Genomic DNA, 140,557 nt, shown 5'->3' on the forward strand with positions numbered 1-140,557 from the left:
AAACCTACTAGCTCTTAAAAACAGTTCGACCCTGTATATTAAAGCAAGGTGGGAGAGAGAGGGCAACTTAACAATAACTGAGGAAGAATGGACATTAATATGGAAATATCAGTGGGCATATAATAAATCCCTACAATGGCAAGAATTTGGGTGGAAAAACCTCATAAGATTCTTTATTACACCCGTACAGAAATGCCATTATGATAGAAACCCTCCTACGTGTTGGAGGAAATGTGGAAACCGAAACGCTAATCACTATCATATTTTTTGGAATTGTCCAATGACTACTGGAAAGAAATAAACAATGCCCTACAGGATATTTTCAGACAGCACATTCCTTTAGAGAGCAAGCTCATGTATTTTTGCAACATACCTCAAGAAGTCTCAAAAAGGGAAAAATATCTAATGACCATCTTATTAACAGCAAGTAAAAAGAGCATCACAAGAAAGTGGTTATCACAGGATAAGCCAACGCTAGATGACTGGATGGATATAACATTTAACATATATAAAATGGAAAAAATAACAGCTTCTCTCAACCATAAGACCGAGCAATTCAATTTCAGTTGGCAAAGCTGGGTAGACTACGCAAAATCTAGAAGACCCGATTTCATTTTTAGAAATCAAGCTTGACACGGCCTCCTGACAATCTACTCTCCGACAATAAATAAACTCAAATAGTATTAAATAAGTTTGCTTCTTAATTGTGTATTTCACTTATTTACATACTTTTAAAAATTTATTTAGGTATTTTTTATTTTTTATTATTTTTATTTATTTATTTATTTTTTTTTTTCTTTCTTTCATAAATTATTTTCTCTTTCTTTCCTCATTCCATTAACATTGGGCTTCTTCCCCGGGAAATAGAGTTATAACAATTCTATGTTAATATGTTGCACAGAAATTTCTATGTTACTTTTTTAAGTACTGAACGTAACACTTTGACACTGTGAATATATGCTCTGTAAAACCTTTTTCCCAGAAAACTAATAAAAAGTATAATTACAAAAAAAGAAACCACCCCAGGTGACAGCTTGCCAAAACTAGGTTCAATCATAGATTGCTTGAGACAAGCTCAACTGGGAACAGTAAAGCTAAATGAACAAAATTGGGGGGGCAGCCACAGATTTGATCACAGGTTCAGTGATGTGGAGGTTTTTTTTTTTCCATTTTCATTAGTTGCCCTCAAAGATTAATGGGGTGGAATTAGATATTTCTTCAATGTATGTGGCAACCAGCAGGGGTCCTCATAGGTACATGTGTAAGAGCAGAGTGTCAGAGGCTGATTGTCCCAACTAACTAATGGTAAGGGATCATATTACTGTTTTTACAGATCACTGCTCATTTACTAGAAATCACACATCAGTAGAGGGCAGACAAATTATTTGCAGCAATGTTTTGATCCTTTTCAGGTTTGTCATGAGACTGAAAGTCAGTCACTGCACTTCTCCCTCAAACATTTTTGCCAAATCCATGATCCATTGCTCAGGAAAAATGTCTTTTCCAGCATGATTGTTACTTTTGCCTTATGGCATGATTCTCAAAGTGACTTGGGAGAACAAAACATTGAAAATTTGGGTCCGTGGCTAGAAAACTCCCCAGACCTCAATCCCATCAAGAACTTGGGGTCAATCCTCAAGAGGCAGATTGACAAAATCCCACAAATATTGACAAACTCCAAGCACTGGTTATGCAAGAATGGGTTGCTATCAGTCAGGATTTGGCCCATAAATTGATTGAGAGCATGTGAGGACAAATTGTAGAGGTGTTGAAAAGGAAGGGCCAACACTGCAAATATTGATTCTTTGCATAAACCTAATGTAATTGTCAATAAAAGCCTTTGAAACTTATGAAATGCTTGTCATTATACTTCAGTAGACCATAGAGACAATTGACAAAAAGATCTGAAAACACTGAAGAAGAATACTGGTGGCATTCTCCAAACTATTGACTCAAAACTTTGCACTCTTAGTAGCAGCCTGGTGCTGTTACTGTACTCAAATGCACTTTTGATTAACTGATCATCATCAAGTGTGAGTACCTCTATAACAGAGGTTTTGGCAGGTTGCTGGTCTGCAGCATACAAGCATGCAAATGTGTGTTATTGCATGTATTATGTACTCTAAACCCAGACATATGCAGCTCTGTAAATAATGACACTGAACTATGGTGTTGAATTACAGGGTGTGTAAAGGCCAGACCCAGAAACAGCATGCAGACAGCTGCTATTCACACACTGCACATTACAAAAAAGATCACTGTTGTGTAAACTGTATACATGCAGCCTGTTTCAGCACTCCTGCTTATTTTATGTGAGTGCAGAGTATTTCATTGAAATTACAACAAAATATCTTGAGATTGGACTTCTTTACATTTTTGAAGACATTTCGCATCTCATTCAAGAGGCTTCTTCAGTTCTAAAATAACTGTCAGGGAGAGTCTCAGGCAATAAATCCCTAGTGAGGGCTTGTCCCGTTTGGCGTTGATGAGGGTTGTTAACCCACTATTGATCATATGAGTCATCATATGAGCCAAGGTGTGAAAAAAGGGTGTGGGTTATTACTGTCCCTGGGGCGCATGGTTTAACCTTTGTGAGACATTGCCCCACCCTACCAAGGTGGGGTCACTTGAGGCAAGGTGTGAGCAGGACTTGAAATGCCTGGGAAAAGATCTCAAGACTGCATTGTAGGTAGCTGATAACTGGTGTCTCTGTTCAACGATGGTCGTTCTCAGGGGATGTAGATAGTCTTGTCTCTCAAACCATCTTTGTCCAAAATGTCAATGTTGTCATCCTCAAAAGAGTGCTTTTTATCCTTTAGGTGCAGAAGTACAGCTGATTCTTGTCCTGTCGAGGTAGCTCTTTTATGTTGTGTCATGCATTTGTGAGAACTCTGCACTGCACTGCACAGCATACACTGTGTTGCTTAGCTTGTGTTTGGGAGTTCTGTCTTTGGGATAAATCAGCACACTGGGATGTCATGCTTGGAAAATTATCTAAAATTGTAGATTAATACTAAAGAAAAATAAGAAAAACAGACCACATTGCTGCATCTATAACAAAGCACAAAAAAGAACATACAATATCTGGAAAAACAAAAACCGAAATAGAAACAAGCACACAATCTTGCTGAGTGAGTGAGTGAAAGTGTCTTTGTACTGTGTGTTTGTCATGAAATGTATTTGGTAATGAGGGTGAGAAGCTGCATCAATGCTCCCCAGAAGCCAGAGACAGTCAGAGAAGGACCCAGAAGATCCCACCAGAGACCGGCCACCCCAGCGCAAGCTGAGAACAGGGTCCAGGTCTTGTTCCCAAGAAGACCCCCCCAAAACACCCACCCAAAAAAAAAAAAAAGGCGAAATGTCTCCAAAAAGTCCAGTTGCTGTCTTTTCAAGCTCTCAATAGTACCATGATCTGGATGGCTGAGAACCTACACAGTAAGTAACCTACAAGTAAAGTAATTTTAATTTCCTGTCTGTTTAAAGGTTGAGTTTCAAGTTTTAAAGTAAATGTATAATATTATGCACTTATAAAATGGGTCAATTTTAAGTAGGCTTGCCATAGTTAAGATGTAAGCTACTACTAAATTTACAATGACTGTTTGTGTTGTATTTGCAAAAATTTATAATTTGAGTAAATTTTATAAAATAAAAAATTTGATATCTGGGCACGTTCAGCTTACAAGGTGTACTAAGGATGCTTTAAATTATAAAAGCAGTCCTCCACAACAGCAATCAATAATATATGAGCTCATTACTAGTTAGCCTCCAGACCTTCTAAAAAAGGGGTGGGTGATCAATTTTCCCAAGGTGCCACATGAGAAACTGGGAGTGTTGTGGAGGGCCACACTGACAAGATGAATTAATTCTGTCACTTCTCCTCAATGATTATTTTTATCTGTTTATAAGCTTATAAGAAACAGCCCCAGTTTCTCGTGTGGCCCCTTGGGAAAATTAATTCCCCATCCTTGCGCTAAAGTCTCTTTTACACAAAATAAAAAAACCATCACAAAATGTTTCACTTGGACTGCTACAAATATATAGTGAGAGTTACTGCTACAAAATAAATGCAAATCATGTGTGTCAACAGACATGCAACAAGCTGCTTTTTTTCGTTTATTTTTACTTGTTTAGATAACTGGGACAATGCACAATACATTTATTGTAGCCCAAACAATATTTTATACTGTCTTTGGGCCCACCGAGTCCAGTTAAGCTACTCGCTGAAGCCTTTACTTTGAAAGGTCACGGCGGAAATTCTATATTTACATTGGCTAACTTGGCGTGATGGCTTTAAATGGGAATACCCCATGAGCTGCTGTGGAGTCTCCTTTAAAAAATCTTAACGCGTCACTGGGATGCGGTTGCTGGAGCCGGACACCTAGCCGACCATCCCCGCTTATATATGCCCACCACCGGTAGGCCGTTTTATTCCCGTGTTATTCTTCGTTTTTAAACGTGTGTGTCATTGAAATGTTTACATTAGCCTTTTATCCTGTGCTGTTCAGGCAGTGACTCGCTAACGACTTCCAGAGACAACCTCTCATACAGAAATAGTTCGCCGGTGTTAAAATTAGATAGCTTAGTGTGCAAATGTGTGCTATTAATAATGCAGTAGCTGCTGGGGAGATCCGGCTTGCGCTCACTTGGCTCAAGTGCGCACCGGAGCTGCAGGTTGCGGGACGTTTACGTTCCTGGAACCTGCCGGTCTCGTGTTATTGGACACTTTCTGTTAGGTAGGAGAAAAGTATGCACCCAGTGCCCTTTGTCGCAGTCACAGGTAGATCTACATTGTAATACTGGTTCAGCACTACGCCTGTAAAACAGCCTGCCCCGTAGAGCACACTTCTTAATCACATTCTGAGTTGTTCATCATCAGCTCACATAAGTCTTTGGATTTTAGTGGAAAAAGCACTCAGATTTCCACTTAAATGTATACTCTAATAATTTTCAGAAATGCTACTTAAATGTCAGAGTTGGCATGGATGAAGTGGCACATATGAAGCATTTATATGTTGTAGCACAAGTTGAATAAAAGGGGTTAAATTTTAATCCAAGCAGTGTTTGGTTTTGGTAACCAGGGTAAAAAATAATCATGTTCTATTCTGATGTGCCACTTTTAATATTTCTTACCTTGGAAGGAAAATACGCAGTTGGATTTGATAATGGCCAGGGGTGGGTGTACTTAAGTGGAATTTTCAGGCTGTGCTTTATTCAAGTAAAGCACAGATGCTTTATGGGGCGATTTTTCTGACAACTTTTTACTTTTACTCCCTACATTTCTACACAAATATCTATACTTTCTACTCTTTACATTTCCCAAAACAGGCTCGTTACATTTGGTTTTATGCATCTGAGGGGAGTTTTTAATTCCCATCACTGCACGCCTTGAAATCATCAAACCGGTTTGAGCCCAGAAGGAGGGAACAGTAATACACAGAAGACAGTCCTGTTGGTGTATCCATCACCAGGGCTTATTGCATACAAAGACATGAAACGTATCAAAATTATATAATTTTTGTTTCATTTATATCGCATACTCAGGGGTTAAAATCAACCGGCCTGATCTGGAAAAGCTGTTTTTGCTGCAGATGTCAATAAGTTGTGGTCGCTGAACTTCTGCAGTTTCAAAAGCATCGTTTCTATCAGCTCAGCAAACATCAGCAAACACACAAACAGTTTGTGTGCAGCTTGTCACACAGTGTGTCCGCTAGCTAAAGGTGCAGCTGCTGCATTTCCCCGGGAGAGAAAAGAATAACAGATACAGTAACTTCCCTTGAGATTATTTTTAAAGGTAAGGACTGCTCAGTGGCTTTGATAAAGTGGAAAAGCTTACAAGTAATGCGCTCATTTTTAAATCAGATAGTGGATCTGTATTTGACGTGAGGTTATGTTTTGAAATGTCCTGCAAAACAAAACAAGCGTATACTAATTTTTTTTATTCTAAGGTTACATGAAAGCAGTTTAGCTCTGGATAAACAGGTTAGTTTGGCAAATTTCCAGCAAAGCTGTGTTGCACTGGTGCCCGTGGCTGGGGTGTTCATGGTTAGGTTAACATCAATTTAAGCTGAAGATGCTTAGATTCATTTATTGAATTCCACCTTTAATTCAATTCAATTCAATTCAATTTCATTTATATAGCGCCAAATCACAACAAATAGTCGCCTCAATGTGCTTTGTATTCTGGGTAAAGACCCTACAATAATACAGAGAAAACCCAACAGTCAAAACGACCCCTTATGAGCAGCATTTGGCAACACTGGGAAGGAAAAACTCCCTTTTGACAAGAAGAAACCTCCGGCAGAACCAGACTCAGGGAGGGGCAGTCATCTGCCCCGACCGGTTGGGCTAAGGGGAGAGAAAAAAAGACATGCTGTGGAAGAGAGCCAGAGATTAATATCAATTAATGATTAAATGCAGAGTGGAGTGTAAACAAAGTAAATAAGGTGAATGAAAAGAAATAGTGCATTATGGGAACCCCCCCAGCAGCCTAGGCCTATAGCAGCATAACTAAGGGATGGTTCAGGGTCACCTGATCCAGCCCTAACTATAGGCTTGATCAAAAAGGAAAGTTTTAAGCCTAATCTTAAAAATAGAGAGGGTGTCTGTCTCCCGAATCCAAACTGGGAGCTGGTTCCACAGAAGAGGCGCCTGAAAGCTGAAGGCTCTGCCTCCCATTCTACTCTTAAGTATCCTAGGAACCACACGTAAGCCAGCAGTCTGAGAGCAAAGTGCTCTGTTTGGATGATATGGGACTTTAAGGTCTTTGAGATAAGATGGGGCCTGATTATTCAAGACCTTGTATGTGAGGAGAAGGATTTTAAATTCTATTCTAGATTTAACAGGGAGCCAATGGAGAGAAGCCAATATGGGAGAAATCTGCTCTCTTTTTCTAGTCCCTGTCAGTATCAGCTGAAGGCTTTTCAGGGAGCTTTTAGGACAGCCTGATAATAACGAATTACAATAGTCCACCCTAGAAGTAATAAATGCATGAATTAGCTTTTCAGCATCACTCTGAGAAAGGATGTTTCTAATTTTAGAAATATTGCACAAATGCAAAAAAGCTGTCCTACATATTTGTTTAATATGTGCATTGAAGGACATATCCTGGTCAAAAATGACTCCAAGATTTCTCACAGTGTTACTGGAAGCCAAAGTAATGCCATCCAGAGTAAGTATCTGCTTTGACACCATGTTTCTAAGATTTGTGGGGCCGAGTACAAGAATTTCAGTTTTATCTGAATTTAGAAGCAGGAAATTAGAGGTCATCCAGGCCTTAATGTCTTTAAGACATTCCTGCAGTTTAACTAATTGATGTGCGTCATCTGGCTTCATTGATAGGTAAAGCTGAGTATCATCAATTTTCATTGTTATGCAGATGCTCAGTATCATCTGCATAACAATGAAAATTGATGCAATGCTTTCTAATAATACTGCCTAAGGGAAGCATGTATAATGTAAATAAAATTGGTCCTAGCACAGAACCCTGTGGAACTCCATAATTAACCTTAGTGTGTGAAGAAAACTCTCCATTTACATGAACAAATTGGTGTCTATTAGATAAATATGATTCAAACCACTGCAGTGCAGTACCTTTAATACCTTTATACCAACTGTATTTATATTGGGTTACATCTTGTTGAATTCAGTTGTGTAAATCCACAGTAAACCTCCAGAGGAGCAGCACAGGTCAGCTGATCACAGCCTGTACACAAAGAAAATCTACTGGAGCTCACAATAGAAATTACTGTGAGTTGTGATCCTTTTTCCCACGTTGAGCCACTACAACTGATCTTAGGGTTCCTCCACTTGCTAAATCCCACTTTAACCCCTGATGGTACTCATTTTTCTGTTTAAGTGTAGAGGTAAAGAAAAAAAGTTTGTATTCCCATGTAGTAATATTATTTTATTATCAATATAGCACAAGGTTCAGTTAGCTTTGCACAAAAATAGCTGGTAGAAATCTCCTTCAAAAAGCTACTTTTTAACCTTCTTACTTTGAGTACTTTTCAGAACCCGTATGTCTGTACTGGAATGTCTGTACTGTTGCCACCTCTGACAATGGCTAATTTTTCACACGTACTTCTAAGAGGAATGTATCCCTCCTTTGCTTTTCCTGCTCTAACATGTCTGACAATTGATTGTCATGTCACGCCATGTACACAAAGACGTGCCAAAGCATTTTATGTTAAGTTTTGGGTGTGTTTTTGGCGTGTCCTGTCTGTTTCCTCTCAGCCCCAACCGGTCACAGCAGATGACTGCTTAAAACTTGACATGAAATCTGAGAAGGGGCTACAAAAAATACTTTTATAGCTTTACATTTTTCAAAATATATATACTTCTGTTCATCTTCACTTCAGATGAATAAAAGCTTTTTTTTTTTTTTTTTAACATTCCCACCACTCTTCTGTGACTTGATTTACAACATGCCTGTAAAAGAGGAAGCCTTGTGCAATATATCAGCTATGTAAACATGAGACTGGCACTGTTGGGAGATGTGGCCTCTAGGTTTTAAATAAATTACTTTAAAGAAATGAAGGAATGTCTGTGTGGAAAGTGATTTAGATATTAGAGTACGAGCATTTGGCCTTCATTGAGGCTGTATGTTTCTTTCATTACGTGTAATGAACATCCTGTTTATGTGGTCCTTTTGTTTCATTTAAACTCCCTCTCTTTACTCTTGTAAACACAAGTTTCCCCTTCAGCTCATAGCCTCATTAAGAGTCTTTATGCATTTTGTTGTTTTCCCTGCGTGGTTCGGTGCTTCAGTTTAATTTAACCCTGAACTCTTTGATTTAAACTTTAATTGGTGGCTTTCTTGGCTTCTTGCCATTATATTTTTAGATAAGGATGCAATAAAACAGTGTGCTTCAGAATCTACAGTCCTTGACCGTTTTTTTTTTTCTTTTTCTTCCAGGAAGAGACCACTCACCAACAATGACAGCGCTGTTAACCCCTGTTGCACCACAGGATCAACGTTTTTTGGTGTTCTTTGATTTTGACGAGACCATCATTTGCGAAAGCACCGATGATGCTGTGGTGCGTGCTCTGCCGGACAAAGAGCTCCCTGCCTGGCTAAAGAACAGCTACAGGGAGGGGCACTACAACGAACATATGCAGAAGGTCTTGGCCTACATGGCAGAGCAGGGCGTGTCTAAAGACTCCATTCATTCAGCAGTGGAAAAGATCCCACCAAATCATGGTCTCATGAATCTCTTCCAGTATCTGCAGAGCCAACAAAAGGACTTTGAGCTGGTCGTGGTCTCCGATGCCAATATGTATTTTATCGAAACATGGCTTAAGCACGCAGGGGTGTTCCACCTTTTCAGAAAGATTTTCACAAACCCAGCCAGTTTTAATGCGACTGGTAAGCTTGTCCTGCTTCCGTTCCACTCACATTCATGCTCCCGTTGTCCCGATAACATGTGCAAGCAAGTAATCCTTCAGGAATATTTGGTGGCCCGGCAAAAGGAGCGTCGCGGCGTGCCCTTTCAAAGGGTCTTCTATATTGGAGATGGGGCCAATGATATCTGCCCCTCTCTGGCTCTGGGGCCCCAGGACACAGCTTTCCCAAGAAGAGACTTCCCCATGCACAGGCTGCTAATGGAGTTTCAGCAGTCTGCCAAATTCAAAGCAAACATTGTTCCTTGGGTCAGTGGCGAAGACATAGTAGACTGCCTGAAGAAAATAGTGAAAGAGAGATGAGACCTGCATGTCTGTGCTTGTGAAAGAGGGACTGAAAGAGAGGGGCAAATATAGCAAAGGTGCGCCAACACTAGTCCAACTGACGAGCAGGTTATGCATAATTTTAGCCAAGCAAAAATTGAACCATTTTACAGATGTGACTAAACATACTTTATTTTCTGTTTAATGAATAACCTTTTTGCAGTCTTATCATTCAGAATGATAAAATGTGGGTTCTGTAAGGGGGCAGCATGGTGGTTAGCACTGCTGCCTCACAGCTGGAATAACATCCAGAAGGCCTGGGTTCGATTCCACCTTGGCCCGGGCCTCTCGCTGTGTGGAGTTTGCACCCCCCCCCCCCCCCGTGTCTGCGTGGGCTTCCTCTGGGTACTCCGGTTTCCTCCCACGGTCTAAAGACATGCAGTTACAGGGGCCAGGTTAATTGGTGACTCTAAATTGCCCATAGGTGTGAATGTGAGTATGAATGGTTGTCTGTCTCTCTGTGTTAGCCCTGTGACAGGCTGGTAACCTGTACAGGGTGTACCCTGCCTCTCGCCCTGTGATAGCTGAGATAGGCTCCACACACCCCCACCCCCAAGGATAAGCAGAAGAGGATGGATGGGTGGGTTCTGTAACGCAGAATACTTTTTCTACCAGCCTGGCTATTTCCCCTTGTCTCCACTCTCTATGCTAAGCTAAACTGACCAAAAGCATAAAAATAATGGTAATAGGTTTTTAATATAATGTCTGACAAGACACAATTAATCAAAATATGAGGCTGCTCCTTTGCTAGCCTCGCACAAAAGGCTATTTCTTCATTAATTGCTATTAATGATTATGCAGCATTGTAACTCCCATGGTATTGCAATTAAATTAGCTAGCAGTTGTGCTGATCAATAATAGATATGCAGTATTTATTATGCACTATGTCCTCTTTATCAAGTCTGATCTAAACGTGAGAGAACATCCTAACCAAAGTGTCTGGCGTGCTCTCAAGTTACTATTTTTGAAACAACCATCCACATTTGAAGATTTCATTGTATCTGACTTTTTTTTTTTTAGCAATGTAAACTGACAGTTTGTGTCTCAGTTTACTGTATGAGATTTTAGTGAAGTGCAGATTAAAACTGTTATCTCTGTTGATGAACTTCCTTTCGAAAATACTTCATCTAAATCTACGTAAGTAGGGTCAGGTGTTATGATACTCTCTGGGACAAAAGATCGCATGTGTCATGTAGGGAGACACAACGGTGGAAAAGAGATGAGGGGACAGGCATAGTACCTGTGCACTTCCCACCTCCCATTACTGATACTTAATCTGGGCTTGATTATACAACAGCAATCTACACCAGGCATGCTGCAGCCACATGCCTTCCTCTTGGCCTAATGTTATATCCTGTCCCTCTGAAACAAAGACAGAAAGTGTAATGCACTGTACCAATTTTAGTAACACATAATGTACTGTAATTATACCCTATTCAAACTTCTGGTTAATATTTTTATCAATAAGATGCTTTCAGTTTAGATCAGCATAAAGTCCTCCTTTATACTTGAATGTGGTCTGAGTTTATGGTGATTTTTGGTATATCTGCATAATTACCTCAACATGTAAATTCATTTATGCCTCACTAAACTTGCGACAGGGAGAAAATATAAATAAGAATATAAAAGGAGTTTGTTTTATTGTTTTAATGTTCTGTTTAAATGTATTATTGCCTATGAAGAGTTGATTCTCGTGTGGCTAATTCTGCCTGCCTTTACAAATGAGAATCTGAATCGCTAGTGTTCTGTTTCCTGGTTGAATAACATCAATGTTGGTCAAGCCGTTACAATTATGAGTAGGAAAATCTAGGTGCTCATGAAAAGAAGTGAAACAGCAACGTAGTGTGTGTGTAACTAATGAAATATTTTTAGCCTTAACAAACAAGTTGTGTAAGTGCTGGAAATTTACTTTACGGATAGTTTTAATTTCTCAGGGAGGAGAGAAGTAAACAAGTAAGGTCATGTAACAGGATCTGTTTGTTTGTACTTTTACAGCTTAACTGCTCTAAGAACAAGTTTTACTTGTTAAGTTTTCAGAGGTTCATGAGATGTAACATGGCTGAGGTCTGTCCCTGAAATTCACTGAGCTCAACACCTAATCTGTTAATGTTATGTCAGTAGGAGACTAACTTTCTGTGAACTTTCTTCAGTGTCGTACTGTAAACGTGAAAACCGCAGTACCTGCTTTAGTTTACTGTAAATCTGTCTAACAGTAAAACTTATTTGTGCAATAACTAAATGCACTGTACAGAGAGTTTATAATGGAAGAAAAACTTGATATATGATATTTTCAGGGGTACGACTCAACCACAGATCAACTGACAACATTGTCTAACCATCAACATATTACAGCAACAAAAAATTAAAAGTATATGTTGTTAACATGCTTTTTTTTTTTTTTTTTTTGTGGTTTGTTGTACATTTGATCTATGTGTGCTTTATCAAAAATCCTACTGTGTGTGTAACGTAACAGGAATATAAAGCCATTACCAGACTATGTGTTTCTGTTGTCTGCTTTATATCTGCGACACAAAATTAGCACCCCCTGAAGATGAGCTATTATTTATATAGCACATGCAAGCACAGCAGAGTTGACTAAAAGTACAGCAAGTAAAACCATCAACAAACAGGTAAAACAATATAAATACTAATAAAAGTAATAATGTTAAAAATAATTTAATAGTATGAAAACTTTGCTTTAACAGCAGAATTGAGCTGTACATCAAATTGAAGTAAAATTTTTTAAATAACATCGAGATTCTTTAGCCGACATTTAGCATATGATGCCAGGGAAGACTTAAGCTTGTCAACAACATTGTTTAGGGCTCACAGTGAGACAGCTGTAGCTACTAATGTTAGTTACATTAACATGGCCCACCCATTACCATCTAAATTCTTTAGCGGAGAGTGTAGTAGGTGGAGTGGTTGGGTCACTGTTGAATGAAGTAGCATTAATTCTGACAGGTGAGATCTTATCTGCAAAACGTTTTCAGGTGTCACAAAGGGCATATTTACCTGGAAAAACAGGGAGGTTAAAACCTGAATGTACTGAAGAGGATTAAGAGCAACCAGGCACCTACATTTAAAAATATTCACAAAATTTTAAAATCCTATATATATAAAATATCTGTTAGAGCTTAAGGTGTGTTCTGCAATTTTGATGATGGATTTGTCATTTCAGCAATTATTTCAGACAAAGTGCCTAAAAGTTTGTTTTATAGCTGTTAATAGTTGTAGATGGCAGTCCATGCCTAGGCCTGGTTCTATTGAAAATCTGTTCTTGTTAAAAGGAAGTTTTTCCTCCCCACTGTGGCCAACTGCTTCTTATAAAGGATCTTCAGACTGTTGGGATTTTCTCTTTAATATTGTGGGGTCTTTACCTTGAAAAGGGGGCAACTGTTGTTGTGAACTATGCAAATTTAGTGAGTTAGTGATGGTGGAGAAAAGCTTCCACTGCTTTTCATCTGACTATAATTTGAATGTAGTTGATCGTCTTCGCAGGAGAGCGTCAAGCCAAGAAAAATACTTTAACAGGAGACTGTTTTGTCTGCAGCTGTTCCTGAGGAAGAGTAAATTAAAAGATTAAATCGTGTTGTTAGAAATTCTCATTTTCTTGAAAATAGTACCTGAGAAATCAATTAAGATTTTGTTTAAAAGAGAAGGAACATTACAAATTTTTGTTCCCCCAGCAAACAGACCAGTAAAGCCTGGGCTTTGTTTGGAGTACTTGTTGATGTTGTTGGTTTGAAGTTTATGTTTAGGGAGAGATGACGTCAAGGCTCTGTTGATGGAATTAAAAGATGGGGGAGTGATTTGGGGGAAGGAGCACTTAACGCCATAGATGCACAGATTATCTAATCTTCTTTCTCTAAGTAAATGACATGTTTATTTATCATGAAGAGCAAGAGGAGAAAAGAAGAATGCCGCTTTGCAGGAGAAGCACAAGAGGCGGAGCGAAACTGTTTAAAAAAACTGTAATTGATTCACGCAGGAGAATGAGAGGGTAGGAGGAGGGTGGTTGGTCTTTTATCAGGTCTTGTTCTTGTGAAGGGCAGCTCCTTTTGAGCAGACATGAAAAGGCACCTCTTCACCAAAAGATGGCGCCAAGTCATTGTACAGCTATCCTATTGGCTGAGGAGTGTCCTCCAGTGTGAATGTGACTTTGATCAGTCCTTACAGTATCCCAATCATTTAAGCCAACATGGATTAATAAGAAAACAAAGTAACATCATTAGAAGTAGGGCTCCTTTGGCATAAACAGCAGTGCTGATGTGAATTCATAAACCATGGCTCACAGGATATGACAGTAAAGGCTCAAGGCTGTAGTGATGGAGAGGACACGCGGGGCGCGCCGTGTCACTATGTGAGTTTGAGATGATGCTGAAGTCAGCCAAGTAATCTGGTGATTCAGGTTTCTTACTTGTATGGCCTAATTTGTGTGTATTTAATCTGCCGTAACCTTGTTGCTGCCTTTTGACCCATGTTTGTTCCCTTCTGTCTGTACAGCATTCTTCTTCTGTGGATTGACTTCTGTCAGATTAGATAAAGACAAGTCTGTGTGATCAATCCTTTTATCCACTCTCTTGCACATTGTTCCCTCCACATCTGATTTCTTCTCTCTGATTTATTCTGTCACTCCCTCCCTTGGGTGATTCCATGTCATTGTTGTTGTCTAGCATTATATTTTCTGTTGTCAGTCCAGGACCCCAATGACACACAACAAAAAGCTGACTGTACAAAACACTTGTAGCCCTCTCACTGCTTATATATTGTTCTCCTATTCCTTTTTGTATATGATTCAGCCATCACTCACTGGAAAACATTTCTGCCAGCTCTGGGCTTTTCTAACTCTCAGCTCAAATGATCCTACCAGAATTGATCCTTCAATTGAGGTCATATTGAGCTGAGTATTAAGGAGAGAGGACATGCTCTGTCTGTATAGTCAAATAGGCAAAATACAACTTCCAGTCCAACCCCATTTTAAATGACCTCCAGTGGTAAGTGAATGGATAGAAAACCCAATTAGCATCAGTCTGTGGAGAATGATGACAAATCGTATTTGTGGATCTCAAACTGGTCAATGACAGCCTCCTGTTGTAACTCCATATATCAGGTGATACAGCCCTTCCTCCCACCAGTAACAGATGACACTCAGCTGTTGAATGCTTTAAATTGCCAGTGCTGTCTGATGATTGCATTTATGGATAACCTCATTGATTGTTCTCCATTCAATTACTCCCTCCGAGGTGAACGATAACTCAGTTAGGGGATTCCAGCCTTGTAAGAGGTCACGCTGAATTAGGATGTGAGCTGTCTGTGCCAAAGTGCTATCAGGCTGATTAGGCTTGTAAGCATTTTGACTGCTCTGAGTTTGATTCTTCTGGTGATAGTTTAGGAAAACAGTGGGAGCCAAAAGTCAGGCTAATAGCTTTAGGCAGTGGCCCTCCCTGAAAGAAAGTTAGCAACAGATAGAAACAGAAAGGAGAAGGAGCCGTGGCTTGTCTCAGCTGACGTTTATCTAACGTCCTTGAGATGAGCTGTAGATATCAAAAACAAGAGTCCTTCATTGTAGTTCGTCAGCCACAGCGACAAACAATGCCTGAATTGTTTCTGCTTGTCCTCGAGGATGCTAAAAATCATAAAATAAGCCTCCCAGCACTGAGAAGTGTTCGTGGATTTCTGAGTTATCAGCTGAATTTGTGCCAGCGTGAGGGAAACTGACAAGAAGCCAAACAGTGTTTGTGTTATTATAAATTACACTTTCATACTGCAACAAATCAGTTGAAATAGCCTAATTGTTTTATCCATTGTATGCACCCTGGACTCGTACACTGCAACTTCCTTAATTACAGCTTAGCTGTCCACCATCTTTCAAACCTCTCACTCTTAACTTTGCAGTCCGATCATATCATCTGACCATAGCTATAGATTACACTATACACCTATTTTTATTGTTTGTCCTCTCCATCAGAAGTACAATAAACAGAGCTTTATGTGTGAAATTCATTCAGTGGCTCTTTAAGGCAGTTTTTCTCCTTTGTATCCAAAGCCCAGTGGAGGAAGATGAAACAAACAGTGGGTGTCTGTTCAGTCTCAGACTGTACATATACAGCATGTGTCTGAAAACACTTGTCTTTGCCCTTTTCATGAAGCCCCGACTCATGACTTCATTTGTGCTGCAAGAATAGAAGGATGAAACCAGACAACTTGCAGTGAACCTACTCCACAGAAAGTTGCAGGTTACTGACATGTTTACCTGCACATTTTTCACATTCACTCTTGCACTGAATATTTATTTTCCTACTCCGCCATGTGCTTTTCACATAGGTGGGTTTGGATAGCTTTTTCCTTTAGTAAATAAAATCATCATTTGAAAACTAAATTTTGTATTTACTTAGGTTCTTCTTCTTTTTTTAACTTCTCTCTTTAGAAGTCGCGAAAGCAGATCTCTCCCTATCCCTAGCATTCTCTTGTGTCATACCAACCCTCTGCGTGTCCTCCGTCAGTACATATCCATGAACTTCCTCTGAGGTCTTCCTGTTTTCATCCTGCCTGGCAGCTCTATATTCAGGATCCTTTGTCCAGTATATCCACTATCCCTCCTCTGCGCATGTCCAAACCATCTCAGCCTTGCCACTCTAACTTTGTCTCCAAACCGGTCATCCTGAGGTGTCCCTGTGGGGTACTCATTTCTAATCTTGTCCATCCTGAACACTCCCAGTGAAAATCTTTACATCTTCAACTCTGCCAGCTCAGCCTCCTGTCTTTTTGTCAGTGCCACCGTCTCCAAACCATACATCGTAGCAGGTCTCACTACTATCTTGTAAACCTTTCCTTTCACTCTTGCTGTTATTGTTCTGTCACAAATCACCCGTCACTCGTCTCCACCCTCTCCACCATACCTGTACTGTCTTCTTCACCTTTCTTGTACATTATTCGTTGCTGCATATGGTTGACCCCAGGTATTTAAACTGATCTGCTTTCACTATGTCTACTTCTTGCATCGTCACCTTTCCACCTGTCTCCCTCTCATTTACACACGTTTTCTATCTTGCTTCTACTGACTTTCATTCCTCTTCTCTCCACTGAATACCTCCACCTCTCCAGACTCTCTTCCACCTGCTCCATATCCTCACTACAGATTGTCATGTTTGATTTGGGCAAAATTTTACACCAAATGCCCCCTCCCCTGACACAACCCTCCTCATTTATCTGGGCTTGGGACGTGGGATGAGGGTAAATACCGATGGGTAATAGAGCTGCCAGGCTTTAAAGGCAGATAAACATAACGTAACTGTAATTTTTAATTTTTACAAAAATATCACGGAAAACTGCCTTGTGATGCTTCACATATTCTCCCTCTCTTTCTCTCCTCCCCTCTCTCTCTCTCTCTCTCTCTCACACACACACACACACACACACACATGCTCAGAAACCCCTCCTTCCCGCTTCAGCCAGTTTGCTTTCCTCTGCTACAATCAAGCTCTCTCCATCTTAAGTCCAATCTGCTGGAACTACTTTTACATTTAAAACAGTAAGAGCTGAATTCACCTAAAGCTTTGAGGGTGTTTATGTGAATGGAGATCATTATTAACCAATTTGCTGTGATTTGGAGGTGAAGTTTGTATTTCTCTGTACAGGGAGTACCATATCTTGCCGATTGATGATTCAGATGCTGAGCCAGCAAAAGTCCGCCAGAAAAGGTGAGGTAGCTGCAATTAATAGTGACCAACTGTGAAAATTAGGTTGAGGAAAAATTGGTAAGAGATTGCAAGGGATTAGTATGGCACCAGGAATACCATGAGACTTGACTTTCTAATTTTTTTGTTGTGTTTTAATGGAGAAGCTGTATAATTAGATTAGCTTATGTAGCACGTTAGCAAGGTTTGCTAGCAATTTTGGTTACCTAGCTGCAGATTTAGTGAGCTGATTATTTTACAGGTTTGTAAGTTATTGTTATTTCACAAATGTTTGTAATGATTCATTTTTTAAAAACTGTATACAATATATTGTGTCAACACTGAAAAATAACAACAAAAAACCCTCTCTAAAACTTTGCTATCTTATTTTAGCATTTAGCATAAAGTTAGCATTAAATCCTTGAGCCCTTCTTTGGTTTAGTCCACATATAAAACACATCTTATTTTTCCTGAGCTAATTAGCCTCTTTTGTTTTTTTACATATTGTTCTTTGGCAGCAAGTAAGAAGGAAATAGTAATTGGAGGAACATACTGTACAGACTTAGTTTTTAAAAATCTTTTTTTAGTCAAAGACAATTTAGTTCTCAAACTAAAGGCAAAGGAGAGTCAGGAGTTAAAAGTGACCACAGATATTTTAAAATCCCTACAAACTCCAAAGCTTTTTTTTTTTGCTATAAAATATGTTATATTATCTGTATTTATTTTGCAGGCACATGGGGTTTGAAGTCTCTCTGAGTTCTCGTTGGGATACCGAAAGAATCAAAGGGTAAAACAAGGAGGTATCAAGATTCATATCACTACACAGAGTGGCGTTTTAAATTAATTTGATCTTGTGCTCTAAGGTGATTTTTATTACTCAGTCAGATAAATGCTTAAGTCCTAGAATCTGCCTTGCCTTGTCTGATGGCTGGGTGATATGAACTAAAAATTATTTGTAAGTTAAAGCAATATTTGAGGTGCTAGAAGCACTGTTAAAACAGACTGTGATCAAAATTAAAACTTTTTTTAAGTGGTTCATTTCACAGTTAGGAGTCTTTTCAGTTTGTAAGGAACTGAAAAGCATTTTAGATATTTTGTTATTATTTATACAAAAACAAAAAAACCCCAACATTTTACTGGTCAAGGTGTCTTTACTCGCAACAAAATGTGCAACGCTGCAGCTGCAGATCCTGCAGGAATTTGTTGATCGTCTGTTCACGTGAACTATTGCCACACATCCAATTGTAACTTTAATGTAAAGTACGCTTTTAAACTTAGGGGTATTATTTATTTTTGGGTGTGCCTCTCGCCATGTTATGGGAGAACGTCTAAGTGAATGTGGCCAGGCTTTTGGGCAGTGCTTGTGTGTGCCTTTATGTAACACAACTTCAAATTTGATCAATATTCAAATTTCATCCTTTATCCTGTTTGAAAATATAGAGCCCTGTGTTGTTTCCTCACAATTAAATATATTGAAGAGGCACAAACTAGGGAATAGTGTTTATATTGATAGCACAGTTTTACCTGGCTTAAATTGGACCTTAAGGGGGAAGGGGAGGGGGCTTGCTGTGAATGATCAACATGTAGTTAAAATGAAGAATTTGTGTTGCCTTTTTTATATGGTATTTTATGTATTTCTTTTCCTACATTTAAAAAAAAAAAAAAAAAAAAGGTTAAAACATTTTTTATCAAAGTCCTGCTGATTTTCCCTTGGTAGAAATCCAAACCTCTTTGATGAGCCTCAGGCTTCCTACACAAGTATGAAAATACCTGCATGGAAAATAGCTTTTAGTGAAGTTTGAATGTTAAGAGACAAAGTTTTACCACTGAAATATTGTTACTCTTGTTACACAGCTGTGCCACAGGATTATTGAAGTGTTATATAATCGTGTCTTGACTTTTTCCAGGTAGACAAACTAACTCTGTATGCTAGAGGCTCATGTCCAGATCAAATTGTGCTCCTCGTGTTGCATCATCGTGAGTGTTTTGACATCTTTCAGTGGATGCCTCACAAAGTGACCCTGAAATACCCTGTGGGCTTTGCATCTTAAATGCAAGTTACAGAGATAAGAAATGCTGAGGGTGAGGTTTAATTTAGTTTAACTACACTTGCAGCCGTTTTCCTTGGGACAGCTATGTAGTCATTATTTTATTCAAGCAAGTTAGTTCAGACACATTTTTTCTGCTGGCTGTTGTCATTGTTTTCTTCTTTTTTTATTACTTCCTCGTTAGTGTTCATGCATTGCTCTGACAAACCTGCCTCTAGCTTCTTTGTTGTTCTGAATTCCTGTTTGCTGTTGACTGACTGGCTCTGGGACACATCATGGAAGCAACTCGCTTTTTTTCTGTCTAAATCCCAGGGCGAGGGATTGTTCGCTGCATTTAAGATAGCGCCTGGTCTCAGTCCAGCCAGGGAGCATGGGATGCATGCTTTCCCTCCTTTAATTCAGCTTTCTACTGTGTATGTAGTGTGTATCTCATCAAGAAGAAACCCACTCCAAAAATAAGAGCAGTCTCAGCAATCTACAAACTTTTAACAGTTCCTTTTTAAGTTAATAGCTGGTGAGTGTTTCATGCTCAAAGTTAGATTTTGGGTATAGCATCACTTTTACAGCTTTGAAGGAAACCACTAACCTTACATCCACAGCTTGAAGCCTTCTTGGCTAGGCATGTACAAACCCAGTTCTTTTTTTACTAGCTCTGTAGGAAGCAGGAGGTGGCTGGTCTGGGGCTGGGAGACATCTGGAGAAAGCTTTCAGTGTGGCACTATAAGTAACCAGGGGTGTGGAGCTGTACATTTTGAGCTTTACATGAAGACATAACTGTGAGGTTTATTATCTGGTCCTCCTACCATAGAATTAAGAGATTTTATAGAAGTAAAAAAGTGTTGACAGCAGGCTCTGGTTTGGTGCATACGTGTTTAACAAATGTGGATGGCGTGTTTATCACAAAAATCTGGCCATAATCACAGAAAGGTAATTACATAAACAGATGTTCATTCACACATTTGTTTGCATGTGTAAAATACACCTCTGTTTTTGCTTTGAAATAAATATTGCGGAATTGGAGGATCACCTGACTGTTTATTCTCCAAGTATTCTCCTTAGAGGTGTTGGGGTGAGTAAATTTTTATCAAGACAAGTGGGAGTGATATTTAAAGATAAAGACCCAGGATTTTTTCTTGTTCAGAGTGGGCTGCAAGTAAGCATATTCAGTCTAATGAGTCTGTATTACCACATTATTCTGCACTGTATTGATACAGTGCAGAAAAAAACATGTATTCTGTGCAATATACAAACAGTCTTCTCATCAAAACATTTAGCTGAACCGGTGCAAGCTTCAAATATTCAGAACTTCACGCTTTGCTTACTGTATCTGTGTCTTGCCATGCTTAAGCTAGGTGTGTACCTACATTATTTACATTAGGTTATCTCCTTAAATGCATGATTTTATATTTATTTGATTTTTTTATATTTAAATTTGCTGTGCACTTCATTGGAGCAGGATCCTTTTCCTTGCTGATGATAAGCTGAAAATGAGCAACGTGAAGGATTGTCCCAGTTTCAGGCCATCGGTGAGGTTCGTGTTTGGGCGGTGGTGATACTGTGCTACTGGGCCTCCAAATGGTACATTACACAACATAGCCAGATGTGCAGCTTTAGAGGGCACGTGACTCTTAATGAGACATTCAGAACTTCTTCTTCTCTTCACAAAATGAGACATTAGTAAGGAAGAATATTGACTCTTGTGTTAGCAGCAGGATAGTTTTTTGTGTGTCATGCTGAATCAATGTGACAGTGTGTCAGTATGTTTATTATTACATAGCATTAGTGGGAAAATTTTTCTGGCGTAAAATCAGTGTGTGTGTGTGTAGCCCTGCAATTGCACCTGTATAATATGCGATGTATATTGTGTCACATTTTAATCTGGGTTGTTGAAGTGTTGCCTTCTGAAAAATAAGGAAAATCTCTGTTTGTTCAGATTTTCAGCATATTTGAGAGTAAATTGCTGTGACATTCAGTGTACAGTGATATAAAGCAGCCAAAGGCATTGGCATTTTTCCTGAAAATGTTCTTAAATAACCTCTTCTGGGAACTATTATCAATATTTTGTTGAATCAGTAAATCAAATAATAGCAAACCGCATGTTACCTCTTCATGTGTTCCGATGCCATTGGATATAACAAACAGTCCTTTTCTAAGGTTATACATCTAAACTGAAATCTGATTGAAGTAATGGCTTTTTTTGATTAATGCTCTAATGAAATAATAATAATTTATTTCATATATCAACAGTCCCAGCACAACCTCAGTCGTGTTCCTGTATCACCTCAGTCCAAGTCTCTGTCTCCTCTTGTCAAATGCAAGCAGTTCTTACAAGAAGCAGTGCAGAAGCTGGACTGTTTGAATACAAACTATCCTAAAGAAGCCTCAGACACATCACATGTGCAGTTCGCCCCACAGAAGTCTAGACCTTTAAATTTTTACTTACTTTAGACATCTGCAGCCCTAGATTTGAGCAGATGTGTGTCTTTAGCTTAGAGGATTTTTTTGGGTGAGGTACAGTATGCAGCAGTTAAAGAGCTGCTCCTCTCCTTTTCTTCTCTTTACCAGCACCTCCTAATGGTCAAGGTAGATGGCTGCCCCTCCCTGAGCCTGGTTCAGCCAGAGAGCTCTTCCTTATACAGGAAGGTCTTTCTCCCCGCTGTCACCAAGTGCTTGCACCCAGGGGATCGTCTGATCTATGGTGTTTCCTCTCTAATATTGTAGGCTCGTTACTTAATGATAGAAACCACTTTGAGAAAAGTGTTGTGTTGCTGGTAGTATATAAATCGGAAATGAATTTAATTGAAAAAAAATATTTTGTCGCGTACAAACCTCTTTTGGCTTTAAAAAGCTGCTGTTGTGAGTTGCCGTGTCAGTTTTGTGCCTGAAAGGCGTGGACACAGGTATTTTTGTGGCTGGCTTTATTGCATTGTGTTTGTAGGAGTTTCCCTTCCAGGGTGCAAAATTTTAGGAGGAAAATATTTAAATGACTCACACAAACAGGATTTACTAAGGTTTGTGGCACGCAATTTACTATAAATTGCACTAAATTTAACACAGAAAAAAAAAAGGCTTGTCTTATTTTGCGCCTTATGTGGCTGTGATGGTTGCCAGTCGGGGTTTTCAAAGGGGAGACGTTATCTGAACTAGTGGGTAATTGGCGAGCCTGGATGGCTCAAAGCTGTGAGCACAGCGCTGAAACTTTGGCTTTGTCCTGTAGCTCTTCACTGAGTTCTTGTGCTGCATGTTTAGAGCTGAGCCCCACATATTTCTGGTCTTCAGTAATACTGGTATTTTAATATAGTGAAGCAGACCTGAACTGACCTCAACATGAAACCTTGGAGGGAGGGAGGTCACATTTCTACACAGAAATCAGTGCACATGTCTGTCTTTTCTCAGCAGTGCGCACACACACAGAGCAACTTTGATGCAGTCTCTTTTTTTTTTCCCCTTTCTTTCCTTTTCCACTTCTCTCTAGATCAGGGCTATAACATACCATCCTGAAATGCCTGTCAAAATGCAGCAATTAAAGAAATCATGTTGTTATGTCAGATTAAAATCTCAATGTTACGATGTATTATATTGACTTTAATACGTACCAGCAGGCTCATACAGGCACCAGAATAAACAGGAGCAATACACACATTTATACATGACAGAGAAGCAGTTTGTTCATTGACAGAAGGGACAGCTCAGGATCTGACGGTTAATAATTTTTTATGTTCTCCTACACATCTTACAGCTCAGCTGTTACACCACATATTTGAGGTTTACACAGTGGAATAGCTTGTAATAAAGCAGCTCTCCTCTGGATAAATATTGCACTCCAGCTGAGACTCAGCCCACAGGACCACACAAAGAAATCTTCATTGTTATATCATAAACGTATTGATTCTCCTTCTGCTGCCTCTCATTTACTGAATTGTCATGCTATTTTCAGAGAAAAACACATACCCAAATCCTGTGCTTACCCTGTATTATTTTTGTTAGTACATTACTCCCTCCCTCATCACTCCTTAATCAGGTCTGCTTGTTTTTGACTCACTAATTTGCGCTGCTCTCTGCAAATTGCTGATCACTATTGAAATGAACTGACTGTGGCCTTGTTAATAAATTAGTTCATTGTTCTTAGATCACCTGTAAAACTTTCCACACCCATTGATGCATTTTTTTTTTTTTTTTATTGCAGTCTCGCACTCATTTGTACTGCTCTAAATTTGGCCCTCAATGTCTTAAATTAACATGATAAAATGGTTCCATTATTGAAAATCAGTGGATGGCTTTTCTAAATTTTAAATTTACATTTTTAAATGTAAATTATCATCACATTAGGGATTAATGCCAAGGTTAATGCACATGCTGGATTTTTGGAGCTTATGCCAATACTAATGTCTAGAAAGCAGAACACCATTTTGAAATTACCTCAAGCATGTTTTTCTGTATTATGTTCTGTATTTTAAAAACAAGGTTTTCAAATGGTTTATCGGATACAAATTACAAGTACAAATTTTTCTGCCCAGTGTCATCCAGTAACATCAGATGTACTACTGTAAATTAACAAGTCAATTTTAAATGGCTCGGCTGTTTCGAAGAAAAACTCGAGCTATTATCATAGCCTTTCACAAAAACTTAAACATTGACCATAATTTGAGAACAATGTGACTGAGAATGTTCAAATTCACACCATAGATGCATCTACTAAAAATCTCAGACGAGTTCCAATCTGAAGGTAAAGGTCAGAGGTCAAGTTTTCTGAAAATTTTGCAAACGCTGTAACTCGACAATGATGTGACCTAGGATGTTCAAATTCACACCAGAGATGCATACTGTTCAAGCTGGACCCATCAAACGTCACACACTTCACTTCGCACCCCGGTGACAAATCCAAAACAGCCGCGCGTTGGCACCCACTCAGTGTTGCTCGTGTTAGTCTTTGAGGTACAATTTCTCAGGAAAAATGAAGTTTTCATTACTTATATCTAATTCATGGGCCATCTGGATGATCAGATATAGTATTAATGTAGAGTAAAATGCCTATCAGGGGAATTCAGTTAGCAAAGCAGTCATGGTTAGGCATTCCATTATTTTCATTACTCTTCCCTTTGTGTGCTAATACCAAGGATGTGTTTGGACATGAGCTGCAGGGCACAGGTATTAAACGTAGAAGCATGAAAGTGTTTTTATTGTGAAGAAATACACTATTTGATAACCATGTATAGGAAAGACAAAGTACTTGCCTGTGATTCATTTCAAATCAGCGAACTGTTTCTGGAGGTAGGTGTGCATCCTGCAGAAGGGCTAAGAGCTGATCCTACCCATCTGTGCAAACAAATGGAGCTAAATAAAACACTCAGTGAATACACTGGAAGAGTGTGTGATGTCTTTATTTGTAGAATAAAAGCTGAACTATTCATTCTGTGTGTCATGAAAAAGAGAGACAAATTGAGCGACACACAAAAATCGACAGATTAAGAAATCGTTTTTCCCCCACTCTGTATTATCAGACGCTGACAAGAAGAGTTCTCTGCTGAACTTTTGTTTGCCTTTAAATGGAAAATAATATTTCACTGTAAGGAGCTCTTTGGCAAGTGTGTTAGTTGTTAGATTTGTAAGCCTGGAGGGTTTGTCAGGAGCATATATATCAAGTTCCATTTCTCAGAGAATCATTTTCCCTTTCAGGGGGGATCTACAGCAGTGAGTTATATGAATTTGCTTGTGGTATATGAAGTATTGGGACTTTTTCTTTTTGTTTTAATCATTTTTTCTTTATTGCACATATTGTAGTTGTATTATGTCAGTGACATTGTAGTTGACTATAAGTTTTCTCATAGAAAAAAAAAAAAGCTAAAATGCAGTAAAGACTGAGGAATGTATAATTAGTATTGTGGCTTGATTCAGGCAAACGTGTAATATCTATAGCATGTAACAGTATTTAATTTGCTCACCAATTCCATCTTGCTTTAGTAGATCCTTATTATAGCTGCAAGTACCAATTATGTTTAGCTTTGCTTTTTGTGTGACTTTGCCAGTTTTAAATATGAAATATGATAAACTGGTTTATGGTGTTCTAACAATACTTGAGCATGTTTGACTCCTAAACCCAGTTTGTTTGGCTAGTGGGATTAAAAAGAGGTGGGCTCAGGTGTGATTGAGCGCATTATGCATTTGGTATAATCTCTAACCTAAACGCCTCCTCAGATTAAGCTTGTGTCTGTACACCATGAATGAAAACTGCCATGTTAAATAACAGATAAACCTTTAAACCATGTAAGAGAACAGTGGGCTACCAAAAACTTGTGAGGGAGGTAGGAGTAGTGATGTTCCTTTTAGTTTAGGACATAGAAAAGACAGGGAGAAGGATTAAAGAGGGAGCAAAAGAGACAAACTGGAGCACAGGGCAGCTGGGGAGTGTGGACAGTCATGCTTCGTTATGGTAGAAGCAGCCATTCATAGTGGGAGTAAACCTTTAGTGTCTTCTGCTGTCTCTGACTTCATTAGTTAACCCTTTGGCAGCTAATATAGAGATGACATAACCACCCCACTGTTAAATGAATCACTGTGGATAATTGTCTTTAAGTTTGCATGCATGACCAAAAGCTTTCTGTTCTCTCCACAGGAATTAAAAGGAGGTGTATGTTGCCTCTTGCTGTAGTTGCCCCTTCACCACCATGAGCTGGAGTTTTCTGACTCGCCTTCTGGAAGAAATCCACAACCATTCTACATTTGTGGGCAAGATCTGGCTCACTGTCCTCATTGTTTTCCGCATTGTACTCACAGCCGTAGGAGGAGAGTCAATCTACTATGATGAACAGAGCAAGTTTGTCTGCAACTCAGCCCAGCCAGGCTGCGAGAACGTTTGCTACGACGCCTTCGCCCCACTCTCACATGTCCGCTTCTGGGTCTTCCAAATTATCCTGGTGGCCACGCCTTCACTCATGTACCTGGGCTACGCTGTCAACAAAATTGCTCGAGTAGAAGACAAGGCAGAAAGTGGAGGAGTGATTGGATTGTCCCAAAAGAAACCCAAGAAGCACTATCTTGCGGGCAGAAAGCAGCACAGGGGTATTGAAGAGGCTGAGGATGACCACGAGGAAGACCCAATGATCTATGAAATGGCAGAGGTGGAGAGTGATGGTGGTGAAGCAGAAAAGGGAGGCAGCTGTGATAAAAAAGTAAAAGCCAAAGTGCGGCATGATGGGCGTCATCGTATCAAAGAGGATGGATTGATGCGCGTTTATGTCGTCCAACTCCTGGTGCGCTCCTTGCTGGAGGTTGCTTTCCTCTGTGGTCAGTACGCCCTGTATGGATTTTCTGTGCCTGCTAGCTACACATGCTCAGACCTGCCTTGTCCTCATAGCGTGGACTGCTTTGTGTCACGGCCAACTGAGAAGACAATCTTTCTCCTCATCATGTACACAGTCTCCCTACTCTGTCTGGCACTCAATATATGGGAGATGCTTCATCTGGGCATAGGTACCATGTATGAGATAATATACTCCCGCAAGGCACAGTTCCCCAATGAGGAGCTGTATGGGCTGGCAAGGGGACAAGGAGCTCTTACTGAGGCAAGATTGAGTGAGGAAGACTACAGCTCTTACCCTTTTTCTTGGAATGCACCAACTGCTCCACCAGGGTATAACATCGCCGTTAAACCCCTTCTGGTAGCTACAGGGAACCACAAACAACCACTACCCATCACTGATCTCACTAATGCCAAGCTGGCATGTCGGCAGAACCACGTGAACATTGCCCAAGAGGAACGTCAACAGTACACCATTAATGATGAAAACCAGTGCGGAGCTGGGAAAGGAGATGCGCCCAGAGCAGTTCATAAAGACAGCAGTAGGCCTCAGAAAATCCTGAAGGCTGATAATCAGACGTACATCCAGCTGCAGAGCCACACTAACAACCGCAGCAAACCTCACCGTGAACGTAAACACCGGCAAACCAACAGACACGCCTCCGGCAGGGCAGACACAGACAGGGGCAGCAGCGGCACCAGCAGTAGCAGCAAATATGGAGTGGTAAAGGGTTCGGAGTGGATTTGAAACACAGACTACGTAAAACAGTGTAACCATTTAACTTTGCTGCAGCTTTGTATAGCAGTAAATTACAGTGGAATAAAAGTGTCAGAAAAAATATTTTGAATAGCTTTTGCTGTAAGATTTTGGTGCCATTTTTTAATTTCCCTTTAATAAGCAGAAGCTTCAATGCTGCAATTGAAAGTGCCTTACTTCATTCAAACTCAGCATCTCTTTATGTTTAAAAATTCACCTTTTTTTAAACCAGGGTTAGAGTTCAATAATTTTGTTCATGAATATCCAGAATTGTTGTTCTTTTTGTTTTATTTTTTTTTAACTAACCCAACTTTCATGTGGATTGTTTCCCCACGAACATCAAAAAGTCTGTTTTCACACATGTACTGCAGCCCTGAACTTTACAAATCATCCCCTGACTGAGGTGCATGTGAGATCGCAAATTTCCAGTGCGCTCGGATCAGATATACTGTCTTTAACCTGCCACTTCTCTACCACAAAATGTATGATGTTTAATCGTGCTAGTGTGAGAATATTGCAGCTAATATTCTGGTGAATTCACAGCTTATGAGTGGTCATCCTGTTTCCTACCTCCTGCACGCTGTAGTCAGGCAATGTCCTCACCTAGACCACAGGGAATATTTCTGGTTGGGAGAATGCAGCTGACGTGAATGTCCTGCCGTGTGCTGCATTTGAGATAAATGTCCCGGCCTGACTCTGCTCATGTTTTCTGGAAGTCCTGTTTGAAAACAGCTTGCAAAAAACAGGGATATTATGTTTCAGCTGGTAATTTCATCATATTTTCTTTTGGCAATTTTACAGTTATTTTTGAGAAGTATAAAAGTTGTCATTAATGTTTTGACATGCAAGTAAAAGAAACACAACTTTTCATATATTAATACAGGTGTTTCAGTGTTATAAGATTTTTGTTTATACTGAGTTTTTTCAGCCATCCAAGAAGAAAGAGTGTATCAGGCATTTTTATTTTTTATTTTTTGCAGTCTTTTACTTGGATTTCCATATTTTCAGTCTGAAAGGCCAATTTTTAGGTGGTTCCTCTGTTTAGTTTTGTTAGAAATATTTTTAGGAACAAAAAGTGCATGTTTTGAATAAAGAGTTTGCATTTGTCTCATGATCCTTGTCTTGTTTTCAACAATTTTGATGTCAGGCTAGAGTGAAAAATATATTATTAATTTAAGTCTGAATATTTTATATGAGCATATGGCATATTTTACTCTGGTTGTCACTTTACTCTCTCTTTCAGGCACACTGCCCTCTGCTGGGAACACAGGGGAAGTATAACAGTCACTGAGCATCAGCTCAGTCTTCCTTCTTCAGTGTGGTATGGAAGCTTGTTTCTGCCACTAAAAAAAAAAAATCGCCATCCATAACTTGAAATCTTGAGTTATTAACATGAAATTTTGACTTAGTAGCTCGAAATTTCGAGAAAAATAACTTGAATTTTTTTTTTTTAGTGGTGGAAGCAAATTAAAATTATTTGGTTCTCTTGTGTTTAAATTCGATCCTAAGTATATCACAGTTCTGTGGTCTCTGAAGGAATTCAATTTCTCCATGTGCTCTGTATATATCCGTCATTTCAGGCTTTCATTCTTGGTGTACCTCCACAGGTGCCTTGAGAATAGCAGATGAAGAGATTATCCACACTGTCATTGACTTCCTGTTGGTATGCTTCTCATTTTCACTTCAATTATAGATCTGCTTTCAAAGCCACCCCAAAAACAAAAGCACACCAATCATATTTGAATAAGGGAGCATTTTCCAGTCCATATATCAGCCCATTTGTTACACATGAAAATATTCTATCAATTATATAATCTTCAATTTGTACTGAATTACCACACAGATTGCCCCATGCACAAAACTATATGTAAAATGTAGTAGTACATATTTTACTTTATCACATCTAGAGATGTTGCAATACTGGAAATTTCTTCTACATTATAATTATATAAGGTTACAATAATACATATACAATTCAGATGTTCCTCCTCAGAACAAAACTGTAAATCTTGTGTAGGCATGTATACAGATATGATTAGATAATCATCATGTCAGAGACTGTTCAACTAATGGCTAATGCAGTTTTCTAATCAGTTAATCATCCGGCACCAACTCATTAGGCATGTAGACATTTCAAACTGAGCATCAGAATTTGGAAGAAATGCGATTTATGTTACTTTAAACGTGGTTGTTGGTGCCACACAGACTGATGAACTGGGATTTCTCTGTACAGCATCTAGGAGTTACAGAGAATGGTCCGAAAAAGAGAAAATAACCAGTGAATGGAAATTGCCTGGATAAAAATGCCACTGATCAGAGGAGAACAGCCTAACTCTTTTGAGCCATTAGGAAACCAACAGTAACTCAAATAACTACCCATTACAAGTAAGGTATGCGGACGAGCATCTCTGAATGCACAACATGGTGAACCTTGAAGCAGATGAGCTACAGCATCAGAAGGTCACACTGGGTGCCACTCCTGTCACACAGGCTCACCAACAATAGAGCAAAGCAAAGTTTTGCCTGGTCTGATGAGTGGATGGTAGGGTCAGAATTTGGCATGTACAACATGAAAGTGGGAATCCATCCTGCTTGTATTGAAGGTTCAGGCTATACCAACTGAACGTTGTTTAAATGCTGAAATTGTGTGAACCAAAATCTTTGAAGAATGTTTCCAGCACATTGTTGAATCTATACCATAAAGAATTGAGGCAGTTTTGAAGGCTAAAGCCAGCATTACCAAGGTGTACCTAATAAAGTGTCTGCTGGGTGCAAACACACAGATATGATAAAGACAACTTTCTGCTTACTGTGTCTCAGTGCTAATGTTCTTTCTGTTCTGTGTGTGCATTGTTGCAGAGATGAGAGCTTTGGATATTATCATCTTATAATATACTATTAGGTGTCTTCAGAGACTGGAGTGAAATAAAAGAAACGGCACTATCCTCACTGAATAATTTGAAGTTATTTCTTTCCATCAGTCAATAACGCTGTTTATCAATCACATTTTAGCTACAATCAGTTTGAAACAAATTGGCTTGTTGTAGTGCTTCGTCCATTCCTGAGCTCAGAAACAAAGTTATCTTCAGATGATGGCATATGTTGGCATATCTGTTTGTGATATGCCAACTATGGCAACTGTGAATTTAAAATGAGCTTGACATCCCTAATTCAAGGTCCAGGAAAACTAAATGATACCATAAATATGACAGCACTCTCAACTACTATGAAAACACCAAATTAAGGAGCTTTTGGAAGAACTGTGTTTCACTTCTCCAGGAGAGGAGCATCGACGCCACGGTGGTTTTCCTTTCATTTGCCACACGCCTTATATACAAGAAAAGGGCCAGAGGATGTTTGCTTATCTTATTTAACCAATTTAACTCTGTCATAATATGTTGTCAGTTGGTGCAAAAGAAAATTAGTTTGAACATGTTTAACCACCTCCAAACTTAACGAGAACACCAATAAATGTATGTTTTATTTAAAGAAAGAAGCACAATATTTTGAGGTCAAATATATAGTTTATGGCTCGTTCTGAAAACTACCATCGCTAAGCAAAATTGTTTGTTATATTGCACAAGTTCCATCTGTTCTTCATGTTGTTAATTTTTCTTTTCGAGCTGCAAAATCCTGCATAGATGAATGACTGTTGCGCACTTGGCTCCAAATAGGTCACTTAGACTACAAAGTAACCACAAAGTAACCCACAAAATATAAACCATTTATTTATATTCTGAGTATCCTAAACGTGCTGCGTTTAGGATACTCTCAAAACCTTACCATAAACTCACAATGGGAAAAAAAAAAAAGAAAAAGAAAAGGGCGTAACATATTTAAGACTGAAAGTCAGAGCTCGTGTTTGAGAGGATAGGTTATGTGAGAGGCAGCTTTATGATTACAATTATGAAATTACAATGGGCAACCGTTGCGCATTGTGATTTCAGACTGATTAAATCGGTGAAGGCAGCGTCATACCGGATGTTACGCTGCCTTTACATCAGCACGTCCGCCAGTGTTTTTGAAAAAGCGGCGGTTACAGCTCCGCTGGATCTTGATGGAACTATAGTAGCTGCTTCTTTATCGCTTCTCTCCAGCACAGAAACAAAACACAAGTAAGCTGTGTTTCTTATTTATTTGCTTTTTGTCAAAACGAGGCGGAAGATGAGTTAAAACTATCCGACACTGAATGGTTTCTGTCTGTTTTTGAAGAAAGCTAAGCTCGCTGATGTCGACTAAAGCTAACTAGCAGAGTGGCCAGGCTTGTGCTTCTAGTGCGCAGCTGCGTTTTTAAGGCCAAAATTACGCGACCGAAATTCAAGTTGCTGCATTTCTAACATTGTTTGGAGCAAGGTATTTAAAAGCCTACCGATGCCCGACAATGGAGAAGACGAGATGAGTCAAAACCTCTAACAATAGATGATACTTTCTAAATAACTTAGGGACTTTGTTAACATCTCCATAATGTAGTTGCTAGAAAGCATTAGTGCATCTGCTTTTTATATAACCAAAGGCTTATTTGGCTCTTGATAGATGTTCCTTTCGTTTTTGTAGGGTCCTGGTGCTTTAATGTAAGTTGTAACAGCCTTTACTGCACCAGGATCATGCAGCCGCAGCAGCATTTAAAGGAGCGTGGATATGGGCTTCTCGGCAAACTGTCCCATGGAGCGAAAAAGCTGGAGGGAAGGACCTTCTATCTGGACAATGTGAAGAAACAGCCCACAGCCCTGCTTTTGGAAGCCATATCTCTTCTAGGAGGGGTAAGCATGGTGGTATCCTGTCACTGGTTCCTTGGCGGTGTAGTGTGCCGTTTATAGGCTATCGCGTTGTATTTAAAATATATCTATAAGAGTGTCTGTATGAAATTAGCCACACCTACAGTTTGTGCTAGAGGAAATGTTTAATGTAATTTTGACATAGAAGACATAAGCACATATCGAGTCTGAATATTTGAATCATGAGTTTGTTCTTGATTTCAGAACCAGTACAACCCTAATAATGAAGATCTTGCTTTTCCTCACTGACCTGATCCTTCTGTGTTTTATCTGCTGTACTCAGCTGTATCTGTTTTTCTTCAGAAAAATAATTATTTGTATAAGTACTTGAGGATGAGTAAGGTCAACTGACCAGCCAACACTTTTGTTTTGTTTTTTTCACTTGTACACCCACTGAACTCAAGTTAGTTTGCATAAGGAAATATTGATCTATGAATGATGTCATTCAGCAGATCTCTCTTTTTTTCCTTCTGAAGAGGGTTGAGAGCTTCCTGCACAAGGATGTAAACTTTGTTGTGACTGGAAACAAAGAGGGCCTGAAGGAGAAGGATGTTGATAACAAAGGTGTGGCAAAGGGACCAAATGAAGCAACCCAACATTTGATTAAGCAGCGGGAGAGTGGCCTCGGCAATGACAAGCGGCGTCCTAGACCGATGGTACTGTAACTCGTTTTATTGTTGTTTCTTAGGCCTTTGATTGGTTATCAAATACCACGAAATATGTTTTAGTAGATGATTAATTGCTGTTTACTGTCCTGAAACATGAAAAAGCTACTCTGGAAAGATTGAAATTTTTAGGGATCTTTTGTTAATCACAAACTCTTTAGGCAGTAGTGTAAGTTAGAATTAACTATAATGCATAACTTCACTGTTCTTGTCTCTACAGGCTTGTGGCAGTCGAGGGAAGGCTCTACTTGAAAAAGCCATTCGCAACAATGTAAGTCAGTGCAGCCAAAATGCTCTTCATCACACAGAACTGTGGTTTCTTTGTAGGTAGTGGTGACTTGCTTTGATATCTTGACTCTTCTCTTTCTGATGGATTTGCCTTGTAGGAACGACTGCAGGGGAGCAGTGTTTTGTCCAGTGCTCAATCATGGGGAGTCAAGATTTTGCATGTGGATGGTATCCTTTTGACAAAATTTAGAGGTGGTCAGAGGAATTTCACAACAAAACACGATTAACCTGCTGTGAGCCTGTGCTCACAGCAGATGGCACCACATGAATGCTCATGAATTCTTGTATGCTACTGTATCTAATTGAAGTTGTCTATGTACCGGTTCCTGATTATTCATGTTGTCTAAGGAACAATCAAGAATTTGCCCAACTGCTAAAAAAAGTCCAGACTGTTCCAAAACTGTACTTGAAGTATTTTCACCAGTCAAAAGTATTTTTTAGGGAAGTGTCTGCCATGTTCTTTATTTTAAAGTCAGTACCTGAATAAAAAATGTGTGTTTTGCACATTGAAAGTTGTTACTTAACGTGATATCAGATGTCCTTCGTTATCTGAAGTATTTGACTCGAGAGAGCTTCAGTTCTAAACACAAGAGGGCAGAGGTAAGGTGTTTGTGTTGTTGGTCTTTTCACATCATTTATCAGATGTCCCATTGTAGCAGCTTTTAGACTTTAAGCTGGAGTAATGGTAATGTACAAAGACATGATAGAAAAATTATTGAAACTGAATTAAGTGTGAAACATGATGATGTTGGTTTAATATTAATGAGTTTTGTTTGTTTTTAACATGGTTTTATTGCAGAAGACTGGCACTAAATATCAAGGTTCTCCTGTTGTCAAGGGTAAGTCTGTGGTTATATTTTGTAGTTGTATTTTATCACAATATTTTCACTTTGGCTAATTTATTTGTCCATTTCTTCTCACATCTGCTGTCAACAGCTTTGGCTTTGAGATCCCCATATCTTAAAATTGAGGACTTGAGCAGGTGAGTTTCCTCTTTCATGTAGTGCAGTTTATTTTCAAGCAAGAGAAAGTTTCTTTCCTTTTAGAAATCACTCGCACCTTTTTTTTTGTTTTGTTTTTTTTTTTGTTTTTTGAGAGATCATAAAATAACAAGATACCCTAATCCTTTTAATCTTGTATTTTTTTTTTTTTTTTTTAAATCGTAGAGAATAAAGAGAGACAACTTAAAATTTAGCAAGGCAAAGGGAGTGGGTTTTAAGCCTGCAAAACCTCATATGGTTGGGTATCAGATTCAAGCCTTTTTTTTTTTTTTTTGCAGTTTAAGCACACTGACAGTGAAGCAGCAGCGGGGGGCAGTAATCTGTACCCGTTTTTTTTTTCCTGCCCTTCTGGAGGTGTGCATTTCAGCCCAGATGAATTTCTTACTTTAAATTGTTAAGAAGACCTATCATGTAATGTGACAAGCCGCCCCCCCCTACCAAGGCAGCTCCCCAGGAGCCCAAAGCTCAACCGGATACGATTTCTATTTGATGAGGCTTTGCAAGCTCCGCTGCCCCCTCCTGCAGGGGACCTCTGTGTTAACAGGGTTCTTCATTTGCGCTCTCATTTCATTTAATTGATGTGATCTGGCTAATGTTTATGGGCCATTGCTATGACATTGAACCCATGACATCTGGACTGTTAGCTACAGTTGATGTCAAACTGATAATGTCACATGCACGGTTTTAAAATGTGGTTAGAAATTTTAATGAATTTCAAAATAATTCAGCTAGAATAATAAACTTTATTACTCATTCAGCATTCAGATTTTTAATATTGTAATGTTGAAACTTTGATGCTCAGACATTTTTTAGTTTTTCATTTTATCCATTGTTCCTCTCTGTTGTTCTGCCATGTAACCAGGAAATACAAGCCTTTGCACATGCAGTCTATGACCTTCCCTGATCTGTACTACTCTGGTCGATTCAGCCCCTTTGAATCTCCTCCTCCGCAGTTTGAAATGGAGACAGAGCTGGAGGGGAAAAAAACAAGGTTTGTTCAGCTGTGCTTGGGTAACTGTTTGAATAATATTATTATATATTTAACAAACTGCTTGATTTTTTTTTTTTAAATGATTATTTTAATGGTTTAAATAAAATTACAGAACACTGGAGTGCATGCAGAAAGTGTTTCTGAAAAAGTACATTATAGATGATTCATAATGTTTTAATATCTTTTAATTAGGGCCAAGACAGTCAAAAGTAGTATTCAGGAGAAATCCCAAAGTAAATCCCCACTCAGTTGTAACCCGTCACGTTGGCGACCACGCAAAAAGGACGCTTCTTACTGTGAATGCTGCCATCAGTCATTCACTAATCTGGAAGAGGTAGGACTCTTTTCTTCATAGAACACAAGTTAGTTCTTTCAGGTTTTTGTTGTTGATATTTATGGTGTGGGGTTTGTTTTTGGTCCTTGAAGCACTTGCAGTCTGACCAGCACCGCACGTTTGTGCTGGATCCTTCCAACTACAGCTTGGTGGATCAGCTTATGGTTGAAATGCTTCCAGAATTTGACCCCAGTGCACCCCAGCAATCAGAAGAAACACTGAGCAGGTCAGCTGTGATTATGACTAGCAGGTTCCTTTAATTTGCCTTTTCACTGGACTGCTTTGTTTTATTTTTTTAAAACTGATTGTCTGTGTCCTCCTCTAGACCACCAACTCCTTTGCCTATCCATGATGTCTGTGAACTGGAGCCTCTTTCTGATGCTGAGATGGAGCATGCTGTTCAGGCCCTTCGGAGACAAAGTTCATCATTAAATATTCACATTTCCAGCCCTACTAGAGGTCCTCTTTCCTGTCCAGGCCCAGCCAGTCCATCACCAGGAGTTCAGTTTACCATCCCAAATCCAGGCACTCAGCCTGCTGACACTCAGTCTTTCAGTCATGAGACAGACTGCCAGCTGCCAGATATCCATCCTCAGGCTTCTAGCCCAGCTATACCTGTATTAAAAGCTGAAGTAGAAGCCCAGGACTCAGTTAATCAGCTGCCTGAAATTCAACATCTCTCTCCATGTCCCCTTTCTGACCCATTCTCTTTGCCTCCAGTCCTTAGTCCCCAAGTCCCCTATTCCTACATTATAAATCCTCAAAGTCCTTATTCAGATCCCCCTGTCCTCAGTCCACAGCCGTACACCACAGACGAGCCTGCGGAAGGACAAACTGAGGACGTGTTCAAACTTGTCTCAGCCCTCACAGATGTTCTGTCCACCCCACAAATTACTTCTGTGGCTGTGACCAATGCAGAAGGCCCGAAAGGATCAAAAGAAGATGGTCTTGTTGGATTTGCTGGACTCGCGTGTTCTAACAGAGATTTGGAGTGCGCTACACTGTCTTCAGGTAGATCTCGGTCCTTGCCTCGTCAGTCAGACATCGCAGCAAACCCTAAAAAGCGCTGTCGATCTGCCAGCCCGGAATGTAGTCGGAGTAAGAGGACAAGGACAGCAAAGACTGGGAACAGTATTAGCTGGACTGGAGAAAATACAACACCAGCAAAATCACAGAGTGACAGTATGGCAAAGACTGAACGCTCTCTATTTTCGGACAAGGCCCCTTATGAGATAATTCAGTCCTGTCTCAAGCCAAATGTCTCTTCAACGTTTAGTACATGCACTTTGGATATATTTGGTTTCAAACAGGCTTATAGAACGTTTTGTTTTCCTGTTGCACAGAATTTCACTCGGGCCTCAGCCAAAATTGACTCAATCCCCAATCAACCACTCGAATTCCCCGCTGATAAATTTCACAGTACGTTTTCCAGTCAAGAATCTCAGCGTTCATTATCTCACTCTACCTCAATCTGCATCGAGCCAGGCCTCATCCCAGACCTAGCTAAGCTCTCTCCATCATCATCGGAGTCAGACTGGGACTGTGACCTGCTGTCACAGGTGGGCCCGACCTCAGCTACACCTCTGACATCCACTGAGCAGAACTGTGAGCTCGACAAAGAATTGCTCCACAGGCCATGTCCCTGGATGCACGACACCAGCTACGAGTCACATCTGCATACTGTCCTTCAGCCAGCACCCCCACCCGCGTCACTGTGTGGGGAAGAAAGGGATGCTTTTAGCAGAACTGTGGTACAGATTGTAGAGGTTCAGCACTGACAGCTATTTAATTTTTGTGAATACTGGAATAATGGGCTGCACAAAAACCCAGTGTACACTGAATAAATATTTAAATTTGGTGCTTATTAAAATATCTTGTATAGCAGATTTTTAGAAACGCAGATCTAATTTGATCTTTGTATTAAATGCTGCTTAATGGTTGCTGCATCTTCCCAAGAATTTGAAGTGTGTTTATGATCATTTTCATCTTGACCCCTAACCCTCGTTGTGCGCAAACCTCTTAGCCATATTCTGTGTTGTGCTGACTGCAGTTGTTCAGGAGCTCATGGTGGTACTGAGAATTTAATGAGGCCTTTCTGAAAGGGGCATTACTCAATTACTGTAAGTGCTCTGCCTGGATCAGGTCCCACATATGGCAGTGTTGATGGTCAAACAGATGAGGCATTCATAGGGTGGAGGACGGACGAACTGTGAGCCAAACCTGACTGTCAAAAAGCTGTTCCTACATTTTGAAGGTGGGCCAGCGGACTGGCTTTGTCAAGGTGACACAAGTTAGGTTTATTAAATATACAGTATTTGGTGACCTGAGGTCATCTACCAATTTAAAATGGTCCATAAAGTCCAGAAGTCACACCTCCTACTAATCATGTCTCATGGATGTTGAAAACAGGGTCACAACAAATGAAGGGAAATGCCACATGATTTTAGTATATGGAGTCTATCAGTTTTCTTTGGAAAATGTGATTTGAAACCTTGTACAGTGTTTTTAAATAAATCTTTTTATTCATGAAGAGTTCCCTGTGCTTTAGTCAGTTTTTGCAAGTGCAGTTAAAACTTAAATGCTGACTGCCTGTAGGAGGCAAATGGGAAGGTAGGAAGGAAGCAAGGGCAGCAGCGGTCGGTGTGTCCTGTTTGGCTCATCAGACCAGCTGACAAACAATATTTGATATGTTCTCTCTATCCTAACTGTTACCTAACTGTCCAGATTTCAACCAACCAAAGGCATTACAAATTGTAAATAATTCATATTGTTGCATATATATGTATATTAATTTTCATAATTGTATCTGGAAAATGCCTTTAATTGAATATTAATTATATTCAATTAAATATAATACAAATACATATTTGTATTTATGGTATTAATCGACAGAGCAAATAACATACTTAGCTCATCTGTATAATAAATAATAAACCACAGTTTGAAATGCATTCGAAAGATGGCGTGCATTTGAAACCAGTTTTCTTTAAAATAATGCCTGGAGTGTATTATCAGGTCCTTCCCTTTGGACTCCCGGGCCCGAGTGTCGGAGCCATTAAAGAGCGTGAGTGGGCCCGTCACGCCCCACGTGCTCCTTGTTTCCTCGCGCGGCGTCACACAGTAACGAGGCCGGCAGACAGGTGTGTGGCGCTGAGGAGCTCGGGTGGGAGGGGGAGCACCGACACACAAACACCATGTTTCCTGAACCGAGAGGAGGAGCCGGTTCCAGGTGTTTGTAACTCGCCGGAGGCGGAAAGGGAGTGAGAAATGCGGGCGTACAGTGTAAAGGCGCCAAGCTGCTGTGTTTGTCTTCACTGTCAAAAACATCAAAAACAAGAGTCCTGCTGCTGCTCCGCTCACGGCTGGTGTCGGTTCATTTAACGGCGCTGCACCGAGGAAATCACTGGGACTATGTGAGCATCATGCTCGCGGTGAGATGCCTGCTGTTCGCTGCAGTGTATGCACGGTACGCGGAGACAGGTAAGAGACTCCCACGCATTATTCTTAGATTTAATTTAAAACACAGAGCCAAATGTTAGACTTGTTGTCAATTTTTTTTTTTTAATATATAAGTAGTTATTTGCATCCATTCAGCCTGTACAGCCCAAGAAGCACCATGGTGACAACAAGACGCTCACTGTCAGCTGTTAATTCTGTTAAATGCATTAATATGACTTCACACCCACCGTCCAGTCTCTTGTTGCCCTTTCATTCTGCCTTTGCGTGTCCTCTGAAGCTCTGAGGGAATGGGTGAGTCCGGAGGGGCTGCCGCCCGCAGAGGAGGTCGTTCAGCCCAAACGACTCCTGCATCAGATCCACACTGAAGAAGAGCTGCTGCACAGCCGCCTGGACACCCGGGTCAAAAACCACCCAGCCGGCACAAAGGTGAGCTGTGCCTGCCTTTGTTCCCGACTTTTGCACCTGTTGTCCAAAACCATCAGAACTGAGCACACCTTCATTAGATTTCCCTTAATATCAGTTTCTACATTTTTACCACACAGAAATTATTGAGATCAGATTAATACAGGACTGACACGAAGAGTAGACCTTGCATCTGCTCTTTACAGACTCTGACAAATGTTTTATTTAATATTCGAGCCTTTAATTAAGCCTTCTGCAGAAATTGTTTAATTAGTGAAACATTAAATATTAAATGTGTAGAGTAGAAAGTGTGTCTGTTTATTTGAATGCTGAATGATGTAAAAATACAAAAGCATATTCCTCTTTTCACAATGGGCCCAAACTATTTTCATTTAAAGTTGTCAAATTTTAGTTATAGTTTTGCTGATGTGGGCTGTTTTCATGTTATGTAAGCAGGTTTTATTGATTTAAGATTATGATGCAGGCCATAACAGGGCAGATAAAACTCAGCCCACCCCCCCCACTTCAGCCTCTTGCTCCTTTTGACCTCATCAGATTATATTTCACACCTCTTTTGTTACCTTTGCTATAAATGCTGTCAGTCAGCGGCTGGCTGGTCAGTGGATATGACACGGGTTTGACCTTGATGTGCCCCCTGTGGTCAGCGTGTTGTCTCAAACTGGGGGGTGCCCTTAGACTTGAATTCAGATATTAGATGCAATCAGCATGCTTAATTTACAATCTGCTAGCTGTCAATCACACATTCTTAGTGCACAGTAGTAAGTATTTAATTTAATCCTTATTATTCCCATTTCCAGCTCCATATTTTCAGTCTTGGACTCTATTAAAGTAGCTTTGCATGATTCCCAGTGCAAAATAATCTTTATTTATCTTATATGGTATTGCAGTATTGGTGCAGCCCCTTAGCTCATCCACTGTCTGAATCATGCAGGTTTAGCTCCACCCTTTGAGCTAACTTTCTTCTGATTGGCTGCCCTTCTCAAATAGAAGGTTTGAACACCAGATGGATAAGGCCGCTATGTTTAGAGGAGTCTGAAGTCTAACTTTTTGGCTCACAGGGCTTACCGGCACATACATTTGAAATTCTGATCATTCATTAAAAGAATTTGCAATTTTAACAGTAAGTATATATGAAAACAATGAAAAGCTTAACAATAAAGTTTACTTTTAAAGTTACTGGTTAATAATTGTCTTTTAAACTGACTTCAAGCATGTTTTTGTTAATAATTGGACTGGAATTTACAGTGTCCTTCTACTCAGTTGAGCACATAAGTCTCAGTCACCCAGTCTCACACACATTCAGGCTTTTATCTACACCTTTCTAATATTCACACATATGCTCACACTCTGATGGACCAGTGCTGGAGGAGTCAGGGATCGAGCCACAGACCTTCCCATTAATAGACAACCTTTTTTTTAGCTCAGTTTTGGTCCCTACAATCCCCAGAAGGAATTATCTAACTCTTAAGAAGACAATTATTTGCTGTTTGGTGCTAAGTAATGTGATGGGTTGTTTTTAGAAAATATACAGTGGTCTGACAGATTAAAATGAACACTTTGTTGTAACACAAATCATGGATCGTTACTGTCGCAGGTCTATAAATAAAATGTATGTTTCATTTCAGGACTTTATCCCAAAGTCTAAAGCAACACAACAGCGAACTTGATCCCTCAGCAAAAGCCAGATAAAAGCCAGTCTCTTTCTCAAAACAAGTATGGGTTAAACTTTTAAAATAATTAATATATTAGTTTATCACATTTAAGTCCAGAAAATCGACATGTCCCTATTATAAGTTACCAGAAACAAATAATTCTTGCATCTTATCAGTATACTAAGGGCATTTAAAAAGTTTTAGTCAACCTCCTCTTCAAGTCTGCTTTCTTGTGCACCTCTGGACTGCTTTAAGCTGTTTTGTTCTTTTAAGATTACACCATCGCATTCTGGCTGCTTGCACTTACGCTTCTGCAGTGTTTGATTGTTCTTCTCCAGTGCGTCAAAATTCTAACCCTTCACTTTTAGTTTTATGAGCAATGAATGTGTGGCCAAAAAACTCAACAGTTTTCAGTTGCACTTTGTGGTGGGATATGGTAGCATGATGCCTCATGCCAGGTTTTTTATGGTTGCTGTTTTCATTTTAGACACCGCAGAACAGTACAATACGTATCTGTTTTGACAGTCTGACCCCCGGGAGGGGAATTAACATGCACATACCCATTTATGCTGAAGTGAAGAGCATGTTGCTGATCACACTTGTGACCTGATGCTCTGAGTTGGACCTTGGTCAATATGGGCCTTTCTACTGAAAAACCCTTATTTGGTCAATGGGTCATAGCTCTGAGGTCCAGTTCTCATATCCAGTGAGAATGTGAGAAATATGCCTGGAAGTGATCCAGAGGTGCACAAGGAGACAAGCTTGAAAGAAAAATGAGGCATTTATTTTAATGGGTGAAGCTCAACTTTGTGATTGCGTAACTTGCCATGTAGAAATTATGTCATGTATACAGGTAAAAAGCAAGTACACACTGTCAATTCTAAGGTTTTACACATTAGGAAATAATAAAAATGATCTAGTCCTAAGCAGGCCACTGGCAGCCTGAGATCAGTACCAACACATGACATATTACACTTTGTCATTATATATTTAACAAAAAATAAGATAAAATGCAGAAGCAGTGTGTGTGTGTGTGTGTGTGTGTGTGTGTGTGTGTTAGCAGCAATAACTCAAAGTAGTTGCTTTCTCAGTCTCTCCATCATGGAGGAATTTTGGCCAACATTGCTTTAGTCCATTGTAGTTTGCAGGCATTCATTTATGCACAGCTTTCTTAAGATTCTGCTTCAGCATTTTAAATCAAGTTGAGGTCTGGATCATTGTAACATCTTTGTCATTCTGTTGTAGATTTGCTGCTGTGCTTGGGGTTATTATCCTGTTATCTGACGCAATTTCAGCCAAGCTTTAGCTGTCAGACATACGGCTTTGTGTTTCACTCTAGATTTCTTTGATATACAGAGGAGTTCATGATCAACTCAATGACTAAAAGGTGCCCAGGTCCTGTGGCTCAACAAGCCTAAATCATCACCCCTCCACCACTGTGGTCAACAGATGGTATGAGGTGTTTGTGCTGATATTCTGTGTTCGGTTTTCTCTAAACATGGTGCTGTGTATTATGGCCAAATGTCTTGACTTTGGTCTCATCTGTTCAAAGGACATTGTTCCAGAAGTCTTGTAGTTTGTTCAAATGCAACTTTGTAAACCTAAGCTGCACCTCCTCTCTTTGCATAGAAACCCTTCTAAACGAGCCAGCTTGCTCAGTCTTTCGATGGACTTCAGAATGTGTGGAAATAACACTTTCCAGACTGATGGGGAGCAACAATTGCTGCTTCTAAAAATCATTTCTGATGTCTTTCCTCCTTGGCATTGTGTTAACACACACCTGAATGCTCCAGACCAGTAAACTGCCAAAGCTTGTGCTTTTACAGAGGTTCTCACATTTGCTGATGATCAGTTAAGTGCATTTGATTAGCAGTACATTGCTGCTACTCACCGTACCTACTTACTACTTACTTAATTCATATGAAAGCAATGAGGGTGTCCTTAGTTTTTCATAGAACTGCTTCAGAATTTTGGCCTAGTTTTTGTTAAATGATGACATGGTGTAATATGTTTTGTAGTTCATTTGAGGTTGTATTAACCTCATTTTAAACCTGCTAAGGATCACATGCTATTGTAAAACATTGGAATTTAAACAGGGTGTACTTTCTTCTTAGCATGACTATATAGGTCCGTTTGTGTCTGTGGACAACAGTTTAATGTGTAGAGCTAAGATGCAGTGTGGCCTGAATTATGGGCAAAATTTAAATAAGAAAAATATTATAGTGAGAGTGCTAATGGAGCATTTGTATTGCTGCTCACAAGCCCATTGTGGTCTTTTACTGTATGGGATATGGACCCAGTGGAGGTTTAGATTGATACTAAGTGGTTTGCAGAGAGTGCAGGGTATTACTAATGAGACCTGCCTTGCTGCTGGCCAGTGAGTACTGATGGGAGCTACCACAGAACTCTGTGTTATAATATGGACTGGGCTCACCTCTGGGCAAAGTTAGACAGAAACGATGAGCCCCAGGACTGAATTTTCCTGAAGCCTGGATAAGATGTCTCACCTCTGTGGAAAGGTTGCTAAAGGAGGACATCTGGTTTTTTTTGTGTGTGTGTGTGTGTGTGTTTTATATATAATTTATCCAAGGCTTTGTTCCTTAGTTCTCTGTGCATGCAGATTATTTCATAGTGAACACCAATTTTCTCTTTGTTCTATTGTCTCTTCATTATGTCACTTTTTTTTTTCTTTTTTAATTTTTTTTTTTTAACTACAGTCTTATTTACAGTTTCATGAAGGAATGAAATACCTCATAAATTAGTGAGTCATTTGTCTGAGTCAGTGTCTGGACCAGTGCTACACTGCAGTATAAATTACAGTGTGTAAGGTTTACTGATCTAAAAGTAAGCTTTGGATACTTATTCTTAGCTTTTATTAATCTGCAGTTCAGTTGTCCTTCCTGCAGACAGAACCATGGGATGTAGACATTGTTCATATTGTAATTTTGCTGCTTGTATTTGCTCAAGCACCTATAGCATCTCTGCATGCCTGCTCTACTAAGAAGGATAATCCTTTTCTTGTAAGGAAGCTTATTTCAAGAAATAAGGTACCATCTTTCATTTGAAATGTAAAGCCCTCTGCTGTGAATTTGTAATACAATTTTAAAACTGGCTGTATTAGATTTCTAACCATATTTTTTCAGTTCAAAAATAAGAAAAATGCCCATGCTGCGCACTAAATACAACTTCAGCACATGCTACTAAAAGATCAGTAAGTGTAGAGGTCAACCAATGTGGTCTGGCCAATTATCATATCCAATATTCAGCATTTATCCCAATATCAGTGCCTTTATTGGGTAGAATAATGTGAAAATATACCTTCCTGAGTAAGCAGAGTCTAATTGACATTGCATTTCCTTTTAAATTTTTTGCCCTTTTATTTTTTTTAATTGCCATTTAACTGGCATGCCATGGCAGCTTCTGTTTTCACTGCCACGAATGTTAATCGGCCAATTTAGAGTTAAAACTGATTTTGTCATTCATAAAAATTTTTTCTTTACAGTGCTGATGGTGGTTAAAACGCCACATGGGGACTTAAAGTATAACTGGCATAAGTTTATACAAAGTTTTTTTTAGTGCAGCGTGACAGTGAAAGTGTGATGAATCCACAGGGAAGACAGTTTTAGATACTTTAAGCTTGAATTTTGTGTTTAGCTTCATTTCCTCTCCTTGCATTGCATCGTTTTCAGTCGGCTCTAAAAAAAAATCAGACGAAGTTAGCAACTAGTGAATAATACAAGCCTTAACAGCTAGAGGGACAAATGTTTTGCTGTGGAGTTGGTACAAGCTGGATTTGTCATGGAGCTTGAAGGGTGTCTCAAATATTATGAATGATGATGTTGCCCTGAGTTTGTAAAATAATCTTCCATAACAAGTTCAACATTTCAGCTCGAGAGGCTGCCCAAAGTATGACGTCATATCATGACTTTATTGCCTCCAATAGGAGAAAATCATGCATTATATACTAAGCAACTGCTGCATCCAAAAAAACAGACATTACAACAAAAGCCCTAAATGGACACACTTTTCATAAAAACTGACCTTAGAATAAAATGGCTTTAAAAATACGGGCTTAAAGGTTGAAACTTTCTGTTAGTATAAAATGTTTGTGTTTCGATGTACTAATTGGGAAAAATAGTATTCTTTAAAAAGTGGTAAACAGAACAAAATGTATATTATGAGTATTATGTATCTATATTGAGAATATCTCGGTTACAGCACAACAAAAACTGCAAGTGATGAAATTAAGACCAATGATTTCAAATGCTTGAAGTGTTTAAAACACAGTGTTCCAGACTCCTCCTTTATAGTACCAGAAATTAGAAATGCTTATTGATTCAAAGTTTTTAACTGCAGCTGCCCTTTTCTTCACAGTATTTATGTCTTCTGTAGTGCTCACTCATCTTTTCCCTCCTTCCTTTCCCCCCTCTATCTTTTAGCCCATCCATTTGGCCCAGACCAGCTTCTTGGTGGAGGCCTTTGGCGCATCCTTCATACTTGACCTGGAACTCAACCAGTAAGTCCCCACATGCCTGCAAAGCTTACCTCAGATCCACTGAAACATCACTTTAAGATTACTTACAGTAGTCCTGGCACGACTATACTCACACTCACACATGCTATTATGTGAACTGACTGCTGGCTAAGCATTGATAAATAACAGATGGTGTGGCCATATTCAGACATAGTCAAGCAATACACTGAAGTAAACTGTACCAATATTGTAGTAAGTTTCAAGTCACATCTGAGTACATTGGACCATTACACACACACACACACACACACACCTCTTTTAATACTTTTGACTTATTTATGACACTGGTTTTATTTATTTCTATGAAAGGACCAGTAAACAAAAGTTGAGACACCTATAAAAGAGATTTAACACTACAGTTGTAGGACCTTATTTTGACAATTTTTTTTTTAAATAATATTTTTAAGACCATGCAAGTACTTTTTGTTTGCTCACATTTTTTCAATCTTTTCATTCCAGCAATCTCCTGTCTACGGACTATGTGGAGCGTCACTTTGAGGAAGATGGCCAGCTGTCACAGAATATGGTAGGTTTACAGAAATGCAGTTTTAACGGTGTGGTAAATATGTTCATTATTATAGTCCAAGGACTTTCAGGTTGGGTTATTTGATGGCTCTAAATTGGCAGTAGGTGCGAATGTGAAGGTGAATCTTTTCTGTCATTATGTAACAGACCTGTGAGTGATTGCCCAGTGTCAGCTGGGACGGACTTCAACCTGCTGCAACCTGGCAAACTAATCCTGACTGTAGTGCTGAGAGTGACAGTTCTCAAATCAAACGATTGACAAGAAAGCAAAACGAACAGAAGCTGAAAATGATTTTGTGCTTGTTTCTATAAACAGTGTAGTTCTTCTTCCCAGTTTGTTGGACCATTTTCAGTAAACTGAGGAGAATCGGTAATTGAGTGTAATGGCATTTTTTTGTTGTTGTTTCCTAAAAAGGGACTGTTTTTGAATGTCTAAAAATGAGTGTAAATGAGTACAAAGTATTTGTTAGCCCACGTGTGCCAAGCCAACTTTATTTATAAAGCACTTTAAAAACAGCAATCACTGACCAAAGTGCTGCTATATATGAACTCTTTAACCTATCAAGGACACACATTATCCTGAACCTGTGGAAAGGTGTTCAAAAACAGCTTTCTAGCTACCAGTGCATGAACACTGATGGTTAGATTGTTGCCATGGCCCTCTCTGTCATGAATTATAAATTTGGGCAAAATGGCCTTTAATGAGTCCAAGACGGGCAGACAGCTTGACTCTCAACAGCCTCTGTGAGACGGTCTCTTTCTGTCTGTATCCTCGCTGCCAAAGAAACACCTGACCAATCAGTAGATGGTTGCCATGGAAACCAGCAGACAGCAGCAGTACCAGTGTGGGCCTACTTTGTGTCATGAGGGGAATTCAAATCATGTGAATTTCCAGAAAGCACGAAACCAGATCTTTCATTCAGCCTCTGCCCTGACCTTTGGAACCAGATAATATAATATGGGCACAGACATTAAATTCTGTGTTTATTTGAACAAGCTGTAATCAAAGAAATAAAAAGGTGAAATAATTGAATAATTACTGAGTGCAGGGAGGAGGCATAAAGACTTGTCATCTCACTATGCTTGTATATAATATGAAAAACTAATCACAAATTAAAAAATTGTAGATTCTGTTTTCAGCATAGTATGTAAAACAGAAAATTTAGAAAATAAAGCTAAACCTTGGAAATGACACACTCAATTTATAAATCTGATTTTAGTGTTAATATTATTTTTTAATATTATTTTTTTCAATGCTTTGAAATCCAAAATCTGCCAGACCCTATGTTTTACCACCTTTACCACTAACTATGTTCAAATTAAAGTTGTTTTTATATTAATAAGCCATTTTAAGCAGGTAATGACAGAAATACAGTTGGACATAACTAATTAATTACTGCACTAATTAGATTAATAGTGGGTCAATAATAGATCCCAGGGGAACACCATGAGATAATGCACTGCCGTTTTAACATGATTAAGTTTTGTGTTGGCTATTTTAACCCAGAAATACACTTTGATTAAAAAAAATGCAGTTTGAATGGTATCTGAATCAAAAGCTTTCAAAATAATTGGGAATATGGTAAAAATCTATTAATTATTTTTCATATTCTCTCATATTTTGTCCATCAGCTCCACCACTTTTTGGAACCCTTTGTGAATTATAATAAGTAAGGCAGGATTATTATTATTAGTCTGTTCTGTAGTTCATAAATTCAGTAGAAGTGAAATGTAAATGGGCAATTTAATTAGTAGTAAGACCAAGGATGGCTGTTTATTCATAATGATCATATACTAGTTTGACAAGTGTCAGTATAATTTATTCATGATATTTCTATGCCTTTACTGCTACATGAGCAAAACCTGTCCAAATGAATGCCTAGCAAACCCCTACAATCATTCATGGAAAAATGACACTGAACTCATACATTGCTTTTAAATCCATTTTCTCATCTGCAAGCAGCACTAAAAGCCTGTATGCAGCCCCCTCCCCTTCCATCTCTTCTATACTGGTTCGTTTAGTTTTACTGGCATGCCCATAATTTTCCTCCCTTTATGTGTCACCTTTTTCTCATTGGTCCCTGTGGGTCCTGGTTATTCTGCTGAGCTGGTGACTGTCTCATTCAGATGTAATCTCGATGACACACAGCTAACAGAAAAATTTAATTAGGATGGTTGGAATTGATATGAGCTGCATTTTTTATTTCAGACTGTGTCTGCAGATTTATTTTATTTATTTATTTTGTTATTGTCTGCCATTATAAAATCTATTTTTTTGTTGGCTTTTGTTGGACATGCACTGTATTGCCAAAAGTATTTGCTCGTCTGCCTTCACATGCATATGAATTTGAGTGACATCCCATTCTTAATCCATAGGTTTTAGTCCACCCTTTGCAGCTATAACAGCTTCACCTCTTCTGGGAAGTTAGGAGTGTGTTTTTAGGAATTTTTGACCATTCTTCCAGAAGCGTACTTGTGATGTCAGAGGCTGTTGTTGGAAAGAAGGCCTGTCGCGCAGTCTCTGCTCTAATTCATCCCAAAGGTGTTCTATCGGGTTGAGGTCAGGACTCCATGCAGTCAAGTTCTTCTGCACCAAACTCGCTCATCCATATCTTTATGGACTTTGTTTTGTGCACCGGTACGCAGTCATTGTGGAACAGAAAAATCCCCAAACTATTCTAACAAAACTGGGAGCATGAAATTGTCCAAAATGTCTTGGTATGCTGAAGCACTAAGAGTTCCTGGAAAAAACCCCCACACCATAATCTCCCCTCCAACAAATTTTACACTTGGCACAATGCATCAGATTGCCAGATGAAGTGTGATTCGTCACTCCAGAGAACACGTCTCCACTGTTCCAGAGTCCAGTGGTGGCGTGCTTTACACCACTGCATCCAACATTATGCTTGGTGATGTAAGGCTTGGATGCAGCTGCTCAGCCATGGAAACCCATTCCATGAAGCTCTCTACATGAAGTTTGGAGGTCTGTAGCGATATACTCTGTAGAAAGTTGCCGACCTCTGTGCAGTATGTGCCACAGTATCTGCTGACCCTGCGTTTTTTAACAACTTGCCTTCGTTTCCAGTGGCTTCCACTTTGTTATAATGCCACTAACAGTTGACTGTGGAATATTTAATAGTAAGGAAATTTCACAACTGGACTTGTTGCACAGTAACACAGTAACAGAGTACCACACTGGAATTCATAGAGTGACCCATTCTTTCACAAATGTTTGTAGAAGCAGTCTGCATGCCTAGGTGCTTTGTTTTATACACCTGTGACCATGGAAGTGATTGGAACACCTGAATTCAATTATTTGGATGGGTTAGTGAATACTTTTGACAATATGGTGTATGTATTCATTTAACCTAATTCTGAGATATATACTGTTTTACTCTAATCATAGTAAGGAAACAGTGATATAATTGCCAGACTAATGTATTGATGCACAAAGGGTAACAACCGACTGTCAGCTGCGTGTGAAATATTCCCTGAACAAACACAGAAAAAGAAATGGGGAGCATTCTATATTAATTTGCATTCATTCTTCTTAAGTCTGTTAATGCTTCATTTCACCGTTAATTTGTCTTTTCTTACAGCTTTTCCTCTCATGATTTTAAAAACTCTAAAACCTAATGCTTCTGTTCTTTATCCTCTTTTCACTTTACATTAGTTCCCGTTATTTCATACCCCCACCCCCACTCCTCTCAGACTCTGAACAATGCTGAGTCCAGACATCAAGCACTCCAGCTTTTCTAATTCTGTTACAGCCTGTAGTGTCGAGTTCAGTACTCTTGTTATTTTGTTTTGTCTCAATTTGTGAGTGCAAGCAGTTTTTAATTCATATAGTCACTCAGTTTTGTTGTCATACTTTACTTATCACTGTCCTTCCAGCACTAATGACATTTTAACATTAAGCCATGGTATTTTATGCAAAATGGTTTATTTGGAAGAGCGAGTGGACGTCATGTTGAAGTGCAACTCTCAAAAGCTCACTCAGTCCCCGACAGTCGGTGTGTGTCTGCTGTGTCAGGCAATTTGATTTCCTCCATTTAGCCTCGTAATCCTACCTTTTATTTATTTATTAACTTGCCCAGTGCTAAGTGGTGTGTGCTGCCTCACTGTTCAGTATGAATGATGAACATTCTTTTAGTCCTCAACAGAGTAGAACTGGTGCTGCATGTAAATAAGTTTCATAAAAATACCAGGACTTATTCTGTTTAATTTATTGTTGTTAGCTCTGAACTGATCTGAAAGGAAAACTTTAATGTTGTTTTTCACAGCACTAGTCTTGGCTACAAATCTAAATAGCAAGCTGCTATTCCTTATTAGCCACATTAGGGGTATGGCTTTACTGACGGCATGATCACCAGTATGCCGATAAAGTCAGCATTTCTCATTTAGCAACCATCGTGATGTTTACATTTGAGTGAAATGCCCTTAATTCTTGAATGGATTGGGATGAACTTTGGTTCACTTTATCTTTGGTTATTGCATACGTGATGACAATGTTTTCACTCTTCCATTGGCCCAAGGTGTGGTTAGTACAATGCTACAGTTTTACTTGAGCTGTTCATGCTGTTGGCTGTGAAATTAAAATAATGTGATGCTTTTTAAGGTGTAGATGCATAAATGCAAAAATTGGCCCTTTCAGGTTAGAGGTAGGCCATTAATTTTCCCAAGAGGTAATGTGAACTAAACAAAATTGGGATTGATTTATAGAGGGTCTCAACAATAAGCTAAAATCAATCAATCAATCTCTTTTTTTCTCTTCTCAGTTTATTGGTGCAGTCTTCCACAACACTCCCAGTTTCTCATGGGACTTTTGTGGAGGACCATATGGAGGCCCATGCAGTAGCCTTCAGTATATGGGTTATCTGCTAAGCACCTAAAATTAAACCAGATAGATTAGTGACAAAAGACTTTTGTATGCTAATATATGTTTTGACTGGATCCTTGAAGAATGAACCAGATTCCTATTTGTATGAGTTTGTAAGTAGAGGCCTCATCTCTTAGTTTCATCAACAGAACTGGTGGATATATATAGATTTTTAAAGTTAGCAATTCCAACTCCTCCTTTAGTTTATCTGCATCAGAAAAACCACCAGAAAAGACTAAATGCCCCACCCCAGAAATCATTTTGTGTCCTCAGCAAGCCACATCTAAAGCTCCCATGTGGTGGATCTTACCTGGTAAGGGATAAAGTGCGTGACCGACTTCAGACTGCATGAAGATGTACCTGACAGACAACCAGACTGGCCATTAATTTGTCACCAGCAGTAGCCTGACTGTGTGTGCAGCTGTACCTGTGAGGATTTAATCCACCTTGAGGCGATCACAGCTGAAATGACCTTACAGTGAAGCCAGAGAAAATGTGTTACACACGCCCTTTGTCTTTGAAAAGTAACACGGATGTCATATGTCTGAGAAATAACTTGCATTTTGGACTTAACAGGATCTCTCAGTGAGTTTTCAGCCTTGAGTTGAAGCTCAGAATAAAGGTTGGTCAAGCATAAAGAACAGCAGCTCCAAGTTGCCTCTTTTCTTTTTGATCTGTCAGCCGTGCTGGACGACAGCAGGCTCAGGCAGCAGACATGACTTATTGGGGTTCATTACAAACACCTGAAACTGATTCTCTCGCAGTCATGCATACATGCGTCTACACACACACACACACACACACACACACACACACACACACACACACACACACACACACACACACACACACTCTTCCAAGTATCTGCAAACAGGACACTTTAATTTACACTGTTTCTTTTAAAGCATTCATGATTTTAAAAACAATCTTTGGGGTGTAATCCTTTGTTCCTTCAACAACTTTTGTTCGCTCACACACTTAAAAACATGCACATGCTGCTTGACTGACAGTGGCTGGTCTCCTCTCAGATTGTCGTAATCTGATCGTTCCGGTACTGTGAGAGGCAGTGTAGGGACACTACATTCAAAACATGATCATCCAGACGGAGGCTTTTAGGGGATTATGAATAATCAGGAAGTGAGGTATACAGGTTGCACCTTCCACTGGTACTGCCAAACTGATTATCAATTGAGACTATCACTCATTATCAGAGCTTATTTTATCCTTTAATAAAGAGGCATGCAAACAATTCATCAGCCTTTAAAGCCTGTTTTATATTGGTTTCTCTCTGTAGCTTCTCTCTGTAGCTTTTTGTAGGGATTTACTAGATATGTGGTGTCAGCTGACTGATAGATGGGCTATACATTACACACTGCACACTGGGGGGAATGAAATTTTAAAGATGTACACATTTACCAGGCAGAGACTGTCTGGAGAAACACTTTAAAGTTGCATGTTTGAATATGTAGGATCCAGTGACTGAAAGTCAGGATATCTTTGCTTCTGCTATGTTAATATAACCTTTTCCCCCCTTCTTTCTCTTGCAAGTCCCTAACTTTCTGAAAGTGCTTTAAGAAATTACTGAAATGAGTTTCTTCAGTTTATCAAATAATATTTGCATTATTTACCATGGAAACAGGTTGTTATGAGTTTTAGGGTCAATTCAGAATTAGCAGTAAAAAAAAAAAAAATCACTGCACCCCTGAAAGCATTCATATTTGTGATTGTGATCACGTCCAGGACATCTGCAAGCACTGACATTATACAGAGCCAAAAAAAAAAAAAAATCGCTTGTTGTTAAGGTCCCATTTAATAACTGGTATAATGGCACACAGTCAAATTAAAACTTAAATCATCACTCATGAAGGCATGTTTTTACAGCATAACCTTTATTAATACGACTTAAAATTTCACCAAACTCCCACACCTGATTTACTTAACAATATTTACTTCACTTCAATATTGAGGGCAGCTGTGACTCAGGTGTTACAGCAGGTTGTCTAACAATCAGAATGTCGGTGGATTGATCCCTGCCTCCTTCGGTTTGTGTGCTGAAGTATCCTGGGGCAAGATACAGAACCCCGAGTTGCCCCCAATGCATCCATCAGAGAGTGAGTGTGCATGTGAGTGCTAGGTATAGTGCTTAGGCAAGCACAAAAGCGCCTTATGAATGTGTGTGTGCTTGGGTGAATAAGACTTATAAGACAAAGTGCTTTGAGTGCTCAAACTGAGTCAAAAGATGCTAAATGAGTATCAGTCCATTTACTGTTAGCGAAGTGTGAAGTTATAATACTCCTGAATTGAAACACGTCATCATTTGGTGGTCACCAAGATTAACTTGTCTTGTCTTGGATATGACTGTTTTGCAAGTCTTCATGACTTCTGAGTAATTCTAATTCTAATTGGTTTGTGCCACCAAATGACAACAAAACAGTTTCTTTCTGTACTTCACACATTACAATAATTATAATAATACTTGCTGACGTTCTGGTTGTGTAATATGAATGAAAATTAGGCTCCCATTGTTTTTATGTAAAGTCATTTACATTGAATTGGATTCCGTGTGGTTGGGTCGCTGTCCTGCCTGCATTTTAATTCCATTTAAATACATACTCACTCAGTTATGAACACTGCCTTTCCTTGCTGAAACTCTGCTCAGCTGTAGCCAGAGCAGGTGTAGGTTTTCCCAGACACTAAGTCGTACAGTAGTCACTGATCTGCTTCAGACGACCCTCATGGTTGACCGTAGGTCTCATGCTGACAGAAAATACCTGTCTCATGTGTATATATGGGACAAAAGATCAGTAACATTGAGGGCTTCCCAGATGGTATTGGTTTCACTTTCTGAAATTTGACATGAACATGTTTATGGATGATGATGAGATCAGTGTCTTACTGTTACCTCATGCTTGGTTTCAGGGAGGGGAGCACTGCTACTACCACGGGCGAGTGCGAGGGATGCTGGGCTCCTGGGCTGCTTTGTCGACCTGCCACGGCCTGCAGTGAGTCCCACACTGAGGCTACATTTCAGTCAGGGAACCAAGAATGGTGTTAAGTGTTCAAAATTTAACCTCTTAAAGAAAAAAGGTGTCTACATTCTATATACAATACTGTGCAAAAGTCTTGAGCTTCATTTCTTTATATTTTGTTTCCAATGAGCCAGTCTTTCTTTTACCTTTGATCTTGAGGAATAGTTCGCCAGGCTTTAAAAGTTTATCTTTGGGCATTGACTACTTTTTCCACTAATTTTCAGTCTGGTCCTTGTACGTGGCCATTTTGAGAGGAATGCATTTTTGGTTGGGTGGTCGGTTTTTGTTTTTGTTTTTGACCTATCAAGAATAAAAGAGCAACTAATTCTAGGAATGAACCTGTGTTGTTCACACATAACAGACAACTTAGCAAAGAACCCATTTTAAATTGTATTTTTAAGCACTTTGCTACTAGCAGGCTGTTGCAAAAACACACAGTTTGTTCCCATTTCTTTAGCTGAATCTATGAAAAATACCAAATTCCAGCAAAGACCTGACAGAGGACCTGAGGGATGTATCTGTCTCTGTCACTGAAGCCTTATTAGAAATGGTCTCACTGGAAGGGTGGCTGTCAAGAAGCCATTCTTAAGGAAAGGAAACAGGGAGAAAAGGTTGAAGTAAAATTATACAAGAACTGGACTGAAAAGCAGTGGCAACAGGTCATGGAGTGATGAATCCAAATTTGGAATTTTTGTTTCAAATTGTCATCAGTATGTACAGAGGAGGTCAGGAGAGGGATCCAACAGTGAGTCCCTACAGCCATCTTTAAAACACGGTGGAGGTTCTGTCATGGTTTGGAGCTGCATTTCAGCAAGTGGTGTTGGGGAACTTGTCAAAACTGATGGAATTATGAATGGGTACAAACTGTTTTTTTCCCCATATACTATGTTTCTAAGTATGTTTGCATGTTTTAATAAATCACTGCATTTACTTTCCCATTTTCCTAATAAAATATAAAGAAATGATGGGTGGGCTCAAGACTTGAATAGGTTTATAAAAAAAATTTCCCACCTTCTTCACTGTCCACCTTCAAGTGTACTTGCAAATATAAACACATTTTAGAAAAGACGTTTGGAAGAAGTGGTGAAGCATTTATTACACATGAACACAGCTTCCCACATATAACCACACTGTAAACAAGAAGAAATAAAATCGGCTGCAAACAGGGGTACTTGTTTTGTTTGATTTAGGGGGATGTTTTGTGATGGGAACTTCTCTTACGGGATTGAACCTCTTGGCAGCGGAGAGGTGAGTGAACCTCTCATTCATTTGCTTTTGGCTCTCTTTTCCTAAGTTAGGAAGTCGTTCCTATGATTTTGTTGTGTTCACGTGCTTTTAAGTCAGAATACAAAAACGAAATGATGCTGCAATAGTCATGAGTTGTGTTTTATTGCAAAATAGCTGTTTCCTCCTGATTTGGTATTCGGTTTTCTGCTAATAAATGGCTTATTTAACCAATCTAGGTCTCTCAATGTGACAACAACTAACCATTACATCCAAATATCGAATTACCAATTATATTTTAACAAATTTTTTAAAGCAGGCCACATGTAACAGATCTCTATAAACTGCGTCTCTCTTTCATGTTTGGTAGCTGCTTTGTGAGGACTCGCTTCCTTACAATACTTACCGTCAGTGTTACTCTATCTCTGAGTTTCTGTATGGAAAGTATTGAATTGATATACAATCCGCCACCACTGAAACCTCTCCTGTGTCTGAAAAGGGTCACATGTTCTGATGGAAGCAGGTGAGCAAAGGAAAACTTGACCAAAAAAAAAAGAAAAAAAAGAGTTTTGGATTTCTAAAAATATCCAGATTTTAAAATAGATGTTGTATTCAAAACAAATGGAGATTCAACAGAGTGACTGACACAAGTGGGATTAAAGTGCTTAGAGAGGAAGAGGCTCAGACTTTTTTTCCATTAAGGCTCACAGTGATCGCAGTACAGCTCAATTACATAGACTGGAGAGATGAATCAATAGCCTCTCAGCTCATCTTCAAACTCCCTCACTCTCTTCCTCACTCCTCATCTCTCTATCTCAGATGGGTCATTTTCATAAAGTATTTATCCCAAGCTCAAGTGTACCACTGTGTCCAGTGGTGTTACTGCCATTATGACAGCCCTGAGATTAATTATGCATCAGCACTTTTTTTTTTTGTCACACAGAAGAGCTTTAAGTTTTGTGTGATTTAAAAATGTTTTTCTAAATTATTTTAATGCTTTAGCAGCAATAAGATCCATGCTTTCTGCAATTTCACATCTGTCAAATTCTAGTACAGTCAGAATTCCGCTTAACCTGAATCCCTACCTGCTGCTGGTTCACTTGGGAATTATCTTTTTACATAAAAAAATTAAACACCAGATAAACAAGTGATTAGGGAATCTAGACATAAACCCTGATTCAAGTCCCTCTGTATTTCCAGTTTATCCTTGGTCGTGCTTTTGGTAATCTTATCCAAACTGTCCATCGTTTGATTTTCTCATTCCTATTTTTCACATTTAGGGACTGGGAACCAATCTAATGACTGTGAAAAATGCAGCTTAGAAACATGTACATTATTCTCTTTCTCTGACTGGTCCCACTGTTCCAGCTAGAGAACGGGATGAAATCCTTGGACCCATTGTCAGACTCTACGCTGGTGCAGTGGGTCCTGGGTTCCTCCTGGTGCACGACAATGCCCGGCCTCGTGTGGCAAGAATATGCAGATAGTTCGGGGGGGTAGGAATTGATACTCATGCCAATTCCTTCATCCTCCTCGGATTTAGATCAGGCGATCTGATGTGTTTCCAAAGCGTTCCTTTAATTTTTTTGAGCAGTGTACATACATATGCTATGATCATTCTCATTCTTGTTTTGGCAGACATGATTAAGCCCAAAATTGACTTTGCAAAGAAGATTCAGGCAGTTTTCTGCCCTCAGTAACACTTTGTTTTGTTGCATAGTGAACAAAGTAAAGTATACTGTGGTTTTAAATAAAGTCTTCTGTCAATATGATGTTAAACCACTCCATTTTTTATATTTTATAAATTTATTATATGTATCTTTCTGTGAAATCTTAATCTGTAGAGTATAATACAGGAATAAATTATTTTTTGTTACCTTATCCCATTGCATTTTCAGCTGCAGAAAACATAGACATGTATTAATTCTCTCTGCGTTTTTCCCATCGTGCTGCAGGAACACAATGACCACGTTGTGTTTAGAATGCCCAACACTGACCTCGTTCCACCTCTCTGCCCAGGTAAGGCTCCTAAAGAGTTTTCTCTCTGAGCTTTATAAATTATTGGAAATATACTTTATATTTGCACTGGCTTATTGCCCTCTAATTTATAAACTTGAGTAACACAGAATTTGCTCCCAAAATCCACTGCAATGCAAAACATTTTTACCCTATGGAATTGTAACCAGTGGGGATAGAAACGATGCATTTAAAAGTTTATACTTAAAAATCAGACACTTATTATGACGAAACCCTGGCAGGATGGAGTTTGTTACTGAAGCTGAAAGACTGGTGCCATTCCTTGTTTGGAGATGACATTTTGCCCTTGACATTTATGTACTGCAATCAAATGTTCTGTAATGTAAGTCTGTGTTTGGTTGCATTTCTTCACTCAGTTCACGTTCAGAGTTCTCCTGAGGTTGTCCGTCTGTCCTCCACGCCCTTCCTAAATGTCTCATTTGGCTACATTCCTTCTCTGCCTCTTCCATTTGTCCCTTACCTTTGTCTTCAGAGTCCCCTCCCTCCTCATTCCTGTTTCTCTCTGCCTCTTCACCCCTAACTCTCTCCATTTGTCCTTATACTCTTCCCCCTTTTCCTGCTCTCTCCTCCACTGGCTCTGTGATATTGATTTCTCCTGCAGATCACTGGACTAAAATACACTGTTACATCCATCACTGGAATGATGACTGGCCACTTTTCTCTCTCTCTCTCTCTCTCTCTCTCTCTCTCGTGTGTGTGTGTGTGTGTAGGATGCTCCATGAACAGCACAGAGGCTGAGGGGCAGACACGCAGCCAAAACGAGGGAGATGGTGAGCTACAGGATGGAGACAACTGGTCTACAGAAGAGAAGCCCATATTCACAGAAGGTCTTAGACGCTCAAGAAGACAAGTCAGTTTTCATGCAGGGTCTTTGAGTCTCTTTCTCTGCACACACACCTCCAAGCACACAGATGGCCAGCCAGGATCCTGTTGGCAGCAGCAATGCAATGAGGGTCAACAGCAGAGAAACATCAGAGAGGAGAAATGCAAACACAGTTAATATTTTACAATTACGTCTGGTGATAATATGACTCATTGCTAATGCTGATTAAAAACAGAACCCTAGAAAATAGGAATTTGATAACACTTTTTCATGCAGTGTGTCTGAATTAAATTTGAACTCAGTTTAGACTCCAACTACATGAAAAACTGAAGGTGTGAAGTTTAAGAGATGTCTATTTTACAAGGTAGGGGGAGTCTGCTGTGAGTGGGTGGCAGACTGTATGGTTCCTCATAAATTTTACCGTCAGAGGGTGAATGTTCTGTGCTAATGTCTGCATGCGTCCTGCAGGATGGACTTGAAAACAAGTTTAATAAGATGATTTATTGCCTCAATTTGACCCCCTGACTTTTCATCATTCACCATTATCCAAAGTACTATAAATAAAAAAAAACAAAAAACGTTCTTCTATAATTGCTCTTAATGAGAGCAAACCACATTTTACTGTGATCAGTGGGCTCTTCCATGAATTCAAAGCTTTGTAATAAAGCTAGCTTCAGTTGAGAAACATCAGTCTCATGTTCTCTGGACTGCTCATAATACAATTTAGTTAGAATCAAAATGTGATGACAGTTGTTGGCTCGAGATGCTGAATTCTGAGTATTAAAAGGCGCCTGAGTACATTTATTTTTCAGAGGCATTTTTTCCTTTCTATCAAACATCTGAAATAATCACATGCAAAACTGCAATTGATCTTTTCAGGTACAAAGTAACTAAAATCTGCTTTATGAATGAATGATCTCCAAGTTGTGTTGCCCTCTCAAGGACAAACTCCTCAGCATCAGCATGTGTGTGCACGTATGGAGTGTGAGTAATTGTTCCACCTGCTGGTTTGGTGTGTGTGTGTGTGTGTGTTGTAGTGGTCTGTCTGTTTGTCTTTTGTGAAGGTTAAAGTGACTGCATGCTCAAACGCCTGGCTCTGTGGATTTTGTTTTTGCCCCCTCTAGGTGAGGGGAGGCCAACGCACCACCCAGACTGAGACCAAGTACATCGAGCTGATGGTCGTCAACGATTATGAACTGGTATGTGTGAAGCCAGCAGCTCCAATGTGTCCTCTTTTACCTCGTTGGTGTAATAAGTCACTGTGGGTCTCATTGTTTTATCACACAGAAAAGTTGAAGGACAGTAACATTATCTTCTCTTTTTATTAGTTTGTGCAGCTACGTCGGTCAACCACTCAGACGAAGATTTTTTCCAAATCGGTGGTGAACATGGCAGATTTGGTGAGAAGTTTTTAAAATATATAATGTCAAAAAAAAACTGTGCAGCAGACAAAACTCTCGATGCTTAGACCTTCAAGGTCACATATAGTGCTGAACAGGACAGGCATAGTGAGTATAGATGCAGCTAAATTTATTACATTTTATTTTTGAGGTCTTTTTGTGCCACTTTTTCTTTTCGTTTTTTTTAACCGTGGCACCCGTCATAGTGAATGTGTTGGAGCAGGGCTCTTGAGTTTTCTTTATGGCAGCTGCCACATTTCAGAGGCTTTTCTGACAGATGAGACATTTCTGAGTGGGACAGCTGCCATTTTGTATTTGGCAAAGCCCTACAAGCATCTTACTATGGCTCATTTTCAAAGTCATTTCAGATTTTTCTCAGATGGTTTTGAATTTATTTACTGTCATAAATCTTATTCTCACTTTTCTCTGTTGTTACTCTGATAAATGCACCGTATTTGATCTTGAATCCTCCTACTTAGAATTAGCCCCATAATTTGAACCATGGATGGTTTTGTTCCATCTTTATATTGGTTTCTAGATCCTGAGTCAGCTGTTTCATCAGCCTGATTGTAATTTAAGACATAACAAAACATTATGAACATAAATATAAAACTCACTGCTGTTAGCTATTATGCATAATAATGACTACACTTCTCATACTTTTGAAAAACCCACAGATAAATCAGATTACAGTACTGTGCAAAAGTCTTTCCAAGACTTTCTTGTGCTCTTGAGCAATAGTTGACCAGGCTTTAAAAGTTTTTCTTTGGGCATTGGCTGCTTTTTTGCTCATATTCAGTCCAGTCCTTTTATCTGATCATTGTCCATTGTGCAATGGTACGACAGGAGTTTAGTGTAAAGTCCAAAATACACAGCAGGAGTTTATAATATGCTGTGCTCTTCTGATGACCCTGTCTCCAGTGATGGGAATGCAACTTGTACTAAGATTGTTCTGGCAGTCAGCATGACAATGATCCCGAACACTCTGCCAATGCAGTAAAAGCATACTTGGGTAGAAAAACGCACAATGGAACACTATCAGGCATGGATTGGCCTCCTCAGAGCTCGGACCTCAACATTATTGAAGCAGCGTGGGATCAACTCAACAGAGAAGAGAATAAAAGGCAGCCAACATCCAAAGAAGAGCTTTGATTGTGCTTCAAAAAGCCTGGAGAACTATTCCTGGAGACTACTTAAAGAAATGACACACAAGCTGCATAAGAGTTCAGGCTGTGCTGAAGAATAAAGGTGGTCATACCAAAATAATGACTTTCAAGCTCATTAGAATTGTACAAACTGTTTTTTTTCCCTTATATACTGTATTTTGATGTATGTTTGTACATATTCCAATAAATCACTGCACCTATTTCCCATTTTTGTAGCAAAATATAAAGAAATGATGAGTGGGCTCAAGACTTTTGCACAGTACTGCATATCAAAGAGAAGGAAGACTGTTGCTTCTTTAAATTTTAGCCAAGATAAATAGCACCTACAGTGGAGGAGGAGTTATTTTGGTTTATTATGAACGGAGTGAAGCGATGAAGCTTTACAGTCATAAACCTCAGAGCACCACAGCGTGAGACCTTTGCATCGTTTATATAACCTTTTTCTTTTTTACTGGTTTGTGTAAAGGAGCCGATTGCATACAATTATCCTCTAAATGAAGTGCAAAAAATTCACTCCATGCTTTTGTCCTCAGCATGCGAAACCCTTCACTGACTGGGGACGGTGATGGTTTCTGTGGCAACCAGCTGTTGCTTCCTTCTGCTTCTCCATCACTGGAGTAGACAGATACAACCGTCTCTATTATACACAATATTGCACAATTTAAGTCAGATTATTCAGGTGTATGTATACCACATCAAGCTCAACGGATGGTGCCCAGAGTGGTGAGAAATAAAAATAAACAAATTATTTGGTTAATAGCAATTATAAGAAAGTAAAATCAATTAAATACAGATTACACAATAAAAACCAAGTATAAAAATAATTCAAAACAAAGCATTAAAATCTATTTAAAAATAATAAAGCAAGATTTAATGATCAGTCACAATGTTTATTACTGTACACAGCTTATGAGCTGGAAAGGAGAAGTTTCTTCAGTGTGAGTTTTGAGTTGCAGCTTTCTACTCAGTCCTGCAAAAACACTGGAGATTGAGCTGTTGTGTTCCATTTAAAATATAAGGATATATAGTATAAATAAGGCTAGACCAGAGCCTTATCCCACAGCACCCTCTTCACTCAGGAGGAGGCTGTTGCAACCATTCACAGAAGATAAACTACTACATGTATCCTAAACAGGAAAAAAAGAGATATTTATATTCATGCTATGATTTTTTATTTATTTATTTATTTAATTTGTGATGAGCACATTTTATTCTGTATAAAACATGAAGGTTTTCCTGCACTTGTTGACATTGTATTAAATTAATAATAACAGAAGCACGGTGGTGTGGTGGTTAGCACTGCCTCAGAGCAGAAGGTTATAGGTTCAAATCCACCTTTCTGTGTGGAGTTTGTTTACTCCAGTTTTCCTCCCACAGTCCAAACACGTTAGTGGGGTTAGGTTAATTGGTGATTCTAAATGGCCCATAGGTGTGAATGTGAGTGTGAATGGTTGTCTGTCTGATTTTATGTCTAATTTATTTTCTAATTAAAAAAAAAAAAAGAGAGAACCCCCCCCCCCCCCCCCCCCCCCCCCCCCACACACACACACACACACACACACACACACAAACACACACACACACACACAAACACCCCAGCTGAAATCCTGATCTCACTCATTTGATTGCACATCCTCACCTGGTGCATAATCATGTGCTGATTATCACTTCGTGATGCGTCCAGATCTACAAGGAGCAACTCAACACTCGCATTGTCCTGGTGGCCATGGAAACCTGGTCATCGGAAAACAGGGTCGCTGTCGGCGATGACCCCTTGCTAACCCTGCGTGACTTCATGAAGTACAGGAAAGAGAGCATCAAGGAGCGCGTTGATGCTGTGCATCTCTTCTCGTGAGTTGATTTTCTCTGTCTCCTCCTCCCCCTCACTCTTCTTCTCTCCTAACAGTCCCCTTGTCTTTACTACAGCGGGAGGACGTTCATGAGCAGCCGCAGCGAGGCAGCCTACATTGGGGGCATCTGCTCGCTGACTCGGGGCGGAGGCATCAATGAGGTGAGCTGTGACAGTTAGCCTACTCAAACTTCTAAATATTTACATTTGTAGGAACAATTATTAGTTTTAATATAGTTCTTGTTTCCTTAATATTTGTGTGTTTCTTCAGTTTGGCAGTGTGGGTCCCATGGCCATCACATTATCTCAGAGTCTTGGCCAGAACATTGGCATGCTGAGGAATAAGGAGCGAACAGCTGCTGGTAAAACACAGTGTAGACATTAGCTAAAACCTTGCACAAGAGTTAAAATATTACAGTTCATTGTCATAATGAATTATAATATTTATATCTTTAAGTAGAGCCTACTATGCTTTGCCCTGTTCTCTGTACAGTCCCATGAAAAATTAACCACACACCATGAAACTGAGCTCAGTAGCTTATAGAATCAGTCTCTCACATCATTGTGGAAGAATTTTTGTCCCACAGCATTGCTTTACTTCGTTGAGGTGTGCAGGCATTCGTTTACACACAGCTCTCTAAACTTTGGGCCATTGCAGCACCTTGATTCTTTTCTTTTTCAGCCGTTCTGTTTCAGATTTCCTGCTGTGCTTGTCAATGTTTCATGACCCAATTTGAGGCAAGTTCTAGCTGTCGGACAGATGGCAATAGGGGTGTACTTAGTTGTCCTGTCCTGTGAACACTTTCTTTTTCACGGGACTGTGTGTATACTGTTACATTAGCGGATGTTCATTTTAAATTTAGCAAACCTTTCAAATAATGAGGTCAGCATTTATACAAGTAATCAATATGAGCCAAATGCACAGGTTTCAGAGTGCTCAGTTTCAGACAATATTTTTTTCTGCTCTTGAATTTTTATGTGGGACTAGAGAAGGGGAACCCTTAATAAGGTCACATGGTCAAGGAGCAGTGCTAAGACATCTCATTTCAAACAGCAGATAAACGGAACTGCACCAAGGCCCTGTATCAGATAAATTAAGATTATATTGAACTGTGAGTCATGTAAAGCTACTAGAGTCCTGGAATAAAAATATAGAGCTGGGTGTGAGTTCCATTTTAAACAGCTTCACTAAACTCACCAAATGTAAACTAATAAACATTGTTTATTTAATACTGAGCTAATTTTAATACCTTTTATCATAGAGAAAACACATCATTTCACTGTTTCAGGACTAGCAAGTGCTCCTCCAGTTTCAGACCACAGGCATGTTTTCTGTTGTGCAGGTGACTGCAGGTGTCCGGATCCGTGGCTGGGGTGTATCATGGAGGATACAGGGTAACAATAAATTAATCTTTCTTTACATTTAGAATTTTCAAATAAAACATGTCTTGATTAGTAAGAGATGTTTCAGTTAATCATCATTTATTGATATATTATGATTTTTAAAACTATTTCTTCCTTGCTTTGTTTAAGAGGTTACCATATTAAATGTTAAAGGTTCAAAGCAAAATTCCTTTTTTCTTTTCTTTTTTTTCCCCCTGTATCAATCAGCTACTACCTGCCAAGGAAGTTCTCTCGCTGCAGTATAGATGAGTATCTGCGTTTCCTCCAGCAAGGAGGGGGCAGCTGCCTCTTCAACAAGCCCACAAAGGTGAGAGACAGTCAGTTACTATCAAAAAGGCTCTTCAGGTCAGGATTAATCATTTGTATGGGGACAGAAATGTAGCATAAACTCTCACTGAGCGGATTCACAGTGTGCCATCTAGAAATGTCTTTAATTTGTTTTTATGTCTTTTTTTTTAAACACAATACATGTGTTTTTTCCTGTAGCTCTTAGACCCTTCAGAGTGTGGCAATGGTTATGTGGAGCTTGGAGAGGAATGCGACTGTGGATCACTGGTGGTGAGCACAAACAAACAAATACAAACATCAGTCATTCAACAATGGTTAATCCAGCTTTGTCTTTATACTGTGTTAGATTGCACCTGTAGTTATTTATGAGTTTGGGATGTCAGGACCTAAAGGAAAACCCTCTCTGGCCTGCAGGAGTGTGCTCAGAGTGGGGCCAACTGCTGCAAGAAGTGCACTCTTACCCACAATGCCATGTGTAGCAATGGGCTCTGCTGCAGGGACTGTAAGGTAAGCTGCCACTGGCATTTTTTCCCTCATCATCTTTTGTGACTTTCATTTTTCACTAATTTTGCATTTGGCAAGGTTAGTTGTCACTACTGGTAGCATGAGGCCATACCTGGACCTTATAGAAGTTGCACAGGTAGTCCAACTCCTCCAGGATGGCACATCAATCCGTGCCATTGACAGAAAATTTGCTGTGTCGCCCAGCACAGTCTCATAAACGTGGAGGAAATTCCAGGAGACAGGCAGTAACTCTAGGAGAGCTGGACAGGGCCATAGAAGGTCCTTAACCCATCAGCAGGATCAGTGTCTGCTCCTTTGTGCAAGTAGGAACAGGATGAGCACTGCCAGAGGCCTACGAAATGATCTCCAACAGGCCACTAGTGTGAGTGTATCTGACCAAACAATCAGAAACAGATTTCATGAGGGTGGCCTAAGGGCCCGAGAGCCTCTAGTGGGCCCTGTAATCACTGCCCAACACCGTGGAGACTGATTGGTATATGCAATAAAATACTAGAATTGGCAGGTCCAACGCTGGTGACCAGTGCTTTTCACAGATGAGAACAGGTTCACTCTGAGCACATGTGGCAGACTTGAAAGGGTCTGGAGAACCTGTGGAAAACGTTATGTGCCTGTAACATCGTTCAGCATGACTGGTTTGGTGGTGGGTCAGTGATGGTCTGGGAAGGCATACACATGGAGAGATGCACAGACTTCTGCAGGCTAAGCAACGATACCCTGACTACCGTTAGGTATTGGGATGAAATCCTTGGACCCATTGTCAGCTGGGTTCCTCCTGGTGCAATAATGCCCAGCCTCATGTGGTGAGACAGTTCCTGGAGGATGAAGGAATTGATACCATTGACTGGCCTCCATACTCACCTGAACTAAATCCAATAGAACACCACTGGGACATTATGTTTCCATCCATCCGACACCACCAGGTTGCACCTCAGTCTGTCCAGGAGCTCAGAGATGTCCTGGTCCAGATCTGGGAGGAGATCTCCCAAGACACCGTCTGTTGTCTCATTAGGAGCATGCCGTGACATTGTCAGCCATGCATACAAGCATGTGGGAGCCATGCAAACTACTGAGTACCATTTTGAGTTGCTGCAATGAAATTTCTGTAAAATGGACTAGCTTGCAGCATCATTTTTCACTTTGATTTTCAGAGGGTTTTTGAAATCAGCCCTCTCTAGGTTGATCGTTTTCATTTTCATCAAACGACGTGGCATCCTTTTGTTCCTAACACATTACCCAGTCCATATCAGTATAGATTACCAGCATGATTTTTTTTCCCATTGAGATCTGATGTGTTTTTAAAGTGTATGCATTACAGTACATCATAGTAACCCTTTCCTCCCACAAGGTCCCTGGACTGATACTTTACCTGAGAAGAGAAGGTTGCTGAGCATGTCAGGCTGAATGGAGAGGCTATAATGATGAAAACTTATATAACAATGGTGTGCTTAATTTCTTGGTAGGAGTGCAGCAAGGAATGCTTTAAAACATACTTATTAACATAAATGCTGACTGGTTCATTAACAGAGGGCTTTTATTTGCTCCCTAATTTAAGCAAAATTAAAAATTTAAATGGAGCTCGACCTCTGTGAGGAGAAGTATAATTACTAACAATAACAGAGCTCAGTTGTAGACCAGCTTTAGATTTGAGGAGCTAAGTGGATACTTTGTTGCTGTTCTCCATATCACCGATTGATTGTGTCCCTCTCATTTCCTGTGCACTATTCTTTCACACTTCTCTCACACTTTGTGTCACTCTCTGTTGCTGTCACAGTATGAGCTGAGAGGGGTGATGTGCCGGAATGCTGTGAATGACTGTGACATTCCTGAGACCTGCACAGGAGACTCAAGTCAGGTGAAAAAAGCACTAGACACATTTATCAGATGACTTCAAAGACTCAGGTCTGATACCCACAGCGACTCTAAATAGACGGATGATGTTCTTTATCTTGCAGTGTCCCCATAATGTCCACAAACTGGATGGCTACACATGTGAATATGGCCAGGTAAAGTTATGTTTATCACTGCTCCTTTTACATTCAGTAACATATTCTTCTCTCTCTTGTCTTCTCTGCATTTTTAATTCCTCTTTTTTTCCCTGCCAGGGTCGCTGTTATGGAGGTCGCTGTAAGACCAGAGATAGCCAGTGCAAGACTCTGTGGGGCTTCAGTAGGTTTAGATATTGAGCTTTATTTCAAGATTTTTAACTGCCCTCTAATGGCTATGCATGGTAACACTTTTCTTTGGTCATCTTCTGTGTGTCCTCACATCTTCTTAATAAGTTAATTGTAACATTCTTTCTATTCTTTCTATTAAATGGCTTTGGACGAACAAGAGTTGTGTTTTTTTTTGGGTTTTTTTCTCCCCTCTCAGACTCAGCTGACAGATTTTGCTATGAAAAGTTGAATTCTGAGGGCACAGAGAGAGGAAACTGTGGTCCACACACCAGTGGCCAGGGATGGGTACCGTGCAACAAACAGTGAGTGAATACAAGTCTTACATACAACAAAGTAACTTTCATATATGATAGTTTTGAGCTTTTATTGCTGCATCTTCTCTTGTTTTCCTGCATCAGAGACGTTCTGTGTGGTTTGCTGCTTTGCACCAATCTGACAGACAGACCGAGATTTGGCGAACTGCAGGGAAAGGTCACCAGCCTGACCATCCACCATCAGAACAGATACATGGACTGCAGGTGAGGCAGTAGACAAATGCACTCAGAAAATGAGGAGTTTGGGTAGGTCCTCAAAAATCACACAAGAAGAGTTTTATTATTAGGTAAGTATGATTTTAATGTGACTTTCTGACCCACAGGGGTGGTCACGCAGTGCTGGATGATGGTTTGGATCTGGGCTATGTGGAAGATGGGACACCATGTGGGCCAAACATGATGTGTTTGGAGCGTCGCTGCCTCCCTGTCGCCACCTTCAACCTCAGCACCTGCCCAGGATCTTCGTCCTTGCGTATCTGCTCCCACCATGGGGTGAGTCCATGATCACCATCTGTCCCACTTCAGGACTTTATCATTCCTTTGTTTTGTGGGGCTTTTGTGTAGCTTTGGAGTTTGTAAATGAGATCAAGCATCGACTGCGATCTTCCCGTGTCCTGCAGAATTGCAGTAATGAGGTGAAGTGTATCTGTGATCCAGACTATACCGGTAAGGACTGCAGTGTGTTTGACCCGATCCCAACCCCCACCCCGCCAGATGGCCCAGAGAAGTACAGAGGTAACCACACCGAGAAGTTTAGTCCTTTCATCAGACAACACTGTGCCATCAGCGCCCCTAAAGAAACTCCTTAGAAACCACACATTTCACCTACAAAACCAGGAAGACTAATAGATTTTTTTAATAAGCGGAGTAAAATAAGAAGCTTTGGCTTTAACATTTCATTTTTGAACAAGGTGAACTAAAATGTTTTACAAGAGAGAATATCCTCCATACACCCCACCCCATCTTTTTATTTATATATATATAGTGTATCACAAATGTGAGTACACCCCTCACATGTCTGCATATATTTAAGTATATCTTTTCATGGGACAACACTGACAAAATGACACTTGGACACAATGAAAAGTAGTCTGTGTCTTTTAAGATCCTCAGAGAGTTCTTTGCCATGAGGTGCCATGTTAGAACTTTCAGTGACCAGTATGAAGAGTGTGAGAGCTGTACTACAAAATTGAACACACCTGCTCCCTATGCACACCTGAGACCTAGTAACACTAATGAGTCACATGAAATTTTGGAGGGGAAATGACAAGCAGTGCTCAATTTGGACATTTACGGGTGTAGTCTCTTAGGGGTCTACTCACTTTTGTTGCCGCTGGTTTAGACATTAATGGCTGTATATTGAGTTATTTTGAGGGAAGAATACATTTACACTGTTATATAAGCTGCACACAGACTGCTTTTCATTGTGTCAAAGTGTCATTTTGTCAGTGTTGTCCCATGAAAAGATATACTTAAATATGTGCAGAAATGTGAGGGGTGTACTCACTTTTGTGATACACTGTGTGTGTATGTATGTATGTATGTATGTATGTATGTATGTATATATATATATATATATATATATATATATATATATATATATATATATATATATATATATATATATATATATATATATATATATATATAAAATACACACACACACACACAGCAATGCCAAGTATTTGGAAAATGAGTTTTGGGGTTTTTTTGGTCAGTTGTAACCTCTGTACATCACCACAGTGAATTTAAATCAGACCATCAAGATGTGATATGAAATGCGGACAACTTTAATTCAGAGGGTTTAGTAAAAGTATTGCATTAACTGTTTGGGAATTACAGCCATTTTTATACATAGTCCCTCATTTTCAGGAGGAGGCAAACAGAGAAAAATTGTGTCATTGTCCAAATACTTACAGTATGGGCCTGTTTAGGTTTCAAGTGAGTCCTGTACAGTGTTCAGTCACTCTGAGTCTTTACAGTCCAGCTGACAGAAAAATACACATAGTAACTACACAAAATATCCCTTCTTGATTGTCAGCACTTCTACACATTGTCCCACCTCTTATTGGCTGACTCTTTCACTCCCACAGGCCCCAGTGGTACCAATATCATAATCGGTTCGGTTGCTGGAGCTATTCTGCTGGCAGCGATAATCCTGGGTGGAACTGGTTGGGGATTTAAGTAAGAGCTCTGGCATGCCTCCGTCTGTGTGTGCCTGTCATGTTCCTCTGTCAGCTAATGCACATGCCTGCCTGTAGCTCACTGCTGAACATTCCTCTGCTTGCTATCTGATCCATACTCACCACAAGAGAGCATGTGGGTTTCTTGTTAAAGCTGGTGAATATGCAGTAGATGGTTTGCCCTCAGCAGGTGTGTTGAGGATTTTGGCATGGATGAAAGCAGTTAGGTAGGTTTTTTTTTTGCATAAGCTCTTTGATGAAACTTCCACCATGGCATGAAATGATGGTTAGGATATCATCAAATGTGAATGCTTAATTTGAGGGAAAAATAATAAAATTTGTGTTGGGACTGTTGGTTGGATGGGACAAGCCATTTGGGGACTCCACCATGAGGACAGGAACTTTAAGGGCATATTTTTGATATTTAATTGCCCAAACAAGTGATCAATCAAGATAATCAAGAAAACAAACAGTTGATAAATCAACGGAGTTGCAATTCTCTCAGGTAAATTCGTAAAAAGTAACAATAATAAAATCTCATGCCACACTGATCTCAGCAAATCAAAATGTTTGTACAGTGGGTATCCTCAGACCTCTGCAGCCCTCTCTTCCTCTCTGCATGAGGCCACCAGTTCCAGGGTATATTACCAGCATTTCATAGTTTGTCTGTAATGACTAATAATGTTAGCAGTGCAGTGCTGCATTTAGGAGCTCTCTTTGAAGTTATCCCTGGCATACTGATGTAGATTTCCAAAATATTAGAATCCCCAAAAGAAAGAAAACATTTTTAGGAAGCACGTCTTCCCTAGTTCACTGTGCACAGTTAGATTTGACTCCAAGTCTTCTTTGTGCAGTATGCTTTATCCTCTCTGTTTCACCTCATGCTAGCTTTGTCGTGGCATGCCTGCAGTATGCTGGGGAACTGCGTACTGTGCTCAGCTTCAACTGTAATCATTTGCCTTCATCTCAGAACTGTAGCCTGTATCTACCTGAATAGATCCTGCACCGGCAGGTTCTCTGGTAGTAGAGTTGTTTGTTGATAACAAAAGATGAAGATGTGAGATATTTCAAGTAAATGCCTGCTTTCTGCGTTGCATGTCTTTGTTTTTTTTTAATCACACTGCTTCTTGAACACACAGAACAACAGTTGGTAATATTGCTGTACCTGTTTATCTTTTTCCTGCATTGCTTCTGGTCCAGAAACATACGGAAAGGAAGGTACAATCCCACCTTTTAGTCCTGATCCCAACGCTGGGATATCATCAGCCTTAAATCACTGTTAAATATGTCAGTGTATTGCCATCTGTTTTGTAAGCATCATCTGATTTTTCTAAGGACTCACACTTGTATCTGTCACCTGCTTCTTTAATCTTATTTTTCATCATTCATGACTCTTTTTTTTTTTTTATTAATGTGTATTTGTATAGGGACAATGGCATAAAGGAATGCCACATACTACAGCCTTTATATAGCCTGTGTTTGTTGGAATACTCATCCATAAAATCTGCAAACTATATCATGATTAATTCCTACTTACTGTATATCCTAGTTTGCTTATTTTTATTTGTACCGTGTGCTGCTTCACTAAGTTGGTTGCCATTTCTAGAATGTAGCTGCTGTGTTGATTTGTATTAATTTCATAAGCCTTGCATTAATAAAAAGTGAAGTTTTCTAAGTTTTCTTTTTTAATTATTTTAATATTATATTTAATATTCTGATTTAGTGATTAGTCGACAGAAAATGAATTGGCAACTGTTTTAAATTAGTCATGAAAGCTGTTTTTCAAGCACCAATAAACATTTGGTGATTCCATCTCCTCAGTTTCTGCCTCTGCATCTTACAGTATTGATATTTGAAAGGTTTGTCTTTGGCTTTTAAGTTTTGAATCAACTTGTCTGACTCAATCTTTATCTTCTTTCCTCCACCTCTTTATATTCCTTCCCTTCTCCTTTTTTTCTCCACCTCGTTCCTCTTTTCTTTCCAGATCTAAGGGAGTTTGAGTCATAAATGTCTGCCCTCCTATGTTCCTTACACTGTGTGCAGCCCACTCTGAGGAGACTAAACAAAGATGTCTTCCACTTGCAAGCCCTCAGATTTTTCCTGTTTCCTTCTGACTATGTTGGTACTTATGCCATCTGGAAAAATAAATCGGGAGTACGGAAGCCCCGAGGGCACTCCTACAGACCATAAAGTCTGGTCATAGATGTCTGAGTTGCTGTTGCTGCCGTCGCTTCCTGTTTCGTTTTGCCGCATCTTGTTTCTTGTTGTCCAAGACACACACAGAAGCTTCTTCCTTTTCCCTTTGACAGGTCACAGCAGATCTTCTGCTGTATTGACTGTTATTGTGCTTCACCCCTTTAAGTGATTTCATGGAAGTAGGCCATGCACCTCTCCTAGTCTTAACTTGTTTAATGAAGCCTTCTATTAGTGCACAGTTAATATATTCAACCTCACGGAGAGCACAACCACCTCCTCTCAGTAGTGTGACTTTAACTGGAATAGAAGTGTAAAAATATCAACAAATACTGAATGCTGATATTTTGTCTCTCTAGATGAGGGTTTTGTTTGGTAGACCTTTACATTCCACAGTAATAGCCATAACTTCTCCTCTTACGCTGCCTTTCCTAATTCAAAATCAATGCTTCTACATAAAAATTGTTCATGTATGAATGTGTAGTTCCAACCTGCATTTATTATTTATTATTATTGCATTTCTATGCTCCGGCCAAGCTGGATGGACGGTTGCACACGTATGCACTGAATGTTTCATCCTGCTGTATGATAATGTAATCCATATAGAAACTATACTGTATGCATACATGTATGCTGAACATGGGTGCTGTTGTATATAATGTATTGATTCATTTAGACAGCAGTGACTCACTGCCGCTCTGAATGGAAGCACAAGTCTGAAGCGTGAAGACTCTTCCTGCCTGAAATTGCTTGTTTTGGATGATTTAATCAGCGAGAAGATGCAAATCTTCTCTTTTTAGGGAAATCCGAGATTCTCTGAGTGTTCAGAAATCTCGCTGGCTACGCACCCAAACACTTGGGCTACAGCTGTGTATTTTTATACATGCCTGTAAGAGATTTTTCAAGCTGGAAAATGATGACAGGATAACACAGATTTCTCACAGGGTCACCCTGAAATCCTCAAATGTACATAAATTATAATTTGGCTTCTGTGGATTTGCTGAAATAGCAAAAAGATATTTCAAACATGTGTTATCTCTAAATGGTTACATGTTATATACTTCTGACTGAACAGATCCACATAATAGGCAGTATATAAGTGCTTTAAAAACAGAATATCAGAAATATGATTTACCAGTGTTTTCAAAAATGCAGCTTTTATGTGCATCGTATTCTCCATTTATCCCTCTCTGGACACCAGAGAGTGTTAATCAGGTTTAGAGGCTTATACTCCTGTGATTGTTACACGAAGCTGTATCTTACCAATAACAATACTGACCTAGTTGCTGGCACAGGTGCCAGAAGAAATAATCCAAGTTACACTGCCAGCCAACCTACAGGAGTATTTAAAATGAGTTGAAGTCTATCACACAAGGATCTCTACTGAACGGTTCTGCCTCCTGAAAATAACTCTGTTTTGTAGATGAGAAAAAGGCTGTGATTTTATTTACACTTTTAACAGTATGTGAGGTTGCACAGGCTCAATTTTTGTCACCGCTAGCTTAATTTAAAGTGTTACTGTATCTCTTTAATCACAGCTGGTCTCTTTCCTGTGTACACACTGTAGAAACATGAAAGACTCTCAAGGACAGACTTGGCTGGAAGCTCAGGTCACATGTTTACTGTAATTGTGATCACACACTGTAGTTTGACTCGTTAAAAAGATTTTGGCACCACTTACTATTAAAAGCCAACACTGTCTAGTTTTAGGTAATCAGTACAGACTTTCAGTGTAAATACTCGTATTACTGTGTATTAAAATCCAAAAATAAAACATACCTGAACACGAGTGACTCTCTTGGACGATTGTCTGTTGGTATAAAACTCAGATATAAATAAAAATTTTTGTTTCTGATTGTTACGCAGAATAATATTCTGGTCAGTTTTAAAAACTATTTTAATACAATGTTACTGACTTGCATAATATTATGCTGTGATACTTTATTAGAGATGAGTATCAGCTGTGCTTAACCTGGGAAGATTTGTTGAATCTGGCTTGAAGGTATTTTGCTCATTTGTAAATATATCTAAATATTTGCTTAAAGTTGGTGTTGGGGCTCCTTCATAGTTCCTGCAGATTTTTTGGCTGCACATGCATGTTGCAAATCTTCAGTTCCACCACATCTCAGTGGTGGTCTACTGGACTGAGGTCTGGTGTGGTCATAAAGGGATGGACATGGTCAACAAAATGATGCTCAGTTGGTAGTAAGGGGCCAAAGTGTGCCAAGAAAATATCACCTACATTACACCACCACCAGCCTGAACCAATGTGACAAGGCAGGATGGATCTATCCTTTCATGTTGTTTATGTCAAGTTAAATAATAGCAGTTAAATATTTTGAATATTAATTTTTTAATTTAATTAATTTTTTAATAATTGCATTTACACAGTCGATGAAAGCTCCTGTCATGTTACTCCCTCTCCTCCTGTAACAGGCTTTTGCTCATTTTCAGTGAAAAAAAAAAAACAAGCCAAAAAAAGAAATGATGTTCGCAAAAGTCAGCAACACAATCATGTATATAAATTAGTCCTGTTTGGAGAAAACAAATGACTGTAACTGACTTTTTTTGGTTCACTAATGGATTGAGAATAAATGAGAATAGATTCTGAATTTATTCATTAAAGTTTACTGACATCACTGACACAGACATGTTCAGCTCTACTGTTAGGTAAATCCTCACACTCGGCACTCTTCAGATGTCTGACTCTCCGGCATCCCCTTTGCCCTTCATTTGTTTCCAGTTAGCATAAATGGACTCCTCGTAATCTCCCATACCCTCGAACTCAGCATCAGGAGACTCTGGGGCCAAGCGTGCAGCCTCCTCTGGTCCTAGAAAGTCCTGGAAGAACAATCCAGATCACAATTACAGCACCAAGTGTTAAAAGGAGCCATAACACTTTTCCTTAAACATTCAATAAATGTCACACTGATTATATTAGATAATATGGCACAGTTGAAATCAATAAGAATGTGCATACAGTCTGTTTTCCCATAAATCTCACCTCACCAGCCAAGTCTAAGTATGTTTCTGCAAATGCCAGCATCTTCTTTTGTGTGATTGTCTGGTTGTAGTGTTTGAAAGCCTCCTGTTTAAAACAAGTTGTTATATAACTTTTAGAAGATGAAATTGATGCATCGTTTTCCTTTTACATTCAAATAAAGACAGAGATTTCATCTTACTGTCCTGGGGGTAAAGTGGTTGAACTGAAGCCCCCACTGTTGACTGTAGGCTTTATAATACAGCAGGTTCTGCTTCATGACTGGGTCCTCAGGCTCAAACAGGAAGTAGCTGTACGCACAGGGCAGGGCACTGCGACCATCGTTCACTGCTCAGAAAACAGACCACAGACACTCAAAGTGCTGATAAAGAATCTCATTCAGAATCTGTGATGGAGCACTGAGCTGACACCGAACCTACGCTTATAATAGGCATACTGTAGGTAATGGTAAATAGTGGGCACAAATTTTTCTACAAAATAACCCCCGATATTCGGTGTCAGGTTTTCGTCACACTTCAGCTTGCACCTTAATGCATCTGTGTAGGCATCTGTTGAAAAGCAGAGAAAATTCAGATGAGATGAAACCAGGAATGTGCAGATAGAGAAATCAACAGAAGAAATGCTAACAAAGATTAACAATGATATTGGTGTCTTTTAGATGCTCATTAGTGATGATCTGGACATTATTAACACTAACCTGCTATGACTGCATAGAAGTCCCCGTCTGGTGAAAGTTGAGTGACCCCTTCACATTCGGCCTGACAGAGGTCATACTCCTGCAAGTAGATCCACAACGCCTCCTCCAGCTTTTGAACACCACTACTGTAGTCACCCGAACCCACGAGTTTCACTCCTCTTAGAAAGGAGCTCTGGGCAGGAAATTAGAAATCAGTCGTTGGCAAATCTTAACAATCTTCAGTCCGAATAAAGAGTTATGTTCACTCTATAACACCCATGCTGTGGACTGAAATAAATATAAAGTATTTTGGAATTATCGCTTTACAAACTCTGTCAGTCTAATTCCTGGAAAACTACAAACTTAGAAGTCAGACTTGTACACATAAATATTTAAATTGTGGGCTTCTTGCACAGCAAGTAGTTTAGTCTCACTTCAGTATGTTATTGTTTTGTGACTCGCATGGGTAAGCCCTACAAATGCATAAGTGCAGGTAAATTTATACAAGCTTTTGTTTTCTCGATTAAGAGTTTTTCACCCACTCATCCCTACAGATAACTTCAACTTGTGAGGTCGAGCATGTTTAAGATTTTATGTTTAGGTTAGGCATCTCTGTGGGAGCCACTGCAAAACCTTTGGCTTACATTTCTATTTCTCTTTCCATGTGGAGTTTGGATCAGCTTTTTACACTTTTACACATGTCACAATAAATACTGGATTTTTTTGTTTTGTTTTTAATTCATGAAATTAAAAGTCAGACTGCACAGGCAATGACAATGGCTGAGCTCTTCTCACCTCATAGGGTCGTTCTTCGTAGTCGATGAGGTAGCCGCTCAGGTCATACTGGCTCTTGTACTCTTCCATCAGCTGCTGCATTTCCTGGTCATCAGGGTTCCTCTGGAGGAAGGTGTGGGCACATGGGACTGCTCTTTGCAGGTCATTCAGCTGTGCACACAAATTAATTTGGCTGTTAGGAAATAGCACACGGAGGTCTTTGGTTTCTTCTGTCACAAAAACCAAAGACACTGCTGGAGCTTCACTATCTTGCCCAAATGTTTAGATTAGTTTTGACATTAATAAAAAGCTGTGACTTCTACAGTGCAGTGATGACTCTTGAAAGTCAGGAGAGTGAAATTACTAGAGGTAGTTTTTCAAAAATTCTATTACAAAAATACTAATAATTGTTTGCTTTTACACCAGGTCCAAGAAAACATGACTGACAGGCCTCCGTTTAAAGGTCTCTTAATCAAAACCTCATGTGGCCGAATTCCCTCTGTTACTGTTCTCCTACTCAATACATAAAATTGCTGTTGTGCTCTATTGCACCTCCAAAGGTCAAGTGATATCATCCTGTTATTTTTGCTTTATTTTGTCCTTAGTGTGCATATGTCTTCATGCAAACAAGCCTGTTCTGTTCAAATTTATTTAACTTTAAAACCAAAGTAGTTCAACACATTACAAACACCTTTTAGGAAACGTAGCTGTGCTGTGTTTACTGGAGGTTATGTCCAACCTTTGAGTGAGCAAAGTGCAGGTATCTGTAGGGATATCTTCTGTTGAAATCCTCCAGGATCTCTAAGCTGGGAGGAGGCAGCTGCAGCGCGGGGAAAAGCGTCCTGCACTTCTTCTGACAGGTCGCCCTCATCATGACGTGCCAGCTGATGCGGAGATCCGGGTCTCCAGCAAAAGACTCCTCATCATGCTTGCTTGTCTTGCAATGTCTCACGCAGTGTCTCGCGCTGTCTTTAAGAAGCCGGTGCAAACGCAGACTTAATTCCAAGTACTGGATGGATTCAGTCCAGTTTTCCGCTGCGTAATAATCCAGCGCTTTTCCATATGCAGCGGTGAGGGGCACGAGATCCTCTTTAGGAAAATTCCTGAACTTATAGTTTTCATATTGTGCGTCTGTCATAAAAACAAAGGTCGCAAAAAGTAGTGTTACCAGCGAGTCTCCTTTTACGCGTAATGTCGCCATTATATACCACATCCCTGCGTTCCTTCTTCTGTCTCCTGGTTTTCCAGTTACTGTGTGGTGGTGGTGGTCTGCTGAACCGATCAGGAGTCTGTGGGAATTACGGAATTGGGCCTTACAGAGGCTGTTGTATCAGTTTTTTTTTTCTTCTCTCTCAGTGCAGGCCTACAGTTGTTACTAAAGTTGTTGCGATTCTTTATTTGGTACAACAGGCGTGCGTAAAAGTGATTGCGAGTGCGAGCTCAGCGTCGGTGTCGTGCCAAAAAATTATTTCCAGTGTTTGCCAACAAATGATTGCCAGTCATGACTGGAAAAATTTTTTTTTTTTTTTTGGCAAAGCGACCTTTATATATCCTTTATTTATCCAGGTAAAACGGTAAACAGGTCATACATAACCCCTTGTCTGTTTTTTACCAATACAAGCAAAGATATTAAAAAACAAACCAACCAAACAAAAACCCATCAGAAATAGATTTTTTTCAGTCGATCACTTTTTGGCACAAGCCATTTTAGATGAGTTTAATTAGTTCAAATTTAAGTTAAATTACGCAGTAGATGTAATTTATAACAGGTCTGTTGAAGGGTCTTCATGCTCTTCTCAAATTAATAATTAGCACTCGGTAGGTAATTGATCCGTTGACTCTGATTGGTCGGCGTCGTAACGGGTTGTGGGTGCGTTCCTCTCGGGAGCTCGTAGTTGGGGATCATGTGGCTACAGGTTTGTACTAAATCTTCTTAAACGGGATTATTCTGTTAAACCTGAGAATAACGCCCGCTTTCATTTATTTAAGTCAATTTCTTGTGGCATGCTTTTTTGTTTTTATTTCAAAATATGTCCGCTATATTGTTGGTGTTTTTTTAAGATTTCATGAGAATGGAAAGGAAGTGAACACCACATGAGTTGGACATGTCCCGAATTTCACGGCATTAATGAAAAGCCGAAACATTTGAGGCTCTCGGGCTACTTTACGGCTCAGAGAGGCGGTTCAGCCTCTCTGTCCGCAGATGCATACAGCGGTGCTGAGGAGTCAAACCACACTGGAAGAACAGGCGACACTGATTTCAAAATAAAAGCAAAAATGTTACATTCTTAGGTATCCAGGCGCACTAAGAGACTTCAGAGTGGTTCTGTGCTAAAAAGCTAGCATATTATTGTAGACAAGTTTTCAAAGCCCGCGTTTGGTTAAATTAAAAACCAGAATCTATCTTTACAAAACGTTGGAAGCGGGGGGGACTTTAAAGTCATTCTTTACTTTAAAAAGCACATGTTGACCAAGGATTTATGTGCTGTTATCTTTATAGTTACTGTTTCGTACTCTGTGTCTTCCCCAGCAAAACATCCGCAGTCCGCTCAATTACCGCTATTATTTTATTTTGAAGGAATTCATGATTTTCTTATTGTGGTAAGTTTGACGGAGGCGCTTGCCTCTCCCAGCTCCGACATTCCTTCTACTATGGTAAGAAAAAAAGTTTGTACAGCAACCTGGAGATTGTCCACGTTTACAGCATTCAGACGCCGCTGCCCTGCTCCACATCTGCAAACTGGCCCCTCTGCGCTGTGAAGAGCGCACCCAAACGCAGGCCTTACGCTGATGACATTTTTTAATGTTTTAAATCCATTTTAAGTTATTTGAAGTAATTCTGCGCAGAAAAAAATGTTTTCCTTTTGCGTTGTATTTTTTCTTCTCATTACTTGGTCTTTCGTGGACTGTAACCCCAGTCCTGTGTTAGGAGATGTAGTCGTGGACAGATACTTCATCCCCAAGGACTGCGCCAGAGAAGTGAAAAACGGAGATTATGTCCGCTATCACTATAACGCTACATTTGTCGATGGAAAAACTTTTGATTCGAGGTGAGTCCATCCGCATTATGCTATAATTTATGATTTGACTTCACTGCTCTGGAAGTGGGTAAGCTACAAAGGCCCCAAAAACCAAAGTGCAAAGCCCGGCTGTAACAGCAAAATATCATTTAGAGACATAAAAATGCCAAGATAATGATCTACGTGTCCAAGCAAGTCTGCAGGGTCCCTTCATAAATCTCTGCGTGCACATTCTGCAGAGGCAATTTTCTCTGAGTTCTTGACCCACTTATGACATTCGCTTTGTTTCCCTCACAGCCATCAGAGAGGAGCAGCTAAAGTCGGCCTGATCGGGGAAGGTCGGCTCATCGCTGGCGTCGACAAAGGTCTGCAGGGGATGTGTGTGAATGAGCGCAGGAAAATCACCGTCCCACCACAGCTCGCTTACGGAAGCACCGGTGCAGGTAAGTGCATAGGTCATATATAAACATTATTACTAACTAACTAATGGGAGGTTTTTTGGTTTGTTTGTTTTTTTTACTGGCAATTTATTGACAATTTATTTAGCATTGTAGACTTATATTGTAAAAATGCTGTAACTCAAATCAAAGACATAAAAAAACCCAACCCCGCAGCAGACAGGGGCAGATGTATACAGTGTATAGTGATGATTAAAGGGTCTGCAGCTGTGAACTACACGGAAAACAATGTAATGCATATATGATAACGATTTTTAGCTAGTTTTTTTTTATGCTTTGATACTGCACAGCTGAGTTTGCAGAGTAACCAAATAGCTCCAGACGTGAGCTATTTCAAGTTGGTTCTTCAGCAGGTACTTTGTGGCTTTTCTGTTTTAGCATGTGCATAAATATAACTGTACTGGCTACCTTAGTGGGCTGTTACTGTTTCAGATTTCACGCTTATGTGATTCGCATCTACAAACAATCTTGCATAATCAAATGATCACATACTGGCAGTTGTCCAATATAGAAATGGGTTCTGGCATTTGCAGGTGGGCAAGTGCCTGTCACCTCTCTGGTGGGCTTATTGCTGTTAAGGCGACCTGATAGCATCACCAAGTGCTGAAACTCAAACTAAACAGCAAGACCTGTCGTCCTGTATTTGTAAGCATTTAACTTGCCAGACAGAAGTGTTGTTTGAAGTGTGCAAAAACTAAATTACCAACACCTTAGCTCAACTGGAATGCATCACTTAAGGAAATGCATGCAAATAAAGGCTGGTGTGGATTTTACAGAACGCCGTCAAAGCCTTAGTGACTGTGTTTAGTTTGTTTTACTTCCATCTAACTGTCATCCAACCGTATTTTCAGGTGATGTTGTTCCTCCAGACGCCACTATCGTGTTTGACATCCATCTGCTGGATCTGTGGAACAAAGCTGACCTGGTCGTCACCAAATCCATCACCACTCCCAAAGACTGCAAGCGGTCCGTGATGCGCACCGACTTTGTGCGTTACCATTTCAACGGCACTCTGCTAGACGGCACTGCCTTTGACTCCAGGTGAATTATGATTTTGGTGGAGATGTTTATAAACTGTTCATTCAAACCAGTATGAGGGAATTGTATCCTTAAATAATGAGTCAGCTCTAAATCTAAGTCAACAAATCCTCATCTGAATTATAGCTCTTGTGTGTCTGTGCTGTGCCATGCAGGTATGTTGTCTGTGTGAAGTTGTGTGTTTGACTTTGCCCTTGTATGAGCCCCACGCAGCTACACCAGGAAGCAGACACACAACACCTTAGTAGGTGAGGGTTGGATGATCAAGGGCATGGATGAGGGCCTGCTGGGCATGTGTGTTGGGGAGGTCAGAAAAATCGTCATCCCACCTTTCAAAGCCTACGGAGAAAAGGGATCAGGTGAGGACCTCTGATTTTACAAAGGATTGAAAGGTTGATTCAAGAAGAAAGAATCAACAATAAAGTGCAATAAAGGGTCCAGCCCACAGCTGATGAATGTATTTATGAAGGGAAGTCGGTTTTACAAACACAAGTAATAAGTGAAATATTTCAGACAGTAACACTAAAGCTGAGGTAGGCAACATGATTTTGGAGTTGTTGGACATAAACAATGAAAGATCAACATGAAGTCTAACCTAAGTAAAGCTCTCCTCTGTATCAAACCACTTGTATGTTGCAGTTAGTAGATGTGAAGTCTTAAATTCCCCATCTTTTTGTCTGCCAGGTACAGAGATTCCTCCTCAGGCGACTCTGGTGTTTGACATTCTGTTGGTGGACATTCACAACCCAAAGGATAACATCACTGTTGAGAACCAGGTGGTGCCGGAGTCGTGCACTCGCAGGTCTGTGGCGGGGGATTACATTCGGTACCACTACAACGGCACCTTCCTAAATGGAGTCACTTTCGATACCAGGTCAGCTCAGTGACTGCTGATTCGACTGGAGCTTAGTTTTTACTTTACATGTGAAATAACACTGCTGTCCCATCACTGCTAATACAGCTTAAGATTTAAACATAAAAGTGTATTTATGGCCTTTTTATTGCGCCCCCCGCCCCCCCCCCCCCCCCCCCCAAGCTACCAGAGGAACAGCACTTACAACACCTACATAGGGATGGGGTACATAATTCTGGGGATGGATCAGGGCCTGCTGGGAGTCTGCGTTGGGGAGAAGAGGAGGCTCACCATTCCCCCACACCTGGCGTATGGCGAGAATGGCGCAGGTGGGTTTGTTTCAATTTTCCCACCTTCAGGAAAAAAAAACACTTGACAGAAATCTGCTTAAATATTGAGAGCAAAATGCATCTGTATTTTTGGTCAACTCACAAAGAGAGGACCAGATTATGACCTTATTATAAGGTGTATTATAAGATATCTGACTAATATAAAGCAAATTTTAATTTGTAAACAGAAGAAGGCTTAGGACTGACATGTTTTGTGTATATTTATTTTCGTCCTTCAACAGTATGAAGTAACTGAAACACACTGACTGTTCCAGAAAGATAAAGTATTGATCCATATTTGAGTGTATTTTGTAGTATTTTGCTGAACCCAAACTTATGTGTAGGTAAATCTTTCCTACTGCTGGAAGGAATAAGGGTATTCAGGTTTGGGGGGGGGGGGGGGGGAGTTTATATAATGATGATACACTGAAATACTTTAAAGATACAGTGCTGCAGTTTAAAGTACCTGAATTTCAGATTTTCAGATGCTTGCAGCTTTGTCATTTGCTGTTGGAGACCTTTGGATTCATTTCATCAGCTCCAAAAGAAGCAGAATGTCTGGATAGGGCTCTACTGAGCACGTGGGTGATGAAGCCTTGTTAGCTCTCTAACCCCAGTGTCCCGTATGAGAGGCAGCAGTCTTACAGTACCATTACAATTAGCAGCCGCTGAGCAGTATGTGCTGTGTCATATGTTCAATTTCTATTCTATTCTGTTTCTGCTTGCTTTATTATTACACCTGGACTTCATTTAAAAATTTTAGGTTTATTATGAGTGGTGGAACTTGTTTCATTGTAGCCAAGAGTAGTTGTTGGATGGTGATGACTTGTTGGGTTGTTTGCAAGAGAAGGGGAGTCATCCTGACATGAGTTGATTCATATTTGAATTTTGTTTAAAAAAAAATACTGTAAATAAAACTGTTAATCATAAAAAATAATGGTGATGAAATTAGTACTTTATAGAGAGGAAACTGCTCATCATTCTGTTATCAGAAAACACTTGCTGGTTATAGCTTCTCAAATGTGGGAATTTGCTACTTCTCTTTGTTTTAATACCTTTCAGTATAAATACAGAGTATAATACAGCTGGCAACTAAGGGTGTAATACCCCTAAAATTAAATGGAATTTCCATGTATTTCCTTGAAATTGCAATGTAATTAAATTTACCTGCAAATACTTAGTAGTACATGCACTAGAATAAGGGGGTAGTATTTCAAGATTTTACAGGAATTATACTGTACATACATTTAAGTACAAAGCGTGCAAGTAATATTAAGCAGTGCAAGTAACATCCAGGTGTTAAAGTAATGCATAACCACCGGGTATTTTACAGAAAAGGAGACACAAATTATACAGTCAGTAATTTTAAATGGTAAAAGGAGTCTTTCTTCATTCAGGTTAATCCAGTTTTTATAGTTTCCCCAAACCCCTTTTGAAAGTTCTGGTTGAAGGTTGAACAATTTGTGAAAGAAAAATTCAAGCTGAACTTGGCTCCATCATTATAAAATCACATGGGCCTATGCAATGTTTGCTGGGGTTTGCTTTTTCTTCTAAGTGGGAAAGGAAGGATCACATTTTTACATGTAATATAAGACGACTATTGAATAGTGGAACATCCATGATGCACATCTATATAGTACATAATAAAAATGTAAATTGTCAACAGTAAGCCACTATATATGCCCCTAAAAGTACAGCATATTTACAGTGAAAGATGGGGAAATTGTTTGTTTTTCCACTAAAATACCCAGAAATTACACACTACTTAAAATTACTTACAGTATAATTATTTCTTCTTTCCTGTAAAAACTTAACCCCCTTAATCCATTACATTGTAATTTCAGGTAAAATACTTTGAAATTTCATGTAATTCTAGGGGAATTACACTCCTAGTTTCCACCTGTATTATAGAGTGTTACTAAAGTGTTACGTCTTTAAAGATTTTTCTAATTCCTCACATAGTATAAACTAACCACAAAGGTATTATGTGCATTTTTCACTACGATAAAATCATTCTATCATCTGCCCAGGTGACGTGATCCCTCCTTCTGCTGTGCTCGTCTTTGACATCCACGTGATCGACTTCCACAATCCCAACGACACAGTGGCTATCCAGATCACCTACAGACCTGAAGGGTGCAATGACACCACAGAAGTGAATGACCTCGTCCACTATCACTATAACTGCTCCCTTATGGATGGCACGCTGCTCTTTTCCTCGTGAGTCACAAAAAACACACCTTCCGCTCTCTTTTAACAAATTTTAAATTTTAATATCAGCATAATTCATCCTATTCCCACTTTGTCTCTTAACTGATCTCGTCCTCAGACATGATTATGAGAACCTTCAGGACGTGGTGCTGGGCTCAGACAAGGTGATTGACGGGCTGGACCAGGGCCTGCAGGGCATGTGTCTGGGAGAGAAGAGGGTGATCACGGTGCCGCCTCACCTCGGCCACGGGGAAAGAGGAGGTAAAATTTCTGCTGCATGACTGAGGCTTGTTATAATCCACATTTATGACAATAATACCAGTAAAAGTTGCCATCGTATACAAGCAATGTTAAAAATTGTCTTTTTATCTTCCTGCCAGCTGCTGGCGTGCCGAGCAGTGCCGTGTTGATCTTTGACATAGAGCTGGTGAGCTTTGAGAAGGGCGTGCCGCCCGGTTACCTGTTTGTGTGGCTCCAGGACACTCCGGCAGACCTGTTTGAAGCCTTGGACATGAACAAGAACGCAGAGGTGCCACAGGAGGAGGTATTTACCATGGCCATCATCATTACACATAGTAGATTTTCAAAAATATGTATGATGAAAAATGTATGATATTTCCAAGTGTCGGGGGGGCTAATGTATCTAAATATTGAAAGATGGTATGATAAAGAGCTGAAGAAGAGATTTCTCTGTTTCCTTCATACATTAGGGGGAAATACATGTTCATGTGTTTAAAAGTATCAGAATTACACTGTAAAAAACAATACTTTATATACATTGTGTTAGCTACTCTTAAGATTTTATATATCAGTTGCATTTTACTGATTTTTGTACTTTGTAACATTTATTTTGCTTTTTTTCATGTAAAAACCTTAATTTTTCTCAATGATGAATGACAACACAAAACTTTACTGGAGGAAAATGGATCTCACTGAAATGTACCTAGCTTACTTTACTTTGGCGCCATCTGGAGGTGATATTAAGAACATCACAGATTTTTACATTGTTCTACCAAAACTATCAGATTCATTTAAAGGATTAATATTTATGTTTGATCTTGCTTAGGCAGATAAAGGAGGTGATTGCTGGCTAATTATGACTGATGGTACTTGATCTCTTTAACTTTAGTTTGGGGAGTTCATCAAGCTGCAGGTGGCAGAGGGCAAAGGTCGCATAAAGCCTGGGCTGACCATGGAGCAGGTCGTCACAGACATGTTCCAAAACCAGGACCGAAATAAAGATGGCGTGATCACAGCCAGCGAGCTGAAGCTTAAGGTGGATGAGGATCAAGAGCGGGAACAGGCAAGGCACGAGGAGTTGTGATGAGGACAGAATTGTTTGGTTCTCTCTCAGGGATAAACCTCCAACACCTTTTAAAAACCCCCAACCCCCCCCAAAAGAAGAAAAAAAAGAAAGAAACAGGTAACAAGAGACTTTTTCCCCACACAGTCATGGTTTAGTGGTTTCATTTTTTCACACAAGAAAAAAAAGAGTAGATCTTTTGTTGTTCTCCTTGTGTTACAATTGTCTGTTTGATTGCTGTATTTCAGAAAAACAAGCACCTTTATTTGTCCCTGAACATCACATTTATTAAAATGTTTGTAAGAAAAAGAAAATGTTTTTTCTACAATCAGTTGTGTTTGTTTTTATTTCCTCACCATGATGTTGCAGCTCCGCACTGTGCACCAAAAAAAAGTCTATAACTTTAATGGGAATCTTTAAAATAGACAAGGACACAGGAAAAATATTAAAATGTTTGAAAAGCACCTGCACATGTGATAAGACTAAAATGTGCTGATTTAGCTTCCATTGCTTGAAATCTATTGTTACCAATTTAAAAATATATATTAATAAAGGAATTATTAGACATGTCTAATAGACAGAAAAGCTGTCTATTGAATTATCATCTTATTACCATAAACCTGAAATTATTAGCAGTGGTAATTCAGTTTTTTTTAAGAATCTGCAAGATTTATGTGGTCTTATTACTTTATCATTGTTAATAAGAATTTAAAAAAATCAAGGGGAAATCTTTTTTCCCCTTGGCATTTAACAAAAATATATATACAGTACATTTAAATTAAAAAGCCAGCACATACAAGGAAGTCCATGTACATCTGTACAACTTTGAGCGCAATGCGTTAAGAAATTTAAAGCAAGCTTACATTTTCTACATTTAACATGCAGTAACCGCACACTGTAAAATACTTGTGTAGCGTAGCATGGTGTTATTGTGTTTGTCTCCACCGTCACAGATTCAAAACCTTTAAAACACAAATAGCTTAAAGGCTGACTGCTGCACTATCATAGCTGCACCCTATGAAGAAACTCGTATGTACAGTATGCTTAGACTTGAACTTCAAGTACTTACAGTGTACACAAAGGTAACATACAGTACACATAAAATACAGCTTTTTCCTAAATGGAGTCACATAAAATTAGAAAACACTGGGTAATTATTAGTATTGAAATATTTAAGAGTTTTTTGTTTTACTTTTTCTTTCTTTTTTTTTTTTTTAAGAAGGAGGGCTGCCAATAATACACAGGTCATCTGCACCATTAACACTACCTTATGTAACCAAAGGATCTGCTGTGGGTTACGGGGATAGCACCTCAGTGGGTTCAGCTCAGTCAGATTGGGATCTTGTGAGTTTGTAGGCTGTGCGTGGTGTGGTGGAGTGCATAGTCCTGCTGAGAGACTGGAGAGTGCTGCTGTAACAGGAGTGTGTGCTTGGGCTTAAGAAGATGAGTGTTACATGTCAAACTAACAGCCGTATAAATGCCAGGACCCAAAGCTTCCCAGCCAAACACGGGATCTTTAACAGGATGATCAATGTTATTAACTTTGCCTGTCTGTGTTTTTAATGTTCTGGCAGATCAGTGAGTTATATTGAGGTAGCACGTGGCCGGGCCGATGCTGCTCTAGAAGACAGTTTCACTCAAAGCCCAGGCCATGTCTGTGAAACCAGAACACTACATTTTTAAGCCTCTGCTCTGCATTACAATGAATACAAGTCAAAACTCAGACTTTAAAAATACATAAAACCCTCAGCATAAGGAGTGACTGTGTGTGTGTGTGTGTGTGTGTGTGATTTACGCCACTGACAACTCGCTGTGCACACAAATGTTCAAATATCCTGTCCTGAGATCAGTGAGGCTGTGAGACGGTCCAGTGCAGCAAATGAGTTCACCCGTGCATTTTGCCATTAAGTCCTGCTCCTTTTTGTGCGTCTTACTTGTTGTCTCTTGATGAGGTAATGTACGTTAGGATGGCATTTGGAACGTCCATCGTCTCATCCTTCACCAGGACGATGTCAAAGGAGTTGATGTAAGACTCCTTCCTCTCCTCCACCTGAAACCAAACAGACAATGAGCTTTTTAAAAACAAAACAAATTGCAGGACTGAACTACACGAGTCTGACCTGGTCATTGAGGAAGCCAATGGTGAGGATGTTCTGGGGCTCAGCGACCCCATCAGCCATGGTCAGGTCTCCCAGTGAGTCTCCCAGCAGCAGCACATTGGGTCGACCCTGCAGCTCTCTGAGGCCGGCTGCACGTGACAGAGCGCCTTCTCTTTTGTTGAAGGTGTGAATCAGCTGGCCTCTGAAGGCTCGCAGCACCCCCTTCATAACAAGACAATGCTGCTTTACAATAAGATAAATGCAAGCTTGGCTGACTCATCCTTTTAACGGCCTAAACACCAAAGATGCATTAAGGCTTATGACAAGAGGTAACATGATGGGAAATAATATCTATCAATTTTACATAGACATTTCTAGCTGGATCCTACTTCAGGTGGCATTTAGTAAGAGGTAGGGTGAAACCTGAACATGCTGGACACATATGGACAACCATTCACACGCATACTCACACCTATAGGTAATCAAAAGACCCTATAACCTAATTAGGAATGACAGTACCCTGACAAAACAAACAAATATAAAACCAACAAAGAGCAAGGACCCAGGAGAGAAAAAAGTTCCAACATTTTATTTGTTTCTATCGGCTGGAACCACATGTAAAACACTGGGACACACCCACACGGTAATTAACACGTAATGCACCTGCACAAGCATAAATGCAACGTCGGCCACTTACATAGATAATGTTGCAGGCTCTGTAAAGATTCTCTGTGGAAGTCCAAATCAGACCTTACTGGCCAGAAATTCCTCATGAGATGCTGGTTAATGAATTTTAATATTAATGAATTTTCTCTTGATCGTGATCCTGGCTTTTACCTCCATTGTACTGGACCAATCAATCAAACTTTATTTATATAGCACATTTCATGTAGTTTAGTGCAGTTCATAGTGATTCACAGATGACTGACAAGCTGATAAGACGTAACAAGAAGTAATGAAACTAAGCTAATATGAAATAATAAGAAAATCATAGGATCACAGTTTTAAGAGAAGATGAAAAAAAGCCAAACAAATGAAACAAAAAAAAAAATGTCTGCTTAAATACACTCAACTGGGACTGACTGAAAATACACAACAATGGAGAATATCACACAGCCGTGTCCATCATGTGAAACCTGTGTAAGGCTGGGTGTGGTTAAACTCACAGTGTGGTCAAAGTCCATGTAGTTGGAGATGATGTGGACGTTGGGATGGAAGACGTGGTTCTGTCGAATCACCTCCTCCAAGACATCACCGACCCCAGCGGAGAGGATCAACAGAGGGACCTGGTGTTTGGCCAGATGGTCAAAAAATACTTTGTACCCTTCCCTAAAGAGAGAAACAATTCAATTCAATTCAATCCAGTCTTATTTATAAAGCGCGAAATCACAGCAACAGTCACTTCAAGGCACTATATCGTAAGGTAAGCACATCAAACATACCCACGTTAGAACATGAAACATGAGCAAACACCACAGAGTTTAAATAGAGTATCGCAGAGCAGCTATAATTTATTAGCTCTGTTGTGACAGTGGAATAAACTAATTTTTATAGAAACGATCACCTGCCTCAAAGAAGATTTTAAATGACACAAAGCTCTATAATTACACTTGCAGATGTAACTATAAACAGATTTTTTTTTTCTGTGCATAAAACCAGCTTATGTGTACCTGAGCATGGCACTGGACTCCTTCACAGCCTGGGTCAGCATGTCTTTCCTGATCTTCTGCTGAATCAGAAGCTCATGGACTTTTGTCCACCTTTAGACAGGAGAGCAAATTCAAGATATCAACCATCATACATGCATCATACTGTACATCAGTATGTATATGAATTATAATTGACTGTATATTCTCCAGTATGTTCTGAAGAGCCCTTAGAACCAAATGAGTTATTATTATAATCGGTTTATTTCTTACCACTCTACCATGAGAGGCAGTTTCTCCTCAGCACTCCGACTAGCATCGATCTCTATGGGATAATAAGTGTTCAACAGCTCCCTCATCTACAACAGACCAACAACAGAATACCCAGTTTTATATACTAACCACATGGCAACAAACAAACACAGTTAGTTGTAAATCACACCAACAAAGGTGTAATTAACTACCTTGTGTCTGTCAAGCACTTACCTTTTTAGTGCAGTCTTCATTAATTAGCAACTGGTTATCCAAGATGTCTAAAAACATACATGTGAACAACAAAGCAGCAAATGACATTATCCACCCAGTAATTTGTATGTGTATATTGTAATAAATCACGGGAACAGTATTTCATAGTCATGTAATCTTTGTGCTCACTGTGGGTGGTGGGAACTCTCCTGCCGTTGTGAGCAAATCTGGTCAGTGTCATGTCGAAGTCTGAGATTACCTGTGAAAACAGCGACATCTGGAGCAGACACCCTCTCTGTACACCACCACAGTGGATTTTAAAATCAAACAATTAAGATGTGATTGGAGTGCAGACCTTCAGCTTTAATTCAAAAGCACTGCTTTAAGTGTTTAGGAATTTTTATACATAATCCCCCATTTTTTTTAAGAAAGGGGACTGGAGCGTGTGCTCCAACTATTGGGGGATCACACTCCTCAGCTTCCCTAGGAAGGGAAGGTCTATGCCAGGGTGTTGGAAAGGAGAGTTAATCTGTCAGTTGAGCCTCAGCCTATACCGGCGAGAGGCGGGTACACCCTAGACAGGTCGCCAGTCTGTTGCAGGGCTAAGACAGAAAGACAGACAACCATTTGCACTTGCATTCACACCTACGGGCAATTTAGAATCACCAATTAAACTAACCCGACTAACTGCATGTGTTTGGACTGTGGGAGGAAGCTGGAGAGAACCCACGCAGACGCGGGGAGAACATGCCAACTCCACACAGAAAGGCCACGACCACAGGTTGAATTCAAACCCAGGACTTTCTTGCTATGAGGCAACAGTGCTAACCACTGTGTCACTATGCTGCTAAAAACAATCCTTATATTTAAAACTATGTTACTTTGTCCAATTACTTTTGATCCTCTGAAAATGGTGGACTGTGTATAAAAATGTCTGCAATTCCTAAAAAGTTAATACAACACTTTTGGTAAACTGTAAGTTAATATCCATCTACATACAGGCAGAGCATGTTGTGGTCTTTTTGACACATTCTTATTTCGATTCTGTAAGACTCTTGGAGTGACTTTGCAATCTTCTCAAAATAATCAAATTCTTCAAATGAACATCTGCAAACATGGGTATATGACGGGCACTCAGTGCTCTTACCTGCAGGCTGCCTGCACCTGCTCGCTGCATACAGTGGATTGTATCCTCCACTCTGCTACGATCCCGCATTAGCACCGAGCACTTGGCCAGCTCTGGGATCTGAACAGAAAAGACTCTGGACTTACAATGTACATTCACTAAAATTAAGCTTTTTCTGCACAATGTAACATTTCTACATTCTACATCAGTGAAAACCCAACACCCATGCACAGGAGGTTATTTATGATTTTTAGAAAAACAAAATAAACCAACCTTATTTTACTTTGCTCACCTCAGTTTTGGTCAGCTGGTGCCAAATTGCCAGGACAGTCCGCACTGGTGTATAGATCCAGGGGATGTGGTATATCTGCAAGTAAGCCAAAGAAAAGCCATAACAGTTCTCTTTGTCTAAAATACAGAGTGAATATAAAGTACTTTGGCTAATGTTTTGGAGAAGATTGTGTTTAATTTGTAGATCAGCTCCTAGTGAAACCAATATGCATTTTTTTAGATGGGTTGGGATGTGACTTAGCAGTAAAATTTGTTCCCAGGCAAGCATATACAATGAGGTATAACAAAGCCCATGTCGCCAGTGAATATAATTATCTTTAAAATGTAATGCAAATCTTTTCCTGACAAATGACAATGTAAGATTAATTAAGTAAAAGGTGAATTTCTAGAAAATGATTGTTACTTCTTTGTTGACTCCACGAGCTTGTGCAGAACCCAACAACTCATGTTTTCCCAGCATGAACAGACAGTGTTTCAGAGTGCTTCATATGAAAAGCTTGGCTGTCTTAGTTTGAGGGGGTCAGCAATTTTCTTTACTTATCAAGTACTTTTTTTGTGTGTAGGTCTGCACTCATGATCCTGCCACGGTATGAATCCTTCTCCACAAATATGTTCCTAAAGAATGGAGGAATGCTTCTCCTTAGTCATTCTACATGTTTCATTTAACATATTGTGAAATACAACTTCATACCATTCAGAAATTGTCACTAGTTGTCTTTTGCAGTGTGAAGTTTTTTGTTGTTTTTGTTGGTTTTTTTTTTATTATTTACAACAATCATTATGTATGTCCAAAGTCCGGACCATAATTTTTTTTTTACGCAAATCGGAGCAGAAGATGCTGAAAAAATTAGATTTGACCCCTGTGTTCTTAGTCATGACACACAGCATGATATTTAGTAAACAAAATTGTGTTGAAAGTTGCCATAACACGTGAACAATGGCCGCAGGTTGATTTAACTGAACGGCCACTGATTAGTCTATAAAAACTGTGCTTATTGGAAAGATACCACTCAAGAAAACCTGACCTTTTACACAAATGAATTAAAGTCATTGCCACAAATGTACTTCAATCTGAGTGCAGAAAATAATTGTTCTTCAATACACAGAGCTTCTTTTATTTTTGTTAAATCCTTAAGCTCGGTCGTTTTATTTAGTCTTCTTTTAGTCTTCTAGTCTTTTAGTCTTTTAGTTTTCGTTTCAAAGCCGCTCATATGTGCCTATTTTCTTCCAAAATAAAAGCATGAATTAGGCCTAAATACCGGTTTTCAAACTGCACTTCAGTCTATGATTACAGCTTAAAACCAGCCTGCTGACAATGCTGTAGAAATGTCAGCTCAATTTGAATGAAAAGCCGTCTTTATTCTCCGTTTTTACCGACCAAACCGCTGTCCTAACACAAGCGGTTAAACTTTAAACAGCCGATTCAGACTACTGAAACGATTACGCAACAGCTGATGTTTACAGCTTACCATTTTCAAACGGAGGTCAGTGACGTATCAACCGTTATTCAGAGCATGTGCTAAAAAGGTATTATATTAAAACGACCTTTGTCTATGTACAAACATTTAATCCTACAGTTTACAATCCGCTGCTCGTTTGAATTGTTTACATTCCTGCTTGTCACAGACATACAGCTCCCCTAACTCTGCAACACACTAACTATGGTTCCGAGGTATATTGGTTCCTACTTGATAGAAGAGGATTCAGTGAGGACGGCTTCTTTTAATTTCTTCAAGTAGTCTTTGGACATTCAGAGCCCTTCTTTTGATGTTGGATGCCTTTTGTTCCGTTGTCAAGATGATCCCACACTGCTTCAATAATGTTGAGGTATGGGCTCTGGGGAGGCCAATCTATGTTTGCATATACTGCATTGCAGTGTGTTTGGGATCACTGTCATGCTGAAAAATGAAGCTGTTGCCAGTCAGATGCTTTCCAGACTGTGTTGCATGGTAGATCTACATCTGATGGTACTATTCTACATTCATAATTTCATCAAATTTGAAAAGATCCCTAACACCACTGGCTGAAATGCAGCCCCAAACCATGACAGAGCCAGAGTTTTACAGATGTTATAGACACTCATCATTGTACCTTTCTCCTGGCCTTCATAAATATTGATGACAACTTGAGCCAAAATTTTCAAATTTAGATTCATCCCTCCACAAAACCTGTTTCCACTGCTTTTCAGTCTGGTTTGTGTGTAATTTGGTACACTGCAGCCTTTTCTCTTTGGTACCCTTCCTTGAAAATAGTATCTTGACAGCCATTTTTAAGGACTGATCTCTGCTGAGACCATTTCTAATCTCAGTGGAGAGCAATATCCAATTTCTTTTTACTCTGTTTATATTCCACTCTGCATTTAATCATTTGTTATTATTATCTCTGGCTCTCTTCCACAGTGTGTCTTTTGTCCTGTTTCTCCCCTCAGTCCCAACCGGTCACGGCAAATGACTGCCCCTCCCTGAGCCTGGTTCTGCTGAGGGGTTCTTCCCGTTGACAGGGAGTTTTTTCTTCCCACAGTCCACAAATGCTTGCGCATAGGGGGTCGTTTTGATTGCCGGGTTTTCTGTGTAATTATTGTAGGGTCTTTACCCCTCTGAGATGTTCCACTCACAATAAGGACAGCATGCAGTGCAGCTGTAAACGCTAATGTTTGGCTCTCAGTGACACTTGTGATGGGTTAGAATGCTTTTGGGGTCACTTCACCCCACAATCTCTTTTAGTGTTTATTCTTGTTATTTTGACTTTTCTTAGATACGTGAGTCTGTGACATAAACCCTTTTCATAACATTTCATAATATTTCATAAACCCTTTTCACACAGCGTAGTGCAGGACAAGATAGGACATCATGTGGGAAAATAAGAGAGAGACATGATCATGTCTTATATAAAAAAGGCTAAATACCATGGACAAGTGAACATTATGAAAGTCTCTGAATGCTTTCACCTAATATAACCTGAACAAGTGCTTGAAATTCAGTGTGAGAATTATTTTTTCAATGCAGAGGAATTAGACTTTACTGTAAAAAATATCAGCTGAATTTCTCAGTCAAAATTTAAGAGGGTTGTGTGTGTTTGTGAAATCAGACACATGGAGCTTTATCCACAGACAGTGGACTGCTTGATGTGTGTGTTTGGCTGTTATCAAGGGAGAGCAATGGAAAAATGTTTTCACATCATTTATATTAATGAAGGTAGGTGCAGCGACATTGTTGTATAGTTATAACCTATACCAGGGATCCTCAAATCCAGGCCTCGAGGTCTGGTGTCCTGCACCTTTTAGATGTGTCCCTGATCCAACACACCTGAGTCAAATATAGAAGTCATTAGCAGGATTCTGGAGAACTTGATTGCATACTGAGGAGGTAATTCAGCCATTTGAATCAGGTGTGCTGGATCAGGGACACATCTAAAACCTGCAGGACACCGGACCTCGAGGCCTGGATTTGAGGATCCCTGACCTATACACTGGGCTTACTTTGAACCACATCATGAACCCCTGACTACTTATAACTATACACACATGGTCCAATAATATGTAATCACAGTTGCAAAAATACATATCTTCAGTGACACAGTTTACAAAATAGGAGGTATTTTTTTCTAGGTGCAAAAGTGGTTTAATGAACTGAACACGCATTGGGACAGCTCTGACTTTCAGCATATTTTCCATTTGTTTTACCATTTTTGAGCGGTATCAGGGAAAAATGATCTCTTTTTAGTTTGAAGAGATGGTGTGGAGTACTTCCCAAAGTCTAACTTGCTTTGGCCCATACCCCCCTGCCATTTTAAAATATATTTTCAGTATTTGTTAGCTGCAGATGAAATGAAAGTTTTCACATTACACAAGTTACATATTTGATGATGATTAGCTTCTTCTTGTAAATCTTGAGTTTGGGATTTAAACTTAAACCAAAATATTTGCATATATGCTAGATTTTATGATGCAGGAGTAGCTGATGTAAATGTAAAAAATGTAAGGTAATCCAATTTTGTGGGACAATATATTATAGGCAAATTATTAATAAAAATCTTGTTTCTGTTTTAAAACATCTGCTTTAAAGTTAATCACTGAGCTGCAGTGATTAACTTTAAAGCAGATGTTTTAAAGTTAATCACTGAGCTGCAGAATCAGCCACTATGGAAAAAAAAAATCTTTTGATCTACCTTCTATAATAAATATATTCCTCTGTTATACATTACTGCTACTAAAACTACAGCACTAGTGTTATAGTGAAGCTAATAAAAGTGCTCCTCCTTCTACAACTGCTATCACTGCAGCTGCTCAGCTTGTTGCTATGATTTGTTTTTCAGTCAATCATGCAACTCAAGGCATGTAATAAGTAAATATTTATTTTTAATTTGCAATATTAAAAAAAAAATTAAATCATCATGTTGATTTACAGCAGCAGCAGCAGCACAGAGCTCTCAACATCCTACCAAAACATTTTCTAATTCTTTTCAGGGGCCCTGTCCAACCATTTGTGGACCTGGTAGCGTCATCAGCTGGAACAGTGTCACTTACGACAGAGTCAAGTGAGACTTGATCCACAGAACCACTGATAACTGCAGCTTTGTCAGCTTCATGTGACTCAGTGTCAATCTTTGCAGCTGAGAACGTGACGACTGTTCCTTCGTCAGCTGAAGCAGCTCCATTCAGGCAGTCATGTTGGGCGTGATTGAAGCGGCTGTGAGTGCAGTCTCATTTGGCGCTGCCCTTAGAGACTCACTCAATTCTTGCTCTGCAGAGGCAGTGTCACCTGTTAATCTGGCAGTGCTCTCTGAGGCGTCTTCAGCAGCTGAGATGGTGTCACGTCACTGCAGATGCAACGGAGGCATCACCTGTGGCGGCACGAGCCGAAACTGCAGCACAGTCTGGGGCCTCATCGCTAAAAGCAGGTACATTTTCAACACCTGAGCAACTGGCAGCTGAATCTATAGTTGCGGTTGTGTTGTCTGAATCCACCATTGGGGAGACATTAAGGGTATCTGAGACCATGTCACTGGATGAAAAATGAGAGCAAATCAATAAGTGCAATGAATTTATGGAATGCTTGAACTTTCAAAAAGTGACACATCCCTTTTTCAATCCATCTTATAAAGTGTATGCCAACATTTCATATACACACACACACACACAAAATCACTCACTTAAAGCTGGTAGCATCACTGTCTGGTTTGCTGCTGCTCAAAAACAGGTGTGTCAGTGCGCCACTTGGGGTAGTTCTCTTTTGAGGATTCGGATGCAGCATCATCCCCAAGAGGCTGAAAAACTGCATTTTGTCCTCATATGTTCCCACATCTGGGTACATCTGTATTTGAAAACAAATTTATTGTATATTTAAAACACCCACTTCCCGACTTACAGGTGTATTAAATTTGATTTTAAATCCACAGTACAAGCACTACCTACCATCACCAGGTCATATAGACTGTTGAACTCGGTTACGTTGCCTCTCTGAGGTGGGAATCCAGTCCCTGCCCGGTACTCTTTAGGCATCTAAAAAGCAGAAAATATATTTGAGATGACTTTTTATCCCCCCAAAAAAAGACAGAGAGAGAGGAAAGAAATACATGCTTTGATGTGTACATCTCAAAATAGTGTTGCATACCTTGCGTGTCCATGTGCGTGTTGAAGATTTAACCTTGGTTGATTTGAAATATAGTGAAGTGTTGGTACCCTGTACATCATTCTCCAGCAAACCCAGGATCAACTGAATACTCATTATCTAGAACATCAGCAACATCAAAATAAATGATACTTTGGACTCTTTTTGAGTTGCTTTGTAAAACTGTAAATTGAGTCCAAGTACATGGAGTACATGGAGCTGTGCTCAGTGTCAGCAGCCATGATGGTCAAGCCAAAATCTATGAGTTTGACTCTGAGTGGTTTGACTTTCCGGTTTACCAGCCTGATATTGCTGGGTTTAATTTGTGTGTGAATGATGCCAGCAGTCTTCAGAGCGTTCAAGTGCAGGGAGCAGCTGTGAAGACAAAGGAAGGAGTCCTTTGCATAAGTTCATGTCCCCTCACAGTCAAAGTATGAGTAGTATTGCCAAAGTCAAAGTTTGTCAAGTATATCAGTACATTGTCTCATGTCTGCCATTTTGCTTCAAGCAGTGAAATCAGGAGGCACTGCTTGATGACAGACTGATCAAATCCAAATACCTGTTGTGCCACGGGTCTGATCTCCTGAAGAGAGACTGGTTTGCAATGTCGCTCATTTAGCAGTGCCTGTAAATTCATGTCTAGAATTTCAAATACTAGACAAGTGTAGCCTTTGTGTTTGAAGCCCTCAAAGAACCGAACAATGTTGGCCGGGTCAAGGCCACTGATCTTTTTCAGCATGGTCAGCTGGAAAGAAAACAAAAGACGCCAGGCAGGTGATAAAACTGAATAAGACTTAAAGTTAATGATGTGAAATGTGGTAGACAAGGACTTGGCAGATGACTTGCCTCCCTGTTAGGCTCCTGGCACTCACTGGCCCTCTTGAAGATCTCGATGGCCACGAACTCATTGGTTTTTGTATCTCTGCACTTAGTGACTTTGCTAAAGCAGCTCTCAAACCAGAACTGTGAAAACTGGTACACATTACTCCTGCTGGATAGCACATCCAAGGGTTGGATCTGTAAAGTGTCAGATCCTGAGACACAAAATATGGAGAAAACAAATCTTGAGTTGCTATTTTCAGTCGCCACATGATGGACACACAAGCACAAGATCAGTCAGTGAGGGGAAAAGCATTGAGTCAAAGTATGTCAAAGTATTTTATCAGTTTTAACAATATACATTGTCTTATGTCTGCCATTTTCACAGAACTGTGTATTTTTTAAGATCCCAACTTTTTCCTCAGCTATTTGATCATAAATCTGAATTTCTCTTCATTTTAAGCATCTTTTTTTCTTCTGTTTTCAGCCTGATCTCACAGCTTTATTGGAATTTAATGCAAATGAATGAATTGTTCCAATGCTTTCTGAGGTGATATGAGACATGCCAAAGAAGGTGCTTAGATCCTGCAGCTCAGACCGTTTGAATGTCGGTGACACACTTGAAAGGTCCTAAAGTTTGAGAGCCCTAGAATTTATAGGGGTATACCTGGAGACTGCGGCAGCAGCATGCTGCATACAAGAGCCAATTTCATAGCTGCTAAATAAATGACAAAATAATTTTTACCTTTTCTGTAATGTGACAAATTTAGATTTTGTGATATCGAAAACCTATTATCAGTGGAAACCTTGCTCTGCCATAACTGTCATTCTCTAAAACCCAAAGATGCATAATAGCTTGTAAAATTTCACATATTCAACAAATGCATAATACCCCCTGATAATACCCAAAACAGCCATCATGTGTTACTGAGGCTCTAATACAGCCAGAAGGTTAAATACCTCTCAGCTTGCAGTGAAGTGAATATATAATTCCTATTGTAGGACTGGTGAAAACAAACTGAATAGATTCTTGCTTCTATAAATATGTGGAGCCTAAAAACGTGTTCTAGAATCCACCAAACCTTTTGTACCAGTGCTACGTGTGTTGGATTGCAAAAATGGAACAAAAGCTTTCAGATGGGAGGTAAATGATAGGTAACAATAATGCATGAGCTGAGTTTTGGTTTCCTCTGTACTAGTGAACAGTCATTTGAGATGTTATTGAACTGGCAACACTGACACTATCTTTGGTGTTGCTTTAAATGAAATCAAGAGTCAAGGTTAATTGCGTGGCAGCATGATACTCTTTCATTTATTGGCCACAGCAGCTTTATTCGTAGTAGAGGCAGACAGGAAATGGGGGAAGGATACGGGGGAAGACACATGGGCAGGCTAGCAACAGGCCGGGACTCAAGCCTGTGCTGCCCGCAACGCAACGCAGCATATGCATGTGGTCGCTGGCTTCACCACTAAGCCACCTGGGTGCCCATACGCTTTGATTGTAAGCACCTTAAGACAAATCCACCCCCATGTGTTCTGACCCAGAGAAACACATCAGTCATCACTTCTTTGCTGGCTGCATCACCCACGACTGTTGCCATCTAGATAGCAATCTAAGTGAGATTTGGCAGCTGCTGGGCTATGCTCGCCTCACCTCGCTGAATCATGATATATGATGTTTACATAGCCATAAAATTCCCTCCAGAAGTGAAATGCTCACTGCTTCCCCTAATTAGGAGGAAGCAGACATAAACATAGATGACTTCACACAGCATAGGCACACATACACACAGATATCAGACTTAGTGAGCATCAGGTTTTCCATCTGCAAGAATAAACAGGAACATATTTAGATGAGACATATTTAGATGCGACAGATGTTTCCCCTGCTTTCACTTAAACACCTAGTGTGAAATTTCTTATTAATATAAATCCTATAATATCACCTCTCAGATAATACTACCTGCTCACTTTATTACTTAAGAGTGAAGGCATTTGGGCATAGTAAAAACAGGTTCAGTGCAATATTTGTGAGAGCTATTATTTTACTGTCAGAGCTTGCAGTGAAATGCAGATTGCTGCACAAACACCTGATGCAGACATGCATTTACTCACAAACATAAAGATGTCCAGCTGAAGGGCAGATGATCTTGTCACTGAAGTTGAGGACTACAGTCCTCAGGGGTTGTCTTATTCCTGCACAGATTGGCCTGCTAGTTGCTCCATGTTATTTAGTTAGCTCATATCTGCCACTTGGAGCTGCGCAAGTCAGGCCAGGATAAGAACACTTTCCTGCAAGCCGGACCTCGACACACTCCAGAAAAAGTACTTGGACTTAAAACAGCATTCAGTATCACAGCTTTAATTGGAAAGTAACAACTTTACAAACCAGGGCAAAAGAATCGTTAGAACTTACACATGTACACTCACTAATCACTTCATTAGGTACACCCATTCAACTGCTTGTTAATGCAAATATCTAATCAGCCGCTCACATGGCAGCAACTCAGTGCATTTTGGTATGTAGACATGGTAAAGACCACCTGCTGCCCATTAGAAAGTTTGCAAGTTTAAGGTGCTTCCTCATTGGTTTCACTTTTCAAACTTGGAACCTAAAACTATCTTTTGTGGATTGATTGCTGTTTGGAATCACTGCACTGAGGAACCACAGAGCGCCTCATCCAGAAGTGAAGTACATCTCCTCCCTGCCTCAGGAGGCAACAGAGCTTTATGGGATGATAAAATAAACTAGTGATCATGTGAGCTGGAAAACTGTCAACTACAGCCTTGGCTGAAACAGACAGGTGTCTGTGCTTAGTATTAACTTTTCAGTGAAGGATGTGCATTAAAGGTCAAGTAGAATTTGCAGTCTCATAAGCTGCTGAGCTGCATGGCAGGTGTGAAATATATTTTTTAAAAAATCAAATTTAAAAAAAGCTGACCCATTTTCAACTAAAGTGAGCAGTGTGCACACACACGCACACACACGCACGCATACACACGCGCACACACACACAAATGCTACGAAAAACATAACCTCCTTGAGGTAAAAAATAAAAACAATCACATTTTAAAACGTGCAAGATTCTAAATTTTAAAGACCCCATTTTGATCACAGGGACTGGATATTAAGAGTTCCTGAAGTGTAAATATAGTTCATTTCAAAGAAAAAAAAAGACTTAGGTGTTAGAGGCCTCTTCCACATTTAGAGCCTTTAGAGAACTTCACAATAAAAGCGTGCTGTTTTTAGACACGGCAAAATTGCTGTTGAAAGCACCGACATTTCTTTTTTCCTTCAAAATATCAGTTCACTAGCAGCTCTTGCACATGTGAATATATAAATGCAGCTAGCACACTATTACACTAATCTAAATTTTTGCCACACTTGATCTAAAATTTACCAAACTGGTACAAAAGTCTGATATGACCACAACTTCAAAATGTGATTCTGATTTCCTGCATATCTCCAGTGACTTTCTTTATTTACTACAGCCTGTTAAAGCCATCATTCCAGGTCCTTTAGTGCTGTAAGGACAAGGAACTCAATGCATCACTAAGGGATAGGTGGTATTTTATTGGCACAGGATGGAAATAACCATTCACAAAAACACATCATCATTCTGGTTTAATGCGTCAAGCACATTTTCAAATCTTTCCACAGTGCAGTGTCGATATGCGCTCTCATTCACTGAGACAAAGACACTAAACAGATTCTGCCAGAAGCACAAATGCAGAGCAAACACCAAACGAGTCCATTAAAACCCACAAACCAGACATTTTCACAAAGCTACTGACTTCAAGGACTGGATCTGTTAGCGCTTGTTCTTGCATAATGAAATGGGAAAGCAGCTTCTTCAACTTATTTTAGTATTGTGGTATTTAGTCCATCTTTCCAGAAATCTTGTATATGATATACAGGGGTTTTTTTTTAAATCACAAACACACATCCAAAATTAGTGGAAACAAGCTGTCCCACAGCATGTGCTTTTGTCAACAATTAGTCCTTGCTACAAAATTGTGATTGTCTATTTAGGCACAGAGTACACGATCATCACTATTCCAATGCATACTGTACAAAAAACCTCAATGACATCAACAGAAAGTAAACAGTTAAAGCAGCTGTGAAGTAGTTTTATAATCACTGCACTGATCTTTTGGCATTTTCTTCTAACATACATCACAATAAATGCAGACATCGTTTACTTTGCCAAGTATGCAACCTGACACTAAGTTTTCTCAGAACAGTGTTGGTGATAACGGTCAGTGGTTTTTTTCTATCCTGCACACACAGCAAACATTGACATCATTTATCTAAGATCCTAACAAAGGCCACATTTTAAAACGCTAAGCTGTAATTTGTTTAGTAAAGAAACCAACAGCAGTCAGTCTTATTTGCTGGCGCAATAAAAATTAAGGCATGAGCTAAAAAAAAAAAAAAAAGTAAGGCCAAAAATGATTGGACTCATAATTCTTCAGCATAAGCTTCCTTCACTGCAAACCAGCTTCAGGTAAAGCGGTGCAGACATTTCACCTCGATTAAGGCAAAAATAATTCTAAAAAAAAAAAAAAGGCTAGGAGATAACAACAAGGCAATTAGCAGCAGATGAAGTGCTAATGACTTAAAGCAGAATATCTGATTCTTAACATTCAATCTGAGACTGCATTTGTCTCCGCAGGTTGAGGGTGCGCCGATGGAGCTGCTGCATTTGCTGCATGCGATCTCGCTGGCGAGCCAGGTTGTGGGGGATGGGGTAACGCTGGGACCCATAGAGATAGTGGTAGGGGACACGAATGTGGCAGGCCGCTGCGCGACACCGTGGCTGAGGCAAGGGCGGCAGCAGCATCCAGCGCTTCCTCTTGGCACAGTAACGGTAGGCCTCCTTGCGGTACTGCTTGTCCACGTGGTTGCTGTTCCTCCACCCGCCAATGATGAAGATGTCTTCACCCAGGTGGCAAATAGCAGCACCCTCCAAGCTGAGGACCTCTGAAGGGAGGCTGTCGAGGATGTCCTCTGAGATGTTTCTGCTTATTTTCTGCTGAGCGGCCTCATGCGTTACTGTGTAGTTCTTGGGGCAACAGGATGCTGTGTGATAGAAGTTGGTGGATGCAACAGCCATCTGAAAACTACAGTAGGTATCAATCACTGGTAATGAGTCCACTTCCTGCCACTTGCGGCTTTCTGTATCGTAGCAGGTGGTCACTGTGCTTAGTCCATCATCGCTGTCTATGTCTACAGGGGTCCTCGCCATCACATACACATAGCGATCCTCCACGCTCAGTGTTTTTACATCTCGTAGGATCTTTGGCGCTGGCTCCAGATTGAGCCACGCGTCCTGCTCGGGTTCATAAACAGAGACATCTTTGAAGCCTGGACTGAAGTTGCCGTGACCGCCGATGATGTACAGTATGTCTTTGACGCACGTGAGGCCAAAGGAGTGCTTGCGGGTGGTCAGGCTGCAGACCGACTCCCAGCTGTTGATGTTGGGATTGTAGCGCTCCACCATCTTAGCGAAGCCGGGCTCCATGGAGCCTGCCACATAAACATGACTTTCAGTGACTGCAATGGCATGTCCGTCGAGGTGGTTGTGAATGTGAGGCAAGTTGACCCAGCGGTCCTCAGCAACAAAGTAGCCCACGCACTCACTCAAATAATCTCCACCTTCTGAAACACCACCCACTACCATGATCACATCCATGTTCTGACCAAATCGAGGCTGGATCGCCACCATGTAGGAGTCGCCGAGCTCTGAATCATCCGTCTTGGGGCTCTCGTGGCGAACGGCATGGACCTCAAGAGCACTGGACACCAGCTCCTGACAAGCTGCACTGTTTGCCACTAATGGCTCCTTTCTCACTACACGTGTCAAGAAAGTAGGAGCAATCTGTGGCAGCCTTAAAAGCCTGAACAGCTCCTCAAAATGCTTCTCTCGCTCCTCTGGGTTTTGGTGGACCCATTTCACGATGGCCTCAAACAACTCCTGTTCAGACTCCACGGTGATTTCTGTGTCGCACAGCCAGTCTCGCACCAAGTGAAAAGGCAGTGTGTAGAATTCCTCGTTGTGGATGACTTTGTGGAAGTTTCTTCTGATTGTCTCCGCGGCTCTCTGAGCAAGCTGGGTCAGTGTGTACATGTGTGCAAGGCTGTGTACGGCTACACAGTTGGACATGCTCAACTTCCTCATCAAGAACTCTCCACAGAAGGTCTTCAACTGCCCCAGCAGAAACCTGATAGAGTGAGATATCAAAGTTACTCTAAAAATTTTACATTTCTTTGCCATATTAAGTAAAAAACACAGACTCTGTTTATTATGGCTTATTGTGAAAGTCAAAAGCTTTTGTAATGACAAGTAATAAAATCTGGAATGGGGTAAAACTGGGCGAGGGGGGACAGCTCTGTTGTGGATCAGGATGGCCAAGCGATCAGGTCGCAGGCTCCTCTGGAGGTGTGGGCTCAAATCCCACTTCTGACAACAAGTGGCTGGATATCTACCAATCAGAAGGTTGGAGGTTTGGGCCCAGGCACCTCCAGCATCCTTGGGCAAGATACTGAACCCTGAGTTGCTCTGGATGCAGCCACGTGAAAAGTGCTGTATGGATGTGTGTGCGACTGGGTGAATGAGACTTGCGGTAGAAACACTTGGAATGCTCAACAGTACTACTGAGTAGGAAGGTGTTATATAAGTACCAGTCCATTACTCAGTACTCTTGGATTAAACCACACCCATCTTCAAATGCAGGCTGAGTGTGCAGTTTTGTGAATGCATCTTGAACAGTTGTTCTTAGACAGCAATATGAAAATCTGCTCAAACAGCCTTATTGAGACAGACTCACAGGGTGAAATCAATACCATAATACTCTGTTCTATTGAGCCATCCAGTAAGCCATAACAGAGTGCCAAGAAACCACCATAAACAACATCAGGGCATTGAAACTGAAACAGCTGAATTAAATTAAACCAACGTTTCTTTTTCACTCATGATTTTTGTACTCTGAAATTTAAAAATCTCATTTTTTTTGTTATCTAGCTATCATATCCAAGTATAAATAATAATAGCAAAGGTGTAACCATGCAGGTTGTCACACCCTTACAAGTCCAGCAACATAGGAGCTATCAACCATGCATCTTCTGAACACACACAAGCCCTGATAATTGTCATGTCCACACCCAAAGGCCAAAATACACTACAAAAGGTGCTTGTGTGGGCCACATCTACGTACTATACGGAGATGAGTGGGGTTTTAGCTTCTCTAGCTCCTTTTAATGAAGCATAATTTGATTTGGCAACTATTCTGAAAACAAGTTTTTTATTATTATTTTATTTTGTTTTAATTTTTGGTCGGAAGTGGTGATGGTTGGAGCCTATTAACTCAAATGTACTTTACTGACTAATTCTTGTGATGACAACATACAAAGTCACCACCTGGCGTGACTTACACACTTCCGTGTCTAAGGATTCACCTGTAATTACGAAAGTTAATCACCTGTCAGCAAGTTCCAACACTTCATGCACATTGGCGGTGGTCACCCTCACTTCTCCTGTGTACATGAACTGTATGACACTCTCCACAGTCTCTGGGTCGGGTCTTGTGCCCGAGCTCCATTCCTTTAGCTCCACTCGCCCGGACCGGGACTCTGAAAACTGTCCCGACAGCAGCAGCATGAAGTACTGCGACGCCGCGGATAAAACCGAGCGGTGTGCGGACAAGGTCTGAACCCCGGGCACCGCTCCCGAGCAGAAGACTAGAGTCACGTCGCAGAACAGCCCCGCTTTCCTCTGCTCGTTCTGCCGTCGGGAAAGCTCCGAGCAGTAGGCCGAACAGGTGAACTCCTCGGCCTCCTCAGGTTCGCCGTCACCTGTTAGCGCTCCCTGCGCCGCGCCTCCGTTGCTGCGGACGCAGTCCTCCGGATCCTCCGCTGCCGCTGCCATACCGCACGGGGTGAAACTCAGAGGCAAATGCCAGCTCCGAACTATCTTCGGAAATAACTCACAGGTGTACACAACACATGTAAACAAGCATCTGGAGACTGACATGCATGCGCTGCGTTCAGAGGCTCGATGAGAAAACAGGAGCGCTCACTTCCGTCTTCAAGAATATTCCAAAGGTGCGATGATTTTTGCTGGATGTCAGTGAGAGGTTCTTAGATCCAAGCTAAGATATACGCATCTCTGACGCAGATAATCCAGTGTGTTACGTGTATATATTTTTATAGCGTTATAACGCATCGAAGCGTTTTTATATTTTAGATAAGTTTACCTTTGTTTAGGGAATATACTGTTGGGCGCATGCGTGTTGCGACTGCGAACCGTCTGCCGGTGATGTGCAGTTTGGCATCTTGTGATGAGGTAACATCAGCTTCGTAACTATGTAACGCTTTAAACAAGTCATAAATCCTGATAGCGTTTATGCTGTACATCGACAATACATTGATAAACGTGTGTTTCAGTTTGTGCAACAACGAAAACAAAAGCGTCTGTGTGCACAATAAACAAAATAGGTCGTCCTATTTCAAGGAGGAAAAAGTGTTTTTTTTTCTTTCTTCAATTGATCCAAGTCACAAAGGCAAAAATATCTAATTAAACTAATAACACAAAATTTGTAGTCTGCTTCTCGCGTTTTTGTCAATCAGGAAACTCTGCACTCCAAAACCTGTTTGGAGTCAAAGATGAGATTGAAAACGGGATTTTGCGGTTGCTTCTCCCTAAAAAAAAAAAAAAAAAATACAATAAAATAAAGCCCCACACGCACTGCACACAAAAATCTCATCACAACTGTGAAGCAAGGTGCTTTGAGCTGCTCACCTTTCTGAAGGCCATGATGCCTTGCAGTGACCAAGGGATGAATAATAGGAACACAAATCATCAATCAGCTGTGAATTTACTTTGACTTGGCCTCCGCCAAGTGTATATATAGTGTTGTACTACAGTATATTTCTAACTGGGCAGCTCATTCTCTTTACAATACTTTAAAGATTTAACTTGAATGAAAGACAGGTGTGAAATGTAAAAGTGAGATCAAACTACAATGTGATATTTAAAATCCCCATATACCAGTATGATTTCCTAAATGTTGCCAATACAAACAAAGACTGGGGAATTTGAAGCATAGTTTTAAAGATAAGATCAAACTTTCATAAAATGTCTTATTTGACCTTGAAGAGGTCAGAAATCCAAAGTGGTGTGATATTTAGAACCCGTATCTCATTCCCTATATGCTTATGTTTTCAATACAAACAATGGCAACAAGAAACAAAGTTTTAAATAGCACTAAACAGCTGTTTAGTTTCTACTCATTTATACAAATGCAATTATTGTCCATGTCACAGATACACCATTATAATTTTTAGAAATTCTGAGCAGCAGCCCTCTGATGAGATGCAGAATTATGGAGCCAGTTCTTTCAGGCTGGAATGTTTTAAGATTTTCTCTTCAACACTAAAGTAAACTTGCAGGTTCATCATGTTCATATACATATCTGTACATTAAAGATGACAAAAGAGAAGTAAAACAATAAGTTCTTTATTTTACTACTATATGACAGCATATTACAAAAAAAACAAAAACAAACCCCCTCCCAAAAAACAAAAGCTTTTTTCACATTTAAATAAAAACAGATCAAGCACAGCAGGCATTACAGTGGGCTGTTACAAAGTGTTTTAAGTTTGTATCAAGTCTTCATTGAAAGTTGGACAATTTCTCTAGAGAACGTCCACATTATATGCTGTAAATATTCAAAGTAACGCAAACTGCTTTCATGGTCCCTCTCCAAAAGATGCTTTGCAGACTCACAGGGCTCATTCATGAAGCATTTGTTTGCTCCTATCGATGCTTCTACAGGTTCCTCTTTTCTACAGTTAATCAGAATACCAACAATCAGTTAAAAAAAGGGGGGGGGGGGGGGGGGTAATTAGCAGTAGCTGATGAACTTCAACTGCTCGTCTACAACCAGGGCTGTAAACATGGTTGTTCCTTGAAAGGCAACTGTACAGTGACACCAAACCCATGTTTACTTCATCTCATTTCTCATGGTGATGCATCCTTTTCATGATATTTGTAACATCTGCGTCATAACATCGAAACACAATTTTTTTAAAAATTAAATAAACAAAAACAATAAATTCCCTAAAATAACTTTGGTTTACTGTTGTGATGACATATTGTTTTTAGTAGGAGTGAATCATGGTGAACAAGTTTAAAAATGTGTTTAATAGTGTTTAAACCAAGATGCTGTACTCGGAAAGCCAGAAAGCACATTTAAGCACCCTTTCCTGTGGTCTAATCCAGGCAGATTAATTAGTATTTAAAAAGAAAAGAGACATTATTGTAAAGCTTAGGAGCCATTAATAGAGGTTACTATCCAGACTATGAAATGCAGGATTTAGGACTGAAATTAAGCTTGAATCTTGTTCCTGTACTCACCATACATAACCATCTCTCAATTTTTTTACTCTGTGTACCAAGTGATTTTGTGCTCCTGCAGTTGCTTGAATTTGCATTGGTGTGGCCCTTTGTTAAAACCTAAACATCTCAGACTTTAAATTATTTCTCAAAAACTAAGCCTAGAAATATACTTCCCCCTTTTTCCTCCATAAAAACTAGATTGAAAACTTCTACCCAGATCCCTCAGACAGACAGGACTTTCCACTTTCCAGAGTCACCCCACCCAGTTTTCCCCACGGCAGCTGCTGTCATAACTAGAGAGGAGATATTAAGTTACATGAGATGTGTAATGCCACTTGACATTATCATATAGAAGTCACTTCCATTCTGTGATAAGGGAATTACATGGACATATGTTCAGGAAGCACATAGGAGATGTCATCCCATGGGTGACGGTATAGACCCTGTTTCAGCCTCTTCTGGTCCAGGTAATGGCCTAACAAAAACAGTCACAGGTTAGAGGATCTGTTTTAAAGGTTTTCACCGAGTATGTCATGGCTCCATTTGAACAGGACTCACCAATGAAGCCCATACTTCGGCCGAGGACAAAGATCCCATTTAGTGCACCGATCTCCACAAACTCATCAGCCTCATCTCTGGAAACAGTTCAACATTCATATGAGAAACAATACTGGACAGTGTTCCCCTCAACACACAGCAACACCACAAACAATGCATCTCAGGCATCTGAATTTTCCAAAACCCAGCTGTCAAAAATACATCTGGTTAAATATAAACAATGTAGCTATAAGCTGATGAAAGTGTTTATTGTTGTATCTGTTCCTGTTGATACTCAGTAGCAATATTGACACTAATAATATTTAATGGTATTCTTAACTCTTTTGCTAAATACCACCTTAGAGGATGGTATAAATCATTTATCATCGAGGTGTCACATCAGAAATTCACTAGATCAGCTGAAGTAACGCCTCACGGTGAGGTCGGATTCTTACCGTGTGAAGCCTCCACAAGTCCTAAGCAGGTCCACAAAGGCAACACCAATTAAGCCATCTACATTTAGGATCAGGTTGGGTTTCTGGAGGATACAATTTAAATATAAATGGTTGCATATTTAAAAACAAAATAATTGTATGCGTGTTGTGTTAAATTAAAAAAAAAAAAAAAAAAAAAAGACAAAGAAACCTCTATTCAAAATTTTTACCAGGCTGTTATTTTACAGTAAAACCATACCTGAATGCTCATATAAACATGCCTTCAGTGCTTGGCCTTGTTTATGGAATATGCTTTTAGGTCTTATTTATTTATGTATAGTGGTTTTCTGTTACCATTTGATTTTTTTTTTTCTTTTTAAATGTTGTGCTTGCACACAGAAGCTGCTTGAAGAAAGTTTCACTCTGGCTGAAGTACCTTGGAGGTGGTGATCTTTTCCACATCGAGGGCGTAGTCGAGAAGCTGGGTGGAAGGGAAATGCTGCTTTACAAAGTCCTTCAGAATCTGCACCCTCATATCTGGGTTGTTGATCTGAAACCAAACCAAACGGCATTTATGACAATGGTTTTTATATCCATCTTAATCAACCTCAGATTAACTCAGAAGCAAGAGTCATCTGTTTAAAAAAAAAAAAAAAAAAAGGGCATCATTTATAGTGTGTTGTTTATTGTAAAAAGTTCAGTCACTTACTGATTTGACCCTGTGGCCAATACCCATGATCAGCTTGCCATCCTTCTTCATCTTGTTGACAAACTCCATGGGGAGCATGCCGCTGTCAAATGCCTTGCTGAACTGCTTTGCAGCTGCATCCAGAGCACCTCCGAAACGGTCCCCCTGGATTATATGAATAAATCATGTTTCAATACATAAACTTTCTGGCCAATTTAAAAAAGGAAAAAAAAAATAAATCTACTGTGCAGTGAGAGGCTCATAAAAGGCAAGGAAGAGTTGGGGATAATCAATAAAAGGTGCTGGACCTAACTGAAATCTAGTGGGCAAAAAACAAACAAAGAAAGATTTAAGTCAATGATACACTGTGTCCAGTCAGTTAAGAACCAAACTGATCAACATGTGAGCAGTACTGACGATGGTGAGCAGGCCAGACGTGAGGCTTGAGACGAGGTCTTTGCCTGCACGAGCACAGACAATTGTGTTGTGAGCACCAGAGACTGCAGGCCCATGATCGGCAGTCACCATCAGGCACATTTCAATGAACTGGCAGGCGTATCGTGGTAACCTAAATACAGAAGAAGAAGAAAAAAAAAAGCCAAGTTACCAACATTTTCTCTCTGGTATTGATCCTATAGTCCTAAATACTGGTTAACAGTATTTGAAGTCATCATACGGACCTGCGCTGGAACCAAAGCAATCCCAGCACTCCTCCTATGCCAATTTCTTCTCTGAAGACCTCAGTGATGGACATGCCAGCATAGATGAGCTCCTGGCCTCGTTCATCACAGATGCTTGTCATGAATGAGGCTGGCTTACGAATCAGGCCCAACTCCTGGAAAAAGTCCAAAAATTCCACAAATAACCACCAATATATGCAGCATCTGTTGGCTTCTACTGTACAATTATAATAAAAACAAATATTTATTGCTATACAACATTCACATTTATTCTCCATTAGCTGTAAGTTTACTAGGGAGTACTGTAAAATTCTTACCCTGGCCCAGGAATAATCCATAGGTACTGTTGGGGGAGGAACCTCCTCAGCAGGAACAATGGTACCATTGGCCACTAGTTCATCATACACAGTCCTGTTTCACATACACACCATAACAGTGAACAACCCAAAAAACAAGTCAGTGCCAGACTTTGGGAAAGGTTCGTGAAAAGTATTTCTCACTTGATGACATTGCCCAGCTCATCGAAGCTCTTTGGTACGTAAGCGCCAGCATCCCTCAGAGCCTGGTTCTTGGCCACTGCCGTCTCTGAAGCCTGGTTGGCACAGGCTCCTGCATGGCCAAACTGAACCTGAAGATGGCAGTATAAACATGTTACTTAAAATCTGGAACCACTAGGCAAGAAGAGCAATCAAATCCAAAACCAGGATTTCTACTCGGCCAACAGACCTCTGAGGCAAACATGGTGGCACAGGTTCCAATGCACCAGCAGACCACAGGTTTCGTTATCCTGCCTTCCCCGATGCCCTGGCAGATCTTGTACTCCTCTGTTCCTCCAATCTGTGTGTCAAAGTAAAACAGAGATTAAAAACAGAAATCATCAGGTACAAGTAGCACAGACTAAATTGGAAGCATTTCTGGAATTATTCCCACCTCTCCCAGTACCACAATCATCTTAATTCCAGGAGTGTCCTGATAACGTAAGACGTGGTCCATGAAGGTCGAGCCTGGATATCTGAACACAGACCCATAACACAGAGACTGATAAGGAATCTGTTTTTGTGAAGCATTTTCAATTCGACATTTTTCTTTTAAGTAAATGATCAGCAACTAAAGATTTTGTACCTGTCTCCTCCGATGGCCACCCCTTCATAGACACCATCTGTAGCGCGCGAGATGATGTTGTTCAGCTCATTGGACATGCCCCCAGAGCGCGACACGTATGCCACACTTCCAGGACGGTAAAGTTTGGAAGCCAGGATGTTGTCCAGCATGCCACCTGTGTTACCAATCTTAAAACAGCCCGGCTTGATGCCACCAACCTATGTGGCAAGAATAGGTATTGAATTACACCATGTATACCTATAAAGGTGTAACTTTTTATCTAGACTATTAATTACCACACTACACTGCAGTCAACGGCACTGTTAATCACCAGTGTAATTTTTTAAACATATATTCAGTGGGATGATGTACCGTGGCAGGTCCAATGATGGTGACACCTTTCTCGTCAGCCATCTTGATCATCTTCCTGGTCAGAGCTTCAGGGATTCCCTCGGCTATGATGGCGATAGTGTGAATCTGAAAACGCAAGTAAATAAATAAAACATTCAGATTTCTGTTTAGAAAAAACTGAAGGAGAAATATCTAAATATACTGTGCAGCACATCTTTATACCTGTGGGTACTGCATGGCCTCCACTGTGCTGTCAAAGGCAGAACGCAGCGAAGCAAAGCTGATCAGGACGTCCACCTCAGGGTGCTTCTTCATGGCATCGGCCATGTTCTTATAGACTGGAAGCAGGATCTCTTTGTGGCCCCAGTAGAACTTCTGCTTGTGATCCCCACTGGGAAATGTGCACAATATGAAACAAGGCTAAAGAACTTTAATACAGCCAAAACTATGATCTATCCATTCAATACAGCTAAAGAACACTTTGCAATTGCAAAATGAATTCCTGACCATTCCTAAAATCCTGTCAAATAAAAGTCCAAGTTTATAATAATTTGGGATTGTGGTTTCCTATTGAAAACAACATTTGATCGAGTTCAGCACACTCTTTATTTCAGACAGGACCACAATCAAGAGTTTCTTCCCATTTGAACAAAACAGAGCAGACATCAGTGCTAACAGACAACTCTGTTTTCACTACAACATCCTCCAAAGTGGCGAAAAAAAACAATGTTTGAGTTAAATCATGTGATTTGTGCAGTTAACTATTTAGGACAATTTGTTCAGCAGCATTTTACAGTCAGAGTTTCTTCTAATTTAATTCATTTGAGGAAAACATGGGAAGAAGCAACCTACGTGAAGGGGTAGACCATGGCTGCCACAGAGGGTTCCTCCCGAGAGCACACGTAGTCAAAGTCCAGCATGCCTTGCACAGCACGGGTCTGCATGCCCCAGACAATGGTCTTGGTGTTTTTTCTGAAGAGCGTGGTTGCTTTAGCTGAGGGAGGGGTGGGGGTGGGCAAAGCGAGAGAGACCGAGACAAGTCAGTAGGGGAAACTGAACTAAAAGCACTCACAGATGAAGAGGGAATTCTGACTCAGAAAAACAGCAGGAATGGAAATGTAAGCAGCAGAGTAAAGACAGCACTCACTGAGGACACAGAGACAAGAGAAATACCACCCCGCACAGGTTGTACATCCTTGAGTTTGTCCAACCTTCTCCAAGTCACAGTGTTGCAAACATGAATCTGCTGTGTCACGCTATTAAAAATTTGACATTTTACAGTGAGGTATGAAAAGCATGTGAGACTGGGATAACTGTTCTGGAAACCACGTGTGTGGCTGATAAGACAACCAGCAACTTCACTGCGTTTCAAATAAAACTCTTCCTTCATCATTGGCAGTATACGTCCACTGAAAACTGTTTGACAAAAGACGTTTTTCTATAGTTGGTTTGAAAGTCTGAGTTTGCACAGTGCTCTCAGAGGCATATTCCCCACTTGGAAATACAATGCAAACTGCATGACAGATCCTTGAGTGATGACAAGAATCTGCTAGTGTTGGAATGACTACATTACAATTAAAAGTCCAGACACCTGAGAAATTAAGAGTATAAAGAAAAAAAAAAAGTTATGATGCATAGAAATTGCACTCCTCTGCAACACAAGTTTTATTTCTTAAAAGCAATCATGTTAGTGCATGCGCTTTAAAGCTTTTGCTGTTTATCCCAATTTTTTTCCAGTCCTCCCAAGTCTCTCTTCCTCTCTGCCTCCTGTCATTACTTCTATCAGCTGCCCAGAAATGTTGCTTCCTCTTTAACCCCATTAAGGAGCAATGCTTTAATAGGAACTCATCATGTGTTTTGGACTGAGGAATTTGTACTAACCACTATAGTTCACAGCACTTTTTCCTTCAGGTTTTCCTACAAGTTTTAAAAAAAATGATTATGTGGCAATGTCAATGAGTAAGCCATAAAAATGTAAAGCAGAAAGAGATACAGCAGATAAATGTCAGAGGGGAAGCAGAGGGACAAAGGACGGAGAGGGCAGGAAAACAGGTTTTTCACACCCTTCCATACCTCCGCTGCAGCCTGAAGAGGCTTGAGCTTCTGTGACATCCACAGGATGGAAATACGAAATGTAGCAAAACGAGCACAAACAAAAGAAGAGAACAAGAATGAGTCCGACTTTGCTGTATGTTTCACGCAACACACTTCAAAGCATTTTAGCAACCATGTATCATCACTGTGAAAACACTGCATAAGAAGCACAGCAGAGGAAAAGTTTAGTTAGGTAATCAAAATCTCATGTTTGCACGGCTGCTGCTGCGCTTTTGACATCTAACACAATTACCAACACTACTCCTACAGAACAATCCACTGTGAAGAGGAGACATCTTTTCAAAAGATCTTTTTGGGTCTTAGAATTAGAAAAAAAACAACAATATGCTTAATTTAGAGGTGATGAACAATTCATATACAAACACTGTTTATTTATATTAAAAAAAATACACAAACATATTGCAGAAGAATGTAAGATGCATCCTTCAGATATCCCAAGATTAGAAGTGTGAACAATGTTGAATTTGTAGGAAGCCGAGCACAGTGAGACCATGGCACACCTATCGCTTACCTTTCCAATCGCCTGTGACCACATTCTTCAGAGGCCACAGTATAGAATGGAGAGAGTCTTAGAGAAACAAGCATGAAAAGGGTGAAGGTGAGGTTGTGCAAAACAAGAAAAGGAGGAAAGCAGAAATTGGAAGATAAATGCAGAACATTGGTGACAGCATTTCCAGAGGGAGGGAGAAGCCAGGATGAGAAAAATAAAAAAAAGCAAAAGTGCATGAGTAAATATGGAATCTTGCCAATAAGCAGCTCAGGCTGAGTGCCTGTGTGTTCATTACCTGTTAGAAGACCTGCTTTAGACTTTTTGGCTGGGCAGGTTTCGTTAGGTGACTTGGGCTCGGAGAATGAAGCCGTCCTTGTTGTAGCTGGAGTCTGGTACAGAAAAGAGAAACATTTACAGGCTAACAGAAGTTTCCAAAGAGCATGCATACGAATTTGTTTGCAATATTAAATAAATAAATCAATCAAACAAACAAACAAACAAACAAAAAAAAAAAAAAAACGGCCAAGTGACATTAATTTGTTTAAGAGAGGGTATTGACCAACACACAATCCTATACTGACCCAACAAGTTAGTGAACTATACCATTGCACTGCTGCTGGCATTAAGGAGAAAGTTGGCTGTATGGGCGTCCATCGGGGGCTGGTTAGGAATTGGCCGGTGGCCCAGTGCCATCCCGACAATGGCAGTCATATGGGTCTCGGTTCCAAATACGTGAATAGGTATACCTGTGGTCTTCCCTACAGAGAAGAAAACACACCTTAGAATACATCCAAGGACTGAACTTAGCTTAGGATTGGCTTAGATTAGGCTTAAAACTTTCCTTTATGATAAAGCTTATAGTTAGGGCTGGATCAGGTGACCCTGAACCATCCCTTAGTTACACTGTAATAGGCCTAGGCTGCTGAGGGGTCCCTATGACGTACTGAGCGTTTTTTTTTTCCATTCACCTCTTTTACTCTGTTTATACCCCTCTCTGCATTTAATCATTATTGTTAATCTCTGGCTCTCTTCCACAGCACATCTCTTTTCCTGTCTTCCTCCCCTCAGCCCCAACCGGTCGTGGCAGATGACTGCCCCTCCCTGAGCCTGTTTCTGCCGGAGGTAGGGTCTTTATCTTAAAATATAAAGTGCCTTGAGGTGACTGTTGTGATTTGGCACTATATAAATAAAATTGAATTGAACTCATCACAACAAGTGAAACTACCACAGTATATACTACAGTTACATTTTAAGTCACTTATTTCATGAGTTAGGCTCCTCTAATCCTTAGTCTAGTCTTACTCACCTACTTCCCCCATCACCCTGAGCCCCTCTTGGTAGTTAGGCCCACCACGTCGAACAAAAATGGTGACCTCGTGCTCCTTCAGGGGGCCTTGATAATCTTTAATGGCCCTGACAATGCCCTGGGGAGGGACAGGAAGGTCAGATATGTGATGCACAAAAAGTATATCAAGCAGTTAAAGTGGTGAACTGCCAGTGTGGTTTTCTTGAGATCATTTAAAACCTTAGCATGGCTCCTTGCTCTGACCTGCCTTCAAATTTCAAAGTAATCTGAGGTGACATGAAAGGCAGGTAAGAGTAGTTATGGGTTAAATGTTTTTTTTTATTTTATTTTTTTTAATATGAAACATTACACTGAGCTCTAATTAAGAACATTAAAAAAATAGATTCATTTTTAAAGCTCTGAAAAAGTAAACAGCGTATAAGTTGTGTTTTCTCTTTAAATCTTCATTATTTTTTCCAAGCTAACAGTTTACTCTGCAAAAGATTTCCAGATAAATCAAGAGTTTCACCTTGAATGTGGCCGCTACATTGGTGAAGTTTGCAATGCTTCCTCCGATGATCAACACTTTCCCTGTAGGATAAGGAAACATGTTGGAAATGCTCATGACCGAAATTCAACAACCGCATAACACACACACATATATGGCTGGCAACTCCCCACACAGTGAACAGTGTAGCCTTGTGTCACACTAAAGGAGCAGAATCAGCTCACACAGCAGAGGAAGGATCCAACGGGCATTTCTGAACTTAAAGCAAAAAACAGATGTAACAAATGTTGAGTTTACCTCACTGAGTCTTAACCCCCCCACACCCTGCCCCCGTTTAGGAAAATAAGCTCTAATGTAATCAAGCCCAGGCTGCACCCACCTAGAGGATGTTTTTCACGTGTCATGAGAGACAGGATGGTTTTTGCGTAGTCATAAGTCTGCTGTTCACTGGGTGCGCCCGAGTACTCGCCATAATTAGCAAGCTCATCCACACCACCCAGGTCACAGATGGTGTCGCTGAAGAAGAGGGAAGACGTGTTTCTTTCAGTCGTAATTAACCTTAAAAAGTGTTAAGCTAGCAACAGGAATGGCAAGCTGGTGTTTCTTGGAAAACAAAACTCTGTGAATCAGGGGCTGCCATTTCAGTCTAACAAGCTTTGAAATTTCAAGCTATAAAAGACAAAGTGGCACAGAATTCAAATTTATGCTGAAGGTAATGATTACCTGTAGACAACAGAAGCACCTCCTCCAGCCACCATTGTCCAGATCCTGCCTCGAGGGTTCAGCAAGGTCAGCTTAAGACTGGCACCACTCTTTGCATCCAGATCGGCAATGTAGGCCTCCTACAAGTGACAAAGAAAACAGTGGTGAATACCAAAGTGTGGCCAGTAAAGAAATCTAAGGATGGAGAAATGACAGATATTTAAGACCATTTTTCATTACTGACACTCACAGTAAACCTAAGTTCAACTACCATTCTAAAAGTACTAACATTACTAATATTACCTCGGGGTACGCTTCTCTGCCAAAGGGTGGAGGAAACTCCAGGTCCCCCCATTTAGCCTTGCAGATATAATCCGCTGTGGCATCAATCTTTGCTGCCATGTCAAGGACGTATACTCCATCTTGAGTGACGACTGTGAAAAGGCAAAAATTATTTATCAATTTGTATATTTTCCACTAATGAACAAGCAACAGAGCGTGGCAGTTATTTAAATTTTTCATCATAGCAGCAGTTTTCTTTTTGCAATTCATAATGAGCTGAGTGCAATAAAATAATAACAGGTTTACCAAGGGGGTTGATTTCAAGGTAGGTAAAGTAGAGATCCTCAAACAAATTGACGAGGCCAACTATAAAACTGGCCAGGACACTATGAAGAGGGAAAAACAAAATCATAGATTGAATCAGCAAGTGTCTTACTAAAAAGAACAAAATGAGAGTAAACGATTGCTAAACTATCATGCTGAATACTGAGTGTATCTTTCATGTTTCTTGTTAGTCTGTACTGTTTAAGAGACATATCAGTATTTTCTTAGTACACTGTTAAGGATACCTGGAGAAGGAAAAAAAAAAAAAGTAAACATCAGTCAAGGTCAAAACAGCAAGGAACAATAGGTGCACTAAATGAGTCTCTTTGGTTCATTGGCAGGAATTAGAACAAATGACAACGATGCCACAGCAAATATACTGTGATTCTACACACTATTAGTTATTCCTGTATCATATTCTACAAACATCTGGCTAATCACAATCACAGCTCTTCTCAAAATCTCTCTCTAAAATGTATTGGAAGTGTTGCCAATCGCAAGGAAGATCATGGAAAGAAACATAAATGTGAACTAAGAGATACAAAATTAGATGACTAATTAAGTTTTAAGGACAAAATGACTTGGATTCTTCAAAAACATCACACACTGTCCGATCCATTTGCTTTATATTTTAATATAATATTTAAGTCATATTAAAGCCAATTTAAGATCTAAAAAAAAAAAAGAAGACATGTCCATACTCTTTCTTGTCATCTGGAACTTGTGTAAGCAGCTGCTCTTTGACTTGGTCCTCAGTGAGCTTGTCGTCCACTGCAACCATCAGTCTCAGGGCCTTGGAGTCCACATCGCCCACCTCCACTCCTCCCTCGTGGTGGAAAAGCACATGGTCGCCCTCACGAGTGGCATAGATACACACATAAAACTCTTCCTCCTGAGTGAGTAAACAGGGGGTTCAGCCAAATGCAAGGACACGCAAACATGACTTTACTGATTTTGTTTGGAAACGGCGTGTAATATTTACTTAAGGCTGACAAGTGGTTTCAACATTCAGTTCCCTGTGAGAAAATATGAAGGAACCAAACTAATCAAATGTACACTGACCTACAAACAAAAACACACAATCTGGGGCCTGTTCTCGATTAAAAGGTCCTAGATGTAATGGCTAAACCAGGACCTGCTGATCCTGGTTAAGCTATTCCACTGCGTTTAGCTCTTCTGAGAGGATTTGATGAGAATAGCTGGACACAAATGGGAAATAGCCTAATTCTTGTAAACCATGCAGTGTTTGATTTGGTTGCTTTTTTTTTTTTTTTTTGCTGTTACCTAGCCACAGACTTTGACTTTCTGCTGTGCTAAAGGTCTCATCGTATTTATGGTTTTATTATTTATTCCTAAATATTTAGAAAGTGTCCGCACACCAAGGACACTCAGGAAAAACAAATCTAAAAATACTCTTCAAACTGGTATGTTGGCTTTTCCTACTAACCCATTCCTTAATAGGCCACAAAGTAATTTAATTATTAAGACCGGCCTATCCAACATCTTCAGCTCATCAGATATTTTGTAGACTGATCCAAAGGGATGACTCCTCTATCAGAGCCTGGCATGACACAGCAGTGTACTTCATTTCAAGTAAAGTAAGCTCATTTGACACTCCAGCTATTTGTCTCATATCAGAGGCCTTGTGGTGCGATATCTTTGTGGTTTGGCTTGTAATACAGTGTGCTAATAAGTTACATGTGAATTGAACTGATAGAAGCTTAACACTACCTCTACTAAAGAAATGAGTCATGGGACAGTAAGAGATCAACCATTGTGCAATATTCTAAACTAAAAACACAACAAACCAACTCCTCATAAAAATGAAGCAACCACTGCTGGGTGGATTTCCTGAACATATGCTGTTTAAGTGTTAATCAGTGTCTACATTCAGACTACTTGCAGTTAGTTTTGACTTTATGTATACACAGTTGTGGTCATGAGTTTACATCCACTCATCATGGGCATGAAGTCACGGTAATTTTTGGCTTCTAATGATTTCTTTGAACTGTTCCTTTTCCAGGATGGAATGATTGCACTGCATACATCTTTAATGACTTATTTAAATAACAAACAAACAAACAAACAAACAAACAAACAAAAAAAACATGAATTGGGTGCACAATTTTAAATTTAATTTCAATTTTTTCTAAACCACATGGGGTCAAAAGTATACATAGAGAATCAAATATATACATACACTAATAGTTGTTTAAATGTCCCTCAGCAAACTGAACCACAACCAAGCACTTTTGATAGTCGTCAACAAGTTTCTGGGTGAATTTGCGACCACTCTTCTTGGCAGAATTGGTAGATTTTAATTGATTTCCTGGCAAAGACCTGGCTTTTAAGCATAGTCCACAGATTTTCAACAGTGATGAAGTCAGGGCCATTCCAGAAGCTTCATGCTAGCCTGCTTTATCCATTCCAAACCCAGTTTTGATGTGTATTTGGGATCATTGTGTCCAAATTGTGTCCAAGTTTCAGCAGTCTAGCTGTTGATTTAAGGTGAAGTTGAAGAATTTGAGGAAGCCCTTCATAACTGCATCCACTTTATGCAATGTTCCAGTACCACTGGCAGCAAAACAGCCCCAGAGAATTATGCTACCACCACCACGCTTGACAGCTTTGGACAGTGATGCTGGTGTTCCAGTAGTTCCCAGGCTTGAGGCTTGGTGGTTTCTGGGTAGTTCCTACACATCCCAACCAGTTTCCTTGATAGGAGACTTTGGCCTTGCTCAGTTAAAAGACATTTTAGGACCTCCAGCACCAGTTATTATAAGATTTAAGAGAGTGGATGAATATATTTGAGCCCTTATATATACTTTTGACCCTGTGTGAGAAAATCCAAAATAAATTCAAAAAATTGTGCGCCCAACTGTTGTTTCTGAAAGTCATTAAAAGATGTATGATGTACAATCAATTCACCCTGGAAAAAAATACAGTTCAAAGAAATCATTAAAACCCCCCAAATTACCACAACATTCATGCTCACGATGAGTCTATATTAACTTTTGACCACAACTGTATTTCTGTGACAACCCGTTTTGAAGAACAGAAAATCCAGGATGACACCAAAGCTTAATCAAGCTAAAACATTTATCCAAATACAGGCAGGATGTCTGTCTGCCCTGCAGGGTTGTGAAACCCACACAAAGTTACTAGTAGCGATGTGGAGATCATTAGAAAGTCAATGATTTCAAGTTACAACAGGAGAAATAACCACCGGTGAAGCAAACTGGGCAGGTCAAGTTAAACTGGTCTAAACTTTGAGGTGAGCGACCAACGGTGAGTGTTAGCTGCAACCAGAGAATGGGATGACTTCTAGTCACCAACTGTCAGCTACAAAGCAATGCACAACAAGCAAATCAAAAGCTTTAAAAATAAATAAAGCTCAGGATGTGCAGCTGGCATCCATTACCTGTGTGTGGGCGACAAATGGCTCAATGAGGAAGTTCTTCAGCACACCCTTCGCCTTTCCCACCTGTTCAAGAGAAACACTTGGTCACTGCCAGGAAGACTACATGTATTGCATAGTCAAGTGAAAATTAAACCTGAGGTATGACAATTTAAATGGACTTAGATCATATTCAAATATTTTTTTAAGAGCAAGATACACAGAAGGACACAAAACCAACCAGCAATAGTGCTGCTGGAGTAAAATTCTCTATGTGCTGGAAGCGTGGCACGTCTGTCATGTCTGTACGTATGCTGAACCAGGACAAATCGCACCCCCGACCCGAGCCGATCTAAATACAAGCCTCTGGTCTTTGGCACTGGACAGCATAACAGATCCATATGTTGTGACTAATGGAGTGGACAGTCTCTTTGTGCACAGGAAAAACAAAGTGACACTCATGATTTTACCACCATGGCTGGCTTATCTTCACTTATTATGATGAAGCGCAAGGACCATGTGCTAGTCACTCTAGCTCAATGATACAGATTGATTCTCATACCAACATTAGTCTTCTTTGTGGTTTTTAGAGACCAAATATACTATCAATACTATAGCTTCTGTTAGGATTATTTCTTTGAATGGTGATTCAGATGCAGACTTGCTAGTTCTGGCTGTTCTTTGTCTGGATGTTAAGACAGATAAGCAACCAGTAAAGCCAGGTTCAGAGTGACATTACTACATGTTTATTTAGGCACACAGAGCAGGAAAAGGAAAAGGAAGGGGGGGGGGAAAAAAAAAAAAAAAAAAAAAAAAAAAAAAGCCCTGTCATCCCACAAAAATGTTTAATCCAACTTTTGCTCAATGGCATCACTGTGTTAGCCAATCAAGTTCATCCTCGCACATGTTTCTGGTTATGGTTATTGACTTTTTAAACATGCATATCTGTCATTTCTACTTGGCAACAGTCACTGCATTTGAATGAAATTCCTCCTCAGAGAATTATGTGATGTGATTCACTTTGGTTTAACTATTGCAACATGTGGATTGTCTGAAATATATTTTATTGCCTTAAAAGGCAGTAATGAGTTGTGGTCTACATGCTCACTAAGAGAGAATAAAATTAACTCACAGTGGTCTCCTTCATTAAGTGTTCTTTGAGCCACTCCTTGACACCCTGCAGGTCCACGTTGATGCCCACTAGGCCGAGCTTCCCGCGTCGCTTGATCAACTGATCTGGCTTCACCACCAGCCTCTTTTGGATGAGCAAGCAGAAGAAACACGACAGATTTGAACAAAAGCAGAGCCAGCTGGGGAAAACACAAAAATTGAGACAGGCTTGTTGAGCAGCAGTCTTACCTCCGTCAGCAGCCATGGATGGTCCTGTATGAGGCGGTCCCAGTCAGTCTCAGCTGTTACACTAGCATAGCGGAAACGGTTCTGCACGGCCGCTGAGGTGCAGATATTCTTGTACAACAGCTCTTTCCCTGTCTGCTCGGAGATGGCTTTCGCCGACATGGCAGCGCTGGATAGCACAGGACCTTTTGAAGAAGGAAGAAAACTTCCTTTTTAATCCATTTCCAGGTAAAGTGAAATATAAAAACAATGCACAGATGTATTTTGACTCATACTTGGATGATATCAGCAACACTGATAATGTGGGTCACTGTAAAAATGCAAAACTAGATACTAAGATAAATGTATTTGTTGGGGTGATGCTATGCTGGATTATCACTCAACTGGTGAAGATCTGAACAACCTTACAAACTGGTTACAGACAAATCAGAACTAAAACAAGCTTATCCGAAAAACGACATAAACCAGTGTCCTTTAAGAATGCTAAAACACACAAACAAAAAACCTTGAATTTCACAACTCAAAGTTTCTCTCTGCTCATTTTCCTAGTAGTGTGTGTAAAAGGCTCCCATTTATTTAAAATAATTATTTATATTTAAAGATAAATCTAGCCACTGGAAAAAGCATGCATTAAACACAATTACAGCTGACTTTTACGGTACTTTTATTTGACTGATCAGTGTGATCACTCTGTTGTACCTCTTCAGCATTATTATTATTAGTCATCACTAAAACTTTAATACTCTAGACATTGTAATAAAAAGAAAGCAGCACAGCGATTAAATCCTCAACTATTTGTGCTTGTTTTTATAAATGTTTGTAGTCAAAACTGGAGGATCACACATCACAGCTAACTCCAGTTTATTCAATAAGCCCACCTTTGTCCAACACACAACGTACAGTTATGATCATAAGTTTACATCCACTCTTCAGGGCCATGAATGTCATGGTAATAGTTTTAATACTTTTAATAATTTCTTTGAACTGTATACTGCATGTATGTATTTATACTGTATGCATGCTTTTGACCCTATGTGCGCTTGAGGTAATCCAAAATAAATTCAAACCTGTGCACCCAATTCTTGTTTTTGAAAGTCATTAAAAAGATGCATGCTGTACATTCATTCCACCCTGGAAAAAGAACTGTTCAAAGAAATCATTAAAAGCCCCAAATTACCATGACATTCATGCCCATGATGAGTGAACACGTGACCACACCAGAACAAGACTTATTCGTCAGCTAAAGTGTCAGTAAAGATAAAAATTTCTTTCACAGAATGGCCAGCAAAAATTTTAATAACTGGTCAATAGCTGGAGTTACATAACACGTGTGCCACTTTGCTGTCACAAGCTTCTTTTACAATTCACCATTACTCTCTGTTTTGCGGGCGTGTAATGGACAGGATTTTTTCCATTATTTTTATTTTATAAGCATGACAACTAAGTTATTAGAAATCTCAGTATATAAACAAATAGCAAGCAAGCTGGCAGTCTAACTTCTGTGTGTATTTCACAGAAAGGGATGATGGATTGACACAACAGCCTGCACCGATGGCCCTGTCATTCCCAATTTAAACATCCCAGGAAGTTGCTGAACCTGCTCAGCAAACTCTGCCTCAACACAAATATACACAGTCATGAATATTTAGGTCATTGTGCTTTTGGCCCATTGCCTAACGCTTCAATATAATGGGATGGAAGATAGTATGGCGGCTTAAGAAAAATGCATTAAGAAGCACGAAATTGTACATTTACTGTGCAAACCACCAAGCATGCAAAGATAAGCAATGAGCCTTGAATACATGGATCTTATCTCCTCTGCATCCGTGTTACTGATAGCATTTTATGGTTTTATTTCAGCTTCTGAAAACATAATCAGAGGCAGCACTTTAACACAGAGACATAAAATAAAGAAATGTAACTGAGATTTAACACAGTGGGCTATCCCATCATGATGATTTTAGACACAGATGCCCAGTATTTAGCCGGACATAATCCCCGGGTCCAGTCTATTATATGAACCTATCTTGCCGTGTAATTAGTTGCACTGTTCAGGCTTGCGAGATGAAGAAGCTGGACTTGATGGCAGCTGTTACAGGGGCAACCAAAGGGGGTTGTGTGCTGCTTCAGACGCAGCTGCTGTCAGATCAACTCACGGGTTAGCATCACTTCTTCCATGAATGAAGCTCCTGTACCAGCCACCACACCCACTCCCGAACCACCCAGCCAGGCAAGTCTGACAACAACTTTATCTATCTCGCTGTGGGTAAATAGGGGAACAGGTTCCGGGAGAGGAGAAATAAATGCAGCAGAAAACCCTTCGCGATGAAGAATAAAGCAGGTTGCTGTTTGCGGGTGATGCAAGGACACGTTAGCTTGCGTTTAATCACTGAAAAAGTAAAGTACATCACTTCAAACACGCTGTTTTCAAGTCTAAAAATTAGGAAAAACAATGTAAATTAAGAACATATTTGTTCTTTTTCTGCCAAGCTAACACTTGGGTGCAGTTCTGGCAGACAGCCCTCACATCATCTCATGTCGGCTACCCCGAAGACCGGCTAACTGCTGTAGCCTCTCACTGTGCACAGTGTAACCAGTTAAGGGGCTACAGAGAAAAGCTGACTGACGCTAGAGTGCAAAGTAACTGAGTGAAAGCTGTTACCTTGTCGGTGATAATCACAACTTCTTGAAGGATCGCGTCCAGGCCAAAAAAATGACACAGCTAAACAGCCAGCTCTTCTTGCACCGGAGTCAACTACTGCCAGTCCCTGCCACCTCACTCCGCTCCTGTCGAACCATAATCTGCCGACCGATTACACGTCTGTGCGAGCGCCTGATTGGCTTAAACCATGTCACGTGGTAACGTCAGTCACAACCACGGTGTTAAAAAGAAATCACCCAAACTCGGAAAATTTTACGGAAGCAAACTTCACATTTGAATGTAGATAAATCAGTAACCATTCAACATATTGACATCAAACTTGGAGGACAGTAAGATATTGATGAGTACAACTGCAGAGCACAGAAAATATAACCCTATCTTCTCTTATACTGGACTTATTGCCCTTTGTTTAGATTTTAAACTTAATCATATAGATAAATATACATTTCTGGCAAGCCTTTGAGCAGGCGGCACGTAAAAATTAAGGCATTCAGGGTCATTGTACAGCAAGTTGTCACAGGATGCATATACACCAAATAACCAGTTATAGAATGAATGAAATAAAACCCTATCGTGAATAAATATTTCTTAAATATTTAGGTAACATGCTTTTCATCTTTGTTATTGATTTCAGATCAAAAGTAAACAAAGGCAATAACTGCAATATAAGAAAAGGTAGGGTTATGGTTCTTGTGGTCTGCAGTGGTAACTCTTTAATACGCATCTATCCTCCGAGTTTGAAGTCAGTATGTTGCTGAGATATTAAGTGTGACTGATAGGGATCACTTTTACGTAGTCTGCCTAAGTGTCTCCATGCCTCTCACCAGGTCACACACACAAAAAACAAATCACTTAAACTGTGAAACTTAACCAAGGAAGAAAAGGACTTTTCTTAACACGCCTCCTTTTTAAGGAACTTCACTTCAGTAGTCAAACCAAACTCAGAGCAAAACACTTCTAGTCATTTTCCAAGTGAAACATTACTCATACACAGTCAGATACGTAGATCTGTAAGTGATCAAAAAGATTACACATACTTGCAAGTGCTGCACACTTAGATATTCTGCCAAGCTTTCATTAAAAATACTCTTCAGGAACAACAGATGCAGGTTATTGATGTAGAAAATAAAAGTAGAATTATATGTTTTACAAAACTAAATTCACTTCACATTCCTGGAACCTGGAAAAAAAAACCCAAGTCAAAGCACTGAAGTATTGCAAGACAACTGGACATTGCAGTAAAAGACAAGCCTTTATTTTATCAGTTAAAAAAGAAAAAAAAAATGTACACATCAGTGACAGGACAGTTTACAATTGAAGCTTCTGACCTGCTATCAGTGCCCCTTTAAACAGCTGGAACAAGCAGGGGAAGGGCTGTACTCATGAAATGTGCATAAAATTGTGACTCATGACATGAGACTAAGATAAAAAGATTTTCCTACAGAAAATCATGAAACCAAAAAAATGCGCTATACAAGTGTAACTGCTGCCTTTCCTGAACTAGGATGTGGATTTCTTTACAGCGTTAAATGTAGGTTTCACTGTAAGACGCTTTACTGATTCTGGTAAGGCACCACTTGAATTTGAATGGGGCAGTATGACACATGGGCGGTGTTTGTGAATTGCTTTGAAAAGAAAAAAAAAAATATGTGAAGGTTTATTTGGGTCCATTTCAAAAAAAAAAAAAAAAAAAAATCAACAATCTGAGTGAAAAAGATGGGCCGGAAAACATTTACAAACAAAGGAAGACAAAGACCACTGGCATTCTGCTGCATACGCTTTAGGATGTACAGTACAATAAATATAAACAGACTCAGGGAAGACTGAAGGACAATATGTGGACACATAATGCTTTACATTCGACTCAAATATACAATGAAGAATGGAGAAGAACTTAAAAACCCTGTAAGTCAATTCTATATTTGGCAAGAGAGCCAGTAAAATCTGCACACGCACTCCAAAGAGAACTGCGTTGTCCTTAACAGGCTGTCCTGAGGTCAGATTTGTCACTGAACTTCCACAGAACACTGACATTTCCTCTAGAGATGCGCAGTCCCAGGAGAAATTTAAAGATGTATACATGGTTCCAGCTTCTAAAAATAATCAGATATGATGGCCAATATGTCCTCATGGTTGATCCCCTTCATGAAGACTGAGGGAGTTTAATAAGATGAAATTTAGTGGAATACAAAATATAAATTTTGGCAATAGAGACGAGCTCTGCTCCACTGATACACCTGCTTTTAAAAGCCTTCTGAAATACTTATTCTTCTTCAGTGTTAATTCATAACTTAAATTGCTGAATAATCCTTCCCAGTGTTTGCGTGTCAATGAAGGGGAGTTAATTTAGGAATGTATGCAGTAGTCAAAAGAAGATTTTTTTTTAATGAGATTTTAGCAAGACACTCAGAAGTAGAGTATCATGAGGTGACTGTGGGTCCGACTTGACTTTGTCCACTGTGTGCTCCGCTGCTTTAGCCGAACTGGAAAAAGAAATTTCCAGGTCCAGAGTCTGTAATCCAAGAAAATTATTCAGTTATTGCTCAATAAACACACACACACACACACACACACACACACACACACACACACACACACACACACACACACACACACACACACACACACACACACATAAATAAAATAAATAAACTTGGGGGACAAATAAATATACCTGGGCTGGAATCAAAAGTAAATCCTCCACCATGGCCTCCAAAGAAAGCCCTGAAGATGTTGTTTGCATCAAAATCTGTAGAGTAAGAAAATATAGCAAAGGTTAGCTGGTAAGATGGGAAACAGGAACGCAAAGGCAATATGGAGATAAAACAGTTTGACATACTGTACACACATTTTATCATTTCTAGACATCATCATCACAAAGAGAAACAGAAACTACAACGACACCAATACAATGCAGGGTTTCTCTTTTAAATACATGTCCAAATTATAACTGGTAACTGAATTCAGTGACTTTATACTGCCAAACCACTATTGGAGATTTAAAAATCCGATATATCAGCCAACATTTGTTTCTTTCAGACACACAAAACAAACAGATTTCCCAAATATTTTTTTACTTGTTTATGTTCTACCCAACCCTTCTTTGATCAGCTGGTTGTTGCATGGCAGGTGGGAAGTTGCAAAGTGCCCTCTGGTGGACAAACTACGCCACATCAACAAGGTCAAAGCCTGTTCCCCCCCCTTTCTTCTTTGCTTTTTTTTTTGTATTTTTTTTTTAATTAGCATTTTCCAGCTGTTATACATGCCAATACCAATAGATCAGCAATTATAATATCAGCGCGCCGATAAATTTATTGGACTCTAACAATTATGCCACAGTAAGAATTGGAGTTCTACCTTTTACACCAGCTAGCTTTCTCTTTGTGATATTCTGTGATTTAAAAAAAAAAAAGAATATCCTCTAAAACTTCAACTTTATGGAGAAAATTCTAAAATCAAAAGTTATTTGGTATGTTATTGTGGTCTGTATGTTAAATTGTTGCCACCTACATTAGCTGTATTTTAAAAGTCCATATAGTAAATGTCCATATAATAATAACCTCTGAATCGATTTTGGTAGACCTCGTGTTGCAAACTGGTCCCTGACCATAGACTGCAGTGAAGACATTCTCTTTACATATATCCACATGCACTGCAAATATATTGAATTTCTGTAGGCAGACTGGTGATTTTCAAAAGGTTTGGTTTATCTCTTAAACATCAAATTTTTGTTTTTACTTATCCTGCCTTTCCATGTCTAAATGACTTTAAAAAAAAAAAAAAAAAAAAAAGCTTAAATTTAAATGAGAACCAACAACAGTCTAACAAAAACTTTATCTGGCCCAGAATTTTCATTTGCCTTTTTTTCCAAATGCACACACATCCAAGCTGGATCTGTTCTGACAATCAAGATCTTCTGGGTTTCTATGGGTCTTTTATTATTTTCACATCTGTATTTCCCACTACAACAGGTCAAAACATCTTCTGGGCTACCCTTTTTTCTTATGATGCCCCTATTTGCCAACTCAATAGTGAACTGGATCCCTCTGTGAGAAATGTGAAAAGCTCATAAGAGCACAGGGGGAATGTAAATCCATCTAAACTAAAGAAAAAAGAAAAACAATTTACCTGAGCCATCAAAACAGCCGTCGTCCTCCAGGTCGTGGCCACTGTCATAGCGAATCTTCTTCTTCGGGTCGGAGAGGACAGTGAAGGCCTCACCAACTTCTTTGAATTTCTTTTCCTCCTCCTTTTGCACTTCTGGTGTTGCTGAACTGTGACGGTCTGCAAAACAATTACAATATAAGCTGACAATGAGAAATCCTTAAGATAAATGAGAATCAAATATAAACACAGAGCTACATCAGTGATGGAGTAGCTCATGAGTCATCACAATTCATAGGTTATAGTAATGTGTGCACCTTTCACTTAAATCTGACCAATACTCTAGGTGGAGTAGTGATTCTTGTGAACTGTACTAGTATGAAATGAATGTGTAAAGCCTTAGATGGCTACCTGGGTGATGCATGAGGGCTCGTTTGCGGTAGGCTTTTTTGATCTCATCCTCAGTTGCGTTCTTGCCGACCCCCAGCACCTTGTAGTAATCTTTCCTTTTGCTTTTCTTCAGCTCCACCTGTGCCGTCTTCAGCATACGCTTGTGATCTGACGGGAAAGGGAACCGCAAACCATGTGAGCGTGTAAAAACCTGAACATCTAAACATGTCAGTTAGGTCTCGATGAAACAAGGAGAGCAGCTCACCTGGCGTTTTTTCTGTCTGGTAAACTTTTTCATAGTCCCGTACAGCCTCTTCATACTGCTCCATGTCCATGTAACTACAGGTTGCACAAAGCCAGTCAAAACACACAAAGCATGCAGAATTGACTCAGGATGACTCAGGATGACTCTGTAACATACCACTGAGCTCTTCTCAAGTACGCTTTGATGTAAGTGTCATCTAGTTTGATTGCACTTGTACAGTCTTCAATGGCTTGATCAAGTTTCTTCAGCTGTTGATCAGAAGATCATGACAGTGAGCTGACAGGATACAAAGAACTAGAAGAGCCAGAACACTTCGCAGTGTTGCTAATATTAAGCAAATTATCAAACAGTATTATAAATGCTTCCATATATCGCCTATAATGAAAGTGAACTATGGTATCATTCAATAACTTAAATGGATTAGTTGCCTTTTACCTTTGCTCCTGCTGTGGCTCTGTTGCAGTAGAGTTTAGCATTGGTTTTAATGTTGTTGGGGTCTATCATGAGTGCCTCTGTGTAAAGCTGGTAGGCAGCTTCACAGTTGCTGTTCTTAAATGCCTGGTTTCCCTCCTCTTTCTTAGCTTTTAAAGCTTTAGCATTCTGGTGAGAAAAAAAACACACACTGGTCAGGAACGACTGCGGGAAGTCAAAGCATCAATATTTTTCAGTCCTTCTATCTGAGAAATCCTATAGAGGTAGTATGTTGAGATTTAATCTGTGTAAATAGAAAATCAATTACATGTTCAATTGCCACCCCCCCCCCCCCCCCCCCCAAAAAAAACAAAAAACAAAAAAACAAAACAAAAAACAAACTGTGTGCAAACCTGATGTCTAAATACATCTCAAATCCATTTTCATCCTTATTTGCAAAGCTGATTTTTGTATTGTATTTTAAATTTAGAATTGATTACATCACTGTGTACTGTTGGTCTTCTGACTCTGAAAGCACACTGCCAAGCTTTCATATGTCTGTAAAATGCTTTACAGCAGTGTGTACTATGTTGACCACAGGTGCGCACACAGACAGGTACAAACTAAAACGGGGACTCTCTACTGCCCAACAGCGCTGTTAGGGATGAAAAAGTTCACAAGGTGTGCATCTTAAAGTAAAGCTCCCTGAATTTAAGCAATCTTCTTTTAGCTGCTCCCTTTAGGGGGTCACCAGATAAAACCCCATACAGATTATTCTCTCTGTTTCAATTAAGTGCATCTGTGAGAAAACAAACACACAAAAAATAAAATAAAATAAATAAATAATCAACCTTACCCTGCAGGCTAGCCGGGCCTTTTCATGGTCAGGTGCCATTCGCAGAGCCTGAACAAAGAACTGCACTGCTTTATCGATGCAGTCCTCATAGTAAAGACACAGGCCTCGAACATACAACGCGTCTGCATTTGTGGAATCCATTCGCAGGATGTCACTGTAAAGAAAAGTCCTGTTTTAAAAGGCTGGCTTTAAAGAGTTTGTAAATTAAATTCTCCCTTCAGTAAAATCTTATGTTACGCGAATGACACAAAAAAGTTGCATAAAATAATCACTGTATATGACCGGCTCCTACCTTGCAACAGACTGGGCTTCTGGATACCGTCCGAGCAGAGCGAGACATTCTGCCTTAAGGATTTTGAAGCGGTGGCAGGTGGAAGCCAAAGCTAAGGCCCGGTCCATACAGTACACCACCTGCATCAGAACCACAAGCAAATACTACACAGTTATACCCCATTTTACATTCAGACACTGAGTAAACAGAAATATCTGGAGCTTTGTTAAAGCTAAAAGATCCATGCATCCACTGGACAGGTCACCAGTCCATCACAGTGTGACACTGACACCACTGTGATGCTGTTGTCTTTGTAGTAAGGCTGATAGATTATGGCAAAAATAATAAACGCAATTGTTTTGGGTGGGGAAGGGGGGGGGGGGGGGGTCAACATTTTAATTAATTACCTCAACAGACATAAGTTATTTGAGGGATTTTCTTTAACTTTATAATTTAAATGAAAATTAAATACTTTTTTTTTTTTTAAATGTGAAAGAGGTGGAGGACGCAGGTTCATCCAGTCGGAGTTAGGCTCCGACTCTGAGATTTGGCACTACAGCCCATCTTGCAAGGGCAATCACTGGTCCCTGAAGGCCCGCCACCATTGTGGGATTTTTGGAGTGAAGATGGGAAGGATGAGAGGGGCCAGGCGGCAGCAGGGTAGCGTGCCCCCCCCGGGGCCTGCAGGGTAGCTAGCCACAGCCGCCAGCCAATTGTCGTCTTCCACCGATAGCAGTCCGCGTGCGACACTGAGTAATCTAGAGACAAAGGCAACCATTAATATTCCCACAGGTTCACCTCAGAAACTGTGAGAATTGTGATTTTTCTACATAGATGTTGTTGCTTGAAGCCTCTCCTTTAGCCGTCTTGCACTAGTGAATGCGAGCCAAAAGCTTACGGCTAAAAAGGAACAAATTTATATACACAAAAACAAACACAGGCTTTTTGGCAAAACATAAAAACAAAGTAATCAATTTATGCCCATTACTTTGTTTTCATAATCATTTAAAGCCAAAATTGTAATTCAGGTTAAAATATGATAAATGGTCCAGCCCAAATTGTATTCATAGAAGTCACAGTATTTCAACTAACCAAACAGATGGCCGACAAAATGCTTTTCCAGCATATTTATGTTTGGGTAACAATTACAGTCATACAGTGGAAAACAAAACCCAATTTAAACTTTACAAGATTGCAGGAAAAAAAGTCACAAAAAAGAGTGTAAATTACCTTTCTGAAATCTCGCTTTTCAAAGCCAAAATCTGCCATTCGCTCGTACTCTAGCAGTGTTGCCGCATTCTTTTTCTAAAATTAAAAACACCAGTTACTAATAGATTCATAAATATTTAGCTCAGCATGTGGCCCTATTCAATGCTTGTTTTTATATCGTAGTTAAATATAACAATAAAAGCTTCCCACCTCCTGCTGCGCTTCTCTATTGCTGGGCTCCAGCTCCAGAACCTTCTGAAAGCAGCGACTGGCCGCCATGGCATTTCCTAAAGACAGGTGGCACTTGCCCTCACGTAGATGCCCCTATGAGATGGAATAAACACTTCTCAGAACAACATAACTGTGCATAGTACTCTCTGTGATGCGCAAAGCAGTAAATATAAATAAGGAAATATATTGTATATGTGACAATGAGTTCAAACTCACCTTCATGAAACAGTCATCCAGACGCACAGCCTGTTGGGAATCTTCTAAAGCTTCTCGAAAACGAGAGAGCATCATGAGGGTGGCCGCCCTGTTGCCATAATAACTGGCATTTTTGGGGCATGCATCTTTAAATAGAAAAAAAAATGTCACACAAATAAAATGATACAACCGCACATCTAAGATCGACATCTGGGCTTGCCAACAGAAGCTGATGCCACTGACAACTGTAGTGTGCTTCAGATGGCACGCACAGAGGGAAAAATCACTGGAAAATAAAAATAAAGAGGATAAACTTTGACATCCCCATTTTTTTTTTTTTTTGTTCTGACTTAAATGAGCATTACAGCCTGCTGTGCAGCTGAATCAGCCACTGCCAAACAAACTATGTGCCAACAATCAGTGTATGTGGGACTGTTCACGGGCAGGATTTCTCACCGGCAAAGTATGAAGAAATATTGGGTGGGTGTCTCTGGGTGTTTACAATTAATAATATGAATACTTAATTCCAGCAATATAGAGTAAACTCACCAATGGCCTTGGTGTAATAGTTGAAAGCCTGAGAGTAATCCTTCTTGCTGTAGTATGCATTTCCTTGTTCTTTGAAGCTTTCAGCCAGACTGGAAAGCAGGGAAAAGGACATCAAAATTAATTAAAATACTCAATAAACCAGAAAACTAATAAACCATTTAAATTCCTCCAGAAGGTGGAGATGTGCAGGAAGTGAATGTTGCTCTTAAAACAACAACTACTGCCTCACTGAAGTACCACAAACCTTTTTATTGTTGTAGCTTCCACTGATGGCTGAAATACTTGATTGTAATTGAAAGAATGAACCTGACTGTAAAACAATGGTACTACTTCTAGTACCAATTTGGATTTTTCAAGGCATTTCCACCCAATGTGGTCTGAGTGTCTACAAGTATTCGACTGCGCTGTGTTTCACCCGGAACTAGGGCAGAAGACCTGGGTACATACAGTCCTGACTACTGATAGCTCAAGCGCTAAACATAGCAGTGAAATTCACCTGCTGCAGTCTTTTCATAAGTGCCAAGTGTTAAAGGAGAACTCAATGCCGATTCCCATGTACAGTTTTCTGTTGCAGTTTTGATGTAGCCCAAATACTGTCAGGTATAGCAAGAGTACCTTTAATATACAGTAAATGTAGGCACTGTTGCTACATTCATTTGCTGCATTCACATTTTTAAAAAGAGCAACATGAAACCTTTGAATTTCTAACTGAAATACAATAAATTCTTTAGAAGTATTTGATGTGATAATGCGAGGATGTTGCCAAACCAGAGTTAGATTTAAGTTCTACCTGTATTGCTTACATCTTTCTGTAAAAACCCATGTGCTTTTACTGTGTTCAACAGCCCAACATGGAGATGGATGCCGTTAAGTACTTCTTACTTTTTAATGGATTTCCTTATTGATTCCTGAACAATTTTCTGTGTATAAAAGAAAATACTCCACCCAGCCTGCACTCTCTTCTTCACTTTAGCGCATTTTGCTTAATTTAATTCTTAATTTTTAAATTCCCAATGATCAATTTTAGATTTTCTGCAAAAGACACTACATGCAAAAATGTTTGTATTCTTTGTTTTCATTTTTCAGGCATAGAAGTCATAAATGATTTTGCAAGGAATAATTGCCTAATTGGTTGCTTTTCTAGCAAACTGTCTGCTAGAGAAACTCAGGGTTTATCCTTGCTCAAAATTAGCCTTTGGGGATGATTTGCTCATTAATAAGTCTACAAATCGTTAAGGCAATCAGGCTGTGTTTACTATATTTAATAAATGTCTATGCTGTTTCGTGTCGTGAGCGTTTGATAACAAAAAAACGTATTTAAAATTTGCGTAAACAAAACACCACTTAAAAAAAGATTTTAACTATTTTTATTGCAATCCTGGTCATTCTTTTTTGGTGGGAAGGCTAAGAAAAATGTATCTAGGAAAAACCCTGCACACTGTAGTCACATCTTATTACCACAGCGCGACAAATCCTTTTAACTGCATCGTGATGTAAGCCTGAGATGGTCTAAAATAATCGATATAGTGCACTTAAACACCTAACAATCCGTTTATTATTCCAACCAAGTGCGTTACCTTGCGTTTACAGTGAAACGAAAGACAGGCCACATGCATGAGACCAATAAAAGAAATAACCCATCAGTGGGCAAAGCGCACATTGATGACTCGCTTCCGACATGATTCACCCGTGTGAGCTAAAGGTGCGAGGCGCTCAGGTTTAATTCTCTTTAGGTGCACAAACCTTCGCTGTTGTATCACTACATACATCCGTCTGAATAAAGTGAACGGCATGACATGTCTTGGGAAGGATTTAAAGACAGATAATCACTGCAAACTTAAGTTATGAAGGCTTTAGCTGATGACAGTCTCCTATGGAAGTTTCTCGAATATGAAAGCAGGAAATGCTAGCGCCCAATAAATAAGAGGCTTTCTTGAAGCTGGGATTTAAACACATCTTGACAAACTGCTCCATAGAGCCCACAGAGCTCAGCACACATGAATTCCTGGATACCTCAAATTCACCGTGGCAAAGCACGCCAGTTCACTCGGCTTTGTACTCTTAACGAACAAACTGGCAAGCATTTCTGTTCCTACTGATTTTTAATTTGCAATGTCTAAACAATGATAAAGCAAAAGCGTGTAATTTAAAAAAAAGTAAGATTTAAGAACGATGTCGAGTCTCCAAAACCAAAGCAGCAAAAACTAGCAGGGTTAGCTTGGCTCCGGGGTGACCGCACTGATGTTTCCGAGCACTGTCAGCTAACTGTTTATATCACTCGGGTTATTTTCACTTTATACACGCAGCACAACGAAACACAGCGAACAGTTATACGTTTACCGTTCGAGGTCCTCCTGGTTGCGGATTTGCGGCTCTGTTTCCACCGGCACGTCGATGTCAACAGCTGCCATTTTTTTCTGGAAAAGACTGTGAAATGACGTAATTTCCGGAAATCGCTTTTTGTGTCACGAAAAAAAATTAGGTTACTACAAAAAGAAGAGAACACCAAATTATACAACATATACTTTTATCACTTCCTATAGCGGGGGATGTATCTGTAGTAATACGATGTATGCCCATTTATATTATGAATAGAATTGTATACATTTGGGAGAATTTGGTGCGATTGGAGGCTTGGACTTTTATTTTGAAGGCTGTAGGTAAGGGAGGTTTCATAACTTCATTACACGCTTGGTTGTTATCAATGTGTTATTTCAAGTTGTGTAAACAATATACACACTACACATTTTCCAGAAATGTCGCTGAGCATCGGGCTCGCTAATACTGCTGGGAAGTGCCACGAAACAAAACAAATCATACATACTAATGTCTAAATTTCAGTTATTTTATTGCAAGAAAAATGTTATCAAAAATAAAAGGAATCAATAATGGGCTGCTATTAGCTTTAAAACCCTCAATTCATCCCTACACCTTCACCTGTATTTTATTTATTCAATCACACACTGAGTTCACCTGAAAGCATGCAGCTCCCCCTGCCCAAACTGCTTCCAGATTTTCCAGATAAACTCAAAAATATACAGGTGGTTTTTCTTATCTTCTTAATGCCCATGTTAGCAGCTGAAATCTCATTTAAAAACTGTTCAATACCCAAACAACTGCATCCATCCCAAAGCATTAGGTCTAGGCAACAAGAATAATTTAAAATACTTTATTGCACCAATAATCATATGCCCTTTCTTAAATGTTATATTGCCATCATTGTGAAAATCCTGATAATTAGTGTTCTTTATAACCTTTTTTAAACAATCTCTAGACTTGCAGCAAAAAGCACTAACATCACTATTTTGCACTTGTCTATCCACCACTAGAGGGCACTAAGCTATTAAAATACAGGTGCTAGGAACAGCTCAGCGGTGACTCAATCTGGTTAAAATACTGACCTCAAGTGTTAATTCACTTGTAACTATATTGGTCGTTATCAGTACTTCAAATCCTCAGGGGATCAATGATAATTTCTTCTATAACCTATATACTCATATGAGCTATTATTTTGTTCTATAATAAATGAAAACTAGATAAATATTCAAAATTATAATATTTGACCCTTTTTTTAATCACTTGGCTATATTATTTAATGGTGTCTGTTCACTATAAAACTATAACAAGAAGAAATAGACACTTGAGTCCCTGTGAAGAAAAAACAACCACAATGGTGTAAAAACCAGGATTATTTATAAGTTCATATGGAATACAGTATCGACATTTTTACCACATAATAATTTACATTATTGCAATTGATGCACAGTTACAGCTAGTCATTAATTTTACTGGGTGACACTTAAAAATACATATTGCTTAGGGTGATTCAGCACAGCCATGTAGGGTAGAGATTTCTATAAGGAGAGGACATTGTTTTGTTTAGTTTTTCAATACACTCTATAAATAATAATTATAATGTCAAAGACACTTGAAAAACTTGCGGATAAAGCATTTTGATGCGATGACAAGCACACACCCATTCATCTCTTCATACTGGACAAACAGCATTGAGCTGTTACAAAATCCTAATTTACTGGGAACACTTGAAGTCCCCTTATTTAGCTTTTTTAAAGGCAGCATAAAAAAAGAGTGTTTTGTTCAATGGACTGCAATTATTAATATTTCTAATTTTGATTTTCTATTATTACAAATGTATTGTACTGTGTTGTCTGTTTATACACCAACTTCCACTCATGGACTGCCCACAGGAAGAGTTATAACTGTTAAAACAAAACACTCTTATATCTGCATACAAGTATATTATAATGTGTTATAAACCATTTATGTTTATATACTGCTTATAAATGCTACCGTAAATCTGGGGACTTTAAGTGTTAAATCCTATGAATCCATCTAAAATCACCTGAAAAACATATCATTGTGGCTCCTGTTATAAAGGGTTCTCAAAGCTTTGATGACTGAGATACAATTTAGGGAGCCAACATATGATTGAGAGCCGCACAGTAAAGGTGAACATATCAAACATTCGTAATAGTTATGTGTATTTTCAGAAGATGGTAGTTTAAGTAATAATAATTTCTGATCTGGTTTAGAACTTTTAAACCATTGGTATTTGTCAGTGTTATGAAGGTTTATTCTGCTACTATGGCCAGAACAGAGTTTCAGTTGAAGAAACATTCCCTTGATTTTTTTTTGCTCTGTTGTATCATGATAAGACATGAAATGTGCAGTGGTGCACACCTTCCATGTAAAATGCTTCCAAGCACAGCACTTTGACAACCTTGGGCCTAAAATAAATGACAAGAAAAGGCATTTGTATTAGTTGATGGCAGTTAAAATGTAACTTTGTTGGGATTCAGTGTGCTCAGCCATACAAAGTTACAGATCTCCACTGTCTTTTTCATAATTGGTCATATGGAAATAACCAGTTTCCTGTCTGGATTCTTTTGATTCAGATTTGGTTCTGTAAACTAAAGCAAAGATGAAGTATTTTTCTTGTTTCCCAGAGTACAACTTCCCAAAATTAAAGTATTTTTTGGCAACAAACACTGAGTAACATTTACACATCCTAGTGTATTATTTTCTTATTATTTTATAAATAAAACTATAAGCTGCTTATCATTATGGCTTCCAGAGGGGTCCGGACCCCGGGGAACATGCACTCAACAGTTTGCTGACAGGAGACAGCTGAGCTATGGTCCATCCATTTTTAAGTATGAGACGCTGGTCAGTCAGCACAGAAATCTCAATCCACACCAGGGGATTGTGCTTTCTGCTCTTATGACTTGCCAAATTTGACATGATATGCTGTCCTCACTGTCTCTGCATAGTGTCCTTGTCACTCAAAGGGTGCTGTGATTTGTTCGCAGAAAACCAGTTTGATCTCTTCTGCCAGTTCAGTTTTGGCTAGTTTAGGTCCACTCTGCTGTTGGTGCTTCAGCCTCATGCTCATTGCTAGTAAGGAGAGAAGATTATAGGTGCATGTGTGGCCCTTAGAGGTCCTGGGGCAGGCCTGAAGAGCGTGGGACTGATCAGGGGACCCTGGATTATGGCTGTAGGACCTGGCGGCAGTCGTAGTGCCAAAGGTCCGGACGCCATGGTGCACAAGGCAGCTGGGTTAAGGGGGCTGGTCAAGAAGCCTGCTGGCAGGGCCTTGGATAGATGCTTCTGTAGGGCCAGTTTAGTCTGAAATCAAAGACAAAAAAAGTGTTTTCAGTCTGAGCAAGTTTAAAGCTATACTAGCCTCTGTAAGGATGTACTTACACACAGTGCTGCTCAGAGTGAAATACATATCAGCATCTTGGCAGCCGTCAGATTTGCAAAAATGCTGACAGGTGCAAGGTACAGCATTTCATTGTTTGTGCTTCAAGTGATCTTGAATGACCATGTGTGATTTAGACAAAAATAAAAGTAGGCGTGTGTGAGAGAGAGAGAGAGAGAGAGAGAGAGAGAGAGAGAGAGAGAGCGAGAGAGAGAGAGAGAGAGAGACAAATTCTCACCGCTAAGACAGCACTGGGCTGTAGTTTATTATAGGGGGTGAACTTCGCCTTGACAGGCTTCCCAGCCAAATGCTCTTTGTGTCTCCTGCTGTTCATGTGCTAAAAAAAGGACAGGACGACAGGAATACAGTCATTTTGTCAAGATAGCTCACACAAACAACTGCATCCCAAAGACTTATCTTGTAGAATATAAAGTAGTCATCCTGCATTTTTAGCTTTTATACAGCAATAAAAGGTTTATACAGCTGTAAAAATTAGCCAGAAAAAACAGGATAAATATTCATACCTGCTTTAATTGTGTCTCTGAGTTGACAGACACTTGGCACAGTTCACAGTGAAAAGGCTGGTTGTTTACACCAACTGGCCTTGTTGGTCTGGCCTTGCTGCCCATTCGCTGCTTAATTCGACAGGTTGGTCTGGCCGATGACGTCATCTTGACCCTACGTTTTGGCTGGCTGGCATTCTGGCCATCCAGCATCTGCTTGTGCTTAGAGCCTGAGTCAATCAGTCCAATCAGACAAGAAGAACAGATGTTAAATGATAGTACTAATAAAGAATAAAAAGAACGAAAGGCCAAACTACCTACCGCTACAATGAGCCTCCAGCTGGGAGCTGGAATTGACTGTCACTTTACATGTAGGACAGTGGAAATATTTTTTGTTGCTCTTGGACTCTTTAACCTCTTCCACCTTCACCGCCTCCTCCTCACCTCCTGTGGAGCTTCCCTGAGGCTCAGAGTGTGGCGCTGAACTGGTAGCCGGGCTGCACCCTTCCACATGTGGACTGTTTGAGGGTAAGTCAGAAGACTGAGAGCCAGGGGAGACTTGGGGGGACAGGTGAGGAGAGGTTAGTGACGAGCAGTCCGTGGATGAAGTTTGTGAAGACGGAGTGGGTGCTAATGAGCTCCCTTGGCTGATTTCAGTTTGGTGCTGTGCAGAACTGGATGAAGTGACTGGGCCTGTTAACACATAAACATAAGCAGATGAAGACACCTTTCATCATGACTACACTGGCCAAATAAGCATTTTAAAGGAAATACTATATTCTAATTTAGAGAGTCAGTTCTGTATGTTAATTATAAGGCTACAGCTGCCTAATGTGGCTGCCTAATGTGACAAAAAAAATGTGGTGAGAGCAGTCAAGGTGGCAGGATGAAGTGACTGAAGGGGAAGTTAAAAAGGGCAAAGGGGTGAATCTTATTATGCATGTTTTAATGATTCAAGTGGCAATACAGTAGCATTTTGACTAAATACAGATAATTCCCTGCCTCATATCAAGGTTAATATCTGGGGCAGAGAGCCAGGTCACAATCAATTGGTCTTGTTATAAGAATCCAAATTTGAATTCTCCATCTGACAAACTGCTGTAAGACTATTGTTAATTTAACCTTACAAAATGAAGAAAAAGGCAACATCATCATGATCACTGTGCTAAAAAATAACAAAAA

At 39.8% G+C, this 140,557-nt stretch overlaps 11 protein-coding genes across 17 annotated transcripts in view; 5 read left to right on the forward strand and 6 right to left on the reverse strand.

Annotated features, from left to right (window-relative positions):
* Positions 1-4,282: 4,282 nt before the first annotated feature.
* On the forward strand, positions 4,283-10,004 carry LOC115798690 (probable phosphatase phospho1). Of its 3 annotated transcripts, none has more exons than XM_030755626.1 (2): positions 4,283-4,415; positions 8,915-10,004. In XM_030755626.1, the coding sequence occupies exons 1-2, from the start codon at positions 4,403-4,405 to the stop codon at positions 9,700-9,702; spliced, it is 801 nt and encodes a 266-aa protein (XP_030611486.1). In that variant the 5' UTR covers positions 4,283-4,402; the 3' UTR covers positions 9,703-10,004. The 3 variants fall into 3 exon arrangements, with proteins under 3 accessions (XP_030611486.1, XP_030611487.1, XP_030611488.1); XM_030755627.1 differs by lacking the exon at positions 4,283-4,415 and adding an exon at positions 5,584-5,791; XM_030755628.1 differs by lacking the exon at positions 4,283-4,415 and adding an exon at positions 7,703-7,746.
* Positions 10,005-17,128: 7,124 nt separating this feature from the next.
* LOC115798189 (gap junction gamma-1 protein-like) lies at positions 17,129-28,610 on the forward strand. Of its 2 annotated transcripts, XM_030754940.1 has the most exons (4): positions 17,129-17,257; positions 17,364-17,426; positions 18,133-18,202; positions 26,064-28,610. In XM_030754940.1, exon 4 carries the CDS (start codon positions 26,116-26,118, stop codon positions 27,493-27,495), a length of 1,380 nt encoding a protein of 459 aa, XP_030610800.1. In that variant the 5' UTR covers positions 17,129-17,257; positions 17,364-17,426; positions 18,133-18,202; positions 26,064-26,115; the 3' UTR covers positions 27,496-28,610. The 2 variants fall into 2 exon arrangements, with proteins under 2 accessions (XP_030610800.1, XP_030610801.1); XM_030754941.1 differs by lacking the exon at positions 18,133-18,202.
* A 2,881-nt stretch (positions 28,611-31,491) lies between these two features.
* On the forward strand, positions 31,492-38,048 carry dbf4b (DBF4B-CDC7 kinase regulatory subunit). Its single transcript, XM_030755511.1, has 12 exons — positions 31,492-31,619; positions 32,059-32,264; positions 32,756-32,935; positions 33,165-33,215; positions 33,331-33,400; positions 33,768-33,832; positions 34,032-34,071; positions 34,169-34,214; positions 35,096-35,224; positions 35,417-35,558; positions 35,651-35,784; positions 35,884-38,048. Exons 2-12 carry the CDS (start codon positions 32,109-32,111, stop codon positions 37,334-37,336), a joined length of 2,466 nt encoding a protein of 821 aa, XP_030611371.1. The 5' UTR covers positions 31,492-31,619; positions 32,059-32,108; the 3' UTR covers positions 37,337-38,048.
* Positions 38,049-38,782: 734 nt separating this feature from the next.
* Positions 38,783-71,546, forward strand: adam11 (ADAM metallopeptidase domain 11). 2 transcript variants are annotated; one of them, XM_030755009.1, is made up of 27 exons: positions 38,783-39,038; positions 39,295-39,443; positions 45,532-45,608; positions 46,086-46,152; positions 53,950-54,032; positions 55,250-55,307; positions 57,239-57,302; positions 58,031-58,170; positions 59,268-59,342; positions 59,472-59,543; positions 62,394-62,560; positions 62,636-62,720; positions 62,830-62,920; positions 63,902-63,953; positions 64,170-64,269; positions 64,449-64,520; positions 64,665-64,757; positions 66,547-66,627; positions 66,728-66,778; positions 66,878-66,941; positions 67,146-67,251; positions 67,348-67,467; positions 67,587-67,755; positions 67,884-67,998; positions 69,357-69,447; positions 70,647-70,664; positions 71,431-71,546. In XM_030755009.1, the coding sequence occupies exons 1-27, from the start codon at positions 38,981-38,983 to the stop codon at positions 71,444-71,446; spliced, it is 2,334 nt and encodes a 777-aa protein (XP_030610869.1). In that variant the 5' UTR covers positions 38,783-38,980; the 3' UTR covers positions 71,447-71,546. The 2 variants fall into 2 exon arrangements, with proteins under 2 accessions (XP_030610869.1, XP_030610868.1); XM_030755008.1 differs by lacking the exon at positions 71,431-71,546 and having other exon boundaries at positions 70,647-70,683.
* A 2,768-nt stretch (positions 71,547-74,314) lies between these two features.
* Positions 74,315-77,291, reverse strand: LOC115798313 (endoplasmic reticulum protein SC65-like). The gene is made up of 7 exons (XM_030755124.1): positions 76,830-77,291; positions 76,112-76,261; positions 75,338-75,509; positions 75,060-75,188; positions 74,822-74,967; positions 74,644-74,727; positions 74,315-74,480 (listed from the first exon to the last, which is right to left on the reverse strand). The coding sequence occupies exons 1-7, from the start codon at positions 77,289-77,291 to the stop codon at positions 74,334-74,336; spliced, it is 1,290 nt and encodes a 429-aa protein (XP_030610984.1). The 3' UTR covers positions 74,315-74,333.
* Positions 77,292-78,943: 1,652 nt separating this feature from the next.
* fkbp10b (FKBP prolyl isomerase 10b) lies at positions 78,944-85,630 on the forward strand. Its single transcript, XM_030755123.1, has 10 exons — positions 78,944-79,140; positions 79,408-79,553; positions 80,420-80,609; positions 80,820-80,965; positions 81,291-81,480; positions 81,643-81,788; positions 83,819-84,008; positions 84,118-84,260; positions 84,380-84,543; positions 85,129-85,630. The coding sequence occupies exons 1-10, from the start codon at positions 78,944-78,946 to the stop codon at positions 85,321-85,323; spliced, it is 1,707 nt and encodes a 568-aa protein (XP_030610983.1). The 3' UTR covers positions 85,324-85,630.
* LOC115798314 (7-methylguanosine phosphate-specific 5'-nucleotidase-like) lies at positions 85,585-92,559 on the reverse strand. Its single transcript, XM_030755125.1, has 10 exons — positions 92,399-92,559; positions 90,931-91,005; positions 90,660-90,758; positions 89,702-89,771; positions 89,534-89,580; positions 89,321-89,406; positions 89,072-89,161; positions 88,568-88,730; positions 87,423-87,623; positions 85,585-87,352 (listed from the first exon to the last, which is right to left on the reverse strand). The coding sequence occupies exons 1-10, from the start codon at positions 92,399-92,401 to the stop codon at positions 87,233-87,235; spliced, it is 954 nt and encodes a 317-aa protein (XP_030610985.1). The 5' UTR covers positions 92,402-92,559; the 3' UTR covers positions 85,585-87,232.
* A 9,335-nt stretch (positions 92,560-101,894) lies between these two features.
* LOC115798692 (kelch-like protein 11) lies at positions 101,895-105,390 on the reverse strand. The gene is made up of 2 exons (XM_030755636.1): positions 104,840-105,390; positions 101,895-103,582 (listed from the first exon to the last, which is right to left on the reverse strand). Exons 1-2 carry the CDS (start codon positions 105,388-105,390, stop codon positions 101,998-102,000), a joined length of 2,136 nt encoding a protein of 711 aa, XP_030611496.1. The 3' UTR covers positions 101,895-101,997.
* A 1,469-nt stretch (positions 105,391-106,859) lies between these two features.
* On the reverse strand, positions 106,860-124,806 carry LOC115798162 (ATP-citrate synthase-like). 3 transcript variants are annotated; one of them, XM_030754905.1, is made up of 30 exons: positions 124,670-124,806; positions 122,011-122,192; positions 121,784-121,906; positions 120,676-120,738; positions 117,956-118,146; positions 117,237-117,316; positions 116,952-117,082; positions 116,670-116,788; positions 116,326-116,462; positions 115,968-116,029; positions 115,460-115,577; positions 114,757-114,911; positions 114,449-114,542; positions 114,175-114,231; positions 113,622-113,651; positions 112,401-112,542; positions 111,771-111,939; positions 111,570-111,674; positions 111,219-111,415; positions 111,027-111,108; positions 110,823-110,933; positions 110,597-110,724; positions 110,414-110,507; positions 110,097-110,251; positions 109,834-109,984; positions 109,438-109,581; positions 109,165-109,278; positions 108,750-108,832; positions 108,316-108,392; positions 106,860-108,232 (listed from the first exon to the last, which is right to left on the reverse strand). In XM_030754905.1, exons 2-30 carry the CDS (start codon positions 122,167-122,169, stop codon positions 108,138-108,140), a joined length of 3,366 nt encoding a protein of 1,121 aa, XP_030610765.1. In that variant the 5' UTR covers positions 122,170-122,192; positions 124,670-124,806; the 3' UTR covers positions 106,860-108,137. The 3 variants fall into 3 exon arrangements, with proteins under 3 accessions (XP_030610765.1, XP_030610764.1, XP_030610766.1); XM_030754904.1 differs by lacking the exon at positions 114,175-114,231 and having other exon boundaries at positions 124,670-124,799; XM_030754906.1 differs by lacking the exons at positions 113,622-113,651; positions 114,175-114,231.
* A 1,096-nt stretch (positions 124,807-125,902) lies between these two features.
* Positions 125,903-135,572, reverse strand: LOC115798746 (dnaJ homolog subfamily C member 7-like). Its single transcript, XM_030755700.1, has 14 exons — positions 135,491-135,572; positions 133,151-133,239; positions 132,623-132,747; positions 132,386-132,499; positions 132,197-132,271; positions 130,988-131,106; positions 130,696-130,849; positions 129,864-130,028; positions 129,585-129,676; positions 129,429-129,502; positions 129,185-129,331; positions 128,798-128,953; positions 127,344-127,418; positions 125,903-127,181 (listed from the first exon to the last, which is right to left on the reverse strand). Exons 1-14 carry the CDS (start codon positions 135,559-135,561, stop codon positions 127,144-127,146), a joined length of 1,494 nt encoding a protein of 497 aa, XP_030611560.1. The 5' UTR covers positions 135,562-135,572; the 3' UTR covers positions 125,903-127,143.
* Positions 135,573-136,839: 1,267 nt separating this feature from the next.
* The window catches only part of LOC115797778 (zinc finger protein 385B-like), an 84,235-nt gene continuing 80,517 nt past the window's right edge, over positions 136,840-140,557 (reverse strand). The window contains exons 6-9 of the mRNA XM_030754274.1: positions 139,697-140,068; positions 139,397-139,605; positions 139,111-139,209; positions 136,840-138,796 (exon numbers count right to left, since the gene is read on the reverse strand). Of these exons, the coding sequence (XP_030610134.1) occupies positions 138,566-138,796; positions 139,111-139,209; positions 139,397-139,605; positions 139,697-140,068 (911 nt within the window). The 3' untranslated portion in view covers positions 136,840-138,565. The remainder of the gene's footprint in view (positions 138,797-139,110; positions 139,210-139,396; positions 139,606-139,696; positions 140,069-140,557) is intronic.

This window comes from Archocentrus centrarchus, chromosome 19 (assembly GCF_007364275.1).
Source record: "Archocentrus centrarchus isolate MPI-CPG fArcCen1 chromosome 19, fArcCen1, whole genome shotgun sequence".
Lineage (NCBI taxonomy): Eukaryota > Metazoa > Chordata > Actinopteri > Cichliformes > Cichlidae > Archocentrus > Archocentrus centrarchus.

What these genes read in the sequence shown, in the direction of transcription:
- fkbp10b (XM_030755123.1), top strand. Translation starts at nt 78,944, where the DNA reads ATGTTTTCCTTTTGCGTTGTATTTTTTCTTCTCATTACTTGGTCTTTC. An exon ending in GGCACTGCCTTTGACTCCAG is followed by an intron (nt 80,610 to 80,819) that starts GTGAATTATGAT and finishes AGCCCCACGCAG; the next exon opens with CTACACCAGGAAGCAGACAC. An exon ending in GGAGTCACTTTCGATACCAG is followed by an intron (nt 81,481 to 81,642) that starts GTCAGCTCAGTG and finishes CCCCCCCCCAAG; the next exon opens with CTACCAGAGGAACAGCACTT.
- LOC115798692 (XM_030755636.1), bottom strand. Translation starts at nt 105,390, where the DNA reads ATGTCAGTCTCCAGATGCTTGTTTACATGTGTTGTGTACACCTGTGAG. An exon ending in GTGTTGGAACTTGCTGACAG is followed by an intron (nt 103,583 to 104,839) that starts GTGATTAACTTT and finishes TCACTCTATCAG; the next exon opens with GTTTCTGCTGGGGCAGTTGA.
- LOC115798314 (XM_030755125.1), bottom strand. An exon ending in ATGAAGACTGCACTAAAAAG is followed by an intron (nt 89,407 to 89,533) that starts GTAAGTGCTTGA and finishes GGTCTGTTGTAG; the next exon opens with ATGAGGGAGCTGTTGAACAC. An exon ending in GAGTCCAGTGCCATGCTCAG is followed by an intron (nt 88,731 to 89,071) that starts GTACACATAAGC and finishes TTCTCTCTTTAG; the next exon opens with GGAAGGGTACAAAGTATTTT.
- LOC115798189 (XM_030754940.1), top strand. Translation starts at nt 26,116, where the DNA reads ATGAGCTGGAGTTTTCTGACTCGCCTTCTGGAAGAAATCCACAACCAT.
- adam11 (XM_030755008.1), top strand. Translation starts at nt 38,981, where the DNA reads ATGCTCGCGGTGAGATGCCTGCTGTTCGCTGCAGTGTATGCACGGTAC. An exon ending in GCCAGCTGTCACAGAATATG is followed by an intron (nt 46,153 to 53,949) that starts GTAGGTTTACAG and finishes GCTTGGTTTCAG; the next exon opens with GGAGGGGAGCACTGCTACTA. An exon ending in TGGTGAACATGGCAGATTTG is followed by an intron (nt 59,544 to 62,393) that starts GTGAGAAGTTTT and finishes TGATGCGTCCAG; the next exon opens with ATCTACAAGGAGCAACTCAA.
- LOC115798313 (XM_030755124.1), bottom strand. Translation starts at nt 77,291, where the DNA reads ATGGCGACATTACGCGTAAAAGGAGACTCGCTGGTAACACTACTTTTT. An exon ending in TGCACTTTGCTCACTCAAAG is followed by an intron (nt 76,262 to 76,829) that starts GTTGGACATAAC and finishes TTGTGTGCACAG; the next exon opens with CTGAATGACCTGCAAAGAGC. An exon ending in ACGAAGAACGACCCTATGAG is followed by an intron (nt 75,510 to 76,111) that starts GTGAGAAGAGCT and finishes TTTCCTGCCCAG; the next exon opens with AGCTCCTTTCTAAGAGGAGT.
- dbf4b (XM_030755511.1), top strand. Translation starts at nt 32,109, where the DNA reads ATGCAGCCGCAGCAGCATTTAAAGGAGCGTGGATATGGGCTTCTCGGC. An exon ending in AAAATTGAGGACTTGAGCAG is followed by an intron (nt 34,215 to 35,095) that starts GTGAGTTTCCTC and finishes CCATGTAACCAG; the next exon opens with GAAATACAAGCCTTTGCACA. An exon ending in CATTCACTAATCTGGAAGAG is followed by an intron (nt 35,559 to 35,650) that starts GTAGGACTCTTT and finishes TGGTCCTTGAAG; the next exon opens with CACTTGCAGTCTGACCAGCA.
- LOC115798746 (XM_030755700.1), bottom strand. Translation starts at nt 135,561, where the DNA reads ATGGCAGCTGTTGACATCGACGTGCCGGTGGAAACAGAGCCGCAAATC. An exon ending in ATAGAGAAGCGCAGCAGGAG is followed by an intron (nt 132,272 to 132,385) that starts GTGGGAAGCTTT and finishes TTTTAATTTTAG; the next exon opens with AAAAAGAATGCGGCAACACT. An exon ending in TACTTGAGAAGAGCTCAGTG is followed by an intron (nt 129,503 to 129,584) that starts GTATGTTACAGA and finishes TGCAACCTGTAG; the next exon opens with TTACATGGACATGGAGCAGT.
- LOC115798162 (XM_030754905.1), bottom strand. Translation starts at nt 122,169, where the DNA reads ATGTCGGCGAAAGCCATCTCCGAGCAGACAGGGAAAGAGCTGTTGTAC. An exon ending in CTCTTCAGGCTGCAGCGGAG is followed by an intron (nt 112,543 to 113,621) that starts GTATGGAAGGGT and finishes CCCCTCCCTCAG; the next exon opens with CTAAAGCAACCACGCTCTTC. An exon ending in CCACCATGTTTGCCTCAGAG is followed by an intron (nt 110,725 to 110,822) that starts GTCTGTTGGCCG and finishes TGCCATCTTCAG; the next exon opens with GTTCAGTTTGGCCATGCAGG.